This window comes from Lytechinus pictus, chromosome 10 (assembly GCF_037042905.1).
Source record: "Lytechinus pictus isolate F3 Inbred chromosome 10, Lp3.0, whole genome shotgun sequence".
NCBI lineage: Eukaryota > Metazoa > Echinodermata > Echinoidea > Temnopleuroida > Toxopneustidae > Lytechinus > Lytechinus pictus.
Window position 1 is genome coordinate 18,188,640 of NC_087254.1, and position 116,992 is coordinate 18,305,631.

General features: G+C 35.9%; 4 protein-coding genes across 9 annotated transcripts; 2 read left to right on the forward strand and 2 right to left on the reverse strand.

Moving 5' to 3' along the window:
- Positions 1–292: 292 nt before the first annotated feature.
- On the reverse strand, positions 293–21,486 carry LOC129269199 (TOM1-like protein 2). Of its 2 annotated transcripts, XM_064105476.1 has the most exons (14): positions 21,405–21,486; positions 18,703–18,781; positions 16,272–16,394; positions 15,230–15,439; positions 14,534–14,737; positions 12,455–12,533; positions 11,935–12,092; positions 10,828–11,248; positions 10,047–10,185; positions 9,210–9,297; positions 7,319–7,342; positions 5,347–5,418; positions 4,232–4,304; positions 293–2,336 (listed from the first exon to the last, which is right to left on the reverse strand). In XM_064105476.1, the coding sequence occupies exons 1-14, from the start codon at positions 21,440–21,442 to the stop codon at positions 2,182–2,184; spliced, it is 1,863 nt and encodes a 620-aa protein (XP_063961546.1). In that variant the 5' UTR covers positions 21,443–21,486; the 3' UTR covers positions 293–2,181. The 2 variants fall into 2 exon arrangements, with proteins under 2 accessions (XP_063961546.1, XP_063961547.1); XM_064105477.1 differs by lacking the exon at positions 7,319–7,342.
- Positions 21,487–38,586: 17,100 nt separating this feature from the next.
- On the forward strand, positions 38,587–69,881 carry LOC129270282 (centrosomal protein 43-like). 3 transcript variants are annotated; one of them, XR_010294834.1, is made up of 14 exons: positions 38,587–38,790; positions 43,402–43,510; positions 44,181–44,269; positions 45,138–45,293; positions 48,955–49,011; positions 49,961–50,031; positions 51,330–51,391; positions 53,486–53,598; positions 53,972–54,135; positions 54,983–55,125; positions 55,914–56,061; positions 65,226–65,352; positions 66,077–67,988; positions 68,756–69,881. XR_010294834.1 is itself a non-coding variant. In XM_064105479.1 (14 exons), the coding sequence occupies exons 1-14, from the start codon at positions 38,710–38,712 to the stop codon at positions 66,170–66,172; spliced, it is 1,440 nt and encodes a 479-aa protein (XP_063961549.1). In that variant the 5' UTR covers positions 38,607–38,709; the 3' UTR covers positions 66,173–69,881. The 3 variants fall into 3 exon arrangements, 2 of the variants coding, with proteins under 2 accessions (XP_063961550.1, XP_063961549.1); XM_064105479.1 differs by adding an exon at positions 46,214–46,237 and having other exon boundaries at positions 38,607–38,790; positions 66,077–69,881; XM_064105480.1 differs by having other exon boundaries at positions 66,077–69,881.
- Positions 69,882–71,506: 1,625 nt separating this feature from the next.
- Positions 71,507–83,888, forward strand: LOC129269201 (leucine-rich repeat protein lrrA-like). 2 transcript variants are annotated; one of them, XM_064105482.1, is made up of 8 exons: positions 71,507–71,610; positions 74,749–75,802; positions 76,094–76,325; positions 76,787–76,918; positions 77,577–77,693; positions 78,778–78,880; positions 79,297–79,422; positions 80,640–83,888. In XM_064105482.1, the coding sequence occupies exons 2-8, from the start codon at positions 74,784–74,786 to the stop codon at positions 80,801–80,803; spliced, it is 1,893 nt and encodes a 630-aa protein (XP_063961552.1). In that variant the 5' UTR covers positions 71,507–71,610; positions 74,749–74,783; the 3' UTR covers positions 80,804–83,888. The 2 variants fall into 2 exon arrangements, with proteins under 2 accessions (XP_063961552.1, XP_063961551.1); XM_064105481.1 differs by having other exon boundaries at positions 71,530–71,610; positions 74,763–75,802.
- Positions 83,889–97,673: 13,785 nt separating this feature from the next.
- LOC129269928 (JNK1/MAPK8-associated membrane protein-like) lies at positions 97,674–110,929 on the reverse strand. Of its 2 annotated transcripts, none has more exons than XM_064105483.1 (8): positions 107,033–107,117; positions 105,591–105,691; positions 104,769–104,923; positions 102,606–102,688; positions 101,963–102,083; positions 101,020–101,189; positions 100,154–100,230; positions 97,674–99,492 (listed from the first exon to the last, which is right to left on the reverse strand). In XM_064105483.1, exons 3-8 carry the CDS (start codon positions 104,843–104,845, stop codon positions 99,289–99,291), a joined length of 732 nt encoding a protein of 243 aa, XP_063961553.1. In that variant the 5' UTR covers positions 104,846–104,923; positions 105,591–105,691; positions 107,033–107,117; the 3' UTR covers positions 97,674–99,288. The 2 variants fall into 2 exon arrangements, with proteins under 2 accessions (XP_063961553.1, XP_054763345.2); XM_054907370.2 differs by lacking the exon at positions 107,033–107,117 and adding an exon at positions 110,746–110,929 and having other exon boundaries at positions 97,677–99,492.
- Between the last annotated feature and the right edge of the window lie 6,063 nt (positions 110,930–116,992).

Below are 116,992 nucleotides of genomic sequence, written 5' to 3' on the forward strand. Positions count from 1 at the left end.
AGTGAAGACAATGTAAAGGTATCAGATTACCAAATTCATATATTTGTATTTAGCAGTTCATGCATGTCATTACTTTCAAAGCACTAAAGAAAAGATTGATGCTACTACTTCTCTAAACATAAATGCTAATTGTGGAAATGATGAGAGAATCCAATAAAGTGACCATCAAAGTGTTTGTATGTACTGTATATTACTTTAAAGTTATGCACTAATTGATTCTAGCAGAAAATCTATAATTGCTGAAAAATGAGAAAAATAAACATGACATTTCAAAAAGATGCATGACCTTCTCCCAAGCAATAATAATAGTCACTGTCCCACAAGCTTATCTGTGTTGGCAATCTTCAGTGTAATGATTTTTCAGTTTAGATTTTAACATTTCACAAAGTGTACCAGATCTAGATCTTTAATAATATGGTGACAATAGATCTTGATATTAAAGACTTTCTCATAAAATTATTTTCCTTGCAACTACAATCAATATTAACTCCAGTCCAGGCTGTGAATATATTTAGTAGTATACAAGTTTAGTGTTTGTGTTGGAAGCACAACTTAACTTGATTTCCCTTAACAAAATCCTAATCTAAATTTTTAAAAATTTGTGTAAACTAAACACCAAATTTACTTCAAATCTAATGCTGAAGTAAAAATGGGCCCAACAGCAACATCAAAATGTCTCCTGCACCAAACTTGAAATTCCCCAATCTACTCTATATAGAGCAATCAACCCATCTCTACAGAACCTCTAAACAATACTATAATATGACCAACATTTGGGTAGAAGATATCAACTGTGAAGTGAATGGTTTTAACCGCAGTATTAGGGTAGGATTACTATAATCATTCATCCCAGGGGATTATCAGTGAAATACTACACGACAACATTTTCTTTACAGCAGTATATTCTTTCCCTTATTAATATGCTGCTCAAATTCACATATTAATCTGTAGGCCAGAGAGGATAAAGAAAAATATAAATCAACAGAAAATATTGGTTGTTTTATTTTCATTAAATGAAATGTAATTAATTCATTGATTTCTCAACTAAAGTTCAGAGTTTATCAAACTAGGATGAATCACAAGATGCAGGTTATATATAATGCATGATCGCTAGCAGTGCAGTTAGATTATATCCAAATTAAACCCAGTCTGATTCTTGTGTTATTCACCCGACAAGGGGATGTGTGGCAGGCATGACTGACACTAACTCTTATATTTCTATTGATAAAAACAAATTCTTAAATGAGAAGTATATTCTATCTGTAACATGGAATACAATACAATACAATGAAACAAGAGACATGAAATACACATAGATCGGCATTAAAATTTCTATATATTACAATCAACATAATCATTACATAAATGCAGACATCTACATTTCTTCACGTAGAAATAAAAAATTTGAATTTCATTCCTATAATACAGGTCCTTTAATTACAGTAGCTGAACAATATACATTTATATGATATACTATTGTCCAAGGAAATATATACAATAAACCACATAACACCAATTAAAGCTCACGTCTTTGATGGAGAGAAGATACAGAGCTACAGAATTTCATATAAGTTTGATTTCAATTAAAACACATTGAATAAGGATACAATACTTGTCTTAACTTTGAGATTTTATAGCCTTCCAGACAATCTCCATCTCCAAAGAGAGAAGGTGGCTTACTGCTTAAGTAGTTTTTAAGGTGAAGGGAGGCGTTTCACAAAGATTTAAGTGTGACTTAAAATCACACTTAAATTCTCAGCTTTGTGCAGTATATAACACATCATCACTTCAGTGGTCAGACCAAGCTACTGACTATTGTCAGATGATGTGTAAAATATTACATGCATTTTGACACTTGAACCTGACTTTAAGTCACACTTTAATCTTTGAGAAACACCCCAAGCTGTCTAAAGTGGGAGGGGGGGGGGTATGCAGGAGAACTATTGTTTTGCAACCCTGCACTGTATAAGTAGCCAAAGCTTTGATGCGAGGGAGGGTTAAATGTGGGTCTGTGCCTTGAGGTTACACCCACCCCATACACAATCTAGTGCACGTGTGAATGCATTAGAATAAAGACAATATAAATACTCTGATAAGTACAATCTTATTGTACACTTTAAATTACCTGAATAAGATTTAGATGTTGATTAGAATAAAAGGAAAGAATATATAGTGTGGAACCTATAGTGCAAACATGGTGTTGTCCGTTTCATTCAATTGCATCTGTCTGTTTTGTTGTGTGGATGCCGGAGCTGTCACGTTGCTATGGCTGCCAATGTTGGCTGTTGGGAGTGTGGCACCCACTTGAGCCCTGTCCTGCAAAAACTTGTCAAACTCTGTGAAAGAAAAGAAATAAATTAAATGCCATGCAATGCCTCTGCTTTCTTACTCATCCTACAGATAGTAAAGATAGTCATACCAATAAGAATTACTTGTGCTAGGGCAAGGTCACTGTACTTAAACCAATGTTGTTTAGATACAGGCAGACAAACAAAGAACAAGACAGAGAGAGAAAGATAGAAAACCTGAGGTTGAAACAGACAGATAGAGCCAGACAGTAAGAGAGATAGTGAGCAGGAGAGAGAGACAAACAGACAGATAGAAAAAGAGGGGTGATGTGAGAAACAAGAGGGGGGGGGGGAGGTTAGTACAAGACAAAACACAGCAAATGAAAATAATGAATATTGGACAACAGGCATTGAGAATGGCAGAAACAAAGAGAGGTAAAGGTACATACATTAACAGGAAGGTAGGATCAATATGAAGTACAAAGGAACAACAAGACCATTACTTACAAAGAGTTACAATTGATCTAATCAATCACAGATATAGAAAGTCAGCGACACCGTCATCTAGAAATAATTTTGACATAGGCCTATATAGGCACGCATGCATCATTGTCCCTGTGACAATTTAGTGCCTTCTATCTTTGTAAATTATGATGTGTATTGTGATTGATCTCCATAGCTGAGATTGATTCATTTTGAAATCGATCACAACTCTTAGTAAGACTGGGGCCCCATAAGACATGCAGAGCACCAAGACGCATGCTAAATCACATCCAGATAGCTTGAACCATCTTACCTTCACCCTTTACACCTCCAATGAAAGAGAAAGATACGAAGAAAGAAAGAATGAAAGAATGAAATGGAAAAAAATCTTTAAATGAAACACAAATCAAGAGCACAAAGATTGAGAGTTAGCGGGGAACATAGATAGATTCTCAACTGCACACAGTCAAAATGCTTGCCTTCACCAATGCCGGATGAGAGATATATTACTACACACCTTAACTTCTAAAATTGTCAAATAGTGACCTCTCTCACCTTTGTCCTTTGACCTCATGACCCTAAACTCTAATCACATCATTGCGCTCCCAATATAGATTCATGAACCAAGTTTGAAAATAAATATAATACTAGTAATTAAAGCTGGATTTATATAGCGCTTTTTGCCTGAGGATACAAAGCGCTGCTGTTATTATCCCGGCTTTAGCTCGAGCTACCATCACTGGTGCCCAGTGCATTCAAGGAAATCATCCTGCCAGATACCCATTCACCTAACCTGGGTCGAGTGCAGCACAGTGTGGATAAATTTCTTGCTGAAATAAAGCATGCCATGGCTAGGATGTGAACCCACGACCCTCTGTTTGAAAGGCGAGAGTCAGAACCACTAGTCCACAAGGCGTCAATCCCTTAAACGGTTATTCACTAATCGCAAGAGCAAAATATTTTAAAAGAAAACTAGGGGAACTTATCCAGAGAGAGTGAAGAGAGAACAAGAGTGAGGGAGAGAAAAAAAGCCTGAAATCAAGCAACGTTTGAAGAATGACATCTATGTTTTTTACCCTTTAATACCAAAGTGTTAAGAGGCTTCAATAACAATTTATCAGAGAACAGGAAAAAAGAGGGAAACACAAACAAATAAACATACTCAAACATGTTGGTGTATACAAAGTAAAACTGGATGAAATATTGACTGTGTGCAATTGAGAATTATGCCTCTGCTAATGAGATCAGGAGGCTGTTTCATAAATAGTTATGACTGGTAACTTTACCATAATGCCAGCTACCATGGTAACATGACTCGGCAGCCAATCACAATCAAGGTTTCCATGGTAATTACAATAACAGCAGTTTTCATAGTTATCATTCTTTATAGAATAGGTTTCTAAAATATATTAGATCTATATCTAATGAAAATAAGTAAAATCTCTCAGCAGTCAACTCACCTGTACTACTAATACCAGCATCACCACCATCTGAGTTAGTATTGGCTGCTGCATACGAATCCTGTGCCTTACTCTGAGAACAATGAAAATCAAATTTTATTCAGGAATTGTAAATAGCTACACACACAAAACACACTGGTATGGGAGGCTGTCACACCTTCAATGACAATGCTTATGATAGTCCTTCCTTGCAATTGTGCATGTGCAATGTTGATTTTACTTTTTTTTGCATGATTTTTTAAAATTACTTAAGATACATGTATTTGTTTCACTATACTATCTAATATTTTATTTATTATATAACATATTATTATATAACATAATATATTTTCAATGACTTTCAATCACTTATGAATGCAGAAAAAATAATTCAAGCAAAAATATATCAATATTATGCAAAAAGTGAGTTCCCAATAATCAAAATGCAATGTTTTTTTTTAATGAACATCATTTGAGCAAAATTATTTAGCTGGATGTCCAACACTATCTAACAAATTAGATTATAATGGTGACGAATATACAATGGCAAAGAATAAAGATGGTGATATACTGATAATGGTGGAGATGATAATGAAGATGATGATGATGACGAAGACGATGATGATGTTGATGATGGTGATGATGATGATGATAATGATGATGATACCAATTATGAATGATGATAATGATGATGATGATTATGATGAAGATGATGATGATTATGATGAAAATGATGATACTGATGATGAATGATGAAGAAGATGATGATGATGATGGGGATGATGATGATGATGATGTTGTTGATGATGAAAATGATGATGATGTTGTTGATGATGAAAATGATGATGACTATGATGAAAATGATATTGATGATGAAGATGATTATGATGATGATGATGCTGCTGCTGATGATGATGTGGATAATGATGATACAGATAATGATAATTTCATAAAAATGATTGAAGGTGATGATGTAATGATAATGGTGTAAAGATGAGGATGGGAATGGTGATGATGATGGTGATGATGACGATGATAACGATTATGAATGATGATAATGAGGGATGATGATTTGGTAATGATGATAACGATGATGATAATGATGATAATGTTGATGAGGAAATACATGTTCTTACCAAATCACTAGCTGTAAGCCATTGCTCCATCTCATCCACTCCTCCTCCTCCTCTCGATGCTGTGGCTGGTTGCTAATAAAACAAATCAATATAACAGTGTATTTACTCAAAGGCTAGGGAAATGAAAAGGAAGAGAGTGAGACCACCTCTAAGCCAAAGAAATTCCTATTTTCCCTGTTCTAAAGACCGTCAATTTCGTTTTTTTCTCATTCAAGTGCCCTAGTTGGCGCAGCACAGTGGCATTCAATGTGTTCATTGGACAGCCAAAGCTCTGCACAGCGATTAGGAGACTGCTGATTGGTTCATCGCACAGAAACGTCATGACCAATTTCATGCATATTAATGCAACGCTCCAAAACACGGACTTTGCGCCCTTCCAGAGCATTGCATTTTTAGCAATCATTGATCCGAGAGCAGTTCCAGAGACCCCCATTTTAAGACAAAAGTTTAGTTCCATAGCCCCCTATTTTGTTTTTCATGCGGCACATAGGTATCATGTTATAATTTGAGTACCCCCCCCGGCATCTAACATGGTGGAGAACAATCAATAAATAAATGGCCTGACAGAATGAAACATCACATGGAATGAAGCGGTCTTTGAAACCCAGGGTTGATGTCAGTGGCAAACCCTTGCGGATCAATGTCCACATGTTGATGGAACAAACAAAAGGTCTAAAGTAAGGTTAGAATCACAAACAAGAAACGCAAAACAAAACACTAACAAAAAACACACTTTTGAGGAAAGTGTTCAATTATGTTCTATTTTCAAGACCAGCAACCATGTATGACAGACTGGTGAGTAATACTGCTTTCATTATTTCACCCTAAAATAGTCCGGATAAGAAAAGAGCAGAGCCGGCAATAAAAATTATTTTCTGAATTTTCTAAATTTAGTACGCACTATTTTCTTTAACCATACAGGGAGGATTATCGTTCAGTAAACAGGCAGTGTAAACTACATTTTTGACCTCAAAGAAAAAAACAATGGAAACAACACTGCCTTCATAGAATGAGTTCACATTTTTTCACAAAAAACATAGAATTCTATTAATACACAAATTAAACAGCATTCTCACACTAATCAAGCAGAATCAAAACACAATCCTCAAAGAAAATATTGTCAATCCACGCAGTAAAATCAGTAGTTTTATATTAACATTATTCTATGTAAATACAGGAAACATTTATTAACTCTAGTCTGAACATGCAGATTTCTATTTAAAATGTTATACATATACGGGTCACACAAACATACAGAAATGGGTTCTATGTCAACAGTACAAACAAATGTTGACACATGAATATTAGAATTATCAGACTAACATTACAAACTCAAAATATTAAGTTTTATCTACTCTCTTATCCCCCTTTTAAATATTATATGCACTTAAAGAGCATATTCTATATAGCGATTGTGAAGTGTTTAATGTATATTTTATTGGATAAATTAATGCCAAATGTATTATTACAGCAGCAAACTCCTATTTGTGGTTTTAACAAATCTCTTTTATTCCATGACAATATGTATTCTTTTCTGCCTAACAATTTAAAATCACATGCTGCAAAGAAAACTTGCAGTGTTTCATAGACATTTCCAGTTAAGTTGAAAGAGTGTGATACAGAAGTGCGCTTTAGGGTGTATAGTATGTTTACAAAAAAAAATATATCTTTTAACAAAAGCTTTGAGTCTCATAATTTCATTTTGATTAAGTTTCTGTGCTAAGTGTTTTATATGTGTACAGGTACAGATAATTCTATAAACATTGCATTCATACCAACCATACCAACCCTTGGTAATGTGACAAGAAACTAGAGGGATCCAATCCAAATGTATTTGGATGCATATATTCCATCTATGAGGCATTTGATTACTGACCGTTGAACACAAATGCCAATTTTTACAACAAAATAGAAAACTTTGTTTTAAAATGCTCCTTACACACACATTATTAATTCTTCCAAATATTCTTACCTCTCCTTTGACTACAGCATCATACTGAACGCATGAATAAGATAAGATGATATGTTTATGGGTAAAAATATGACCTTAACTGACAAAAATTCTCAATTGGGGTGATAATACAAAGGAATTGTCATTCTGGTTTATGAGCAAGCTAGTAAGATCCACTAGCTTGGGTGGTTTCTATTAAAGTAAAGGATGCAAAAGAAGGGATTAAACCCATACTCACTGCTGGAAAAGGGAATAGTAGTCAAATATTGCCTGCCTAGAGGATGAACATAACATTTCATTTCCCCAGATGGAGTTTTATTTTTCCAAAGGGAATAAATTTTGCCCAAATTGCACAGCGCTGAGGAAAAATATTGTCCAGAGAGATGAAATGTTATTTACTAAACAGATAGATCAGGCCTTCAAGATTCACCATCAGAGGCTGCATTGGTTTAATGATCCCTCTCTAATCTATCTCATTATAGAAAAATACAACTAGCCCACGCATCATCCATATACACTAGTGCATAAATCAAACAAACATCCTGATTACGCAGCTTTAAAGTGGCGAATCGCCTCAGGAAATATAACAGCATTATACATGTATTCACTGCAGCTCTGGTCCCGTGATGATTTTTTTGACCGATCACTAATTCGGATCTGTATAACCTATGTAATATAAGCTATTATTAAACGTATCAGATATCTGGGCAGGGCAACTTTAATACATTGTTGCCTGCTTAAGACTGTGATCAAGTAGTCGGTCAATAAGTTTCCACTTGTTTACCACAGACAAATTTATTGCCCGCTAAGGAAAGTCTATGAGAAAATGCATGGAAATGTAGCTCGGGCAATAAGGCAGAGAGCTAGCATCCGCGTATTCTACGCGATTTTGTATGCCTCCTTGAATCACGCAGTGCTACACGTCACAAGGTTAATCAAATTGAAACAACGCTGGATACTGTGTCCCCAGGCCAGGGACGCGTCATTTCAATTACGTCACAATGGTAGAGTTCAGAGCCCCAGTCTGCTCAACATGACAACAAGAGTGTCGCTAAGGCGAGCACATAATACGCCCGCCTGTAAAGTGGAAAATGGAGATATCGTTCAAGCAAGAAAAGTGGAAGGTGGCGACTTCACCTTTGACTGTCTGACCTCAATATCAATAGAATTCCTGAGATCTATGCTAATATCATACAAACCAGATTATATGAGCCTGAAGGTTAAGTTAAACTGAAGTTATCGCATTTACAAGGACTGCAGCAGGGTAAGGTGAAAACGTATCACTGTGACCTTGACATTTTGACCTCAAAATCAATAGGCTTCCTGGGATCCATGCTAGTATCATACACACCAAATTATATGAGCCTAGGTTATAAAGTTAAACTGAAGTTATCACGTTTACAAGGACTGCAGAAGGTTACGATGAAAATATGTCACTGTGACCTTGACCTTTGACCTTTTGACCTCAAAATCAAGAGGCTTCCTGGGATCCATGCTAGTATCATACACACCAAATTATATGAGCCTAGGTTAAGTTAAACTGAAGTTATCGCGTAACTTACAAGGACTGCAGAAGGTTACGATGAAAATACGTCACTGTGACCTTGACCTTTGACCTCAAAATCAAGAGGCTTCCTGGGATCCATGCTAGTATCATACATACCAAATTATATGAGCCTAGGTTAAGTTAAACTGAAGTTATTGCGTAACTTACCAGGACTGCAGAAGGTTACGATGAAAATATGTCACTGTGACCGTGACCTTTGGACCTCAAAATCAATAGGCTTCCTGGGATCCATGCTAGTATCATACACACCAAATTATATGAGCCTAGGTTAAGTTAAACTGAAGTTATCACGTTTACAATATTTAATATTAACTGGTAAAAGAGGGATTAGAAAGTAATACTCACTGCTGGAGGTAGGGATCTGTTTTGCACATATCCTGCCAATGCTCCACCTGCTTGGTCTAGGTTTGTATTGTCTTGATACGTGCTGCCCCTGCAATCAAACACACGGGACATGTAGCATCATAGACGATAAAAACAATTCATATCAGGGCATTTTGAAAGACTGCATGCTGGAATGCTATATGTAGCTCTACACACAGGATACATGACGTAAAAAAAGCCCTAAAAGTAAAACCAGAGCCATAAGTTGGTGACCGCACATGACACACCTCCAGTTTAAACAATTTTATGGAGTCTTTTGGAGGAATCCTACCAAGTAAGTACCAAGAAACTCCAGTCATCTCAACTGCTAAAATTATTATCGTTTCTCATGAATAGCCTAGTAAAGAAGTTTAAATTATGGAAACATTGATATGATTCACGCAATGTGAGAAAGGATTTTGAAATATAAGTTCAATTGCACAAATAAGACCAATTTGTATGTTGCAGAGCCCTACGGTTGGTTAATGTAATGCACAATGGTCTTACAATATCCCCAAGGTTAATTTGTACATGTTACATTAACAAAAGTGTAACAGGAGAAGATGAACTATACTGGAAACAACAAATTCCAACCTGGCTATCATAAATATAATGAAATATATAATTACAGTCTTTGTTTTTCAATAAAGGGGAGAGGAAGAAAGGGAGGGGATAGGAGAAAAGTAATAACATTATCATGTTAAGCAGGGCCCGCTAGAACAGTGTTCGGAACTGATGTGACTACCCTGGGTAAAATATGACATTATCATTATTATCATTATCAAAGTAGAGGAGGGGAGGGTGAAGGAGGTAACTTACGATCTGATGCTGTCCTGGTATGTTGTTCCTCTGCTTTGTGCAAACATATCAAAATCATCTTCAGGTGGTGGTGGATTCACTGAGGTTGGTACATTACTGATCTGACCTAGTGTATTACTTACACTTCCTTCAGTCATTGCTAATAGAACAACGGGAAAAATAAGAAGCCTTATCAGTTAAAAGTGAGCATTTTGTCCATCTATGACAATATGAAATATCCTATGTTTAAATGAATTACCCAATTACCCTACTTTATTTATATCTCAAATTGTTGGTACATTGTTTCTTTGATATTTCTGAGATGAAAATTTGTTTGGACTATATCATTTTCAACAGAGGTGTTCTTAGAAATTCCCTTATTGGCAAAAATATCTGCCCATTATATTCCCTTCGTAGCATCGGCTACAAATATAAACTCTGTGATTGGCAAGACTTTAATGTATTGTAATTAACATTCAATTAAAAAAACTGATGCAGTAGCTTAGTAAACCAAGTTTTTCCAATATTTATTGCAATAATATAGTTTCCATACCAATGAAGTTTTCACCACATTACGATCCAAGATCAATGAGGTTGTGCCGTCTCTAGGACTAGGAAAATTTTGAGGAAATATTTTAATCTCCAAAATTTGCAACAAACCAACCAACCACCCTTTCCAACAGTACACTAAATCTCATATTCCCCCTTCAAACTTTGTTTTGCTGGAGAGTATAATATCATGTGACAAGCAATTAACCAATCATGCTTCAGTATCTGTAGTAGCATTCTATTATACACTTACAGAGACCAGCTAGTTGATGAGTGAGAGCACCGGATGCTGGCGAGACTTCAGGGTATGGTAGGCCATCGTATGAAGGTAATCCACCTGTTGATGCTGGTGGAGGGTATCCTACACCCCCACCCATTAATGGTGCTCCCATTGGTGGTGCTCCCATTGGTGGTGCCCCCGTTGATGCTGGTGGAGGGTAACCAACTCCCCCTCCCATCGGTGGTGCCCCCGTTGAAGCTGGTGGAGGGTATCCTACGCCCCCACCCATTGGTGGTGCCCCTGTTGATGCTGGTGGAGGGTATCCTACGCCCCCACCCATTGGTGGTGCCCCCGTTGATGCGGGTGGAGGGTAGGATGGAACAGGAGCCGGCTCATCCATTCCAAGATCAATTAACGTTCCTATGTTATTCTCTCCTTGCACAGGAGGTTGTGACTGAAATAAAAATAAAAAACAGGGCATCATTTCATAAGGTTGTTTGTAAGTCATGCTCGACATTACAATCAGCCAAGAATTGATATACCACATATTTTTCCTGCGTTCACTTCTATTTCCTATCACCCCAATCAAATTTCTGAAAATCTACTTTTCCACTCAAGTGCTTTTCTATTAGATTGGATTCATCTTTACCTAGTATCAAAATGAATTAGAATCCGAGTTCAAACCCAAGAACTGTAAAAGCATGTGTCACTATGACTAGATTTATGGCAAAATCAAGATTATATCCTAACCTCTAAAGTAATCAAATCAAGACTTCTGTGACCTTTGACTTTTGACCTCATGAACCCCAAATCTAGTATAAATCATTTTTCACATATAATCATACATGAGCCAAGTTAATCATTTCATCCCTCAAACATTCATGTGGTTTATATTAATGAGAGCATGACATTTTCATTGTATATTATGACCTCTGTGTCCCTTGACCTTGATACCCTAAAAAGTCTGTGCATATTTGACCAAGTTTGAAATTATCCCTAGCGGTAATATTTATTGTGAGAAAAAATATGGGATGGACAAATCAAAATAAAAGTGCCACCAGCAACCACCTACAATAAACAAAGGCTTTAAAACAAATATTTTAAAAAAAATGATCAGAACCTTGAAGCTCACAAACTCACAGCAAGAGGAGGAAGAGGAACAACAGGAGGCATAGAAGAAACAGTAGACGGGGGTTGAGATGGTTGGTTGGTCTGTGCTTGGGATTGACGGTACCGTTCATAACGGTCATAACGTACAAACATGTTGTTAAGGTCATCATTCACTCTAAGTAACTCTCCTAAAAATAAATAGAGAACAGAAAAAAGGAGCTATTACCAAATACAAGCTCATGTACACTCTTGGCCATCAAACACAAAACAACCTATGAGACTAATTATTGTTTTTCACTGGTTTGAAAAGGTGAGATTCCTAGCTTCTATTAAAGTTAGATAAAACTTGTCTTGGTTTAGAGAATGAAAACACTTGCAATACTGCTGATAATGTCAGAGTTTAACAGATTGATTTATCTTTTTAGAACAAGACATTGAGTTTCAATGAGTAAGGTCATTCAAGCATGCAGTCCTGGATATTAATCATAATTTTCTGCTTTTATTAAAGCCAACTTATCGTCAGGGTAAACTCGCATCTTTAATGACCTACCTGTGACTTCTTCATGAGTGACCTCGGATAAGAGTTGAACGACCCTCTTTTGCATTGTACGACAAGTCTGGTTCAGTTCCTATACAAAAGATGAATGAATGTAAAGAGTTAGACTGAGAACCTGAAAAAAAAAAATTTATATAAATATTAAAACAATTTAAGATTTGCTTTGAAGCAAGTTAAAGAATGTAGCTAATCATAGCAGTCAGACCGCAGGTCCCTATGCTAATGAGCAAAAAGGCCAGATTCATCCAAATCATCTCGTGGCTGAATCCTCCTCCTTGCAAAATCTTGTGATTCGTGAGATTTTCTTTCTCTAAGAATTTACCTGTTTTAACCTCAAGTTAAATGAAATATTATTGCACCATCAGATAGAGTAAAAGTTACTCTTTCATATTGGTCATTTATTTTGTATACAATATTTTGTTAAATAAGTGAATTTCTGGCCTGAAAATGTGCCTCAAAACTGAATTTTCTTCCTCTGTTTTCTTTTGCAAATTGTGCAAAACTTTTTATTTTGAGCCTCAATAATATCTATATCACCATAAAGCTGAACTTCTGTACTTTCTCACAATGCCACTCTTGATATGCGGCACCTTTTAATCGGGTCAAGATCACACTTTTCCCACCAAGGTACAAGACAAGATTTCTGAAATTTTGTACTTGCATGAATTCCAGAGTTCTGATTGGCTGGATAAGGTTCACAGAACAACAGGCGCGGGGTATTTAAGGAGATTACCACATGGGAAGTGTGACCTTCCCACGAACCCAGGCACTGGAATCATTGGAATTTGCCATTGTGTGGTCTTTTTGACCAATCAGAGTGCAGTATTCTTGTTTTCAAGCTGCTTTATGTACTTGACAAATGAAAAGTGTGATCTTGACCCGATTAAACCAATTCTTATTTTGAAACCTATATCATTTCAAAGCATACATATTCAGCTTTATCATGATATAAAAATAATTTGGGCTCAAACAAAAATAAAGTGTGAAAATAGCAGCTTTTGTCAGGTGAAAATATTTATTTTGTAGCATATTTTAGATCAAAATTTTTACCTATATTACAAAATCTTTGAATAAATCCAAACACATGACCTGAAAGAATGATTCTTCTTCTTTACAATGGTACCAAATTCATGAAATTCGATGCACAATTAGAGCAGCAATGACCGAATGAAAAGAGGTGTTTTGGTCCGCATCAAGCTCATTAAATATGCAAAACATCTCAAGTCATGAATATCACTTGGATGAAAGAAGCCACTTTCTTGGGACCTGCAGTCTGACTGATAGGCACTGAAATGGGCTACGTAAAAGATACAATTGACAAAAACAATAAATTCAATGTGAATTTTTTTTTCATTAATAGTGAAGTTGGAATTGCTTTCCGACAATGTTTTGCAAAAGATTTGGCATCTAAACACCCAATTGAGGGATGCAATATTAACAAAAATACATGAAGAAATCCATGAGTCTGATTTGCACAATGCAATATAACAAAATAAATAACAATTTTTTAGCAAATTAGCACAACAAAGTGGCATCCTTCACAGGTGTCTTAATTTCTAAGCAAACTCTTGCATCAATCAGACACTTCCCATCTGGATAGTGTTTCATCAACTTCTCTGTCCAACAAGTGGTCAGATCTGACAGCTTTCCTTGATTTTGACTGGCTGAGTATTCTTGTTACTATGATAACTGTCGGATAAAACAGGACTTGTCGGACGTTTTATCTGACAAGTCGTGAAACACTCCCCTGAAATTAGGAAGGGGGGGGGAATGAAAATAACCCTTTCCCACCAGGGTAAGATACTAGCCAGTGCTACATCATTGAGATGAACGGATGGCAATGAGGAGTAGACCAACTGCTTTTACACCAAGTGACATTACCCCCCCCCTCCCGTAATCTTGTTGATACAGACAAGGGGCCCATTTCATAAAGGACTTGCAACTGTTGTAACTTTGCCATTATGGCAACTACCATGGTAACATGGCTCAGCAGCCAATCACAATCAAGGTTTCCATGGTAGTTGCCATAATGGCAAAGTTACAACAGTTGCAAGTCTTTTATGAAACGGGCACCTGGAGTAATTGTAGATCATCTGGATTCTCTTGTCCTGGTTGCATTTCGGTCAACATCTCAGACATGACCCTGACATTACCAAGGACCAGGTCTAGTTCTCTCCTTAGCTTGGTCATGTGGTCTGGTGTAAAGGTTGCAGGTCCCTGCTGCTGCTGCACAGAGGGTGCTTGGACAGGTACAGGGCCAGGAACGGGCTGTGTTGGCTGAAATTAGAATAGATGTAGAGGATCTAAACTGATGTTCCGGTAGGAAGCATTTATAGTGTCTATTGGTTTTTACTCTCTCCAGTTGATCAGAGGGTCATTAGTTCAATTTCCAGTCATAATTTGACATCTCAATATCATCAGGTTTGATTTATATCTCTTTTAGAAAAGATTTTTGAAAAAAAAATCATTAAATAACAGAAATTGCACACTTGGCCTTCTGTGTAACTTTGTCTGGAGTGAGGTAATCAAATTGCAACAATAGTGATTCTGCAGAATTGCCTTTCAAAACGTCCCTTTGAAAGATGCTGTACCATATAAAGCCTGAAAATCCTGAAATAGGAAGTTATCAGAGCCTCAAATCAGGCAAAAGCAGAAGACGTCCATCTCTGATTTTCATGACCCCCCCAAAAAAAAAATTATTAAACGCAAATCCAATTTGAACAGAATGTCTTTGAAAACCTTGTTTCTAGGGTTCAGAATAGATTGTACCTGTCTGGTTGGAGCTGGTATGTTCATAGCAGGGTCTATCTCTGGTGTAACTCTCTGTGGTGTCCTGATAGGGGAGAGTGCATCAAGGTCTGTTGCTGGGAATTCAATTGACTTGCTCTTCAGTTCTTCATACACCTTGACAACACCAAGCAAGGTTGGGTCATTCTTGAAGGCATCCGCCCATGACTGAATTAAACTTAGGATCTTCTCCTGAAATATAAATCACAATAAAGTATATCAAAGGGGTGTGTCTCAAGGGTTATTCCACAGGCACGTAAGTGAAACTGACTCCAGGGGGGTGTTTCACAAAGATTTAAGTATGACATAGAGTTGGACTTAAATGCCTAGTTGCGTGCAATATAGAAGGCAAGACAGCCAGATCATGCCAAGAGGATGTGCACTACTGCATATTAATCAAGAAGATGCGTGTTACACATCATATACGCATTGGCATTTTGATAGTGTGGCTCTCAGTCATACTTAAATCTTTGTGAAACAACCCCCAGACCATCGTTCAGTTGGAAGTTGATTTTCTTGGTGCAACTGTAGCGTAAAGTCAGACTAAAAGTCATGCTTACAATAAAGTGCTAATACACATGATTTGAAAACATATTAAATGTAATTCAATTGATTAACATGCATAATTAAACATGTGGCATGAGGTTATGTGCCATACACAGCTGAGAATTTCTAAGAGCAATTTCTACACTATCCTTTTAGAAAGATTAGGTTCAGGACAAAATGGTTACAAACAAATGACATCATACTTCAAGGTTACATTATTGAATGAAAATTGTTAGCAAAATATTAATAGAGCCAAATAAAACACTGTAGAATGGACCATGAAACCATTATTGCAGCGAAGTAACAAAATGAGTTTCCTCTTCGGGAAAGATTAATTGAATTCCCACCTAAAATTATTGAATATAAACTAGATATATTATGTAACATCTGACCCTGAGGTAACCTCTTTATGGAAATCAAAACAATTACACCCCAGTATCATCTGTTTCTTCTATGAAATAACACCTAGGATCCTTACTTGTACAATGGTTGGTGGATTCAAGTTGGGCTGAATAACTTTCACCAATTCCTTGCAAAATTCTTGCTTGCAGATCAGGACATGAAAGCGATGCTGACAATTCTTCACACAGGTCTCAAGAATCTAGATAAAAACAAGAACAAGCAATTAATATTACTTGATACATATTCTGATAAAGCTTGTGAAAGCTGTACACTATATCAAGATTACCTACAAGACAGGCAAAACATTATTTGTTTTATTTTGGGGGGCTACTTTTCACCACCTACTGCTTAAATCTGGAACATTGGATAAGCTTTAAACATTACAATGAATGGGGATTTTCCAGGGCAGCTGGCTCCTTTTTTACTTTCCAGGGCTCTTTTAAGCATTTTGAGGGGAATTTTTTTTTTTTTAGGGCAAAACATTATTTGTTTTATTTTGGGGGGCTACTTTTCACCACCTACTGCTTAAATCTGGAACATTGGATAAGCTTTAACATTACAATGAATGGGGATTTTCCAGGGCACGGGAGTACCCGTGTAATTTTTTCCTTGCTACAGGATATAAGATAGGTGGTCTTCATAAACAGGTTTCTGTAATACCGTACAGTATTTAATAGTACTGTTTTCAATTCAAACTGAAATTGAATACAATGAACCTGCATATGAAGACCATCTATCAAAGGGAGACAAGGTAACATATAACAGATGGTCATTATGGACGGGTTCCTGCACTTCTTGCAATGAAAATTTGAGGTTTTGCTTTATCACAAATTCTCAATTATTCGAAAATATACATAACTTAGCCCCCTCCAATTTTTTTTGTTATAATAAAAGCACATGCATCTGAAGGAAATTGTATTTTGTAACAAGTGGAATGCCTCTGGCCATCTCACCTGCATCACGCGATTCAATATAGCAGCAGTGCTGATTTTGAAAACTACTATAACTCGCACAAGATGTTCAGTGATACTTGGTTACTCTTATTTCCACGTGTTATGAACTAGACCAATACACTTATAGAGATATGATGGCAATTCAACAAATACCCCCAACGTGGCCAAAGTTCTTTGACCTTACATGACCTTTGACCTTGATCATGTGACCTGAAACTCGCACAGGATGTTCAGTGATACTTGATTAGTCTTATGTCCAAGTTTCAAGAGTCAGATCCATCAACTCTCAAAGTTATGATGGTAATTCAACAGATACCCCCAATTCGGCCAAAGTTCATTGACCTTGTGGCCAAAGTTCATTGACCTTTGACCTTGGTCATGTGACCTAAAATGTGCACAGGATGTTCAGTGATACTTGATTACTCTTATGTCTTATGTTTAAGTTTTATGAAATAGACCAACACACTTTCAAATTTATGGCTGTAATTCAACAAATACCCCAATTTGGCCAAAGTTCATTGACCCTAAATGACCTTTGACCTTGATCATGTGACCTGAAACTTGCACAGGATGTTCAGTAATACTTGATTACTATTATGTCCAAGTTACATGAATCAGATCCATAAACTTTCAAAGTTATGATGGTAATTCAACAGATACCCCCAATTCGGCCAAAGTTCATTGACCCTAAATGACCTTTAACCTTGATCATGTGACGTGAAATTCATGCAGGATGTTCAGTGATACTTGATTAACCTTATGTATAAGTTTCATGAACTAGGTCCATATATTTTCTAAGTTATGATGATATTTCAAAAACTTAACCTTAGGTTAAGATTTTGATGTTGATTCCCCCAACATGGTCTAAGTTCATTGACCCTAAATGACCTTTCTTTGACCTTGGTCATGTGACATGAAACTCAGGCAGGATGTTCAGTAATACTTGATTAACCTTATGGCCAAGTTTCATGAACTAGGTCCATATACTTTCTAAGTTATGCTGTCATTTCAAAAACTTAACCTCAGGTTAAGATTTGGTGTTGACGCCGCCGCCGTCGGAAAAGCGGCGCCTATAGTCTCACTCTGCTATGCAGGTGAGACAAAAATGTATCACATTCCAGGAAAATAGGAATTTTACAAGCTCTTTCCATTAAAAATATTTCACCTATTAAACTGAATAGCTCTGTTTTGAGATCACACTCAAATCTGAACACATCAGAATATGATATCCCCGAATGATTTCTGAGATTATAATCAACATGCGATCTCTAACAGCTGGAGGTGGAAAATATGAGTCACACATGTATGTTCTTGACTCAAAGTGTTACTTCACATAATTTCAGATCTACACAACTTAATTTGAAGATTACTTTGCTGATTCCCAACCTTGTATTGCAAATAGTGCAAGCTTAAAAAATTCTAAAGAAACAAGATCAAAGTCAAAATTGAGGAATAGAGAAAAAAAAAAAATTATCAATATTCTCACTGGTCAATTAAAACATCAGTTTTCCTTGAATAACTAAAATGAAAAGAGTAATGTTAAAGTTGGCTTACCGTCAAACTAAAGATAACTTCCTTCCACTTTTTATTCCCAAATAATCTCTTCTTCAGGGCTTTAACAGCATCTTTGGCACTGTAAGAAACAAGAATACTACATGTAGCTTGATTTTTATCACTTTTTTCTGACAATTAAAAAGAGTATTCTCTGCTCAAGATCTTCCTAATGGCAAAGCATACTGATGTTTAATGGAGCTTTTTCTTGGCTCATCTCATTCAAGGAGACAAATACATGTACAACTAAAATCACATGAACCTTGGCTCCAGAAAATATTTGGATAAAGACAGAGGGATAGTGTCAGACCTGCCAACCTCTGGGAAAGAAAAATTATTTTCTGTGATAAAAAGAGTGTATTTTTTCCCCAAAAAAAGTGTATTTCATAATAAATGCGTGGCGCACTCGCTCGTCACGGCGCTCAAGCTTCATGCAAGCTAAAATGCGCACTGCTCTTGCAGAAAAAAAAACACATTTAAACATGTGTATAACTCACCCTGGTTTTAACAAAATGATTATAAAAAAAGTTACCTGAAATTACATTGATCTAATAACCATATTTTTGTGTAAGTTTTATGAAATAGAGACATATAGAGATGATTTTTTTAATACAAATTTACGTATTTTTTAAAGAAAAAACGTACTGCCATATTTTGGTTGCAAAAACGTACTAAATACGGCAAAAACGTACTAAATACGTCAAAAACGTACTGGTTGGCAGGTCTGTAGTGTGCTCTCATTTTTATCCAAATCCATCCTGACAAAAGGATGATTAAATTAATTGAAAGGCATATCAGCTAGGAGCATACATGTAATGCCAAAATTTCATCAAAGTCAGAAGCAAAATAGGATTTCCAGAAAAATGGCCACCGAAGTATGGATCCATACAAAATAACAATGTTGAAAATGGTATACGGACACATACTTGGTTTTGACAGATTTTTGAAGCACAGGTTCGCTCATGGTTTTTGTTTTCACCTGTGATTCAGCTTACAATTATAATCCTTTAAAATCAAATTCCATAGAAGTAAACACAAGTAAATTTAATGTCTGATAAAAAATATTGATGAAGTACATGTATATGATAAAATATATAACATAAATTTGCTGTTCTCAATTCTCAGAAAAGATGTCATATTACATGAAACCTGGTAGATTACCTCATTTGGCATTCCACACTGGTACTCCCTCCCACACCAAAAGATAATCAAGTTACAATGAAGTTAATGTATAGGGGACCATTTGACATTAGTTAAAGAGCATTAGTGGAAGGGCCGTGGTGTAGTGGTTCTGACTCTCGCCTTGTAAACAGAGGGTCGTGTATTCGAATCCCACCGCGGTCTAGCGTCCTTTGGCAAGGCGTTAATCCACACTTTGCCACTCTCGACCCAGGTGCTAAATGGGTACCCGGTAGGATGCGAAAGATATTGTATGTTTGAATTTGCCAGCGCCACAATGAGGCTGCGATGAATGCAAGGAATGCTCCCCAGGGAGTGGAAATTGTGCACTTTTCGTGCGGGATTGAAATGAATCCAATGACCGGGGTAATAATATGCTGTAACGCACTTTGAGCCATTCTGGGAAAAGCGCTTTATAAAAATTGGCTTTTATTATGGCTATTATTATTAGTTACCAGTAGGAGTGAGCTACATGTATAAAGGGGTGATTTTTTTGTTTTACTGTGCCAACAGTCTTTTTGTATTCCTTTTACCTTATCTCAACATGAAATGATAATAATTTTTGTCTCGGGTACGAGAAAAAAGTGTGCCGGGCCAAAATCCAAAATAGCCACCAAAATCCAAAAAAGAGTTTTGGCCACAACTTCTTTATTTGGTGGTCTTTTTCTCTGGTTTTGGTGTCTATTTGGTGGCCCGGCACACTTTTTTCTCGGACCCGAGACAAAAAATATTGTCATTTCATGTTGAGATACATTACAAGGAATATATAAAAACTGTTTGCATATTAAATTGACAAAAAAAGTATTTTTGACCCATGTATAGCCCACTCCTATCACCAGGCAAAAATACTATGACAGTTTAGATGTAATGTCAGTTTGAGCTACCATGATGAAACATCAGTTACCAATAGTAATACTCCATAATATTGATATATCGATATTCCCAACTTATCACACCCAAGTGCAGATTATGCATAGTTCAACACATGTATGTCACATATATCAGCCAGGATTACCAAGGAGAATCTTTGACCAATAAACCATGGCACAAAAAAAATGTTCACACCACTTTTACACAAATATTTGATTTTTTTCAATGTGAATTCATGATAGACATTCACTTCATGAAATTATGACACCCCTTCCCATTTTTTTTTTTACATCTACAGCTGTAAACATCTGTTTTTATCTGTACAAAAATCCAGTCCAATGTGATTTCTTCAAACATTATAATGGACATGTGTAACATTTAGCAGAAAACTCTAGATATATATGGCTGAATATACATAATTAAATATTTCATATTGGCCAGATAAAAAAAAACATGATATGCCGATATATCATTACCAATTGTCAATTAATTTTCACATCATTCATGTCCAAGTCTTTATGTTTCTATTAAAGTGTTTAAAACGTTTGATTTTGAATGCTTTTTAATATATGTTAACAGGCAGTCATGGATAAACGGTGGGGAGGGGGAAAATTGTTTCCAAACTTGAAATATCCTTCTTCAAATAGTTTACTTACCCTTCTTCTGTTTCATTGATGATATCCGTTATCTCCATGATAAGCCCCCAGTCTTCTGATGCCTGGCTTTCATTGGTTGCCCTCTCTACACATATCAAAACAAAATAAAATGATAACAGACTATCATCACTCAATAGTCAATACACTGCATTGTATCATACTGGCACAAGTTATGACAATTTTTCACCATTCTTCAAATTTCACTAGCAAGATTTAAAAGAATACTTGAATAGACTTTTAAGTTAGATAAATTGTGCACTTAGATCACACTAAAGAAATACGGCCGTTTTGTTTGGTACAAACAATCCTCAAAATAAAAAAAGATGTCTAACTTAACTACTACTTACTTGATTTATATTCCCCCAAAATGAAACCTATTGTGTAATTATGATGCCTATTTGCCATTAATTTGTATTTCGATCTTAATTAGAGTCTTACTCGTCTGTTCGTGCTAAGATAATTTATGCCAATGAATTCATGAATGGAATTCGTCATCCATCGCGCATGGGCCGCACTGTGCTTTAATCAAACCAGAAAATTATGACGCGTTTAACGAAAAATAAACCTTGCTTTCATTAACAATATTAATATCATGACCATAGAACATTATTCAATCGAAAAATTTTTAGCAATAATTTGCATATGATAATCATTAATATGAATTTAGAGTTTGATGTGAAACATTTGCATTTCGTTTCAATTTTTAATGACGGACATCACATCACGATTGACGTGAGTGAGTGCACTTACATGTACATCCTAAAAAAAATTATCATGTCAGGATCGATTCTCGAACATTGTCAATATGCATAATTTCCTCTTCTCACAATAACATCACCATATAATACCATTTTACATGACAAAACAGAGAAAATTACGTTTGATATTTGAAGCTTGATTGTGCCCAACTTTGAGCTCCGAATTCATGAAAGGAAAATATCTCATACATTATCAATCACGCATGTGCACAGTACATGTACTTAACTTGGAGAGACATCGACGTCTAGAGATGTAATACAAGTGGAGCGCCTCTGGCAGTCTCACCTGCATTACGCAACAGCAGCACTGACTTTGAAAACTACTATAAAATAATTATTCACAAAAACACCATTCATATAATGATACAATACTACGTGGGCGCGTCGTGGTCTAGTGGTTCTGACTCTCGCCTTTCAAACAGAGGGTCGTGGGTTCGAATCCTAGCCATGGCATGTTTTCCTTTAGCAAGAAATTTATCCATAATGTGCTGCACTCGACCCAGGTGAGGTGAATGGATACCCGGCAGAAATAATTCCTTGCATGCACTGAGCGCCGGTGATGGTAGCTGGAGCTAAAGCCGGGGTAATAATAGCAAGCGCTTTGTATCCTCAGGCAAAAAGCGCTACATATAAATCCAGCTATTATTATAATTATGTTCATTGACCCTAAACTTTGAAAGTTATGACAGCAATCCAATAATTACCTCTAACATGGCCAAAGTTCATTGACCTTAATGACCTTTGACCTTAATCATGTGACCTGAAACTCGTACAGGATGTTTAGTGATACTTGATTAATCTTATGTCCAAGTTTTATGAACTAGACCAATACAATTTCAGAGTTATGATGGTAATTCAACAAATACCTCCAACTTGGACAAGGTTCATTGACCCTAAATGACCTTTGACCTTGGTTATGTGACTTGGAACTCAGGCAGGATGTTCAGTAATATTTGATTACCCTTATGGCTATATAGGTCAATATAATTTCTAAGTTATGATGACATTTCAAAAACTAAACCTTAGGTTAAGATTTTGATATTGACTCCCCCAACATGGTCTAAGTTCATTGACCCTAAATGACCTTTGACCTTGGTCATGTGACGAGAAACTCAGGCAGGATGTTAAGTAATACTTGATTAATCTTGTGTCCAAGTTTCATGAACTAGGTCCTTATACTTTCGAAGTTATGCTGTCATTTCAATATCTTAAAGGACAAGTCCACCCAAACAAAAAGTTGATTTGAAAAAAAGGAGAAAAATCCAATGTCAAGCAAAACACTGTGAAAATTTCATCAAAATCGGATGTAAAATAAGAAAGTAATGATATATTAAAAGTTTTGCTTAATTTTACAAAACAGTTATATGCACACATCCTGGTCGGTATGCAAATTGGCAGACTGATGACTTCACCCACTCACTATTTCTTTTGCATTTTATTATGTGAAATATGAAATATTCTAATTTTCTCCTCCTTGTCAAGTGAAACAAAGATTTATTTCTCCCTGAACATGTGGAATTACCATTATTTCAACATTTTATGGTTAAGTTAAGTTGGTCCTTATTGTCAAATCTGTAAAAATTGAAATATTGTATTATTCAAACAATAAAAACAAAAGAAATAGTGAGTGAGGGACATCATCGACTCTCTTGTGCATTTAACTGTTTTGTGAAAAATAAACAAAACTTAAAAATGTCATAACTTTCTTATTTTACATCCTATTTCGATGAAATTTGCAGTATTATGTTTGTTTGATTTTCATCTATCGATTCAAATCAATAATTTTCAGGAGTGGACTTGACCTTTAACCTTTCGTTAAGATTAATGTTGACGCCGCTGTCAGCAAAGCGGCGCCTATAGACAAAAATAATGACAGTAGGGTCAATCCATGTCGAATCAACCAATTGATGCTTGTCACCCGACCCTCTTCGATTTTCTTTAAACTCGCACAAATGTTGCCCCAAGTGTCTGACGGAAAAATCTGAAATATTTTGCCCCAAGGTCAAATGGTTGCTAAGATACGGCCTCCCATAGCAACCAATGCGCACTAAAAGAATTTATTTCAAATAAAATTGCCTATTTTTGATTGACTACTGCAGCAAAGTTTGATTGGTTACAGTCTTCATTTTAAGTAAATTGGAAGAACTTTTGGGTCTAAACATGCAGAGTATATAGCGCGGACCTGTCGACCGGATTTGGCACACGAGGTCACCGAAAATGGTGTTAAGCGTCCAGGTCAATGTTTTCAGAAGCATGTTTGGAGGCTCATAAATCCGAAATTCAATTAGCTTCGAACCAAATATTATGCACATTTATGGACTTTCATATACTCAACAGAATTACAAAGTATTGACCCAAGAGTGTCCGTCGTTTTCTTGTAGGGCGCCCTCAAAGTTGGATTTTTTTCAAAAGATGCCAAGTTCAAGGTCACTGATCACCTCCCGTCCCATCGAGGAGGGGGACCAATTTGTGTGTTCTGATAGACATTTACCCATATTTTCGCCCCCAGGCCAGTCAATATTGCTTTTATTAAAGGAGAATGAAACCCTTGAAACCAGCTGAATCCATATCAAAGAGAAAAATCAAAGAAACATATTGTTGAAAGTTTGAGGAAGATTGAATGAATAATAAGAAAGTTATGAGCATTTGAATATTGAGATCACTAATGCCATGTAGATCCTCCAGTTGGCAATGCGACCAAGATCTGTGAGGTCACACACGTACTACTCCCTCATTACTTTAGTACTTATTTCACTTATATTCTCACTTTTATAGAGTCTATCACAAGGTGAGGTGTTCTCTTTATGAGAGGACAAGTACAGAGGTTTCACAACATTATATCATTGATGAATCATTTGTCATATGATTAGAATGAGCAAAAAGAGATGTTTTGGGGTATATTTTCAGTGTCCAAAAGGGGAGAGTTGTTCATCTGTGACATCATAGATCTTGGTCGCATTGCCAATGGGAGGATCTCCATAGCATTAGTGATCTCGACATTCAAATGCTCATAACTCTTCTCTTGCTAGTCCTATTTTACTCAAACTTTTGTTGATCTTATTTTTTGATTTTTCTGCTTTCGCAAAAGCTAACTTGCTCCAAGAGTTTCATTCTCCTTTAACCAAATCAGACATCTAGAGCAAAAATTGTCAATATTGAGATATTGAGTTTAATAATGGGATTCTATTTTGTTACATGTATGTTAGGGAGACTGGGCCTCTGAACTTTACCATTGTGACGTAATTGAAATGACGCGTCCCTGGCCTGGGGACGCAGTATCTAGCATTGTCTCAACTTGATTAACATTGTGACATAATAGCACTGCGTGGTCCAAGGACGCATACCAAAACGCGTAGAATACCCGGATGTTAGCTCTGCCTTATTGCCCGCTACATTTCCACCCATTTTCTCATTGACTTTCATGAGCGGGCAATAAATTGGGCCCGTGGATAAACAATTGGAAATTTATTGATCGGCCATTTGATCCCAGTCTTAAGCAGGCAACAATGTATCAAAGTTGCCCTGCTCAGATGTCTGATACGGTTAATAATAAATCGTAATTATTTAACATCCAATAATCATTCACATCGTATTTATTTCGATCGCACGCTCTGCACTTGTGTCTAAAATTAACAAGTGGAGCGCCTCTGGCAGTCTCACCTGCATTACGCGATTCAATATAGCAGCATTGCTGACAACTATAAAATAATTATTCACAAAAAACACCATTCATATAATGATACAATACTACGTTCATTGACCCTAAATGACATTTGACCTTGATAATTTGTATAACTTGTCAGTGATACTTGATTACCCTTATGAGTTATGACCACATTTCATAAACTATATCCATAAACTTTGAAAGTTATGACAGCAATTTAATAATTACCTCTAACATGGCCAAAGTTCATTGACCTTAAATGACCTTTGACTTTGGTCATGTGACCTGAAAATCGAACAAGATTTCAGTGAATCAAATCGCGGCATTGGATTCTTAAAGGAAAATTAAACCTTTGAAACAAGAAAACCTGTGATGAAACAGAAAAATCAAAGAAACAGATCAACAAAAGTTTGAGAAAAATTGAATAAATAATAAGAAAGTTATGAGCATTTGGTTAGCGATGCCGTTTTGAAGAACTATTCATAGATAAAACTTATTATTTCACCAATACTAAAATTTATAACATGATTATAAAAAATTAGCAGTATTATAATTATTTATAATCACGTAATAAATTTTAGTATTTGTGAAATAATAATTTTTATCTATAAATTGTTCCTCAAAACGCATCGCTAACTGGATGTACGTCATACATAAGCGGTTCAAGGGTCGACCCTATTGTATTTGCGTTGTGTACATTTGGATCGAGGGATCTACACGACATCGGTCTGGTAAGAAACCTTCATTTTTTAACATTTTAATTGACAATTTTTTTAAACCTTCCTACGCATTAGGCGTAGGAAGGTGTAGAGATTCATAATCATAAAATCACAACTATTTACGTGATTTTAATAATTATTAAAAGATGGATTTCCTAGGGTAATCCACCTTTGTTTACATGCGTCTCTTATTTGTTATAATTTCTTATAATATATACATATATGAAGCACTCATCATTCAATGAACAAGGTTATGATCATCAGCGTTCTCGCCAGGATTTTTCTTACGCGTGTCGGAAACCCGCCGAATCGGCGGTGGCCAAATTTGCATGTGATGTTTTGATTTTCACATGCGCTGCGCTTTGATCCGAACCAAAGTCAAGTTTCATTGCCGATCCGCGAAGTTCAATAGATGATGTAATGCTGTTTTAATCGGCGGCGGACACCAACCTAAAACTGATATCGGCGAAAATATTGGAATGTTAAGTTGTTATTTATCTCAAAATTTAGGGGTCTTTTTTTTGTCTGGATATGTTTTAAACTGTTTTGAGGTGTTAATGAGTTAAAATATATTTCATATGCCTTTCGTTATGGACTCCCATTCTCCGAGAAGAAATATATATCACGCATTATTCGTAAATTTCTTACAACGGCGGAAAAGAAAATAAAACAAAATAGAAGTCACAAACATCTCAGATTAATGAGCGATCGATTTGGGAATGTTTTAAAATTGTTTTTGAGGTCCTAACGAAATGAAATATATTTATATACCTTTCGCTATGACCTCTCTAAGAAATATTAATGATGCACTATTTTGACAACGGCGGGAAGGATTATAAAACAGAATAGAAGTCACAAACATCTCAGATTAATGAAGGATATATCAGGACATTTTAACATTGTTTTGAGGTGTTAATGAGTTAAATATATTTGATATACCTTTCGTTACGGACTCCCGTTCTCCGAGAAGAAATATAAATCACGCATTATTCTTTAATTTCTTACAACGGCGGAAAAGAAAATAAAACAAAATAGAAGTCATAAACATCTCAGATTAATGACCGATCGATTTGGCAATGTTTTTTAATTGTTTTTGAGGTCCTAACGAGTTGAAATAAATTTATATATCTTTCGCTATGACCTCTCTACGAAATGCACTATTCTGACAACGGTGGAAAGGATTATAAAACAGAATAGAAGTCAGATTAATGAACGATATATCAGGACATTTTAACATTGTTTTGAAGTGTTAATGAGTTAAAATATTTTTAATATACCTTTCGTTACGGACACCCGCTCTTCGAGAAGAAATATAAATCACGCATTATTCTTTAATTTCTTACAACGGCGGAAAAGAAAATAAAACAAAATAGAAGTCATAAACATCTCAGATTAATGACCGATCGATTTGGGAATGTTTTAAAATTGTTTTTGAGGTCCTAACGAGTTGAAATAAATTTATATACCTTTCGCTATGACCTCTCTACGAAATGCACTATTCTGACAACGGTGGAAAGGATTATAAAACAGAATAGAAGTCACAAACATCTCAGATTAATTAACGATATATCAGGACATTTTAACATTGTTTTGAAGTGTTAATGAGTTAAAATATATTTGATATACCTTTCGTTATGGACACCCGCTCTTCGAGAAGAAATATAAATCACGCATTATTCTTTAATTTCTTACAACGGCGGAAAATAAAATAAAACAAAATAGAAGTCATAAACATCTCAGATTAATGAACGATCGATTTGGGAATGTTTTTAAATTGTTTTTGAGGTCCTAACGAGTTGAAATAAATTTATATACCTTTCGCTATGACCTCTCTAAGAAATGCACTATTCTGACAACGGTGGAAAGGATTATAAAACAGAATAAAAGTCAGATTAATGAACGATATATCAGGGCATTTTAACATTGTTTTGAAGTGTTAATGAGTTAAAATATTTTTAATATACCTTTCGTTACGGACTCCCCTTCTCCGAGAAGAAATATAAATCACGCATTATTCTTAAACTTCTTACAATGACGGAAAAGTAAATAAAACAAAATAGAAGTCACAAACATCTCAGATTAATGAACGATCGATTTCGGAATGTTTTTAAATTGTTTTTGAGGTCCTAACTAGTTGAAATATATTTATATACCTTTCGCTATGAACTCTCTAAAAAATGCACTATTCTGACAAGTGACAACGGTGGAAAGGATTATAAAACAGAATAGAAGTCACAAACATCTCAGATTAATTGACGATCTATCAGGACATTTTTAACATTGTTTTGAGGTGTTAATGAGTTAAAATATATTTGATATACCTTTCGTTACGGACTCCCGTTCTCCGAGAAGAAATATAAATCATGCATTATTCTTAAAGATCCAGACCGGACCCGAAAATGAAATTGATAAATTATATACCAATCGAAAGCTTTTAAGCTACTAAATACACCAAGGTATGCTTTATGCATTTTCACCGCTTCCCAGCTGAGTATTTTGCTTAAGAATATTCCAATTATCGGGTTTCGAACCCGCTTAGAAAATATGCTTTATTGTGCTTTTCACCTGCCTCGAGACCGTGACGTCACGTTGTGTAAGAAGCGTCGTGATTCCATAGGTTTGTACACAGAAAAACTGGGTGATTTTTTTGCTTTCCAGATAACGCATTTCATTCTCTTCACTTCTATCACAGAGGGATATCACATATATTTTTACCCACAAGCTTGAATTTATGAAATCTGCAGTTTTGAACTAGTTTTTGCCATATTTTATTTCCTGCTTATTTGGCGCAGATTTCAATTCTATCTGCATTTAGATTATGTATAACAACTTTTCCTGACATAGCAATTTAGGCCCAATAAGAGCCAAACAAAGAAATCACAAAAAAGGTAGTTAATAGTTGTAGGTTTACAACAATTTGAACAGTGAATAATTTTGAGTGCCATTTTCATCCGAAAACGAAAAAAAAAATGGATTCATAACATGGAAATGGAAGAAAATACCCAATGCTTTTGTACACAAACCTATGGAATCACAACCCTCCTGACACAACGTGACGTCATCATTTCCAGGCGACGTGGGGGTGCTCAATCGAAGCGTACTTTGGAGGAGCAGTTTCTTTGATTTTTATTTAATATTTTTAACTATTGGAAGGAGATATATGTAATATTTTTGGTATATTCGTATTGTATGAATCATTACCTTTATTTTGATATATGATTGTTTTTACACCGGTCAGGGTCTTTAAATTTCTTACAACGGCGGAAAAGAAAATAAAACAAAATAGAAGTCATAAACATTTCAGATTAATGAACGATCAATTTGGGAATGTTTTAAAATTGTTTTTGAGGTCCTAACGAGTTGAAATATATTTATATACCTTTCGCTATGAACTCTCTAAGAAATGCACTATTCTGACAAGTGACAACGGTGGAAAGGATTATAAAACAGAATAGAAGTCACAAACATCTCAGATTAATTGACGATCTATCAGGACATTTTTAACATTGTTTTGAGGTGTTAATGAGTTAAAATATATTTGATATACCTTTCGTTACGGACTCCCGTTCTCCGAGAAGAAATATAAATCATGCATTATTCTTAAATTTCTTACAACGGCGAAAAAGAAAATAAGACAAAATAGAAGTCACAAACATCTCAGATTAATGAATGATCGATCTGGAAATGTTTTTAAATTGTTTTTGAGGTCCTAACGAGTTAAAATATATTTATATACCTTTCGCTATATGAACTCTCTAAGAAATATAAATGACACATTCTGACAACAGCGGAAATGTAAATAAAATAGAACAGAATTCACAAACATATCACTAAACAGATCACTTGGATTGTGAAGCGTCTCGGCTTGATAGGGAGGTATAAACCGGGATATAAATGATAGTCTTTAATAAAATTGTTGATGATTCATAATATATTTGTAAAGAGTTTTGATGTGATAACGACATGATTTATGATATAAAATCATTCTTCGAAAACCAAAATGAAGCTCACAGCCAAAGCAAGTGATACCTCCTTCGACATAAGGTACATTACGTAATACCTTGGATGACCAAGCTGGGCCAAGTCTGTCATCAAGACACTCGACAACATATATTGAGATAATCTGTCGAGATTTGCTGAACCATTAAATCAGGTAAACATGAGATAAAAATCGTTTCTCTTGGGACTCATTTGGGCAGCCACTGAGGTGATTTTAAAACATGAGCCACGCGAGCAATTGCCTTGGGTGGTGATGGACATTTCATTGACTTCTTTTTTAATCAGCGACTTTACAAATAAAAAATAATAATACATATTCTAATAACTTTTTAAATCTTTGATGGATTTTCCTCAAACTTTCACCAATATTTATCTCTTTTTTTCTCCTATCTGTACAATAAACTTTTTGTCAGGGTGAACTCCCCCTTTAATGTTTGGTCACTTGGAAATGAAACCTACGTATCATGAACGTGTTTTCAGTTGGGAAAATTTGGAAATTGCAAAATCACTTATCGTTTATTTCTACCATGTTTATTTTTTAAAGAAAATTGAGACTTCGAAAAAGTGTTTTTGACCATTTTCATCATTTTGCAATTAAAATTCCCTTTAGAAAGATGTTGCAAAGTCTTAATGATATTTCTGATCTGTACGATGCAGGATCTAGGGGCGGGGGAGTTTTTTTTTTGTATGGTAGTTTTTATTTGACAACTTCAGTTCATATACAAAATAAAATACATATAAGAAATAGAAGTTTGATGTCTTTACAAATTGATAAATACCTTGACAACTCATAAATTTAACACCATTTTTTCCCCTTTAGTGTAACAATAAAACACAATGTCAGACATCTTCTAATACATAATTATAAATAACATTGATGATGATTATAATATGCATTAAGAATAAAAACTTCTACAATAAATTCAACATATTGATTTTTTCCAGTGTCAAATATCAACATAAAAAAGAGATTTTCCAAATACACATTGGCATGACATATCGATTAGAAATACCTAAAAAATATATTTTTAGATATTTCTAATCGATGTGTCGATCATGCGGTCTCATGCCACCCCCCCCCCCCCCCGCCACTAGATTATTAATCAATAGAATCAATCAATACACACATGTAAAAAACAATACAAGAAATTATAGTCTGTTTTAGATGAAAGAATGAAAAATAAACGTTAAAAACAAGCAATTAGCCGTCAAACAAATAACATTAACTTTACATCTCGCTCCCGCGCCCGGGATCTTGTTTTTCTCCTTTGACAAAATCATGCACACACGTGTCGCCATAAGCCCCATTTCCAGCAAGCTAGCCAAGTAACTTGTGACATGACAGCAGATGACATGAGAAATTGAGAATGAACGTTAAGAATATTACTTAGAAAGTAATTAGCGGGAAAATTATGAGGAACAATTCATTTTATGATAAAAATTTCTTGAAAACTATCGGAAAACGGTATCAACTATCATGTAAAAATGAAAGGCTACGTCGGACCCAGGTCGCACCGCGGACAATTCAGTTCTAACATACATTGTAGCATGCACGTCCGGCTCAGCTAGGCGCGCTGGCAACGCTAGTGTGGCTGCTCAGGCTTGGCTGGCTGGCTCGCCGGCCGGCTGGAAGTGGAAATGCGCCAGTTTCTACGCATGGATATTTTCCGGTCATCAATAATAACATCGTAGTTTGTCTGTTGCTGAAATGATTCTGAAACATCCTTTACTTTTGAGGATTGATGATGAATGATGCAACAATTATTTCCGATGACTTTTCCCCACTTTTTATGATTTTTTTAAATTTATTTTTTGGCCTGTGTCGCTCGCGTTTTGCACGCGACGCATATAGAGCTTGTGGAATTTACGTGTGTCGCATGCGACGCGTGTGTTACTGGCGAGAACGTTGATGATCATGATGATATGAAGGGCGGTTCAAGACTCCAAATGATGAAGAAGTATATGTCAAAGTATTTTAAAAAGACATCATCATGGAGTCCTCAAGACTAGATGCAGCATGCACCCCCTTCCATTCTCAGTCTCAGATTCTCATCATTCCCATACACACTGCATGCTGCACTGCACTCTGCACTGTCAGTGTCATTGCACATGACATGCACAGCTCAGCCATGTATTGTCAACAAATGAATAATTAATCCAACTCTAACTTCCAAGCAAGAAATAGTAAATGCAGCCATAATTACGGTACCTATTCTTTGACCAACCGGCGAGGTGAATGGGTTCGATCGCATGAACGACATGATGTTGTATGTATCTTCATTTAAAGATAAAGAATGGTCAAGGCTTGTCTTCAGACACAGAAAACTTAAAATAGGTTAATTCGATGACTGTCTTCGTCTTGTGGTCCACAGGCACAGGCACAGCTGCTGAATACACTGTACTGCACTGTATGCACTGCACTAGTGTAAGTATAAGCGGTATAACCCAACTGAAGTTGCCGTCTATTTTGTTGCGCCCATTGATTATGAGTAATATGCCATAAATAGATCACAGATTGGTAGATGTACGTTGCGAGCAGCGCTACGTTTTGTAGTTCATCCAACTTTTTCCTCCTGATCATTTTTATCCCTGTCTCATCCCCGGTCTCATCTCCTTCCCTTCCCTTCAGCCATCTACCACCCCCCCCCCCCCCGCTTTTCTCTCTCTTTTTTTTGTGTGTGTTTCGGCACCCCTGGATCATGGATCGAGGTAGAACCTCCATGCCTGGATTGATCCGCCTAAACGAGCATCATCAAGCATCATCAGTTCAACATTATTATCATCATCATCAGCATCAGCATCAGCATCATCGATCATCATCATCTCGCGGCGAAGTCAAGATGGGACGAGCGATCATCATCATCATCACCATGGCATGCACCAATCCACCATCATCATCATCATATGAATAAAAAAATATTTCTTCCTTTCTTTCTTTCTTTCTTTCTATATAGTTGTGACCTGAAAGTTTTCTTTCTCTATCTTTGTTTTTCTTTCTTCAGCTTTCTTCGGGCTTTCTTTCTAGCTGTGACCTGAAAGTTTTCTTTCTCGATCTTTTTTCTTTCTTCTTTGAATTATTTCTTTCTTCCTTCCTTCCTTCCTTCATTCCTTCCTTCCTTCTTCCTTTCTTCCTTCCTTCCTTCCTTTCTTTTTTTCTTTCTTTCTTTCTTTCTTCCTTTCTTTTTCTTTCTTTCTTTCTTTCTTTCTTTAATTCTTTCTTTCTTTCTAGTTGTGACCTGAAAGTTTTCTTTCTTCAGTTTGAATTCTGTCTTCCTTCCTTCCTTCTTCCCTTTCTTTCTTTCTTTCTTTCTTTCTTCCTTCCTTCCTTCTTTCCTTCCTTCCTTCCTTCCTTCCTTCCTTCCTTCCTTCCTTCCTTCCTTCCTTCCTTCCTTCCTTCCTTCCTTCCTTCCTTCCTTCCTTCCTTCCTTCCTTCCTTCCTTCCTTCCTTCCTTCCTTCCTTCCTTCCTTCCTTCCTTCCTTCCTTCCTTCCTTCCTTCCTTCCTTCCTTCCTCCCTCCCTCCCTTCCTTCCTTCCTTAGTTTCTTTCTTTCTTTATTTCTTCAGGCTTTCTTCGGACTTTCTTTCTAGTTGTGACCTGAAAGTTTTCTTTCTCGATCTTTTTTTCTTTCTTCTTTGAATTCTTTCTTCCTTCCTCCCTTCCTTCCTTCCTTTCTTTCTTCCTTTCTTCAGGCTTTCTTTCTAGTTGTGACCTGATAGTTTTCCTTTCACGATCCTCTCCCTTGTTTTAATGAGTATTTCAGTCGCCTACTTTTTTTCTTGCTATTCTCCTCGCCTTCCCTTTTCGTATCGTTAGAAATAGATTTTGGTGCTTAAATTTTTTTTTTTACAGATCGGAAGTTTGGAATATCGAATTGTGATTGAAATGATTTTCCCCTGATTTTCACAAGAATTAAGCGGAATTATTCCTTAATGGGGATCGAGCTTTAAAAGTTGATCCTGGAAAATGTTTGAAGAGAATAGATTTTGTCCGGAATATTTGCATTTATACGACTCGATCATATATCGGCCTGCTTCATGAGGATAAATATTTTCCATATTTGTTTAGATGGGAAATATTCACCCTGACTTTTAAAAATGGCAGAATAAAAACAAAACGCAATGGTGAAGGTCTGAGAAAATCCATCAAAGATATTAAAAAGGTATTAGAAGATTATTTTCTTTTCAAAAGCAGCAGAAAACATCAAGAGTAAATAATGGTGAAGGTTTAAAGAAAATGTTTACCTGTAGCGGCTAAGAAAGCAGGAATGCTTGTAAGTAAGAACCAGAGGACCGACTGCTTAAGGTCCTCTCCGAGGGACATGGTAATAATGAAGATTAACAGGGGCGGATCCAGCTTTCGCCAGTGGGGGGGGGGGGGCGGAAAAAAATATTCACTCATATTTTCCCCGATCGGCCACGCTCAAAGTTGATTTGTTTGTTTCTTTGAAGGGGGTAGCCCTGCACTGAAACAAACGGTATCAAAATTAGGCTGGGCCGGAATTATAGCCTTCCAATTTATGTCAGTTTCTTTGAGAGACAAATCCTTCGGAACTTAATGATCAACCGTGGCCAGTTTTGGTTGTTTAAGCAAATTTCATAAATTATTAAATTGAACTTTAATGCATGAGTGAGCACAAATTGCACTTTTTGGGGGCAGCCTTTCAACTTTATCATGTGGATCTCAGCAATGTGTTAATGGGAGTCGGGGGAATATAGGGGGTGAAGTAGGTTGATTGAATAAGGGTCAACGTTACAGAAAATTTAGCCTCCCCTCCCTCTCTCCCGCCCTCCCCTCCTGTTGAGAGACTGATTGCTATTGTCATGTACGCGTGAAGTCCAGAGCAGAATGTTGATTTAATCATGTTAATGATGAATTCTGAATTGAGGCATCAACTTTTTCCTATCAATCGATCATTTAATCAACAATTTATCATGAATCAACTCATTCAATGTGATCAATCAAACATTCATTTTTTTCAATATTTTTTTTTCATAAATCATCATAATCAGTCAATTTTGGTAACCATTCAATAAAAAGAGAAAAAAAACTGACCATCAGCCACCGGTCACTTGGCAGTTAAGTTCTGAATCGGGCTACAATCCAGGAAGTGAGAGAGAAATAGAGAGGTGGAGAGGGAGAGAGAGAAGAGAGAGAGAGGGGGGGGGAGAAGAAACCGGGGAAATGGATCGAGGTGGAGGGGAGTACATAATCAATTTAACATAACACCCCTAGCTTTGCAAGTTCCGAAGGACTAAGCTCTCAAAATAATTGTAAGGCAGCCAATTCCCGCCCAGCCTATATAGCCAAGCTTATAGTCTCTCAGGAGCTAGGAGAGAAGGGGGGGGGGGGTTAGAGATGGAGGGAGGGGTTGCTAAATGTTCTGTTGACCTTTATCCCATCAACGTACTTCACCTACTTAAGTTCTATCTTACCCCCTATTCTCCTGACTCTCATGGACACATTGCTGAGATCCACATGATAAAGTCAAATGCTGCACTAAAATTGCAATTCATGATCACTCATTCATTAAATTTCAATGTGATAACAAACTGATCACAATTGATCATTAATTCATCATAAAACCCTCAAACCCTCAAAAGTTCCCCCCTCCCCCCCCAAAAAAAAAACGGAAAGAAATTGGAAGGCTAATTCCGGCACAGAATTTTCTTACCCTTTATTTCAGTGGGCAGTGCTCGCTCAAGCATGAGTAGTTTTCCAACTTTTGGTGTCATTTGAAAGTTGACTTTATTGGCTTTCCATATGAGTCTTTCCCCCAAAAGTGATATATTTTTTATTTGGCAGCCATTTCAAAAGTGGCGGGCGTGCCCCTCGATCGGCCCCCTGGATCCGTCTATGGATTAATGCCTTACCAAACTTTGGCAAGAGCTCACCAATTGGGAATCGAACCCGGGTCATCGGAATCCGAAACCCGCCCCGCTCTACCGACTGAAGGGAAAAGCAAGGAAGGGAAAGAAAGAAATAAATAAATAAAGAAAGAAAGAAAGACATACAGACAGACAGACTGACAGAAAGAAAGAAAGAAAAAATGAAGGGAAAGGGAGGAATGGAAGAAGATGGAAGGAAGAAGGAATAAGGACGAAAGAAAAATGAGAGAAAGTTAGAAAGAAAAAGGAAAAGAAAAAAGCAAAGGAGAAAAGGAAAGAGAGAGAGAGTAAAAAAAGAATGTATTCAAACTTTATACCGAAAAAACTAAAAATACCGAAAAAAATATAAAACGAATGTATTCATCACTTTATACCGAAAAAAATATAATTGAGTATAAGGGAAATGCACAAAATTTTAAGTTCGCTCGCCATGTTCCCGCCCCGCCTACTGATATCTCCTGGCTACGCCAATGCCATAAATAATGTCTCAAAAGGCTATTATATTTTACTTTTCATGATAGGAACGAAAAAGCTAGAGGACAATTAATACAATTTTCCCTGAAATTTCCAAATATGTGGGATAGCCCATTAAAGGAAGGGGGAGGAGTCCGGGAGGAGTACACAAAAGGCAATTTTTGTTCTTGGCAGGCGAGTGTCGAATTTTTGACAGTTGAGGTCAAAGACCGTCTTTTTTAATTACTCCTGGGGATCAGATCACTGGCAAATCAGACACCCCCCCCCCAAAAAAAAAAAAAAAACAGCCCAGATATTATCAGTTCGAGAAGCCCTTTTCACTGTTATACCTGTAAATGCTTTCACAATTATTTATATAAAAAAATCATCAAATGATTCTCGGAAACACTCATCCCACCGGGGTTTAAATAAAAGCAAAAACTGAAAGGAAACAAATCATCGGGCGTACACGGGGCGTACACTCTGCCCCAATCGGCCCAGTGACCACTGACCATTATAGCCTGTCCTATTTTAGCGTACTTTGCTAATGACGGAAAAAATGGGGAATTCAAATCGCGATTTGAAGTTGTCCTGTCCCGGTCCTGTCATTCAAGGAGAAAACCTCACATGATAATTTTATGATAATTACTGGGTTTTTTTTTTCAACAAAAGCGAGACGATGGAACCCATCCTTGCTGTAATAAAAGCGGGAATAAAAAATGATGTTGTTGTACGTAGATATGAAGTTAATTGTTGATAACATAAAAAAAAAAAAAAGTTAATTGTTGATGATGATACCGATTAAAGATTTAGAAAGTTATCAGAATTTATTTTTTTTATGTGACGTCATAATGCGAGTTATATAGCTTATCGTGAATGAAAAAAAAACAAAGAAAAAATCAATGAAATTTCATTTTCCAATGCAATAATCATTTGATGTATAAGTTATCGCCTTTTCATTCCGGTTACAAAAGCGCAATACACTTAAATGATTTTATTGAACCTGTATGTCAACAGGCAAATCATTTGCCTGTAATAATATGTCTGTAAAGCGCTTAGAGACGTCGTTCCGATGTATTAAGCGCTATATAAATGCGGAATATTATTATTATTATTATTTGCATCTGCTCCTGAATGACAAAAAATATATTATAGTCATCATGAACCATTCAAAATTGAATTAATGCATTTTAGATTGCATTACACTTAGGGCAGCTGCTCGTACATGACGTCAAATAAAAAATTTCAAATTTTATTAAATTTCTTAATCTATATGATTTTTCTCAAGGCTTCTTTACCAAATTTTATCCGGGTAGTTTTACAACAAACTTTTCGTCAGGGTGTAGGCCCTACTTCCCTTTAAGTGAGGGTCTTATTTTGGTTAGAGTCAATAGTCATTCCTAAGAATTATTCTTAACCTGATGGTCTATTCAAGATTCACAGACATGCAGTAGCAAATTACATCACAAAAGTATATTTATATAGCGGCTATAATTACAACCTTATTTTTGGGTCATCCGTTTGTAAACATGAATTAATTACTGACCGTACAACGTTTTACACATTATTGTGAATTGAATTGTATTGTATTGAACTGTATGAGGCGGGGGGGGGGGGGTCTTTTTTTATTTGGCAACCAGTCAAATGGACTACAGTATTTTCGCCATAGAGAGTCATAGTTTTTCCCCCCTGAATCCCCTTTGTAGACACCATACTTAGCCTTGCCGACTACTATCTCTGCAAGATAACTTCAATTATTTTTTTGGCTCTTACATTCATTTGGACTTGTACTCGATTTGGAACAATTTACCCTACCAAAGTGCCATCATGTCTGCTGACGAAGACACAGAATTAAGAGACCTCATTGCTCAAACATTGGAGAATAATGGGGTCCTTGGGAAGATTCGGGTAAGTTTCGTTTGCCTGGCCTGTGCCACTCCCTGTGAGCTGTGCCTGTGGCGGTACGTACTGGTACTCGTCTCGCGCTCGGCCTCGGGCCATGCCACTGCAGGGCCGGGCCGAGCGAGCCAGGGTCAGGGAAGTCGGCTGCGGCGCGGCATGCAGGGCCCGCGAAGCTTCACCTTCGCTACCCGTGACGTTCGTGTACCGTGGCGTAGGCTCCTCGCTCCTCGCTCTGATACTCTCTCTAGTCTTGAGGACGCAATGATGATGACTTTTAAAATAATGAAATATACTTCTTTTTGACTTTCGTTTTGACACTCTTCCCTTAGTCGCAGAAGTGAGAAGAGAAGGGCCAAAACAAAGATCATAAGATGGATTTCCCTCGGAAATCCATCTTTTGAAACAAAAATAACTTGAATTTTATGAATTTCATTGATTTTTACACCTTCCTACGCCTAATGCGTAGGAAGGTTTTAAAAATTATAATATAAAAATGTGAAAAAATTAAGGTTTCTTACCTAACTGATACCGAGTAGACCCCTCGATCCACATGTAAACAACGCAAACTTCAATAGCGTCGACCCTTGAACCGCTTACGTATGACGTACTTCCGGCTAGCGATGCCGTTCTGATGAATAATTTATAGAAAAAAATATTACTTCGCAAATGTTAAAATTTATCACGTAATTATAAATAATTAGTATAAAAATACTAATAGGCCCTAATTATTTATAGGCCTAATCACGTATGACGTAATAAATTTTAGTATTTGTGAAATAATAATTTTTATCTAAAAATTATTCATCTTTTAGAGCTTTGATATCTGTTTTTTCCTGGTTGTTTTTTGTTTTGTTTTGAAAGAAATAGACCACTCTTTTCCTTTTCTTTTGGCTTCAACTAATACTTTTGTGCCTTTCAAGTCTATCTATCATGTCCATGGGGAGATTGGTAAATTTGGATTGTTAAGTTCTTTTCCACAAAATCTTGCTAATTTTCTTGTTTTGTTTCATAATAGTATGGAAGTTGTGTAAAAAATTGTGTACATTTATGTGCAGTGATTTCACTCTAGAATCTGAATTTATTTATTTTTCTTAAAAAAAGATAGCTCAAACAGGGCCTTTGTAATACAATGTATGTACAGTATACAAATCTAAGAAATGCATTGAAAACCGATAGAATATATTAAAGCTTTATTTTTATCGTTCTTGATATTTGTAATAAATTGCATACAATGCTACGTACACATACACTCAGCTGCTCATCCCTCCTAAAATAATTGTAATCAAATGTCCATTGTCTCTAACATCAAAAGCTACATATTATACATGTATAACAAATTGTTGAAACAAAAGAATACATAAGGAATCGGTGAAACAATCAAATACATCAGAAAATAGCACACTTGTATTTTCATTTGGTCATACAAAGTACAAAAGGAATGATAATTTTCATATGTAAAAAAAGACCTCCGTACATACATTTATGTATACAATACTAAAGTTGAAAAAGAGCTTGTAATTTAAATCAGAAAATTTCTTTACAAAAACAATATTTTAAACAAATTCATTTAGGAAATTATCTACATGATGCTGTTTTGATGCCAACTAAATTATATAAATTATCTATCATTCATGATCACCTTCATTTGGCAAAAAAAGAGGCGAGTATTTGTGATTTTGCGTAATTTGCATAATTAATTAGAATTAAAGGAGAATGAAACTCTTGAAGCAAGTTAGCTTTTGTGAAAGCAGAAAAATCAAAGAATAAGATCAACAAAAGCTTGAGTAAAATAGGACTAGCAATAGAAGAGTTATGAGCATTTGAATGTCGAGATCACTAATGCTATGGAGATCCTCCGATTGGCAATGCGACCAAGATCTACGATGTCACAGATGAACAACTCTCCCCTTTTGGACACTGAAAATATACCCCAAAACATCTCTTTTTGCTCATTCTTATCATATGACAAACGATTCATCAATTATATAATGTTGTGAAACCTCTGTACTTTTCCTCTCATAAAGAGAACACCTCACTTTGTGATAGACTCTATAAAAGTGAGAATATAAGTGAAATAAGTACTAAAGTAATGAGGGAGTTGTACGTGTGTGACATCACAGATCTTGGTCGCATTGCCAATGGGAGGATCTACATGGCATTAGTGATCTCAATATTCAAATGCTCATAACTTTCTTATTATTCATTCAATCTTCCTCAAACTTTCAACAATATGTTTCTTTGATTTTTCTCTTTGATATGGATTCAGCTGGTTTCAAGGGTTTCATTCCTTTAATTAGAATAAATTATTTTACACATATTAAGAAGAAAAATTACAAAGTGAAATGATTACACATCAGTTGAGCTTTCTTTCACCTTTCCATTGATACCTAAATTACTTCAAAGGGCTAAAAAACAAAGCAGTTAGAGCCTGTTGAAGACTTGGGTTCAAAATGTTCACAAAATGGTCACAAAAATCGGTTCTGTATTACATTGACTTTACATTAAGACAATGACCACAAATTTGGATGAATATGCGCGACTCAAACTGGAATAACTTTATAAGTTCTTGATGAAAATTAGAGTTCTTGGTATTATATGAAAGATCTTTTCAAGAGCTTTCAAATGTTACCAAATTTATTGATATTTGATGATTTTCATTTTTTTGTCACATACCTACTCAATTCATGACTATATAGAATGGGATCTTTCGCATCGAAATTGGATATAAAATAAGAAAGGTATGACATTTCGTTTATTTTTCAAAAAACAGTTTTAATTCTATTCACAACTCAGTGACATCACATGCAAATGAGAGAGTCGAGAAGTCCATCATTCACTATTTTTTTAATTGTTTGAATCATACAATATTGAATTTTTTACCAATTTGACTTTAACTTAAGGACCAACTTCAAGGAGAATGAAACCCTTGAAACCAGCTGAATCCATATCAAAGAGAAAAATCAAAGAAACATATTGTTGAAAGTTTGAGGAAGATTGAACGAATAATAAGAAAGTTATGAGCATTTGAATATTGAGATCACTAATGCCATGTAGATCCTCCCATTGGCAATGCGACCAAGATCTGTGATGTCACACACGTACAACTCCCTCATTGCTTTAGTACTTATTTCACTTATATTCTCACTTTTATAGAATCTATCACAAGGTGAGGTGTTCTCTTTATGAGAGGACAAGTACAGAGGTTTCACAACATTATATTATTGATGAATCGTTTGTCATATGATTAGAATGAGCAAAAAGAGATGTTTTGGGGTATATTTTCAGTGTCCACAAGGGGAGAGTTGTTCATCTCTGATATCATAGATCTTGGTTGCATTGCCAATGGGAGGATCTCCACAGCATTAATGATCTCGACATTCAAATGCTCATAACTCTTCTATTGCTAGTCCTATTTTACTCAAACTTTTGTTGATCTTGTTCTTTGATTTTTCTGCTTTCACAAAAGCTAACTTGCTCCAAGAGTTTCATTCTCCTTTAACTGAACCATAAAATGTTATACAAGTGATAATACACCATGTTCAGGAAGGAATAAACATTTGTTTTATAGGAAAATGAGAAAATTAGAATATTTCATATTATGATATTAATAAAATACAAAAGAAATAGTGAGCGAGTGATGTGATCAGTTCCCTCATTTGCATACCGAACAGGATCATATAAGTGTTTTTTTTAATTAAGCAAAACTTAAAAATGTCACAACTCTCTTACTTTACATCCGATTTTGATTAAATTTTCTGTGTTATGCTTGTTGGATTTTTCTCTTTTCTTCAAATCAACTTTTTGTTGGGGTGGACTTGTCCTTTAATTATAAGGGATTTGTTTTCTCCTAAGTGGGCCTACCTATTTTCTTGGGGCAGTAATAACAATAAAACCAATGTAGCATATTGTTAAATGTCCTCATGAAAAAATAATTATTTGAAGTAAAACTTATGAAAGAAATGACATGTTAGCAATTTTATGTATTGAAGTAAATGGAAGATTAGTACTTTTCTTACTTAACATTATTATGACATCACCAATGTGAAGTCTCCATCGATATTACCGTAACCAATTTTACAGCTTTTTAAAATTCATAACTTTATTATTGCTTTTCTTGTCTGATTTTTCATTTTTCCTGCTTAAACTGAATTTTTGTTTGAGTTGGATTAGATAAGGCAAGACAAGTTCAAGTCTTTTTGATATTTTGCAGTGACCCAATTTCATTTGATTATTTTTCTTCATACATGTATGTGAAATCAATGCCCTTTTTTGTGTTTGTATAATTTGTATTGTTTGTAAATGTAAATCTTGTAAATTTGAATGTAAATTTGTATTTTTTTAATCAAATGGAATACCCTCCGGTAAATGTTGATTCCCTTTTATGAAGGATTAAGGCATTTGAAAATCTCCTTAGACGTGCATATTAATAAGCGATTGATTACATGTAAGCTTTATCAATAAAATGAACAACATTTTTTTTGCATCAAATATAATTTGTGTTAGGGTATTTCATGTATAAAGATTAATAAAATGATTAAAACAAAAATAAGACGACCTTGTTTACAACATGCGACTGTATACAAGTACTCTAATTGAATCTTTGTCATTTGTATATAGGCTGAGCTACGGGCAAATGTTTTTCTTTCCCTTGAAGAGCAAGATGCTGGCAAGAAGAATTCACCATTTGTAAATGAAGAGCTCAAGAAGTATCTGTCAACAAAAGAAGGTAAGAACATGGCAGGGGGGAGTTGTTTCACTAAGATATTAATTGCCCCAAACCAGGCCCTCACTGTTTCCCCCTGATGCTTTGCAAGATAAATCCAAATTGTGACTGATTTCACTACAAAATTCCATTATCTTTCTTTCTTTCAACTCTTACTCAATTTCTCAGGCCAAATCATGCAGTTCTCAAGTTACACATTATTTTATACTGTCACATGTTTTTTTTGTGTGTGTGTGTTTGTAGAATTGGGATACAAATAGTGATTTCAGCCTAAATTTATAGGTTATTACTTTTGAGAAAGAATTAGTTGCATGTCATTTATGGTTGCAGAAGCTAAGCTTCAATGAAAGTATTCAAAATAGGTTAAAGAAATAAAACAAATAAATAGATTGGAAATTGATTTTGATGATTACATTATATCATATCAGGTACATGTATGGTAATAAAGGACTTTTGTAGTTTTGCCAGTCTTCTGATTTTAATAATTTATTTCTACAATTTAATAGACTATGCAGAGTATGTTCTGTACCTCTCTTATTCTATTTTGATATCAATTTGTGTGAATGCTGCTTCAAGGTGTTGAAGATAAATGCACTTGTTGTGTATGGTTATGTGGAACTTTTTACACATTTCGCATACTTTTGTGTTATGTTTTCATTCCTATTATTTATAGGCTATCAAACGGCTGTTCTGGTGAAAGAATTTTTAGAACACTTTAATTTGGACTTTACCTTGGCGGTCTTCAACCCAGAAACAAATATTGTGAGTAAAATAAATCATCATGCCCAGGTAATGAATTATATGATCTTTTATGTACATGTCTGTGGTATGTGGCATGCTGTATTAATTAGCATTAAATGTGAATATTTGTTTCAGCTTCACAGATTCATGTAGTGATGTGGTCTTGAGGTCCAGTAAAAACTCTCTAATTTTAGTAAAACTGCCATAATTTACATTTCAATAGATGATATTTAGGTGAGAATAATTTGTTTTGATTGATTGATTGATTGCATTTATTCTTTTTCATTCCAAAATTTAACAAAAGTTATGTATAGCAAAACACAAAATATATAATATACAGAAATGCAAAAAGGGAACCCACTGGAAGGCAAAGCTTGTTAGTATGGGTTCCCTGCAATAAATAGTTAAATAAAGTATATCTTTGATCAATGAACAGGAATTGCGAGAAAAAAAGCCTTCCCCAAAGCAAAGGTTTTCTGAACATCCTCATTCCACTCTCTTCATTTCATCCATGAAATCCTCATTAAATGTACATATTTCATGGAAAGTATTTTCATTAAGTTGGAAAATATAAAGAAAATGAGGAATATTCCTTTTTCTCTTACTCTGATTTCTGGAATTTCAGTTGATACATAAAGACTATAAACATCAATGTGTACATGCAGGACTTGAATGGGACAAGATAACATTCCAATGAAGTCAACCAAAAATTGTCATATTCCTGAGTATAAGTGTACTTTTTGTCAATGGATAATCCAATCCGTGATTTTGAACTTATCCTTTTGGGCTCCTTTTCTTGACTTGTAAATAAGGGGAGTTAAGCAGATCCAAGATTGAGATGGGCAAGTCACTTCTTTACCCACTTTTCTTTCACATGTTTTTCAAATAGAGTGATGCATATGAAGGTAGAGAGTCCTTAGCAAGTGAACTGAATATTGCTGATACTGCCAAGACGAAGGGGAAACCCCTTCTTCATGAAATCCTGAAGAGAAGTAAAGACACAGGAGAACCAAATGGTAGACCTCGCTCAAGTACTGCCATTGATGTAAGTTTTACCCTGTTCATGTAGTAAACTTCCTCTAGGTCTATACCCACTTTGACTATTTTCTGTTTGGTCTCATCCCACGTAGTCTAATCATAGTTCGTCTACAACCAGGTTGTCTATTAATTGTTTAGTCAAGTTGCCATTTAGCCCATTTTATCATATTTCCAGTTAAACTATGCCTTTGTCATCTATATTTGTTAATGGTCTAACACCACATAGTGTATATGATTGTATGAAGTGCTAATATGAGACAAATTTTCATTTGATAAAGTGCATTAATAGATAAATTAAAAATTAGATCTTCTAGGCATTAATTGGGCTCTATAGCAGACCAAGTGAGTACATGTATGAGACAAATTAGCGACTGGACCAGGTTGTAATTAAAGCTAATTTGGTTTAGCCATGATGGTGTGAGATGATTGGAGAATTAGATTATCTGCTAGTGGACCAAATGGACTTAAAGTGGATAGAAACCATGCAGATTGGTAAGAAGTGCTTTCTCAAACCCGATTTATACATCCCAGAATGATACAAAATTGCCATATTTTGACTGAGTTTTTCTACATCTAGTTTAGTCTAACTAGTGAATATTAATGAAAGCTTAATGGTTTCTGAAATGTTGAAAATATTTTTTTGCTACTTTCAAAACACTTAACACTTTATTTCAGATGATGATCTGTTCACCTTTTCATTGATTTTCGTTGATAATGGTTTAGAAATCTATTTCGTTCAAAACCTTTTTTATAAGTTTGAACATATTTACCAAATACCCATTTCTGGCAAGTAAAATGCCATCAGAATTTCAGACATGACTCAGTCCTAATGTTGTTCCAAGTAAAATCAGTTTGCAAGCGAGTCATTGTCTCCTCTTGTATTTAACCAATCTTATCAGTGATATATTGATTCCTTCTTAATTGCAGGAGGAAACTGTTGCAATTCCAAAGGTATTTGTTACTGTCATACATGTATCTTCATCATTGAACATCGGTCTGCCCCTGTGCTTTGAAATGCATGAAGTGCTTTTGAATGTTCATTATTATTGAAGCTTCTTTGTTGTTATTGCTTTCAGATGTTTGATATTTATAGTAAAGATCAGTTGTGGTTCGGAGATAAAATTTAGAAAGATCCAAAGAAACTGCCTCAGAGTAAATTGGGAAATAATGATTAATGAATGCACCTTGGAATTGCAGTTTGCTGTCAGTGTCAGATTTTGATATCACAAAAGTGAAGGGAAATGATGAAAATCTATTTTGCTGTCAGTCAAATGCATGAGTTCACAGGAATGCATACGTGAACATAGGATGACACATGAATGTTTTCCCCAAACATTTCTGAATTTGTATTCAATGAAAACATTTGAGTATCTGTGGAGTAAACAATATTCTACCTGAAGAAGAATGAAAACGCATTTTAAATACTACTTGTTTTCACCTTGTTCTGGCATTTTGTTCACTAGCTACAGCGTTATTGTGGTATAATTGAAAGCATGATATTGTTTTTTGCATGGTGTATTCAGTGAAATGCATATTTTGCTTGAATAGGCAGTATGGTTTTTTTATTTGTTAGCACTGTAAATGGTAAAGGTACTGCAGGCCTTGAAATAGGATCTAAGAGGGACTATGCCACCTTGGTGAGGGGCACTTTTTTTTCAAATAAGCCAGATTGCAGAAGTGGCATGTTATGAATCATTCAAAATCACATTTTGGAAAAAGGACACCGTGGCCAATGAACAGGGCACCTTTTTTCATTGGTCCCTCAATAGCTTTGTTGAAAAGTAATAAATCATAGCAACCATTAGTAAGGGGTCCAGGAGGCCATACATGTTGTAGTTGCCTGAGGCTATTTCAAGGCCTGCATAATGATGGAGATAATATAGTGAATTAAGTTTGCTTGTTTGCATTGTTTTCCTCTCCCCCTTAAGGCTTCCAGCATTAGTTCAAAAGGCCTTCTCCTCGTCACACTTGTACAAACATATTCACCCCATAATGAAACATATTCATGTCAAAATACCAATTTATGAAATTTACAATATATCATGATATTGGCTAACAACATGATGTTACATTACAACTTTCAAAAACATTTGTTGCTCTACTCTTTGATGGAGTTTCATTCATTGATATTCTTGTCTTTCTTTTTTTTTTAAATTGAAACTCAATCAGGGTGGACTCTTATTGAGTTTTTGTAATGATTTTTTAAAGTCTAATTTTTATGATCATGTAGGATCAACTGTCACAGTCTCCTATTTTACCATTTGATAATTTCATTTTTTGTTTTCATTATTAAATTATTTTTCACATGGATGCTTTCATTCCACAATATTTAAAAACAAAGTGTGCCATATTTTAGACTTTTACTAGAAGAATTCAGATACAGTGACATTGGTGTGTTTGTGAGATGTTTAAGATCGCAGGTACAAGCAATAAAAATGGGTGATTTCAAGTTTGGTGTTGACCTTTACATGGTGTTGGTGTTAGATTAATATTTATGCCAGCATAACACCAAATTTTATATGAAACTGGACCTTAGATGACACTCACTTTAGTGTTGAGCTATTGTCCCTCGAATATAAATTGAGGCCCCATGTAGAGGAGAGTCACCACATTTGCACATGTATTGACTACAGTATTTGAATGAGAGTAGGGGGAAACCCTGGTATAGTGGTCCACCTTCACTCCCCCAAACAGTTATATATCAGTTCACTTTTTGCCTCCCAGTCACAAGTGGCGCCAAACAAATAATAGTGATTTGGAATATGGATTGATTGTTGGAGCTTGGGAACACAATCTTAATGTGCTTCCAACACCATCACTAGTAAGACCAAACTTGGAATCAACCAATGTAATAACTGCTTGAAGATGATTGTTTGTAAGCATGTACATGTTTGCATGAAAATTGATTATTGCTCATTCATATTAAAGCATTCTCTTCCATGTATGTATGTACATTTACTCATTCCAAGTTCAGCCAGTATCAGTTTGAGATTTGCTAATTATTTTTGTTTCTAAATAATTAATGCAGACTTTTTTCTGTAATATAATTGATTTTAGAGAATCAGTCCAGAGGCATATTGGGAGGTTTTCCAATTTGTTCTAGAAATCTTTAGGATAACACTCAGTGTAATTTAGATTGTGATTATTAAATAAATGTTCAAATTAACATCATTATTTTCCATTGAACATTGATTGATAACACCATTTTTTTTATTTACAAAGTGTAAGCACTAATGGGTATGCCATCATACATAAAAACAATATCAATAGTTATAAATACAGTAAAGGAGGGGGATAGTCAAGAAATTTATTCAAATTTTGTAACAGGGGCCTGTTTCATTAAGAGTTACAATTATTGTAACTTCACCATAATGGTAACTACCATGGTAACAGGGCTCAGCAACCAATCACGATCACGGATTCCATAGAAGTTACAGTGATGACAAATTTATAGTATTTTAAACTCTTTATGGAACTGGCCCAAGGAAACCCCCATCCCCCAAATTGGGTCATCTCAATCTGATCTTCATAGTCCGTAATAATGTCATGCAGTACTAAATGCAGAGCTTTACAAATCCTTTAAGAGACCTTTCAATTCATATACAGTGTACCAACTAACTCCTGTGTAAAGTAATTACAAAAGTGTAATCTATTATTTTTATTTGCAGGATCTTACCAGTGCACAGATTGCAGATGCCAAGGAGAAGTTTGAGAAATATGATGTGGTAATGACTCACATTTATTATTCTTTATAATATTTTTTAGAGTGTACCATGGGATGTTTCCTGATGTATTACATCATCTCCTGTTATTAAAGGTCAAGTCCACCCCACAAAAATGTTGATTTGAATAAATAGAGGAAAATCAAACTAGCATAATGCTGAAAATTTCATCAAAATCGGATGCAAAATAAGAAAGTTATGGCATTTCGAAGTTTCGCTTATTTTTCAAAAAACAGTGATATGCACAACTCTGTGACATACAAATGAGTCAGTCGATGATGTCCATCACTCACTATTTCTTTTGTTTTTTATTGTTTGAATTATACGATATTTCATTTTGTACATATTTGACAATAAGGACCAGCTTGACTGAACCATATAGTATTAAACATTGCTCATTCCACATGTTCAGGGAGGAATTAATCATTGTTTAACTTGACAATGAGAAGAAAAAAAGAATATTTCATATAATAAAATACAAAAGAAATAGTGAGTGGATGACATCATCAGTCTCCTCATTTGCATACCGACCTGGATGTGCATATAACTGTTTTGTAAAATTAAGCGAAACTTTAAAATGTCATAAATTTCTTATTTTACAACCGATTTTGATGAAATTTTCAGTGTTATGCTTGTTGGATTTTTTATTCAAATAAACTTTTTGTTGAGGTGGACTTGTCCTTTAAATCCATTTTGGGGGGCCAATGTAATGTTAACGGAATTTGCTCTTTTGCTGTGTGTACAATCTGTGTTTGAGAACATAATTTTGGGGTTTTACCATACATGTATTGAAATGGAATTCATTATAATTCCCTTTTACATGCTTAACACTACAGAACACTGTCCTTACCTATTCTGCATACAGTGTACATGAAATATTAAAAATGTGTAAATCTCACCTTTATATTCAAATTTAAAATTACTATTTTGTTTGGTTTCTAATCTTTTGCAGAATAAGAGTGGATCTATTGACAAAGATGAACTGAGGAGTCTATTTGTTGACATGTTCCCCAATTTCCATAGGTAAATGATAATAATATTTATAATATTTAATAAACTGAATAATTAATTAATTTGAAATTGTACGTATTCGATTGGAATTAACGTATACGGCATTTTGTATGTAATTCCATTGGTATTGTAAGTCTATTTCATTCTGTATATGTGCATATATGTATTTGTAACTTTGTAATCCCAATGTGAAAGGAATTTCCTACAAAGGACAATAAATACATTCAATTCAATTCACAATATTTCTTTGATTTATTTATTGAAGGAATGCTGTTTGTTCAGGTGTTACTGTAGTTTTAAAGTGATGTGTAGTATGTTTGAGATTTCTACATGTGCAATTGATGCACATTGCTGATTAATAGCTACAAAATAAAACATGCATAAAAATGAAATAAGATTATATGAATTTAAAGGGTTAAACATTTTTAATATTGTAATTTGATGTTACCAGGATATGGAAGAGCATCTAATTTTCCCCCTTAATATCCCTCTTCAAGTTTAAAGGGGAATCCAACCCAAATAAAAACTTGTTTTTATAAGGAAAAGAAAAATCAGACAAGTTGATAGGTGAAAGTTTGAACAATATTGGACAAACAACAAAAAAGTTATTAATTTTTAAAAGTTGTAAATATTGGTAATCACTATACCCATGGAGACTTCAAATTGGCCCCATATGGGATGTCATAGTGATGTAAGGCAAGGACTACTCTTCCATGTACTCCAATACATATTATGGCTAAAATGTCATTTTTCCCTAAAAGTTTTATTTCAAATTATATTTTTCTTTCATGAGGACATAAAACAATATACTACCAGGGTTATATTTAGATTACTGCCCCAGGGGATTGGGTACTTAAGAGAAAACCACAAATCCCTGATAATAAAGTACATGGCCTATTAGAAAGTTGTCCTTGCCCCTTGTCATAATTTACTTACCCAGTTGCCAATTTGAAATCTACATAGTATTAGTGATCTCAATTTCAAAGCAGCTATAACTTTCTTATTGCTTGTCCGATTTCTTTCAAACTTTCACCATTCCGTTTAATTTATTTTTCTCCTTCCCAACACAACATTTAGTGGCCAAGGCTGGATTCCCCTTTAATATCTGATTCTATAATGCAATATCGTTTTTCTTATATATGCATTGTTTTATTTCTTTATTTTCATTGCCTATGAGAGAGTGGAAGTATATTATTTTGATCTTTGATTTTCCAGCTGAGTTTGGATTGAATTTCTTGATTTTATTGTAGTTTGATACAATGTTTCTCATTTTTAAATCAGATTTTTAAATTTTTCTAAATATTTTACAGGAACATGTTAGAAAGATATGTTCAAGATGAATTTCATGCAGGGGACAAGGACTTTAGCAGTGGTAAGTGTTCAAGAAGGAAGTTCACATTTACAATACTGTGTTTTTGTCTCGCCTGCATAGCAGAGCGAGACTATAGGCGCCGCTTTTCCAACGGTGGCGGCGGTGGCGGCGGCGGCGTCAACATCAAATCTTAACCTAAGGTTAAGTTTTTGAAATGACATCATAACTTAGAAAGTATATGGACCTAGTTCATGAAACTTGGACATAAGGTTAATCAATTATTACTGAACATCCTGCCCGAGTTTCAGGTCACATGACTAAAAGGTCAAAGGTCATTTAGGGTCAATGAACTTAGACCATGTTGGGAGAATTATTTTCAAAATCTTAACCGAAGGTTAAGTTTTTGAAATGACATCATAACTTAAAAAGTATATGAACCTAGTTCATGAAACTTGGGCATAAGGTTAATCACATATTAGTGAACATCCTGCACCAGTTTCAGGTCACATGACCAAGGTCAAAGGTCATTTAGGGTCAATATAACTTTGGTCAAGTTGGGGGTATTTTTTGAATTACTATCATAACTTTGACAATTTATGGATCTAGTTCATGAAACTTGGACATAAGGTTAATCAAGTATTAGTGAACATCCTTCCTGAGTTTCAGGTCACATGACCAAGGTCAAAGGTCATTTAGGGACAATGAACTTTGGCCAAGTTGGGGGTATTTGTTGAATTACCTTCATAACTTTGAAAATTTATGGATCTAGTTCCTGAAACTTGGACATTAGGTTAATCAAGTACCACTGAATATTCTGTGCGAGTTTCAGGTTACATGACCATGGTCAATGGTCATTTAAGGTCAAGGAACTTTGGCTGTGTTGGGGGTCTTTGTTAAATTACCATCCTAACTCTGAAGTTTATGGATCTATTTCATCAAACTTGGGATATAAGAGTAATCAAGTATCACTGAACATCCCCTGTGAGTTTCAGGTCACAAAACCAAGGTCAAAGGTCAGTTAAGGTCAATAAACGTAGGCCATGTTGGGGTAATTGTTGAATTGCCATCATAACTTTGAAAGTTTATGGATAGATTGAATGAAATGTGGACATGGGTGTAGTTGACAAGTCTTAAGTCACCGTTCAAATGTCATCTATGGTCAATGAACGTGGTATTATGTCATTATATGAATGGTGTTTTTGTGAATGATTATTTTATAGTAGTTTTCAAAGTTAGCACTGCTGCTATATTAAATCGTGTAATGCAGGCGAGACTGCCAGAGGCATTCCACTTGTTATAAAAGCCCCCCCCAAAAAAAAAAAAAAAAAATTATTGGTGAAGCTTTTATGAAAATCTGTCAAAAAACAAGAGAGTTATTGATGTTTAAAAAGAATTTGTGATGTCTTAATGCAATATGCTAGGGTCATGAAAAAACATCAATTCCATAAATTAGATTTCCTTTTAATGAAAATATATATAATTTATGAAATGATGTGTCTGATAATTTAATTACTGCATAAATAAAGTAAAATCATTCTCAGTTTCCAGCAAAATTGCATTTAATCAAATTTGTATTATTTGACCAATGGGGGAGTTGCTCGCATGTGATGTCACAAAACCAACACTCTAAAAATCCTGAACTCTGTTTATCTTTGATGAATTTTTGTCTAATCATCACCAAAGGGTTTTGTTTGCTTTTCTGCTTTTTATCAAAATCAATTTTATGCCAGGGTGAACTTTCCCTTTAATAATTGTGACAGATAACTAGATTATACAGATTTAGCATGATTTCACGGTGAAGACTTGGCATAATCACAGATTTCTACCTGGCATCACTGCAATACTATGTTATTGACTACACAAGTTATAGCTAGCTGCTTTGCTATTCGGGAATTAGGCATTGCCTGACCAGCCTGCCAATATTTTTTAGGTTATGAATTCACCTCCCAATGGTAATTTCAGTAATTTGCAAAAATAACAGCTTATATGAAACACATATTTTGTTGTGTCGATGTGTGAAATGTTTGATGAGTTTGTATTAAAAAAGGATTCATTTCCTCAATGGGGTTCACAGCAATAAAGAACAAAAACACAATGCACATTCACTGACCTTTAAAGGTTAATCTTAATCTTGATTTTATTTTTGCCTTCCAGTTATTGATTTTGAGGAGTTTCTTGCCATGTATAGGAGATTGTTTGTTGTTTGCCGCAGCGTTGTATCACACGACATTGAAGATCTGGTTCCAACGTCACCTCGGAAACTCAAGGTATGTCTTTATCTGTGCAGATTGCAATTGCTTGAATAATGTGATAATTATCTAAGATGTAATTGCTGGAAATGAAAATATATAAAATGAAATGAAATGGAATATATTTACCAATGTGTAGGCTTATGGTAAATACCTTGATAGAATAAGAAAGAAATATAGGTCTGCAAAATCAATCTTACTTTAGAAAGTTGGGTAGGTGAGTCACTATCACATAAGTCACAATGGAATGAATAAGAATGCTCATAAAGTTAAGATTTTCCAGTTGCAGAAGCATAATTTTTTCCTGCTTGCAATCACAAAACAATCAATGTAATTAGCCCTTTTTTGCATTTTCTCCCTTCCTTGTATTATTTGACAATACAATACACAGTTACAAGGGCAACAGAAGAAAACAGATGACAGCTTGAGAAGGCAAGATGATAATATACTTGGAAACATTGAGCGTCAATCAACAAAGCTAGATGGTCACATTGAGGACAATGATGCATTCTTTGATGACCCTTTACCTATCAATGGAAGTGCTTTTGGAAACAGGTAACAAAGTGTGACAATATAACAATTCTAACAACAAGCAAAGAAAGTCTGATGATGGGTTAAATTAAGTCCACTTTTACTCATTTCTTTTGACAAAATTTGTGATACATAATACAGTTTTGAAGTTATGCAAAATTATGTAAGTGTATGTCAGACCTACAATTACTTTAAAACCAACAAAAAAACCAACAAACTTGATTTTATATATAAATCCAATGAGGCCCGTGTTTCCAGACAAATTTCTGAAATATGTCGTTAATTTTATCTTTGCTCCTCAAATTCAATTAATTTCATGTTGACTTTTTCATGATCAATATAATTATGCTGTCTATGAATTTCATCAATAATAATAATAATAACAGCCAGTTTTTATAAAGTACTTTTACCAGAATGGCTCAAAGGGCTTTACAGCATATTATTACCCTGATCATTGGATTCATTTCAATCCCACACGAAAAGTGCACAATTTCCACTCCCTGGGGAGCATTCCTTGCATTCATCGCAGCCTCATTATGGCGCTGGCAAATTCAAACATACAAGAACTTTCGCATCCTACTGGGTGCCCATTTAGCACCTGGGTCGAAAGGGGCAGAGTGTAGATTAACACTTTGCCAAAGGATGCTAGACCGCGGTGGGATTCGAACACACGACCCTCTGTTTACAAGGCGAGAGTCAGAACCACTACACCATGGCTCTTCTATATCAAAAAAACAATAAAACATAAAAGTTAATTATCACACCTTTTTGCCAACTATTACAATTTGGTAAAACTTTGTGGAATTTTTTTTCCAACAATAAAATAACAACTGAATTGTTAATTAAGACTGTGTATTTTTATTGTATACAGGAATCAGAAACAAGCATTGAACTCTCCTCCAATGAGCCCTACCAAAGCAAGCTCTCTTAGCTCACTCAGTAATGCCCCTCCCCTTGGGGGCGGGGGCAGCCTGGGATCACTCCCACCTCTCAATATTGGAGGCGGAGCAAAGGGTATGTCATATATATTTTTCAGTTTGTCTGTTCATCCAACAACTCATCATAGGTAACTGGGGGATTGTTTCATGAAGAGTTATGTCGGTGATTTTTACTGACTAGTTTGGTCTCAGCCAATCAGATGCAAGTATTTTCCATAGCTTATAACAGTTGCTAGTGAAAATCACTGACAAAGCTCTTCAGGGGACCTTTTCATGAAATATGCTAGCTCTGACAGTTACCTTTGTAGTAACAATCAAATACCTGTTTTCACAGCTAAATAAACCAAGAATGGTTGTTGGCATTTCATCAACATTTGTCTGAACGGCTGTGACATATGGTAACTTTCCTAGGTTTTTAATTGGATGAGAAGCCCCAGTGTATGTTACTATGGTATCTGCCATAAATGACTTATCAATTGAGTCTAACAACTGTCATAAAATAGTCCCCTGACATTATATCAGATGACAAATGCTGACGAACCACTCCCCTGGTCCACCCAAACATCACATAATTTTGATAATTAGAGAAAATTTGAAGCATAACACTTGAATTTCATTGAAGCAAATGTAAATTCTGAAAGGTATGATATTTAAATATTAAATTCACTTTAACTCTGCACATGCACAACACTGGTGATGTGCTAATAAGAGCTGATGATACCAAATGTTAACTTCTTCCTTTGGTTCTTATTTTGAAAAATATAAAATCATATTCACAACCATAACAAAATTTTATCTTTGAAAATGACTAAATTATTTTTGGTGAAGACCTAATGAATATTATTCTATTTTTATTGATTATAGTTACAGGATCTGGTAAACCTGACTGGGATGATCTGGATGAGATAGATAATAAGATTTCTAAGCTAGGTTTTGATTCATCACAGAAAAGTGATTCTTCTTTCAAGTCTGGTGGTAGGAGTGAAGCCAGTTATGAAGATGACTTCCAAAGGTAAGAATGAATGAATGAATGCAAGATGCATTAAAACACAATCTTTGAAAGATAACTTGTCCATTTCATACTCACTGGTCAAAGTGTCTACAAGCTAAAAGTATCAGTTGACAAATTTTGAAATATTTGAATGATGTGAACTTACTTGTACTTGGCAGTCTATTACCTCTAATATGGACACTGATTTTACAATTTCATGATTCAACGTATTTGGACGGATTTTAATAAGCATACTTGTGTAGCTTTGATGATAGATGTGTTCAATTTGTTAATGATTTTTTAATTGCTGTTAATTGTTAATTGCATAATATTGCTTGCAGGGATGCCACTAGGTGTCCTCCAAAAACCCTGAAACTTATCGTGGGCAGAGACAGTGTCCAAGAACAGTGAATTGGGGCATGACCCCCTATTACATGCTGCAAAACAGTTTCTTCAATTTAACAAGAAACCCACATTGACAATTGATTGGTGGTTTTCTTGGTAAAATGAGCAGTAAGGCCTAATACTTCAAAATCACATGCTCTCCCCTGAAATGATAAATAGTAGTGAGTACAATCTCTAATTCTGCTTGTACCATGATGTTTAGTTTATATTCAGTGAGAGTTAAGTGTATCTTTCAATCAAAATGCCTCAGAATATACAATGGAATAAAAATAAACACAGAATAATCAAACGATAAAGAGAATGAATATGAATACTCTATAGTGCATGTGCAACAATGCTTGCTAGTTCCATTGAAAGTAAATTTACTGCAGATTATTCTGAAGACCCTATCAAGTGAACAATTGCTCAAAAAATGGTGTCCCCCCCAAGAAAGTGTTTTTACAGGAGAAAATACACAAAATGAGAGTCCCTTTGCTGCAGAAAAGACACATCAATTTGAAAGGGTCCCCTCATTACAAAAAAATACAAGTAGGGATTTACCTTATGTCAGTTTTACTTTTTTCTTCTTGCCTTGTGCATGGATGGTTTCTATGGCCTTCCTCTTTCTTGCTTGGATAGAACTTGCATTTGTTTTTCCTCCTGTTGAGGTTGTTGCTCTTTGCTCTGTAGTTGTACTTGGTACATTTACAGCCTTTCTCTTTTTAATAATACATGATTTGAGCTGCTTTGCTTCCATGTGCACTGGGGTTTTTTGTTCATTTTACACTTTCTTCTGACTTCTGTTGAATTTTCTTAGCCTCTGCCTTTCCTGGTCTGATTTCTTCTTCCTTGTGGAAGCTGTTTTGATGTGAAAACAGATACCACGGTCAGCTGGTGAGTACATGTAATCATCTCTGTTGGAACATCTTGAGGCTTGTTGTGCTATTGGATCTGATATGATATTCGACTGTTTGAAGTGCACTAAATGTCTCAATATGCATACGGTTTGAGTTGGCATCAATGAGATTGTTCATGACCAAGAAATTCTGCTCTACAATTGGAGATGTTATCATGGACAGGATGCTTCCTTGCTTTCCCTTGTTCAGTAAGGGTCTTGTCTCTGCAGGCCTGGACAATTGCTGCAATTCTCTTCAGATTCTTCTGAGACAGTCTTTCTAGTACATGTATATCATTCAGAATGTTCTGGTACAGTGATTTGTCATTTTTTGGAAGCCATGCCCAATATAAGACAGTGAGTGGGTCTATCATCTCCCCATCCAGAACATCATGCACTGAAAGCCACCTATGAGGAACCCTTTTCTTTGGCATGTGAAATGGAACCTCCAAAATTTCATGTATTTCCCTCAGGTACTCCCTCAAGTCTGTCAAAAAATTTTGGCATCTGTATGCCAGTCATCAGTGAGACCTTCAATGATACTATAAAAATATTTACAAAATAATTTACTGGTGTTATGAATATGATGGCATGTATCACCATCAATGTCAAGTACATGTAGGTGGCTTGCTTCATTAAGAACAAGAGTTTCAAAGCCACCCTTCTTCCCACGCATGTACATGTAGTTAGTTGAATCACAAAGTATTGATACAAGATTGTGTAGAGGTATATTGTCAGACTTGAGCACTGACATGAGGGTTTCTTTCAGGATCTTGGCATTGACAGTTGTCAAACTGATTTAATTATAATGATGAACAACTGTCTCCCCTTTCTCAGGAGAGAAATAAGCTACCATAATGCTGAACACTTTTTGGTTGTTGTTGCTGAAGCTTTCATCGACGTTCAAAGAAAATGGGTACAGTTGCATGTCGAGGACTAGTCTTATAGCAACATAACCAAGTCCATGGGTCAATTTGTAACTGGCTGAAGTGCGCCCTGCCCCCATATTAATCTTGTCTAAAGTGTCGGATCTTTAGACATTTCCTTCGAATACTCAATAATATCTGGCACCTTTGAGAGAGCAATGTTATGCTCTGCAGCAAATGCTAAAGTCCTGGCTTCACCATATGCCTGGCGGTCTACAATGTGAATAGCTGGTTTGGGGCTTCTGCACTACAAGAAATACATTAAAAAGGAAACAGTACATCTATTTTTAGTTTAGGTACTTCGCATCATTTATGTTTTCACATTAGTTATGAGAAGGCAAGATACATGTATGTAAGTGATAACAAAGACTGAATGGTTTTTCAGTTTATTAAAACATATATTCACAATGTAAGATAGCCTCTATACTTATGTTAACATTATAAAGTTATTTGATGGATATCTGATATACCAGCAATAACTATGATTAATCAAGACTGACAATCAAAAAAGAAAACAGAACAATTATTTTATCATTTTAGTCAATTAAACTTAAAAGTTATGAATAGTGCTATAATGCCCATGTGTAATTAATTTCGAATTTAGTAATTGATACATGTACATAAAATGTAAAAATTCAAACATAAAAGAATAAATCAAAAACTGATTAAACTATTTGCCAAAGAGTGCAGTATAAAATCAACAAATACTCCACTAAAGATCAATAATTTATTCCATAGCCAAAATCAAATGAATGGAATTCAAAAAGTTTAAAAATAACACAGACAAAAGCAAATAAGAGTAAAATGATGCAATAACTGTGTGAACATTTTTAAGTTACAAAGCTATCATTGTATAATATAACAATCTTTCAAAAATAATAGCAAAGCTAACAGAAAAATTGTAACAAGATTAGGTACCATCTTACTATAGAACACAATCATACAAAAAAAAACTAACACCAAAGTAAAAAAAAAATTCTATAATAACAACCTTTGATAGAATCAATGTGAACTGATCATGCATTCAACAACTATGTAAACTGATCAAGTAATGAACTCTAATAACAATGTGATCGGATTATGTAATTTAATTGTAATAAGAATGAACTGATCACTTAATGAACTCTAATAACAATGTGAATGCATCATGCAATTAACTCTAATAATATGAACGCATCATGAAATTAACTGTAATAACAATGAACTGATCATGTAATGAACTCTAATAACAATGTGAACGCATCATGAAATTAAATCTGAATATGAACACATCATGAAATTTACTGTTATAACAATGAACTGATCATGTAATTAATTCTATAATGTTAATGAATCATGTATTTAACTCTTATTAATAACAATCTGAACACATTATGTAATCAACAAGTAATTAAAACTGGATTTCGTACAACTTGCAAAAATAAAAATGTTGAGAAGTTAGGTTGCAGTTGGTCACGTTAAAATAACTCTCAACTTGCATGCATATTTCAATAGGTGAACTTACACTGAAGCAGCTGCAGTGCTTTTGATAATCAAGGGGGCACCATAGGGCAATTTGAACTTATTTGGATCTGAACGGCTAGTACTGGCACTAGTTGATGCACTTTAAAAGTTTCAAGAATTAGAAATAGAGAAAAAGATGTGAGATTAATTTACAAAAAAACCCAAGTACATGTAGACCTATGCCTACATGTATGTGTACATAGTCTACAACAATCATTGGCATTATCACTTTTTAACCCACTGCTAAATGCATCTAGACTAATCTATACCAATCGGTCCACCACACCAGTGTCGCCGTAGGGTCTACACATCCTGAACCTGATCCTAGCAAAATTCTGTTTTATCTGCAGCTTTTTAAATAATGGGCAACATATTTCAAAATACATCTTAAATGATTTTAAACCAAGCAGCAAGCAATAAAGTAAAAGTTGCTTGAAAAGAAAGAGACGATTAAATCCGCTGTAAAAGCAGCAGAAATTGTTTGTTTGAGTGTGTGGTTTTTCCAAGTGGCTTCTTACCTTGTTGTGATCGATGACTTTGAAGTCAAGGTTTGAAAAAATGATGGTAGTTGTTGTGTGTTGCTCCTAGCACGCTTGCTTTTCTGATGAATTTTTTTCGCGGCATGGTCATGAAAACTCTTTTTGCCGATTGAAGCATACTTCTGTTGTTTTTTGCACCAAATACACAAAGCAACACCATGTTGGTTCATCTTGCGAATATATTCCGACATAAAATCTCCATTGTTATCTTTATCCTCCATCCATGATCAGTTCCATTTGTTCTTAACGTTCACTTCCAAAACCTTGATATCGTCCGTTTTCTCTATCACTTAGGTACTCATCTTGGCTGCTTAATCATATCCAGTGCAGTGGCAGAGAATCATAATCCAAAGAATCTGGTCATTTATATATTCTTGCAAACATTATCAAATTCGATGGAAAAGTCAGATGATAAATCACAAAACATATCCAGTTTGGCTTACAGTGTATGTACACATGCGGCTCCCCTGGCCTTGCTCTTGCGACGTACCAAATACGTTCGCACATGGCAAGCTGGAGTTAGTGCGATGCCCAGCACAGTCCACACCGATGCTCCCCGTGGGGATGGCAGGCGGTGACCGGTAGGGACACGTGATGGTTTGGAGCATCTCTATATGGTTTGAAGAGGGTAGCGCGTGTACATTCGTTGTTCAGCGCGCGCGTTTATAAATTATGTACTGGGTCATTCTAAAAAAAATGTTACAATTCACAAAAAACGTGTCTCGACTATCTTATGGCCACTAGCTTCACAACCCTGAACATTTTCTACAAAAATATTATCAAGAAAATTACAATAATAGACTAGCTCCACAAAGCATATACGACCAGTGACTAATAAAGCTCTAATTTTATTACAAAAGCCTTTTATTTTTGCTTTTTGTTAGAATCGACGCTGTCTCGGGTCAGTTTTAGATTTTACTATCATTCTCTTTCCTAAGTAGTCTGTATTTCTTACCTACATTAATGTCTGGTTAGGGCAGCTTGGTGTAAACGTCCGACATACTGCGCTTATCCTAGTATTTGATGATCCCTTTGTGATTAATTTCACTTTTAACTTTGTCCCAAATTCATTTTAACCTCCGTAACGAATACTGCCACAAGTTTTTTTTCCCATTCAAACTGAATGATATTATATGATAATGTGTCTACAAGTAGAGTGATATTCATTAATAAATAATTGATAGGGAATTATCATATGTGTTTCCTGTATTACACGGAAATAAAGGACTATTCTTAAAAAATAAAATGTATGACTAAACAGCTTTAACATCCGTAACGCACCTTAAGAAAATGTGCACTTTGGCAGTTCTGTTAAGGATTCAGTATCTTATAGGATAAGAGACACCTTTCATAATAAATACAATTTTCAAAGGTATGACTGCTAAATAAGGACCACGTTGGACCATAAAGCATAAAGACATTAACATCCGTAACGCATTAACTTCCGTAACATTTTTTCTTGAATATGCTACAAATTTGTGCTATACTGAATCACTCCGGATCATACAGATATAAATCATATAAGGTACCGTCCACCTACTTACCCATAAAAATGATAGCTATTCATCCTTGTCAAATTATTATTACACACCTTATTTTTAACATCACTTTGAAAAGAGGGAAAATTGCCAGCGAAAACAATTTCCCGAGAATTATATATGATATTTAATGTTTTTAGAATTTTGAATAATACATACTACAAATTTTGAATATTGGCATCTTCTTTAGAACTTAAGATTTCTAATTTCCTTTGCTATATAAAGTGCATTAACTTCCGTAACAATTACTGTTACGGAAGTTAATACACTTCTTTGCTGTACTTTGCTAAGATTGATAGCACGATTCTAGTTCCAGAATAGGTGACATGGCTTTGTCTAATGCTGTAGTCGGCAGAAATGGTGTAGAGAAAGGGAAGAAGGAGAAACAATTAAGCTTTCATGGACAAGGAAAGAGACAGAAAAACTGTTTGCAATGACTCATGAGGAGGGTTAATGTATCACCGATCAAAAATGTGAGCGCAAAGCGCGAGCTAAAACTTGTGAATAGTCTAACCTGAAAACTTGAAATTCTAGCATTTTTTTGTAGAAATGATCAGGATGTTATCTGAATAAACTATTAATGCGAGTACAAAGTGCTAGCTGATTTGTTTTTCGTATTCTGACCGAAAGCTTGACATTCTAAACACTCTTTGTACCAATTACAAGGATGGGTATCTTAATTGATGCGACTGTAAATTTTTTATATGTTGATCTGAAAACAATAATTTTTTGACGTTGTAATTTGAGAACAAGATATATATCCAATAAACAATTATTGCAAAGGTAAAACGCGCGCTTTTTTAGGTTTAGTCCCCAAAACGGGAAATTCTACTAACTTTTTGTAATCATAAAAAGGATGGGTGTCTTGCTAAGGAAATGATGCGCAGTGAGTGCGAAGCGCGAGCTGAAAATATGTGTCATTCCAATATGAAAACCAGACATCTTAAGCACGCTTTCAAATAAAGAGGATATAAATTGAATAAAAAATAATTTCATGCAATAGAATACAAAAAAAAAAAAGTGGGGATTACATGTATGTACACCATCAATCAACTCTTTTAATATTCATGAAGATATGTATAGACTATATTGTTTCACTAAAATAATGCAAATCTTTAAAATGGCATAACTTCGCTATTCCTTGTTCAATTTTGATCATATTTGCAGTATTTTGTTTGTCTGCTTATTATCTGTTCAGATAATATTTTTCAGCCTGGATGACCCCTTTAACGTGCATGAAAAGCGCTTGAATAATCGATATACATGAAAACATGGAAAGGGGTATTTCAAACTCTCACGGTTAGTTGGAATTTATAAATGAAATACGTATTTCGATAATCAAACATTTTGGCTATTCATCATTTTTTTAAATCACGAATAGAATGCGTAATTGCGTATCTCGATAAAACAAACTGATGAAAAAAAAATCGCGATTAGATCATATAGATTCCATTAATAATTTATGTATTTGTGAATTTTTAGCCTCTTGTTTCATTCACCTTACTTTTTTATTATTCATTTCCCCATGTCCTTTTTTAAATGTTTTTCCCTCTTTTTCTATCTTTTTTGGCTATTGGCAGGCGGCGGGATTCCTCGTAACCCAGAGAACTCATCCTGGTAACGGGACTGCGATTGTTATATTTTGTTTATTGCCAGAAACTTTAAAGATAAACTGTAATTCTGTTGCCCGGTTATTCGGTTTTCTCATTCCAACTTTGAACAAGAACGACAATAAAATTACAGTTTCCGTTTCCTGTTTATGTTTTTTACATTTTTTAGGGGGGGGGGGTTGGCAAATTAAGCTATGCGTTCCACATTTATCTTTATTTATTAATAAAAGGTTATACGAATACCTAAATATGGATTTTCCTAAGGTAACATAATAAGTAGTGCAATTTGTAACTTGATTTTAACTTCCGTAACGAAGGTTGACATGGTTAAATGCCATCAAGAGGATTTAATGGTAAAGTATCTTGGGATTCCCAGAATTGGTCATGCATTGCTTAGGATCTTGCTTAGGATTACTTAGTGCCAGAAACTTTTAAGATGAACTGCAATTCTGTGGCCCGGTTATTCGGTTTTCTCATTCCAACTGTGAACAAGAACGACAACAAAAATGACAGTTGTCCGTTTCCTGTTCTGTTTTTAACATTTTTTATTTGGGGGCGGGGTGGGAAAATTAAGCAATGCGTTCCACATTCATCTTCAATAAATTTTAAAAAAAATGTTATACCAATACCTTAATATGGATGTTCCTAAGGTAACATAATAAGTAGTGCAATTTGTAACTTGATTTTAACTTCCGTAACGAAGGTTGACATGGTTAAATGCCATCAAGAGGATTTAATGGTAAACTATCTTTTGATTCCCAGCATTGGTCATGCATTGCTTAGGATCTCAGGTTATGGATGGAAGTTATTTTAAGGTTGCCTCATTCAAATTATGAACATTAAACTGAACGAAAGATGTGCAATGATTTTTATGGTTCTTTTTGTTAAATGTTATTTGGTAAAATCCTGCTTCTGAAAAAGAATATTGAATATTTTTTCTATCTTGCAAACATTTTTGCTTCAGTAAATAAAATTGTTGATACCACACTGAAACTTAATGGTGTGCATTTCTATTTCAATCATTTCAAAGGTGATTTAATTGAGTAACATAAGAGAACAATGCTAACGATTAACCTCCGTAACGTTGATATACAGTGCTTGAGTTAATCCGGTCAGTACTTCAAATTGACGCAACAGCGACATGCCCCTTTTCTGTTGCCACTTTCTCATACATGGTACTTTCACAATCTGTATTTTTCAACCCATTTTGTAGATTTCATTTTTACGATTTTTCCCCCCATCAATTGTAGCATTTTTCTGAGAATGACCCTACTGTATATAGCAAATATCTCTCACTCGGGCGATCGACATGCATCGCGAGAGAGAGAGAGAGAGGGGGGAAGAAAGGAGGACTTTCCAATTTTTTTAGAACACAGGAAAAGTCAGAAACACTGAATAAGACAGATAGCAGGGAAAACCCGGATTTCCGTGTAAAGACGGAAAAGTGGCATCCCTGTGCTTGGCTCGAAAACCTATTATCTCATTCTCAAAATTCAAAAATATTGAAGACAGCCCGGAAAAAAGCTGTGTTTTGGGAATATGGCAGTGGCACCAATCTTATATGTTTGAAACAGTCTCATTATTTCCTGTAGAGATCCCTTTCAAGGCAAAAGAAGGTTGCCTCTTGTATCATAACTCTAAAATCAAGGTCTACATGTATCTGAGCTTTCTCAAATTTGTTCCATTTTGAGAGATAAGTTTTAAAAGTCCCATGAAGATAAATAAGGTTTGAAAAATTATATGATATTGACTTGAGTTTGACTGGTTTATGGTTTGTATCTTTATTATAGCTCTCAAGACAGTCCAAGCCAAACACCAAGAGGAAGCAACAGAAGCAATACAACAACAAGCATCACAGAGGAGATATCAGAAGAAATATCTGGTGATGAAAGCTTTCTGGCTAGCAGTCAAGACAATGTGAGTCATCTTTATATCAACGACCATCTCTAACAATCACACAGATCAATACACACCCTAGCAGTCAGGAAAAGGTCAACAATCATGCTTGGCACATTATCAATAAAAACTGAGGCTTATCGGGAACAATTTTTGAGAATATCATGTTTGGCTCTGTACTTACTTTCATTCAGAAATTTATTGAACGAAACATAGAAAAGGCATGATAATGAGGCATCCCTTTCTTACCGTGCATATGTTCAATCAACATACCGTAACAATCTTGACAAATTTATTGCACAATTTGTATTTTGACATCGAAATTTCAAACTTCTTTTGATAATCTGGTCTTGAACCTTTCATATAAAAGAGTATTGAAATAAAGAAGAAAACCTTGTAGTATGATGTGAATAAGATAGTGATGCTGGACAAAATGTCTGAGAATCCTAGAGTTTTTGTACTCTAGTATGCAGAAAAAAAATCCTTTTCCCAAATACATTTCATTCAATTATCTAGATAGGCTGACAGTAAAACCCTAAATCATGGCATGTTCAGGTGTTAAAATATTACATTCAATAGGCTTCTCTAGGCTCACCAAACATAGTAATGTTGTTGTCTACATTTAACACTCGGTATGAAGGAGTGCATTTTGTGATGGGGTTCACTGACATTTGGGCACAACTGTATAATCATTGGTAGAACCCTTTAATTTTTAATCTTTTAAAAATCTTCTTTTTTATTCCAGCTCGATGACCAGACGTCTGACCACACCGTGTCTCAGCTAAGTCAGAGTGGTCCATTTGACTACATGGAAGAGGTTCGCCCACCTACAAGCTTATGACACTAGACTGAACCAAACACAGTGTCATGTTGAGACTCCTGTTGTTGGCACCATAACAAACTTTATTTGACAAAGGCAGGTCCTTCTCCACTACTCACTCTGCTTCTGCCATGTTGACTTTCTTGATGTGTGGAGAGGCATCTAAGTTCTATTTCCTGAGCAAGTTCCTGAGAACATTCTGAAGTCCTCTTCTGTATGAAGGTCACCAATCTGGACATTCAACTGCAGCAGCCAGTTATATGCTCCTTCAGTTTTCCCAAGAACCTGGGAAGGACTGGAACAACTTCCAACAGGATCCAGCTCAGTTGGTCTCACTCTCTTGATGTCTTCGGGGCCTTCTTGACTAGGGTGCAGGTTTAGTAGCTTCAGGATGACTGCTTTTTACTGTAATATATATGTATATGCACCTTCGCAAAGGAATAAAAGTAAGGCTCAACATGCCGACACAAACTACAGTGTGTTTATCTTTAGTATCTTGTCGTAGCAATACAACTGGAAGAATAAATGTTCATCAAGCCACTTCAAGGTTTCCCTTCAAGCGTATGTGCCATGCTTAACTTGATCATCTCGGTTTTTAAGACTGTATGGGATCAGAAAATGTGCTCTCTGTACCTCACTGGCTACCTTTTGTTTTTCCTACAACTTTTTGCCCCCTTTTTCTTTCCATACCGCAGACAACCTGCTTTCAAGCCTTTGAATCAGACGACAAGTCTTGGACTTTTTTAAAAGTCTTGTTTTATCCTAAACAAAAAAAGAGAAAATTTGACAATTAAATTTTTGCTCACACTCAGATTTGAAATCACAATCTTGCCATTGTTTAGTAAGTGCAAATTATCAAATTGTACCATGCAGAAAAAATTAATTGAGTCTTGTAAAGTACTTTCTGACTCTGCATTCCAAGCTTCTGAATATTCATGATGTATAGTCCTTGATGGAATAAACTGTTTTCTGATGCGAGGAAGAAAAATTTGGAGGAAAATGAATTTAGTCCCCCGGGTACTTACCTTCTGAGAAGCAAGGCATGTGCCCTGCCCATTAGGTTTCCATACATCCTTGAGATCCTTGGAGACCATCCTTAGCCCTCTCTTGCTTTGTTCATTGGTCATCGGTCAAGAATTGATGTACAGTAAAGACTCTGAGATGGTAGAGTAATACCTTTCACAAGGCTGATCAACTTAAAAAAAAATATATTATGAGAGAATAGATGGACAGGATAGTGCAAATTTAGTGTAGCTGGTGGGCAAATTCATGATTAAAAATGTTGTTGAATACAAGAGTTATGAAGTGCCTTCATCCATGTTTTTATGTCACATTAGTTTTCTACTTGTACATATATTTATATTATTTTGCAACAATTTTGTTTGTATTCATGCTTCAGAGGTTATTTAAACGAGTTGATGAAAATGAGAAATCAGAATTGTGAATTAATGTGTAGTCTATTTAATATCATGGAGGGAATGCAGTCATATTTTTCCCCTTTGTAGTAAAGGAATGCTTGAAAATGGCAACTTAAAAAAAGCAATAACAAAAAAAACAAAGAGGCAAAGTGAAAAGTAAAAAGAGAGTAATGTTTGTAGAAATTATCTGAAATTTCTATACATTTTTATGCCTCTGCCCAACGTAGGTGGATGCCGAAGGCATTATGCTCTCCAACTGTCTGTCCGTCGTGTTTTCATTCTCATAATGCATAAAGAACTGTTTGATGGATAAATGTCAAACTTTGTAAAAGTATACAAATATGTATTGGAATAACAATTATCTGATTAGTGTGGGGGGTCACAAGGTGAGGAGGCACTATAACTCAGTCATTAGAGCGGCTTAACCCTAACTAGGCCGGGCTTTTTTGGCTGTTCTGTGGCCGGGGGGGGTTGATTCAACCCCCCCACTGAGATCTCGGCCACCGATCGCGCGAGCACCGCAAAAATTTGCACGCTGGTAGTGTGCGATGTAATCTACAAGGCTGTATGGTAAAATTTTCAAAAAAAATGAGATTTTATTTTATATGAATTAATTATGCTAATTTATGCATAAATCATACTTTTTGCTCTAATTCACTAAATAAAGCTCCTAGAATGCTAATTTTTGGTAAAAATATTCTTTGTAGCATTCTTAACAATTGCAATTGAAAAAAACTTCGGTTCGGAAATCAATTTCTTATGTATTTTATTGTTTTATGAATTTCTTATGTATTTCTTTGTTTTTCAACCTTTTGTTTTTCTTTGTTTTTTTCACCAGATTTATTGCACAACCTTTCTGAAGCATAATTATGCTAAAATCAATTGCTTTCAGCTGTTTGAAGTAAAAATAATCATATCTTTATGAATAAGATGAGAAAACTCAATTTGCATTGACTTTGTACACAAAATCACGTTTTGGAACAACTTTTGGTCTGACATGCGCTTACAAAATGTTGCGTAATTTCAGAACCGCGTACCCGGGCGTCGTAAATTTGGTCTCAAAAGATGCGTGAGACTTAAAAGTATAAACTCTGCGAGTGGCGCGGTAAAAAAATTTCGCGTGGCGGAATGATCGCAGAAAATGTTGAGGGGGGGGTTGATTCAACCCCCCCCCCGGCCATTTTAGGGTTAAGGGTCCTCTCCGAGGGACCTGGTAATGAGGATCCCGCTGACCCGGGTTCGATTCCCACTTGGTGTGGTAGTGCTCTTTGGTAAGGCATTAATCCTCATTACCAGGTCCCTCGGAGAAGACCCCTAAGCCGTCGGTCCTCTGGTTCACGCTTTCTTAGCAATCGGGTTAAAATTCACCACCATTTACCAAATGTCAAAGACTTAATTTAAATGAGAAAAAAAATAACTTGGGGGATGGGGAAAGCAGACAAGCAAAAAGACAAAGAAAAAAAAGAGGTCAAAGGTCACAACCACTTTTCTGTTGAAAAAATTTCTGACAATCCACAAAGAGTCTCACATTTGCCCCCCCCCCCCCCCCCCCCCGCCCGTCATATCTGTGCCTTGTGGGACCTGCATAAAATTATGATTATGGATATTTGTAGTGATTGCCCTGTTAATGGTTCAACAAGTGGCAAGCAGAAGATTCTCATCAAGAAGCTGCAAATCATCTTTTAAAATATCAATTATTTCAATCCTGGTCCTGAATCTGAATGGTCCTTCTGTGGGATTTGAAACAAACTCACTTTCAATGTTTAAGCCTTTAAAAAAACTTGAGTGAAGGTTTCATAATGAATTTGGGATATCATCTAACATTCCAATCTTATAAATTGTGTTATTTAATTTTTGTTTCATCTATTTGTCCTTTGTAAAAGTTAAATTATATCTTGCATTTTACAAAATGGCCTCCAAATCACTTTTTTTCAATCTCACAGCTTCCAAATAAGTCAAGGCAAATATATTGACAGTTTTGATTTTCATAGAATTGTTCCTTCCGGCGTAATAGTGCCGAGACTAATATGGTCACCATCTCAGATATTACAAAATGGCTGCTAAAAACAGATTTTTGTTAAATTTTACAAATTCTAATACTTTAAAACTCATATTTACTGCTAAGTAAATCAGAGAATCAGGGAATAATGTAATGAAAGCATATATGTTCTGTGGTTGTAGGGTTATAATACTGATGTAGTGTATGAGGCATACCAAACAGCACACTTAGACAGGTATGTAAATATTATATGTAAAATAAAGCTTTAATAAAAAGCAATGAATACCATATTGGTACTTATGTGCATGATCAACCCTTTATTGCCTACTCCTTATTACCTGCATTTGTCTCTTGAGAGAGAGAGATAGAGAGGGGGGGGGGGGGCTGGATGGGGCACAGTATATCAAGGCATGTTAGAGATATAGTAGAGTGGTTATGAGAGCTTATGTCACTTAAGTGATAATTTCTATAGCAAGAATATAGAGAGAGCTATATAATGGAGTGGAGAGAGAGACAGACTGAAAAAGGGACATTGTGTGCAGGAAGGTTTTAAAGAGACCCATACAAAGAGTATGTTGGTGAGTCCTGACCAGCTAGAAGCATTACAAAGCAAAATTCATTTTTTATATTGTGAAAGAAAGCAGACTTTATGGATAGGAAACTAGGTTTGTTTAGAAGATATCATATGCCCCCCCCCCCCATAAATTAGTTATACTTACCCTTTTCTACTTTTCCTCTTCCCCTCTCCCCCTAATTTTTTCATGCCTGAATATAGGTGTATACCTCAGTACCTGCTGCCAAGAAATGCGTCCAAGGAGATGGATAAAAATATGCTATACCTTTTAGAGAAATTCAGTGTAGAATTGTCCCGTCACTTATTCAACTCGGGGAAGCAAAGTTGATATATACCAATTGATTGGAAGAGCTCTCATTTCAGTCTTTATTTAAAAAGAAAATATATCCCTTTTATTCCTTTGCTTCCCCCTATTCCTACCCCCCCACCGCTGATCACTATTTTATTTTGTTTTGTTCTGGGGTGGTATTCTGAGATCCATTTTATCTCAGATAAAATAAAATATTTTATCTCCGTTAAAATCGGTGAGATAAAATATCATTAAAATCTCTCCGAATTGGTATTCTGAGAACAATTTTATCTTCATATTATCTCTGTAAGACACACCTATTTTTTAATCAATATCCAATTAGAAACATGCTTTTATAGCTCTCTCATATCACTCAACCAATGGAAATCCATTCCGCTAGGAGGTGTGGCGAAAGAGTGAGATTGCGTCAATTTATTGACTTCAATATGCTTGCACTATACGCTTGCGCGTCTATCTTTACAGAGATTTATTTTTTTTTTAAATGGTAATACTCTCATCTTTTTTTCAAATTCTATATCGTATCTTTTCAAGCATCATTTCAAAGACAATATTAGTCAAGAAAAGTCTTATGAAATGCTTCCTGATAGTACAGGAACAACTGTAAGGTGTTGTTTTCAATGAATATATCATTTTTCTTAATTTTCATGCCAACATTTGGAGTTAATTCACCTAGAAATATTGACGAAATCAACGTCGCGGAGATAAAATAGCCCGTACCCTCTTTTAAATTTATTTTATTTTTTCTTCAAAGTAACTTGGGCGCAAGCACATCACCCGTGTTGCAATGGCCAGATACGCGATGGGTATGTCTACGCAGCCACTGCTCTGATTAGATAGGCAAGATAAAATTTTAAATTTTTTCTGAGAGATAAATGTCATAAATGTCATCTCAGAATACCAATTTGTCTTGTCTTGTCTTGTCTTTCCGTTGATGCCCACAATCAAAGTGTTGATTATTATGGCAAACTTTATTTTAAAAGATAAAATGACCTCAGAATACCGCCCCTTGTTGTTGTTTTTTCCCTGCTGCAGCGCAGCCTAATTTGCCGATACCATACAACATAATACAACGCAGAGGGGATCGGAGGAGTGAGAACACTGAATTTTTATTGTTGGTTGTCACTTTACCCCGTAAAGGATTTTCTAAAGTCACAGTAGGTAGGTATGCCTACTAATTTGGGAGCATCAATTTTTATTTTGTTGTGCTGGAAAGTTGATTAACAAAACAGAATTCATGTTCGTTTCAGTGCGCAGAGCAGAGCCGTCCTAACGTTAGATCGAGGCCGCGGCTGTGGCAAGCGCTAACTCGAGGAGGAGCTCCCCGACCTCTCCGGGCCGCAGCGGGCTAGAGCCGGGCTAGACAGCTGGCAGCCGTCTGTTTCGAGGAGTTTTTTTAACATTTTATTTTTTTTTTAATTTCTCCTCATACACAGACGGCTCGCTAGCGTGCAGCCACCATTAGGGGACTTGCAATGCAAAATCCCCCCGTCGGGGCTCTTCAATTTTTGTCTTTAATGAGTAAAAATTTTGAAAATTCACGCGACCAAAATGCAAATTAATATTCCCTCTTGGCATCAATTGCCAAAAAACGGAGAAAAATCAAGTTAAAAGGAACAAAAACAGTGACTTATCTCGGCTGTCGCGCAAATTCACTTCCCCGTTTTATCCGATCTTAAGTACATAAACATATGGCCATTGAGTCCCCTGTACAGATCGCGCTAGAACTTCGGTCTCTGTATTTGGTGAGTGAAGCCAACGGAGTTCAGCTGAACAACCAACATAACAGAGACCGAAGCTTTTGGTCTAGAGCCGGGCTGGCCTGGGCGAGCCGCGTGGTCCGGTTCCAAAATATAAATTGACTGCAAAATTTCACTTTCTGCTTTAAATTGTAATTTCTGACGGAAGAACTGCCTCGGTTTGACACATTATAGCACTGATGTCAAGACGCTAATGCAGTAACAGCAGTTTCGCACTGTTCGAGTTCGAGCGAATTTTCGCGGCAGAAATTGTTCACAAAAATGAAAATGTCATCAATCTCTCCTCTCCGGCTCTCCTCAAATTTTGAGGTCAATAAGCAATATATGCCAGTCGCTTCTCCAAATATCGTGATCGGCTGTATTTCGGCTGGTATCAACGTTATCGTTCAAATTCTCACTCAGTCAGACATCGTTTCGCTTGACTTTGCCGTAATTTTGATATGGACTGAACTTGCGACCAAAAGATCGATTTGCCTGTGTGGCAGCTCACCCGTTCGCCACATGTTTGTATGATTTGGTCGCTAATTTCAGTCCATGTGAAGCCAAGAAAAACTAGGCGATGTCTGAGCTGAGGATTCGAACGATGACGTCGAGATCGAAGCCGAAATACAGTCGTTCCCAATCGCGATATTCAGAAAAGTTATGGGCATATTGACCTTGTAATTTGATTAAGGGACTTGCTATGTCCAATTTGTGGTCGGGAAATTTGCTTGAAGTTGGCTGGTGCGAAACTGCATTAAGACCTAGTGCCGATGTCAATTTTACTATACTGTGTAGCCCTAGCCTAGGGCTAGGGCAGGCCAAAAATTAAAAAAATAGCGTAAGTTGTAACCCGACTGACTGACTTGTCTCTCGTACGTGCCTCATTCTCTCAGAGTCGAACTTTGACCCCTGACAACTTTTTATATTTTTGTTTGCATTTGACCCGCAAAAGACAAGTGCCGACTGACCCTAATTCCCAATTTTCATTCTTTGCCTCTATTTTTAAAATTGCAGGAAAACTTAAGCATGATGATAAATTTGTTTCCTTAAAAGGAGAAAAATTAGAGAAAATGTCAGTCAAAGTTAGCAAAGGTTTAACAAAAATGCAAAGAATAAGGTTTTGGGTTAGGAATTTGCTTATCTTATTCACTTTCAAAACTTGAAGATGTAACTTTGTAACTTTTTCTGGAATATTTTTTTCTAAATTTTAGCATTTTTTCCACAATCTGGAGGAATTTTATTCAGAACTGAAAGAAATCACCAAAGGGAATATTGTCTGAATTCAAATCAATATGCTGTCTTCAGCAATGAAATATTAAATTGTGACACTCAGACCTCTGTAATCCTGGTATGTGCACATTCTTCAGATTTTGGAGACTTAACAAGAGTTAAAAAAGCTTGGCTGAACACATTATATTGGTATTACCGTAGTGTTTTTAACACTGCCCTCTTTTATTTAAAGATCAAGTCCACCAAAGGGAAATATTGATTTGAATAAATAGAGAAAAATCAAACTAGAATAATGCTGAAAATTTCATCAAAATCAGATGTAAAAAAGAATGTTATGACATTTTCAATTTTCGCTTATTTAAAAAAAAACAGTGATATGCATGTCAGTGACATGCAAATCAAATGAGACAGTCGATGATGTCCCTCACTATTTCTTTTGGTTTTTTTATTGTTTGAATCATACAATCAGGGTGCTACATAACTTTTTAGAAGTGCTTGCCCGGTCGGGCAAGTAAATTTTTAAATAGTTGGAATATACTTCCCCAAAAATCTATTACACTTGCCCCAAAAAATCCTTGAAAAAAAAGTTTTACCTCTGCAAAAGAAAGTTTTGCGGTTTTGTAAACCATTGACCTTTTCTCTCTTTTGACATGAACTGATCTACCTTGTTATTGCATTTCTTTTTCCCAAGAGATTTTATCTTACCTGCCATGACCAAAATTAGGGTCAATATCATATCATATCGACCCTAATTTTGGTCATTCTACTGTGAGAATTTTGCTTTCTACTGTGTGAATTTTGCTTGCCCTATTCGGGCAAGTTGTTTTGCTCTATACTTCAAAACACTTGCCCGACTCTAACTTTTACTTGCCTTGGGCAATCGGGCAAGTGCTTATATAGCACCCTGATACAATATTTCATTTTTTACAAATTTGACAATATGGACCAACTTGACTGAACCATTAAACAATGCTAATTCCATATCTTCAGGGAGGAATTATCGTTGTTTCACTTGATAATGAGGAGATAATTAGAACATTTCATATATTTCATATAATAAAATCCAAAGAAATAGTGAGTGGATGACGTCATCAGTCTCATTTGCATTACTGACCAGCATGTGTGTATAGCTGTCTTGTGAAAGTAAACAAAATTTTAAAATGTCATAACTTTCCTATTTTACATCTGATTTCAATTAAATTTTCAGTGTTATGCTTGTTGGATTTTGCTTTTTTTAATCAAATTAACTTTGTTGGGGTGGACTTGTCCTTTAATATCCTTTTAATTTTTGGTTAACATAATTTTCATTTCTCTTTCCTCATTACAGGAAATATTCTTTAGAGGAGTCTTTTGAGTGGTGGAATGATGTACAGAGGTGGAAAGTGTACTGCTGAAGAGGGGAGTGTACAAGATGAATCAGTTGATCTGGAATCTCAGGAATTGTCTCATTTTGACATTGGTGCTCTTAAAGTAGCAGGTACTTGCATCAGCAACATCACAGAGCTGAATTTGAATTACAACAGCCTGTCTACATTGCCGGTTGATTTATCCAGTGCTCTCCCGAGAATACAAATTCTTAGTTTGAGTGGAAATGATTTGAAAGAATTGCCATCTTCTATAGGGAGTCTTGAAGAGCTCAGAATTCTGACTGCCAATGAAAATGAGATTGCGGTGCTCTCCACTGCTCTCTTTCAGCTCCACAGATTGGAGGAGCTTCACCTCCTCGGGAACAGATTAAAACATTTGTCTCCAGAAATCTGTCATCTTAAAAATCTCAGGAACTTAACTGTAGAAGACAACCAACTAAGTGACTTCCCGAGCACTCTGGGAGATTTGGAGAATTTACACACCCTTGAAGCAAGTGAAAATCACCTTGAATCTCTGCCTGTGAACTTTGGTAACCTCAGGAATCTAACAATCTTGAATATTGGCAGGAACAAACTTCTGGAGTTACCAGATAGCTTTGGAGATTTGCCCTCATTACAGTATGTAGATGTATCAAACAACTATCTTCAAGAATTGACCCCTCGGCTGACATCGGCATCCAGGTGCCTGGTGAAGTTCACTGCTGCTGACAATCTTCTGAAGAAGTTTCCTCCTTGGATTGCAGAACTCACTCATATCCGGGAAATCTATTTTGGAAACAATTACTTAGATCACGAGCTTCCAGAAAACTTTGGAACCGTAAGTGGAAACACTTTAAGACACATGGATGTTGGTGCAAATTTCCTTGATCAACTTCCCGAAGGTATTGGACAGCTGAGAAATGTTGAAACTCTTCATTTTGGGAGCCACATTATGGAAATTGAGAGGAGGGCCTTTCAGAACGGTAATCGCATCGCACAGCTTCCAGAATCTTTCGGACAGATGATGAACCTCAGGTAATTGAGTTTCATATTCTCTAAATATAGTTCAGGGTTTGGATTAATCCTAGACCACCATGACCAAGGTTTTGGATTTATTGTTGATTTTCCTCAGTGCACCTCTTCTTAGCCTTGAATATATTTGTGTCCTATTTTTAGTCTGCATGTCACCTTTGTGCCTCTTTATGTTTGTAACTAGATTATTATTAATGTAGATATAGAAAAAGCATTTTCAATTCCCCATAAAGTTCTCATGATATTGCTTTAAACATTTGAAAATAATGTGTTTTTAATCATTACTATCCACAGACATTTGCGGCTAGATGAAAATCACCTGCATAGTCTCCCGAATAATTTTGGGGATTTAAGTTCCTTGGAATACCTTGATCTTGGGCAGAATGTTCTGAGGAGGCTTCCTGCATCTTTTGGCTGCCTGCGTTCACTGAAGACGTGTCTTCTGTCTAAGAACAATATAGAATGCCTTCCAGAGAACTTTGGTAACCTGAGATTACTAGAGAGACTTAGAATCAATGCAAACCAGGTGAGTGAGATCCAATGTAGGAAATACAGAAGGTGATATCATCCTCATCACAGTCTGAGTCACCCCTATAATTCCCCAAGTGGTATGCTTTGGGGCAACCATAATGTCTATAGACCATTCAGAGTAAATAATTGGTTATCTAGTAGAATGGATGGTTGTAAAATGGTATGATAATATGGGAAAGCATAACAATTCCTTTGCTTGCCTGCACACAAACACTAGCAAATATCATTTTTGCAACATACTGTTGAAAAATATCTATTCTTCTGTAGCAAAATGTGAAGGAATACATTTATCAAAAGTAATCAGTAAAATAAATGCATAGTTGTCAACCATCATTATAAATATCATGTTCTGACTTTAATTGTTATGATTACTGCGCAAAAGTTTATCGACATCTGACATATTTTTTTTCTCATGTTGTCCAATATCATAATCTGATCTTGTTTGGTTTTATATAGCTGAAAGAACTTCCTGCATCATTTGAGCAGCTAGTGAATCTTCAAACTCTTGATCTGGTTGACAATCATCTAAGGGAGTTCCCTGCATGCCTCAACAAACTAACCAGTCTAGTCAGAGTTGCTTTAGATGATGTAAGTGGGGAAAACCCCAAATTCACTTGTTGGCCCTTTCATATTGAGTTCTTCACTCATTATTTGTTGGAAGTTGATCACTTTACTGGCACACATTCTTCACTTCTCTTGCAAAAACATTCTACTTCTCTCATAGTGAGCACTTCCCTGCAGATTAGAATCTGCCCTCTGAAATGTTGACAGCTGACTGTGCGTTTCCTGACAAAAATCGGCATGTATGTCACCTATTGCGTACTCTACAATATTGTGTAGTCGATTATTCTGAAATATTGTAATTTATTTTATTACTCCAATTTCTGCATGAATTAAACTGATAAACAATAATGATATCTGAAAATTCTAAATCTTCTTGAATGTTTTAATGTTGAAAAAAAAAATATTAAAGGAAGAGGAGCTAGGATTGCCTTGTAATTTGAGGATTCAGAAATGCTTATTTTCCTTTTGAAATTTCTGTCACATACAATAGATGCCAGGGTAATAATATCAAATTAAGCGCATAGGGACGCATTTGGCAGTGATATGCGCTATACATGTATAAGTATGTTGATATTATTATTATTATTATTTGATACCCTCTTGAATGTTTCAAAATAAAAAAATTATTTCAATTATTGAATGCTCTAGTAATAGTGGTATTACTGTTTTTTCTTTGACTCAGAATGACTTTGAGCTTGACATTCCTGAAGTGTTGCACCTCGACTCAAGGGCTAAGTATCCTGCTGATGGCATTCACAAGTTTGTCAGGACTACAGAGTTTCATGATACTGACAAGATGGTAACTATTGGGACCGTTTCTTCTACAAAGTCTATGGGAATGAGGGAATTTAACACATTAAAACTCTGCCTTTGTAAAAAAAATGAATAGATAAATGTGAGTATGGTAGTATAATTGTAGTAAATGTGGCTGATTTACGCTCTTTTGGTGTATATTGACATATTTAATACAGTTAATACTGCTGTACCCGCTGTACTTAAAAAAAACCACACACAGGAGTGTTTGTCTTTTAAATGCTATTTTATGTTTCTTTGAATATCTACAGTTCAAGTGGCTTATATATATATATTATTTTATTAAATTTTTTGGTCAGTAGTTCACATTGGTCACATAGGCCCAAATACCCCCATTCTCCCTGTAACTAAGAACTTTAATTATTAGTTTTGGGGTCACAAATTCAAGGCCTAAGCAGCTTTTACATTCATGAAATTTTCATATATTTATGGTAACCAAATAAGAATTTGAGTTATAATTTGTAAGGTTATAAGAGTAAAAAAATTATCTGATTAGATTTGGAGGGCACAAGGTCAAAGGTCACATTGGTTATTACGTGATAATGATAAATTTAGAAGTTATAGGTGTGTAGTGTATTTTTGATCTGGCAAAAGTGTAGGCATAGATTTTGACTGCTAATTTTTAAGAAAATAACATAAATGATACACTGAACTTCCTCCTATTCATTATTATAATAATAATAAAAATAGCGGTATATTTACCCAGGGTAGCCACTTCAGTTCCCAAAACTGTTCTCCCAGCGGGCCCTGCTATTATTACCCCGGCTTTAGCTGGGCTGCCTAGGCGCTCAAGCATTCAATCCTGCCGGGTACCCATTCACCTCACCTGGGTCAAGTGCAGCACAATGTGGATAAATTTCTTGCTTAATGAAAACACGCCATGGTTAGGATTCGAACCCACGACCCTCTGTTTGAAAGGCAAGAGTCAGAACCACTAGACCATGACGCGCCCACACAAATTTTAGGACTTAATCTTGAAAGTCTGATTGCTATTTATTATTTTACTTTGTTTTGTGTTGGAGGGTTGGATTGGATTTATAAATTTTCATACTTCTCTTTTATTTTATCAGACAAGTGCCCTTGCCAATGCTGTTAAGAAAGGAGACTCTATCTGGAAGTCACATCTTTCTAATGATCAGGATATGCTGACTGCTACTCACCTACAAAATGAAGGTAAATTATTAGACTCAGGGATGATTACCATTTGTGCAAAACAAGAATCAAGAATTTGAAAGATTTTTTGTCTTCTTCATTTTGTATTCCTTCAATACTGACTGATGAATGATACAGTTTGGGGGGGGGGGGAGGTTATTGAGCTGTGTTTGACTAGATATGTAAGATAAATGATGAAATTACCTTTTTTATAGCAAATAAAACATAGCTGAGAGGGGATGCTTGGATGATATCCAGAAAAAAAAATCATCATTCAAATTTTCACAGAGAATCAATGGTTGAAACAAAAAAAATGACCACTGTGCTATTTAAAGATTGGCATGTATGGTGATACTAGAGTATGATTCACATTATTGAGCCTTATGAAATATTTATCTTGGCTTTAATGAAGATGAATTTGTCATGTATCATGACAGGAAGTGACGGAGGGACTAGTGAAAGCTGTAGTCATACCACTGATGTAGAGTTTACCCATGGCCTTGATGATGTCATCCATGAACCTGAAGATTGGGATATGGAAGTAGAAGATAACAACCCATTTAGTAAGTATACCATTGTGGCCCATCTCATGATAAGACTTTTAATTATAATTGTAGAGGTGTCGTGGCTCAGTGTAGAAGTCTTCGGACTTTGAACCACAAGTCCGGGGTTCAAATCTCACTGCAGCACTTGTGTCCTTTGGCAAGGTGTTTATCTACATCTGCCACTCTCCACCCAGGTGTAGTAAATGGGTACCCGGTAGGAAGGAATTCCTTGAATGCCCCATGCGCCCGATCAGGGTAGCCATGCTAAAGCCGGGGTAAAAGTATGCAGCGAATAGAAACAATTGTATTAAGTGCTATATAAATGCTGCATATTATTAGTAGTATTTTTAGATACCTTTGCCATCATTCTTTTACTGTGATAACTTGCCTCAGCAGCCAATATACAAATAGCGAATAGGCATGAGTGCGATGGTGCGAGATTTCGCATGAGGTGAAAGAAAGATGCTCTATTCAACGAGGCGTGAGCCGAGTTGAATAGAGCGTTTCTTTCTTTCACCGAATGCGAAATCTTGCACCATTGCACGAATAAGAATATTCGCCATTTGTGTTGTACAACGCCTCGGAATTTAGCGAAAATATGAAAAAACAAAGAGTTTATCCCTATAGTAATCTATGAAAAGGGAGCAAAAATACCGAAAGCAGAAAGCAAAATCCCACTAGCGCACATGACCTTGGGCAGCCTTGCGCATTTAGCCAGCTGGCTTATACGCGTATTGTTCATTTTTACCAAGCGCAATGAATTAAATCGTATTGTGACGTCACCTCCTAAAGCCGTGCAACGGTACATTTTGGATGGTACGTCTTGTGTGCAACGGTACGAATGTTTCACATTCAGTCTCCCATTTGCTCGCGTACAACAAGCTAAGTAGGCGTTGTACAAAAAAAAAAAATGCATAGTAGTCAACAAGCTACCATGTTACCAGTGTATTTGTAAGTCATTATGACACTGGCCCCTGACATAAATAACCTAAATTCATTGTCACATCTACATCAGTCTTTCTATTTGATTGCTTCAATAATGGTTTGCACAACTTGTAAAAGTTTTTCTATCTTCATTCAGATCCCGTTTTTCCCCTCATCTCTTTTTTAGTCTCCCTGTCTAATCAGCAATATTGCCCCTCCCCCTTTTTGCTCAATCCCACTTCTCTTTATCTTGTTCCAGAGAAGTCTTGTGTAAATACATCATAATTATATAACACCTATTATCCATACAGGTTATGATGATATTCCTGTATACCAACATAAAACTTTGAGAAGTCCAATTGGAACCAACGTTCTCAAATTCAATTTCGTACCGTCTGATGATCATCCTCCGTGCCTTCCAGTCCCTGACCTTGACCTTGACTTTGAGGATGGCCAATTTGAAGACGCTGATTGATGACAAGAGTATTAAATGGATGAATGCAATTGATGGCGATTGGTGACAAGATCAACCAAAAGATGAATGCAATTGAAGGTTATTGATGACAAAATTTACCTAAAGATGAATTCAACTGTGGGTGATCAATGACGAGAATAACCCAAAGATGAGTGCAACTGATAGTGATTAAGCTACACATGAATGCAACTGATAATGATTGATGACAAGATCAACCCATGAACGCAACTGATAGTGATTGATTACAAGATCAACCCATGAATGCAACTGATAGTGATTGATTACAAGATCTACCCATGAATGCAACTTACAGTGGTTGATGTCAAGATCTATCCATGAATGCAACTGATAGTTATTGATGACAAGATCTACCCATGAATGCAACTGATAGTGATTAATGACACGATCTACCCATGAATGCAACTGATAGTGGTTGATGACATGATCTACCCATGATTGCAACTGATAGCGATTGATGACAAGATCTACCCATGAATGCAAATGATAGTGATTGATGATATGATCAACATAAACACAAATGCAATTAATGTTTATCGATGACAAGATCTACCCAGATTTGAATTGCAGTTGAAGGTTATTCTTATTACAAGAGTAAGCCAACAATGAATGCAATTGACTGTGATTGCTAACAAGAGTAACCCAAAGATGAGGGCAATAGATGGTGATTGATGACAAAATCAACCCGTGAATACAGTTGATGGATTTTGATGACAAAATCAACTAAACATAAATGCAATTGATTGTGAATAATGGTGAGATCAACCCAAAGATGAGTGCAAGTGATGCTGATCGATGACAAGATCTACCTGAAGATGAATGCAATTGAGGGTGATTGATGACAAGATCTAACCATGAACACAGTCAATAGCGATTGATGACAAGATCATCTAAAGATGAATGCAATCGATTGTGAAGGATGGCAAGAGCACCCAAAGATTATTGCAATTATTATTGATATGATTTACCCAAAGATGAATGCAATTAATGGTGATTTATGATATTAACCCAAAGATAAATGCAACTTTAAATGTATGTAAGTGATACACTGTTTGTAGAAAATCTGATTTTCTATGTATTCCTACCTCCTTTGAAAATATTGGTTAGTTGAGATTATCAGCTGTGCTACGTTACCATTCTCTGAAAGCAACAGTCACAAACCAGTTGTTTACACTTGATTAGAGAGATTTCAGTGAAACTGTCAAAGAATGGCAACTTGTCAATGCTGATAGCTAACTTGTGCCATAAAAGGGTTCTAACATTGGGGCATTACAGTAACATTTGGACATTAAAGTCATCTTACAGCTAAGCATTTTTACACATGAAAAACAATGAGAATAACAACCAACTGAGTATAATGTAAATTAACATTTTTGACCTTGACGTTAGCCTTCGTTTTAACAGTATATAGTATTAATGAATCTTGGATGAAACAAAGCATTTTGATATTATTCAAACAGGAATTTCACTGATAATCTGTATTGGTATAATGGATTATCATGGATATTCAGTTCTATAATTTTGCCTGACATTGTTCTGTAATAATGGTTCAAAGTTTTGGTAGTTACGTTATGTTATAAATAAAGAAAATGTTGGGAGTTGAGGTTATGGGAGAGGCATATTTCCCTAGTGCAAATAACAAAACAGGCACACAAATTCTGATATTAACAAAATTTTACAGCTCATTTGGAATTTTAACAAAATTATCTCTGTCACATAAATTGACTATTTTTATTTTATTTATTCATTTTTATTCATTCATTTTTTTTTTTTTTTTTTTTTTGGGGGGGGATGGTTTCAGTATTTGTGTGCCAATCACAACTTGACTGTTAATAAATATGGATGACTTTAATATTACATGGAAGGTATAGTTGCTCAAATCAGCATGTGGTATATGATGTAAATAATCATGTTTTACACATTGAATGGATGAGAGAAATAATCACATTCTTGGCGATATGAATAGTACAGGTGTGCACTATGTTTCCTCAGCTGTTCTTTGGAAATACAGCTACATTCAAATCAGCTGGGCATCACAAGTTGGCCCATCACCTTCATAAACAGTAATTATTTCCTCATTGAAAAGATATTTGGCAAATAAATGTAGGCCATATCCAAATTCTAATTTGAAATGCAATTATGAATGATTTTTTGGACACATTTTGCAAAATCGCCATGATTGCGTGGACTTGCCTAGCTAAGTTTACAACTCAAATTTGATTTATACATGTGCATATTAACAGGATCTGTACATTTTTTTGTGACTTTAATTTTTTTTCCTTAAAATTGCGTCACAGTGAAATATTCTTTGTCCACGTTTTGAGGCTTAGTTGTGACAAAGTTGATGGTTTTCCTGTGTTGGTCTTTGCATTTGTTCCTCAGTGTGTATTGGTATTTTGTTATGAATTCTGTATTTCTTCAATATTAAATCATCAACATTATTTTTCATTTACTTTTTCAGAACTACCATTATTATAGAATACTTGCCACAGTGGGCTCTTTTTGGACGATTGGTTTGATTTGAATGATATCTTAGGTTTGATTGAGGTCAATTCTAATCATTTGCTTAATATACCTTTGTTTTACATTGTTGTCAAAGTTCTTTTAACAGTTACTTGTCAGGAAACAAAGGCAAATACAATATTTTATCGTTATTAATAAAAGCAAATGAAAGCCAGTTTGTAAACATTTTACCTCCTATACTGGACACCAGGGGCCTTTGCATGTACAACTTTCTTTAACTACAAGTATGGTAACTTTGCCATTATTGTAACTACCGTGGAAACCTGGATCATGATTGGCGGCCAAGCTCTTTTACCATGGTACTCGCAATAATGGAAAGATACCATAGTTTTTTTACGAAACTTTTATCCAAAATGTTTTTACTGAACGGGCCCCAGACTTAAGCCCTGGCTCATACTGATTTTCTGACAGTTTAAAAGTCTGATTATGCATTCTTTGTTTTCTTCTTGCAATAAAACTGTAAAATGGAAATGGATCCGAGTATTAAAGTGGAAGATTGAAGATTACATTGTTGTTGCATATCATTAAATGTATTTTCCTATTACATTATGTTTAGTGTGTTTTCTTTTGATATATTATATTGGATGACTCAGAGTGGAATACCAGATATTTTTAAAAGCTAGGACCAAGATTCCATTCATTTGTGTTTTAGGGAATATTGGCCCAAGTGGAATATTCCTGGTATTCCATGAAATGAACCAATCCAATATAGTTACTGTCTATCCCACCCTCACCCCCAGCCCCCAAATAAGGAAAAAATTGATTGAGCAAGTCATGTCACTTACCATAATCAGTTAATATGGTCTCATTGTTACGACTTAATGTTTCTCATTACAATGTCATTGCGCTCGATGCTGGGCATAGCATGTTAATGATTGTTGTACACAAATTTTCCGTGCAGAGAGAGGGAGAGGAATATGGAGGGGGTAAAAAAGAGAGATAGACAGACAGGTAGACAGACAGGTAAACAAAGTGAAAAATTTATCAAATCTTTATCTGAATCCCTCAAGAGGATTATGGAATGTAAGAATTGAATACCCATTTCTGGTGTTTGATACGAAAGATGCATTGACATTTCATATTCTCTATTATACATTTGTGCACCACACCATCACACAAACAAAAAAGGGTACAAGAATGTATTGATTTCTTTCCTACATTTATTCATCTATTGTTTAATGCGTGTTTCAATTCAAATACATAAAAGAATGTTAATTGCATACACAAAATATCACATGTGAAGATATATAATTGCTTATTAATACAACACAGACGTCTTGTCCCATAAGCTTGAATTGTAAAGCCTTTCTACATTCATGTGTTAAAAAAAATCAAAGACATATACATTATATAAATAGAAAGAATTCAAAGAGAGGCAAGAAAAGGACATAAGACGACCTAATTAATATAAGAATCTCCATACATTGTGAAGTAAATTACCAAAACATTTGTAGCAAGAGTTCAAGTCTTGAAGACATTATATAGTTATTGTAAAGTGTTGACATGGATCCTTATTTTATTGAAGTGGAAATTTGCAAATGACAAAGATCTATTGACTGGTCGCATTTTTGAGATGATGTTTAGGATCCACATTGATCATTATCTTAACAACAAATTGACCATGCATTGAAATTACCATATATTACCTTTATAACAGTCCAAAAGCACTCGGCTATGCTCCAGGCATTTTAGAACTGTTTCAAAGTATCTGAGTATATGCTAAATCTTGGCTTTTCAACTTTCAAACCCTTGAAAAAGGAGTTTGTAGTATCTTAACCAGACTGAGTAAAAAAAGCGACTAGTTAGCTTCCTTTGAAGAAGCATACAATTTGTCAAAACTTTTTTATGTACCCAAAGAATATTACAGCATGAAAACTAGGGGAGAATAAGATAACACTATATTGGAAACAAAAAATATTTAACCGACAAAATAGGGTTGATGAAATGTACAAACTAGTACAAAATATTTGATTAAAACTTTCTTAAAACTATTCATATATTCATATCTCCCTTTTCTCATGTAACTGTCTCACATGATTTACAAATACTTGAAATAAAACAATAGTATACATGTAACAGGCATCATATCTATATCATAAAATAATTATTTTCATTTTGCATTTGACAAACAAAACACAGACACAACACTAATCCATATAGGCATACTGGAATGGCCAATTCACCATACATAAAACAAATGCATTGTATAAATACACACACAATTAAATCAATAAATTAATAATGCATACCAATATTAAAGCTATAAAACATTTTCTTTATACACCAGCAGCCTACAATCACGAACGCTTCGATCCGACTACCTCCAACATTTTGCTTCTGCTGACACTGTTCATAAACATAACTGGCATATATTTGACTTCAGAGACTTCAGTCATTTCAGCATTTGTAGCCTTAATTATTACTGAAGCATATGAAATTGCAGTAAGACCAGAGCTGCCAAGTTGTATTTTGCATTTTCAGTCTTCTTATCCCCCAAAATCAGTATTTTGACCAAAAAATCAGTATTTTTACCATGTGAGATAAATATTTTGTATTTTTCCCCAAAAAATGTATTTCATAATAAAATGCTTGGCGCACTCGCCCATCACGGCGCTCAAGCTGCATGCAAGCTAAAATGCGCACTGCTCTTGCAGATGAAAAAAAAAAACCATTGAAACTTGTGTATATCTCACCCTGGTTTTTACAAAATGATTGAAAAAAATAACAAGTTACCTGAAATTACATTGATCTAATAACCATATTTGTGTACGTTTTATGAAATAGAGACATATAGAGAGGATTTTTCTCAATAAATTACGATTTTGTTTAATTTTTTTTTTTTTTTTACAAAAACATATTTTTAAAAGAAAAAACGAACTGCTGTATTTTGGTTGCAAAAACGTACTAAATACGGCTAAAACGTACTGGTTGGCAGGTCTGTAAGACCAATATTGATCACTTCAAGTTTTGCCCTCTACCACAGTGTGCAAATCACAGACTGGAGCATGATCAGAATTAAATATAATATCCCTTGATTTTGTGAAGCAAAGTTGTGTAAAAGTTTCAGTTTCAGTTTGGTTTATTTCAATATCTCATTAAATATCAAATACAATGTAACGTCCATCAAAAGACAGTAAATCAATAATAAAATAATACAACACATCACCAAATTCACCATCATTCATAATAAATAAGACAAATGTTATACAATTGAACGTTCAGATGAAGATATGAAGGGCAAACTATTAAAAAGCAGAGCTTTAACTAGCAACTAAGAGTTTTAAAGGCCTTTTTTCGTTGTGGTATAGGTCTCAGACTAAAGAATGTAAGGTTAAAGGTTCAAATCCTGCTGCAGCACTCATTTTCTTTGGCAAAACATTGATCTACATTTTCCACACTCAACCCAGGCAAGGTGAACAGGGAGCAAGACTGTATTCTTTGGAATGCTAAAACTCAGTTGATATTAAGGAGCACCAGAGGTTAGTGGGGCCCAGATGTGTTATGTATTTGACAGATACATGTATGAGCAATACAATCATCTTCTCATTTGGATGTTAAAGATGAGGAGCAGAGGATAAGAAGTTAATAGTAGTGTTGATGATGACGATGAAAATCATGTACTAGATCTGTGATCATAATCATGGATATTGTGAATGAAGATAATGAAAATGTTATATTTGATAATATCATGGAGGCAATACATCAACATGATGAAATTCAGGAAATAACATTTAAGTGTCAACAGAGCGAACAAGTTCATCCCCATATCTGCCTATCTATAGAATATCCCGAGATATAAAGGCAGTAAATGGTCATAAGAGTGAAAATTCAATCAGAATTTATATGAAGACAAGATATGGAAGAAAGAGAGAGATAAACACGGAAATTGGCAAACAGTTGGTCTATGTCTGGGATCTACTTTAGCAAGTAGATCAAATACAAGAACGGGGAACACAACCTTTTTTTGTTTTTTAAAGTGTTGAAACCTTTCCTAAAGGTTCAAAATAGGCAATATAAGTTGTGAACTTCTTTTCTTAATACCAAAGGCATGTAGATCTCTGAAATGGCCCATTAAGGCCAAGTAGGCACTAATCAATAAACAAATTTAGAGAATTTGTGGAAACTTAATATTTTTTCTTGCTCTACAATATAATGGTTCTTTATCGCTGCTTGTCAAAAAAGGAATCTCAAGCGAGTAAATTACAAACGGCTTGCTGAGGGAGCAGACTTTCCACACGAGACCAAGAAACCAAGTTTAAGCTGGTCAACATCAAAGTTGCCCGCTAGAAATTATTAACCATAAAACTGAAGGTGAGGAAAACTTTGTTCTAGTACACTATGCGGGTTGGTGTAAAAGATTTGACCAGTGGAGACCTCTTCATGACATGGTGGATATTCCCTTTGAATTCATTCATTGTACTCCTAAGACTACAACCTGCTATCTTCTCCATCGTTCTGCTAACATTATTAGTATTTAAATTCTCACAGAAAAACAGACAGTTTTAAATAAATTAGCCTTCCAATAAACAATACAACAAATTGTGAAGAAGTGTGGATGGGAAAGAAAATGGGGGTGGTCAGTTGCACAACTAAACATGCTTTCAGAGGCAATTGTCCACATTGTCTATTGAAGACTTGCAGTTAGCCGTCTAAACATAACTCTTGTTTGCCCTTCCTGTGACATCAGATTAACTTGTCAGCTATAAAGAGAGGGTATATTCTGCAGTTGGAAAATTGTGTGACTTAAATGCTCTGCTTGGAAATAACCGCTTTACCGAATAGTAAATACAATAGAAACTTCGTCACATTATGCTGTGGAAAACACGAGTATCATACCGCATGATTGAAAGAAAACCTCTTGTTGAATTTGCCCAAGACAGATATTATGTTCATTGTCTCTTGCATAATATGAATTGAAAAATGGACTCTGACAATTCAAAACTTTTTAGAGGCAGAGAAAAAATTGTGTACAATTCAATTTTGCTGATCGCTTCCTGTTTATTCTTTCCTCAATAATACTGAACATCAAATCTTGATTGAAGATGTGCCATGTGCTTGCTGTATCTAGTGTGCAAAATTACAATTCCTAGTTTCCACTCTTCACACTTAATAAATTTTGTGCAGCTTAGAGATGGCATCATTGTGACATCCTTGTTAATCTAATCCACTATTAGAATGAAGTAACTTCATGTGATTTGGTCCCACACCTTGGACTTTTTGTGACACTAGGAGCTACGCCTCATAGCTAAATGTTAGTAAAGTGAAAGTGGACGAGCATGGTGAAATGTCCTTTAGTAATTAACATTCTATGCCTGTAAACGTAGTCTTCTCTTCAAAACAGAGTGCTACTCTTTCAATGCTCTTTTTCACATAACCCTGTCCTCTCTATTAGGTCTTTTCCTTCACTCCATGCTCCACTCATATTCATTTCAACCATTCTTGATTAATTCTTCCCTTTTTCCCCTCAATGTAAAACTCAATATTACAGTCCTCAACCTAAAATCTCTTTAAATTGTTCCAAGTATTTTGATATAAAGCACACTTTGATTTCTGACAACACAAGGGTAGAAATATTTATCGATGTCATGTAATAATATAGAGTGTTACATCAATATTAACCCATATTTAGATGTAACAATGCCATCAAAGAGGGAATCGGATGACATCACCCATGGAGAAAAGTAGTCACATGAAAAAGCTTGTGCAAGACACAGTTAAAGGGATGGTCCAGGCCAGCTCCAAAAATATTTGCCGTGTAGCTAATAATTATAGGAGTAATGTCACCGAGTATTACTTCTGAACTCAGCTTTAGCGATTTTTTAGAGCACTTCTTGTAATGGTTATTTTGGGGAAAAAGAATCAAATTTCAGGCACAGAATTGAGATCGGTCATGTGACCTGTGACGTACCATCCCCACTTTGTTTCCCAACAATCTAGCGTGCGACGTCACACAGCTACAAAACGCCAATGTGCCAGCCATACGGTTGTTCCATTTGGCCTGAAAAAGGCAACAATTTTCTATACAGAATCCGATTAGAGAGAGACAGATGTGCCCAGTGGCTTAATAATATTGGCACAGACAAATTTGATATAAAAACCTACAATCACAACCCGAATAGAGTGGTTCGTGAAGATCATTTTGAATAGGATTGTTTCCTGTAAAAATGTTTGTGCTAAGGTGATGGGGTATACTCCGCGAAAGAAACTTTTGAAACCCAATGCCAACAAAAAGGGAATCGGATGACTTTGACAAGCTGGAGAAAAGTAGTCACATAAAAAACTTGTGCAAGACACAGTTACAGAGACAATGTCTGCAATCGTCATCTGACTGGAGATGCAGAAGGGCCGGATCATGGAGCTGGAGGGGAAGATAAAGGCCCAGGAGATATAAAAGGCATCTGCTGAGATGTAAGTCTTGGAGCAAAAAACAGATGACCTGGAGCAAAACTGCAGATCGCACAACATTCGGATTCAAGGAGTGCCCGAGTCGAAAGACGAATATCCAGAGGAGGCTGTCATGGACATTGGCAGGAGGATGGGGGTCAACGTGACTTCAACCGACTTTGTACGATGCCATCGACTGGGTCCTCCTCAAGTAGACAAAGGAGAAAAAAAGGAATTTACCTCGTCCAATGCTAGTCCAATCTGCGCACCCAAGGTCACATTATGGGAGTCGGATCAAAGTTGAAGAGCTCAGTATCTTTAACAATGATCCGAGTCTTACTAGGCAGAAGCTGCTCTTCAATGTCCGCCACTCTCTGATAGTAGAGCGGTCTTGGAGTAATGATGGGCACATCTTTTTTGGACTGTAGAACACTGTGATGATGTATTGAAGCTTTGAATTGGAATTAATGCCTATTGTAGGATATCATACTCTACCTATATGCCCACTTTGAAAAAATAACCCTTTGCTTTTTAATTGAATTTTCCCTCTGTTTGAATTATTTATTTTTTCTCTTAATTCCATTAGAATCCCTTTTCATGTAATATTGAAATATGTTCTCATATTATGTATGCATCGTTATATGATTTTCCCTCGTAAATTGTTCATGCTTCTTGGCAATCTTCCTTATCATGTTGACAGGTTCTTTATTTCCAAGCAGTTAGATTTCACTTGAAAATTTTGAATATAATGGATTTGAATAGAAATGAATATTGCACTTTTCATGTTTTTCTATAAAAAGGATCTCTTGCCTAATTCCCTTAAGAATTATTTTTTATTAAACACATCTGTACATACTTATTCAACAAGAAATGCCCAAAATATCCATATTCCACAGTGCAGTACTTCCATCTTCAAAAACAGTATATTTTATCAAGGACCAGTTATTTGGAACTCAATCCCTTCTGACATTCAATCAAGCCCTTCGGTATCTGTTTTTAAAAGGAAATACACAACATTTTTATTGTCTAAGTCTTAGATTTATTTTTGGTTTTTCCCCCCTCCCCATTCTCATTCGGTTAAGGTTTAGTTAGGTGTTTGCTTGTTTATGTTTTTTGTCTCATTGAATTTGTGATTATATGATGTTTTTAATATTTCTTTAAGTACAATTTTTGTTATGGGTTGGCCTCACACAAGGTTTCTTCCTTTTTGGTCATTACCTTCCTAACTTTCTTTAAATTTGATGTTCATTGTATTTACATTGTCTATTTTTTAATGTATTTTTATCTTGATCTCTTGAAGAGAAATAAATGAAACTTGAAACTTGGATTTGTTAACTCAATAACCAAATGATTAGTATAAAAGAATACTAGACTTTAGTGCTAATGATGATTTAGAACATGCTTCTACAATGAATTGTCAATACTATTCAGAAAATCAATTTACACCTTGAAATTGTTACTGTCTTGCATTTAAATATGAGTAATGTGCCTAGGAAACTTGATTCTTTTAGTACACTAACTGGAAAATTCAAAATAGTTCTACTGTGATTAGAGACACTGAGATCTGGTTCTCAAGTGAGAATGATTTAAATCTGTTTTATATTCCTGGTCAGACATGTACTCTTGTGCCTAATGGCAGAGGCAGTCATCATTCTATGGGGACCAATGGAGAAGTACAAGTACTTGTGGGTCAACAGAGAGAGCTTCTCCCGAAAGGAAGGATTAGTCTGCCTGCGCACCGATGACGGGTATCAAGAAGTGGTTTCCCCAGATACATGTAGTCCATGCTCAGGTAGCAAAAAAATACAAGAAACAAAAACTTTAACTTGAGGCTTTAGCGCAAGATACAAGCTAATTGACATGAAGATCCTGACCGAGAATATTCGAAGTTCATGTCTTTGCAAGAAATGTCATGGAAATATTACCCTCAAAGATGACTTTAATAGCAGACACTGTGGATTTGCCAATACATTGGTACTATCATGTTCAAATTGTGGGTAGGATACAGGAAGCTTAACGAGGAAGGATACAAACACTTCACAGTAATCCACACAGAAAGCTTCAAGAAGAAATACCGAAACGTAGAGACCAACGAAATCATTGAAGTGGATAATAACTTTATTGAGGGCAGTTGGGCCCATGCCAAGGCCCATTTCCATCATATAAACGGGACAACTACAGAGAACTTCGAGGCCCATCTTTCGGCCTCAGACTGTCAAACATTTACAGAGAGTTCTCTCTGTTGGCCCAAATCTATTCAGGGATTGGCCTTCCGAGGCTAACAGTACCAAAGCCGCTCTTTGACACCTTCAAACAGGGACCCTGAGTAGATGAAATAAGCATCCATAGGATTTATGTGTGTCACGTCCCTTCAGACAAAGACAAGGCAGTACAGACGATCCGCGACGACCACAGTTATGTCCAAAAGGATGCCACTGATGAACAATCCTCCATACTGTTCCCTTGCATGGATTCAGCAGGCAGACCTAGCACTAGTAGGACAAGGGATAGTACATCAGATGAGGAGGAAAAAGTAGGAAAATGTATGGATCAGGAGAATTCTGACTGTTCAAGTCATTGAAATTTGAGAGGATTACACTTATTTGTACATACAAAATAAACATAATTTCAGGAAACAAAAAGTACTTCATATTATTTTAAAACCTCATGTTTTTCCAGAGTTTGGTATCAGGATAAAGAGTTGCAAGATACTTTTGTAATCTAAATTTTCATGTAATTTTTGTTTCGTGTTCACTTTTTAAAATTTTTTGCACAGGTACTCCAGGGGTATATCCAGACTGTGGACTCACTGCAGAGACAGCAACACCGCTCTAATGTTACTATTAGTTTGTTTCAGACAAAGTCTTCCATCACATGACAGAAGAGACCAATCAATACGCTGGCAAATATCATGGGGAAGATGCTCAAGCCTCGAGTACAACCCTTGGTGAGATGAATATCTTCTGGTCTTTGTGCATGTTGATGGGCATACTGGGGAAACCCACTCTGTTTTGGTCGACAAGAGCTATCCTGTTGATCTCACAATGGTGCGGGACCGATTCAAGAAGCTGCCGAGACGCCCCTGATCATGATCCATTGTTCAAAATCAGGAACTACTACCATGCCATAACATTATCCTTCACTCGCATCTTCACTCTGACCAGGAGAGTACATAGACAAGTTTTATTCTAGTCCCACCCTTTTCCTTGCCCTCTTCAAACATAAAACAAATGCGTGTGGGACAGTCAGATGCAATAGATGGGACATGCCAAAGAAACAAGTGGAACGCCTCTGGCAGTCTCGCCTGCTTTACGCAATTCGATATAGCAGCAGTGCTGCCTTTGAAAACAGCTAATGAATAATAATTCACAGAAGAAAACACTAATATGATAATAAAATATTATGTCCATTGGCCCAAAATGACCTTTGACCATGATCATGTGACCTATGAGATGTGCAAAACAATCATTCATACTTGATTACCCTTATGTCGATGTTTCATGAGCAAGAACAATATCTATGGTCCAGGAGTTTACTCACTAGATACCATAATAGTAACTTCTTATGGAACGGGGTCCAGGTGTTTACTCAATAGATCACAATGTGTGAGCTTCTTGCAAAATAAAAAAAAGCGCATGCCGCAGCAAGACCGGTACTTGTAGAATATCTACGGTCCAGGAGTTTACTTACTAGACCAAAATGTATGAACTTCTTGCCAAAGAGAGTATATGCTGATGCAGGGGTGACCCGACAATTGCTCCGCCGACATCTGCTTTGCCGACAACTGCTACGCAAAATACGACAACTGCTCCGCCGACAATTGCTCCGGACAGTTGCTCCGCCGACGGTTGCTCCGCCGACAGTTGCTCCGTCGACACTTGCTCCGCCGATATTTGCTCCGTCGACATATGCTCCGCCGATATTTGCTCCGCCGACATCTGCTCCGCCGAAAATTGCTCCGCCGACATCTGCTCCGATTATACGACAATTGCTCTGCCGATATTTGCTCTGCCGACATCTGCTCCGCCGATAATTGCTCCGCCGACATCTGCTCCGCCGAAAATTGCATCGCGACAATTGCTCCGCCGATATCTGCTCCGTCAATCCGCCGACATCTGCTCCGCCGTAAATTGCTCCGATATTGCGACATTTAAATTAATTCGTACTTTCATGCGCATAACAATTGTAGCACAGGATGAAGACGTCAATTTACAAATGTGTATATTATAATATATATATTGCAAAGTGAATTTGATATATTACATGACATGAACAGGGGCCGCGGAACGGTTTTCAAAGTGGGGGCTGACCATGCTAAAAATCACAATCATATGGTCATTTTTACGTTTTTGTACACGGTTTTGGAAAAAAAAAGGGGGGAGGGGGGGGGCTGAAGCCCCCAGCCCCCGGTTCCGTGGCCCCTGATACATAACATAGAAAGAAATAGAAAAAAAGGATAAGCACAAAGGAGGGATAGATATTCTTAATTCTTATTCCTTGGGGGGCATTTGTTTAAGTTTTATTTCGTGCCTGGTGATTAAAATGAAAAAAAAAATACGCGTGTTCATGTAATTATTATGACGGGACAAAAAAAAATTCTTAGCGTCAAAATAGCTCTGGCGAAATATGCTCCGAAGTGGAGATATTTGCTCCAGGTGAAATTCAATAGGTATGCTTTATGTTTACAATAAAAAAAAATGCGTATAAATGTCCCCTTTCCAGGTTAATAAGATCTCGTGCTTCGTGCTCGCATTATAAATTCAGTGCGATGCGTTATTGGGTTTCATGAATATGTAACTATATTATTACTGGTATATATATGTGTATTATTGTCTTTTAGAAACAACATTATTTGTTTATACGTTATGAGAGAGATACATACATATATTCATTTATTAAAATATATTTATATTGTTGCTATTGCACAGAATAGAAAAAAATACAACCGAAGTCTCGTCTTATAGTAACTCACCAGTAGCGTAATGAGCCAACAAAAAAAATGGAGGGGGCCAGACAAGGATGACATTTAGTTTCCTTTCCTTTGTTCTTTTTTTTTTTTCATTGGTAGGGAGAATGGGGGGGGGATCCGTGACCCCTAGCACGCCCCTCCCCTATCTGTACGCCAGTGATGATCATGCTTTCGTTTGAAACAAATTTAAAGAAAAAAGGTGCAAGGGTAGATAAGGCCCAAGACGTATTAAAAAATATTGATAAAAATATTAACAATTGTAATGCTGATAAATATACAATAAATCAAGCGGTAACCAATGAAAATTAATAGTGTGAAAGAACAAAACGAGAAAGAGGGAGAGAGAGGGGGGCGCAAATGTATGGTGTATAAGTTGCTGGAAAGCAGAAGGGCAGGGGCTGATCTAGCCTTCGCCAATAGGAGGGGGGGGGGGGGGTTTATAGCCATATTTTCCCCGATCGGCCGCTCGATGATGATTTTGGTTTCTTTGAAGGGGTAGTCCTAAAGTCACTTAGCTTTATTCTTATAAATCAACATAAATATATAATATCATAATCCTTATTTATATAATGCGAGCGCGAAGCGCGAGCTAAATTTTTAAAGGAAATTTTATGTTTTCTTTCTAAAATTGGAACATTCTGGTCAATGTTTGTTATCCTGAGAAAGATGTGTATGCAATTAAATAATTACTACGAACGAGAAGCGCGAGCAGAAATGAACTGATGGAAAAGGAACTTGTTAAAGATTGCTTGCAGATAGCCATGAAGACGTTAAATACTTTAAAAATCATATAAAGCGAGTGCAAAGCGCGAGCGGAAAATTTCGAGATTTAGACCTACTGAACGAGACACTCTATTCATGTTTTGTGAATCATGAGTAATTGGGGATCTTCCTTACATTAATAATGCGAGCGCAAAGTGCAGGCAGAATTTTTTTTAATGTATACATTTTAAAGTGATCGAAAAGATAACCTGTTAAGGACTGCTTGCACTTAGCCATGAAGACGCTACATATTTCAACAATCAAATAATGCGAGCGCGAAGCGCGAGCTGAAACATTTTGAAATTTCTACATAAAGAATGGAAAATTTCAATCAATTTTTGTAATCGTGAACAGGATAGCTATATAACTAACCAATTTAAGCGAGCGCGAAGCGCGGGCGGAAAAAATCGAGATTTAGACCTAAAACGGGACACTCTATTCATGTTTTGTAAACCATGAAAAGAATGAGTAATATGGGATCTTCCTAACTTGATAATGCGAGCACAAAGCGCGAGCAGAACATTTTTGATATTGTGATCTGAAACTGGATAATGTTTTAAATAGAATAAACTATTTGATTTTCCGACGTAAAAAAGAGTCAATTTCTACTCTATATTTCAAGCACTTTGTGAATTTGTGAGGTGGATATGGATTGCACTTAAAGGACAAGTCCACCTCAACAAAAAGTTGATTTGAAAAAGAGGAGAAAAATCTAACTAGCAAAACACTGAAAATTTCATCAAAATCGGATGTAAAATAAGAAAGTTATGACATTTTAAAGTTTCGCTTAATTTCACAAAACAGTTATATGCACATCCTTGTCAGTATGCAAATTAGCAGACTGATGACGTCACCCACTCACTATTTCTTTTGTATTTTATTATATGAAATATGAAATATTCTAATTTCTCCTCCTTTTCAAGTGAAACAAATTTTTATTTTTCCCTCAACATGTGGAATTACCATTATTTTAACAGTTTATGGTTAAGTTAAGTTGGTGCTTATTGTCAAATCTGTAAAAATTGAAAGATTGTATTATTCAAACAATAAAAAACAAAAGAAATAGTGAGTGGTGGACATCATCGACTCTCTCATTTGCATATCGCTGAGTTGTGCATTTAACTGTTTTGTGAAAAATAAGCGAAACTTAAAAATGTCATAACTTTCTTATTTTACCTTCGATTTCGATGAAATTTGCAGCGTTATGTTTGTTTGATTTTTCTCTGTCGATTCAAATCAACAATTTTCTTGGGTGGACTTGACCTTTAATAAAGAGCTGATATGTTCTATTATTACTTTGAGTTTTGACATATATAGGACCGGGACATCCTTAGGACATGTCATCATATGAAAATGATGACTATTTTCCTATTCCTCTTGCTAAGCGCGAGACAAAACAAAAGGGACAATTTAATTTCTAAATTAATATCTTACTCATTAATGCCTAATGACGGCACGAAATCTGATAATATTATGGTCTGAAAACTGGACATTTAAATTACTTTCGTAGTCATAAATAGGATGCATCAGTTAATATATTTTTAACCATGAATGCGAGCGCAAATCGCAAGCCAAATTTTTTGATAAACTGTCATTAAATGGGGATTTTAAGTAGTTTATTTGTATATTCAATATTGAGAAATACATAACTCTCCATTCAAATGCGAGCGCAGCGCTAGCTGATACGTTTTGACAATCAGACCTGAAAAGGGATATTTTGAAAACTTTACGGAATACACAAAAATAATAGGTACCTGATATATCAAAATTTGCGAGTGCGCAGCGCGAGTAGAAAATGTTAAAATTCAGACCATAAAACTGACATTTTTACAGAGCACTTTTTAAAAATCAATTTGTAAATCACGCTAAACAATGAAAGTTCGATTCCCGAGGTGAAATATGTTTTGTATATTGACTTCCAAACTTGATATTTAAACTCCATAATTATTGAACAAGATATGAAAAATCACCTAACAGGCAATGCGAGCGCGAAGCGCGAGGGAAAATTTTATACAGTGACATGAAAGATTCTTTTTATATTCCAAGTCTTTCCCTTATCTTATTTTATTTACTCGTCTTCCTCCTCTTCTTTTTATTCTTCTCTTTCCATCTTTTTTTCTTTCTTTCTTTTTGTTCTTTTTTTTTGTTCAGCCAGTGGGGGGGGGGGGGGGGGGAGGGGCCCTCGGCCCCTCCCCTGGATCCGCCTATGGAAGAGATATTGTGTCCAGCACCCCCCCCCCCCATTCTCTCCCCGCTCAAGACCGGATTGAAACCAATGATAATAATATATGAACAAAAATCCAGATTCACAATTCCAATGGGGAGTGTGTCATTCCCCTTCTGCGTTACAATTTGTCAAGACAGTGGCTGCGGCAGGGAGAACAATTTTGTTTTTTTAAGCAGAAAGCTGTGATGATAGGGGAGAATGAAATAAATAGATAAAAATAATAAGAACAAAACAACAATTGTGTTATCAGAGCACATGACGGCGGAGCAATAGACTGCGGAGCAATTGTCGTGAAGCAAATGTTGTATAATTGGAGCAATTTTCGGCGGAGCAATTATCGGCGGAGCAATTATCGGCGGAGCAAATATCGGCGGAGCAATTGTCGCGGAGCAATTGTCGTAAAATCGGAGCAGATGTCGGCGGAGCAATTATCGGCGGAGCAACTGTCGGCGGAGCAAATATCGGCGGAGCAGATGTCGACGGAGCAAATATCGGCGGAGCAAGTGTTGACGGAGCAAATATCGGCGGAGCAAGTGTCGACGGAGCAACTGTCGGCGGAGCAACTGTCCGGAGCAATTGTCGGCGGAGCAGTTGTCGTATTTTGCGTAGCAATTGTCGGCGGAGCAGATGTCGGCGGAGCAATTGTCATGGAACCGATGCAGGACTAGTACTTGTAGAAACTTGTGGAACATTATCTACAGTCCATGAATTTAGTGTATGAACTTCTTGCAAAAGGACACGCATGCCACAGCAAAACAAGTACTTGAACAATATCTACGGTCTGGGGGTTTACTCAATAGACCACAATGTATGAACTTCTTGCCAAAGAAAACACATGCCGCAGCAAGACAAGTACTTGTATAACAATTTTCATGGTCCAGGAGTTAACTCACTGGACCACACTGTATGAACTTCTTGCCAAAGAAAGCACATATTAACACAGAACTAGTACTTCTAGAACATTATTTATGGTCCAGGAGTTTACTCACTAGACCATAATGCATTAACTTTTTGCCAAAGAAAGCGCATGCCGCATCAGGACAAGTACTTGTAGAACATTATCTACAGTTTGGGAATTTAATGTATGTATATGTGCACTTCTTACAAGCTTTGCTTACCGATTTGTTACATGTATTGGTATTGGTGGTGATTTTTTACCTGATTGCTAAGAAAGCATGAATGCTTGTAAGCAAGCAACCAGAGGACCGACGGCTTAAGGTCCTCTCCGAAGGACCTGGTACTGAGGATTAATGCCTTACCGAAGGGCACTAGCGCACCAAGTGAGAATCGAACCTGGGTCACCGGAATACGAGTCCCCCGCTCTACCGACTGAGCTATCGCGCCTCCATTGCATCACAACTTTTATAAATGTTACTGATGCTTGTTCCTTTGGAAATAATGTTGGATTGAACTTCTTGCCAAAATATGCGCATGCCGCAGCAGAACCAGTACCGGTACTTGTAGGACAATGCCTACCGTCCAGGAGTTTACTCACTAGATCATAATACCTTCATTAAGTGCAATTACAAACCTTTATAAAATGCACTTACAAACCTCTATATAGTCCACTTATAAAACCTTTTCAAAGTGCAGAGATGATGATCATGTAGCCAATAACTGCGAGGGATCTGCAAATCTTGCTGTGACAATGTAGAAAATAGCAGGAAATGGGATACATGCTAACATAGGTCCATATAAGACTGGATTCTGCAGCCTTGTTAAAGCAATGATTCCATATGCATGCATCAGCCAATGGATGAACAGTATTACAGGATTTCGCTTCTTACTGATCAGCAGTCTGGGTGTCTATAGGAATCAACAAAAAAAGGAAGAATACTGAGAAAAATGATGAATAAAATATTTAATAAAAAAGATTTAATAAAAAAAAAAGATCTCTTTTTAAGGAATACATAAGATTAACAACCAAGCCTGTGTTTCCTTTCTTGAGGTCTTATTATTATATATTTATTCTGCATAATCAAGAATGATAATCTGCTTTTTATATAGCGCTTTATACAAAGGAACGATGAAACGTAACAAATCCAAGCAATGGGATAAAGAATGTCGCATGGATGCTTGGAAACAAAAACAATATCTAAATAACTATACCTGAAGGTCTTCCTGTCGAATCCAAATAAATTTATATAAACTATACAATAGTGAATGGATTTTAACATTTAACAGTTAATAAGTCTGATAGGCTACCAGTAAATTGAAATCGCTGTGCCTGAAAAAAAAAAACATGTTACAGCTGTGTATGCTGAACAATGGCAAAATAACTACATATCAAATATAGAGTATTCCTTTCAACATTGGACAAGGCATTTAGAGATAAATGTGATAAACAAAAGAAGGCATAAATAGCATATTTTTTCTCTCTCATAATGTTTACACAGTGGTCTATGTGTTTAGATAGTATTACAAGAGTCTTAATGACATCAGATAATATCAATATACATGTACTTACCTCTATTTCCTCCTTGGCAAAATGAACAGCATGTGTCACCAATGATATTATCAATGTCAAGTATGGATAAGAATAATCTGCCAGATTAATAGACAAATAAAACAGAAATGAATTGTGGATAGTCATCAGAAAAACACTAAATATCAATGTATCAAGGTGAAAATTACCACACTAAAGATCACAAACATGTGGGACAGTGACTGTCATTGTTTGGAAAACAACCCAGAAACTGGCAGGAATGCCATGGTTGTTTTAAAGGTAAAACAAATTATTTCATGAGAAAGCTTTTAATATCGAGGTTAATTACCATAATCTTATCATAGATTTAGATCTGGTACATTGACATAAACTTATCTTTGTGAAATCATGAAATCTTTATTTGAAAACCGATAATTCTGATAACTAACACAAAAAGGCATATGTGGGACGGTGCATTAATATTGCTTGGAAAAATACTCGACATTTTATGGAATTCCGTGCTTATTTTGCTCATTTCTCAGCATTTGCACATTTTTTTCCAGAGCCAATTGGCACATATTTTTTATTTATACATACAAACACTTGGGTGGTCATTTTATTGGATTCTGTTCGAACTCATTTTCAGGTCGTTACCACACCTGGTATTTATCTTTAATATAAATTTCTCAGTATTTATGCATTTTCTATCAGAATCATTTGGCAAAAGTTTTAAATAAACACTTTGGTGGTCATTTGATTTGAATGTGATTGAACTATATTTTTCATTGTTACCACACGTAGCGTTGATGTTGAAGAACCTATATATCTACAATAAAAAAAATTTCAAACAAAATACAATGATTGAAAGCTGACCAACATGCAAACTTAACAATTATAGAAAAACTCACAAATAAGGCCAGCGAAGACCGCATGCATGACGGTGAGGATCGGAATGAAGTAGAGGGCAGCATATATAGAACTTCTTCCAAGGTTATCAGAGAATTTGATGGACAGACCTGGTCTCACTAACATCATTAGAACTAGGTGAATGCTGTAATAAATAAAGACTGCCGTATACCTAGAAACAAACATGATATAATTTGTTCAATTAATCATAAACATTAAACATGGGAAATGTCGGATAGATTTTCAAATGATTTTTTTTCATCAGCACAGATTCTCAAAGCCCGTCCACTTGACCGATAAAGTTTTTAATGTACATAATATGTCTCAACAGAAAGAAGGTCCAGCATTAAAACCTCACTGACATTTCAATCAGGCTCAATCCATTTTCATTGAAATTATTTCTGCAGAATTTTCTTTCAAAACAGTTTTTCAGCGTTTTACAATTGTATTTGAAAGACATTTTGACAAACAGATGATCATCTGAAAGCAAAAAAGACTATATCAGAGTTGAGAGATTTAATAACTCACCCTGAGATGCAAAATTGTACATTAAACTCTTTAGAGCATATATTGCATCTACTTTAAAAAAAATTTCTACTAAGTGGAGAAGTTTGTGATAGTACATGAACTAGATCCATGAAATTTTAAAGTTATGATGGCAATTCAACAAATACCCCCAACATGACCAAAATTCATTGACCCTAAATGACATTTGACCTTGGTCATGCGCCCTTATGTTCAGTAATAGTTGATTACCCTTATGCCCAAGTATCATGAACTAGATCCATATACTTTCAACGTTATGACACTTCAAAAACTTAACCTTAGGTATTTAAGATTTTGATGCTGACGCTGCCGCCGCCATAGGAAAAGCATCGCCTATAGTCTTACTCTGTTATGCAGACGAGACAAAAATAACTAAAATGGTTTCAGTGTGTCACTTACAGAGGGTAGACTGCTTCTTGTGTACAGTGTAGAGTTGAAGTGTATTGTGGTTGTGGATTCTCAAGCATGGTATACCAATCAGACAGCTTTGCTACATCACAAGACCTAAGCTTTGGTGAACCTAAACAAAAAGCCAAAGACTACATAGTCAAACATGAAAGCAAATTGATTCCTAGCTTTCCATATCAATACGTTTCTGTTTTCTAAATGAAATATAATGTAGATTAAATGTACAGTTAAGCCTCATTCAAACATGAGAAGATAAAGTTCAGCAGCATTTTTATAATGTTCACACAAAACAATAAAAATCCACTTACTTTCGTCCAAAGTTGGGAGAACTGGTGATATATACCAAGAATAATAGGTGACTTGCCACCCCCCAAAACAACAATAAGTCATCTAAAAGTGAACCTTTAGATTTTTATTGGGCTTAAAAAGTACATCCTAAACTTTAAAGTGATATATATTTGTCAAATTAATCCACATTATTTCACATAAAGTTGGAAGTAATGAATTGAGAGCATAAAAAATTGAGAAAAAACAAGGTTGACGTTTGGGTTCTCTCAAGTAATAGATGTGCACTCTCTATAATCTGTTTATCTTCTCCTAGGCAGCTGAGACAAAAACTATACCTCTTACTTACCGACTGGATCTAGTATAAGCAATGTGACAATGCTAGAAACAGCACACTCTAATGTAGCAGAGATGTGAAGCGTCATTGCTTTGCTGTAAAATTATAATAGAAGAAAAAATAAAAAATTTATTCTATAAATGTTTGCTATCTTATTTATATAAGTCATTATTATCAAGATCAATGTTATACAATGGAAATTCAACAACTTATAGAACCTCAAAGACTATTCTTGAACAGATTAATTGGATAGAGTGCTCCAAAATGTAAAGTTCCAAAGAAAAGGGCCCTGAAAAACTTGTATCATGTTTCAGACTCTCTTCGAAATTGAATGCAGAATGTACCTAAATACAAAAAGAGCACTAAAACTATATGGGCAAAATCTTGATGAAGTTTCTCACTCCTGTGTAAAAAGGTGAATCTCTGCAACAATTTTCAGTTAAGTGTAGGATGTGCTTCACTCTCTTTTTGATGAACAAGTTAAAGTTGGTAGTTTGAAAGTATGCAAACTTATAAACATTCACTGCATGCATGCCTGGATTTACCAGTCAGACCGCAGGTCCCTATGCTAATGAGCAAAAAGGCCAGATTCATTCAAATCATCTCGTGGCTGAATCCTCCTCCTTGCAAAATCTCGTGATTCGTGAGATTTTCTTTCTCTAAGAATTTACCTGCTTTAACCTCAAGTTAAATGAAATATTATTGCACCGTCAGATAGAGTAAATGTTACTCTTTCATATTGGTCATTTATTTTGTATACAATATTTTGTTAAATAAGTAAATTTCTGGCCTGACAATGTGCCTCAAAACTGAATTTTCTTCCTCTGATTTCTTTTGCAAATTGTGCAAAACTTTTTATTTTGAGCCTCAATGATATCTATATCACCATAAAGCTGAACTTCTGTACTTTCTCACAATGCCACTCTTGATATGCAGCACCTTTTAATCGGGTCAAGATCACACTTTTCCCACCAAGGTACAAGACGAGATTTCTGAAATTTTGTACTTGCATGAAATCCAGAGTTCTGATTGGCTGGATAAGGTTCACAGAACAACAGGCGCGGGGTATTTGAGGAGATTACCACATGGGAAGTGTGACCTTCCCATGAACCCAGGCACTGGAACCATTGGAATTTGCCACTGTGTGGTCTCTTTGACCAATCAGAGTGCAGTATTCTTGTTTTCAAGCTGCTTTATGTACTTGGCAAATGAAAAGTGTGATCTTGACCCGATTAAACCAATTCTTATTTTGAAATCTATATCATTTTAAAGCATACATATTCAGCTTTATCATCATCTAAAAATCATTTGGGCTCAAACAGAAATAAAGAGTGAAAATAGCAGCTTTTGTCAGGTGAAAATAATTATTTTGTAGCATATTTTAGATCAAAATTTTAACCTATATTACAAAGTCTTTGAATAAATTCAAACACATGACCTGAAAGAATTATTCTTCTTCTTTACAATGATACCAATTTCATGAAATTCAATTAGAGCAGCAATGACCGAATGAAAAGAGGTGTTTTGGTCCGCATCAAGCTCATTAAATATGCAAAACATCTCAAGTCATGAATATCACTTGGATGAAAGAAGCCACTTTCTTGGGACCTGCCGTCTGACTGTTACTATCCAGGGGTAAAGACCCCCCCAAAAAAAACAATTCATCTGTAAACCACGTAAGACTTCTACATCAGATATTGACCATTAACCAATATATGTTAAATGTTGATCGTTTCTGCTGATTGGTCTATCATCTCATTTGTTAACTGAACGTTCTTACATGTAATTTGTAAATATCCGTCTTTGTAATGCACTAGTGAAAGGAAAATTCCCCGTAAGGGACAATTCGATTCCATTCACTTCAATTTGTTTGTAATGTTAGTTGTAAATGTGATACACACTTCTCTCTGATATCAACAATATGAAAAGTTATTCAGCAGGCCTTGTACTTGATTACCATTGAAAATACCCTTGAATGCACTGTATCATTGCTTTATACACATTCTCATCTATATACATCGTATGTATACTAGATGTGTTAAACTGCCAGGGTTTGTCTTAAAAAGACATTTGATTTAAACCCAACTTTCTCTTATAAGAAGACACTTAAAAGCAATTCAAATTTTACTACAATTCCAATCAATTTTAAATCATTTATGTATGCATATTACTTACCTTTTACCATCTGAGAAGTAATCAATGAAGAAGATATGTAATGTCAGTGAAACAAGGACCATGAAGCCCAAGTACATCCAGTCATACAGGTCTGGAGTTCCATTACATGGTATACAGATGGAAGAATTGTTAGGACGTTCACTACGATCACAAGCCTATGTGGGATAATCAACACAATTTACATAATCATTGGTCTATACAGTAGGCCTACTTATCATAGTTGTACTTTAAAGATCAAGGAATGTAGTTGCAGCAAACATCTTATTTCATGGGGAAAGTCTAAATTCATGGTTAAGTTTTAATGGACATCATCGTAGATTTAGTTCTTGTAGATATAACATAAACCCAACTTAGTAAAAACATGAAATTATATAGCTGAAAAGTGACCATACTGGAGATCACCTACATGTATGAAGATGAGCAAATGTGGGGTAGTGCATTATCATAATTACTCGAAAAAAAGACCCAGTTTCTGTTTAAAATACCATGCTTATTTTGTCAACGATTACAGAATTTCTACCAGCCAATCTTCTCTGTTTATGAAGTTGTTGATGTATATATACCATCAAGCTGCCCCAACACAAAAAAGGTGTTTGCTAGGCTTAGTCTTGACTGCTGGTTTGACTTGAACAGTTTAAATCTATGACAGGTTGACTTCTCGACTATAATCCATACTCTTTAAATTAGTTTTAAGGGGAAGTGCAGCCATTAAAAAAATAAGTCCGATATGCTAAATTAAATAGAATTCAAAAATAAGATTATAAAATATTTTAAAACTAACTTTTTACTCATATGAAACCTGCTATGAGAAGTAAAACTTACACCACAAGAGCTGTATGTAAAGTTGTCCTGACTGTCCAATAAAAGTTTTCTGCCACAGTATAGACCAGGACAGGTTTTCTGATTGGGAACTGGTCCAGCAACTAGACATAAATGGAAGACAGGAATGAAGAAAGAACATAAAATAATAATTTACATTCATTTATTTGATATGTTTGTCTTTCATTTATTTTTGCGACAAATAGGTAAAAGATGCACATGATATATAGTCGTATAGACATGTACCTAGCCAAAAGCAAATTGTCTTTTCTTATTGGTTACACTAAGTTGACATTTGAAGCCTACGGTGTCTTGTTAGAAGTGAATAGCTGATCAGGTCTTTTGGGTTATCCCTGAAAATTTGAACGGGAATTCAACAAACAATGTTCTTGTTTTACATGTTTTACATCTGATTTTGATGAAATTTTCAGTATTAGGTGATGCTTCTCTGATTTTTCGCTATTGATTCAAATCAACATATTGAAAAATTTGCCTTTGCCCAATGACCTGTCCCTGAATATAATAAACTCCCTCTTCAATAGTAAATGCAGTTTCGCTTGACAGCTTCCAAAAGCTCCTGCAAATGACCTTGAAAATATCCCTCACTCCTCATAACTAGCTGGACTGTATTGAACAATCCACCGCCAACGGACGTTGATGGCGCGTCACACCTATACAAAAAATATACCTGCTGGACTGTATTGAATAATCCTCCGACAACGGACGTTGATGACGCGTCACACCTATACACAAATTATCCCTTTTATTTTTTTCGAGCGGACAGATTCGTGGAGTCGGGCGATCAGTGGTCTGGCGCGGTGTGTGTACTATGTGAATCAGTGGGGTGATGTGTGGGAGAATTAAGCGGACAATAAAAAAAGGCCAGTATCTGGACTACCTTATAACGTGCATCCATCTAATTTCATCTTCAAGATAAAAAAATTTTATTGCAGAGCCCTTTGAAGATTATAGTGGATGATGATGATTTTCCCGAGGTGGGCTTGACCTTTTGGCTTAAACTCTGTCTCTGACAAAGTGCCATTCGCATTCCTTTTGAAATGAGTTTGGCAGTGTGTCTGCGTGTGTCCATACTTCGCGGACGGTCATTATCTCGAGAACTATTCAATATCTTTTAAATCTCATATCAACAAGAAATTGTATACATCATCAGCATTCTTCCAGAATTTCGGGTAAAGGTAAAAGAAAAGCGACCTAAAATTACCCTCCAGCGTAAGTTTCCTTCGCATTAGTTCAGTATTTATGAAAATATTGACAAAAGATCGGCTAATTTGTCACCGTGTAGTGCCTGTCTGCAAACAAATCTGGACTCTCAACAAGCATCACGATATCAGCATTTTGCAAGCAGTTATCTTCAAATTGTGAGTAAAACGTGGTACTGACCGATTCTATAGCATTTTGCCGTCCATCTGATACAAATATCTCACCTTTTGAGTGTGGGGTTGAAAATAATACAGTAGGCCTATATATGGGGAAATAAATGTTCAACTGAAGATGGGAATAACACAAGCTCAATCATACACATCAAATGGAAGCAAACGGAGAGGAGAAGATAGAACTTAAAACCCTGAAGACACAGGAACAAAATTGAACTTAACTCTGGTAGTGCACTGCTTTATTTGCTGGGCTTCCTTGCCTAAGTAAAACTCATACAAAATTAGCATATATACAAATTACACAAAATCAACCAATGAAAATAAAGAGAATGGAGAAGCCAACTGAACGTGGAAAAGTCTAATTCATAAAAATAACCAATAAGAGATAGGGATGGAGATGAACAAGATGTTGGGAAGATTACATAATAAGAATGTTTTGAACAAAAGAATCAGATGTGAGAATGTAATGAATGATCACATCTGAATAGGAAAGGAATGACAGGACAAGCAGGTTGAAAGTCAAATGTAAATGGATGACAACAGAAGCATCAAGAATGTGAACAAAGCTGAACTAAATACCAAAGCTTGAACTGTAAATAACTCAAACTATTAAAGGAAACCAAATGTCAAAATAACAGTCCTACATGAGCTTAATATTTTTGTTTAAATCTCCACAAAACTTTGGTCCGCAAAGTTAGGTCACACTTTTTCAGATCGGATTTCGAGCACAACGTGCATTCGTTGATCGGAATGGAATTTTGAGATCGCGATACCGGTGTAAGTGATCCCGGCCTACATTTTTGTCAATGATTTTATAGTTTACGATCTTGCCGTCAATTTGGTAGCTATCATTTAAATTGATTTTGTATAAAATGTGAATATTTTGTAAACAAATTTAGATCTAAGCCTGATGAACATTTTTGAAAAGTCTGCAAACATTTGGACACCCCATCATGAAAAATGAAAAAGACGTAACAAACTAACAATAACATTAGGTAATTGGGTTGAATTAGATTGGTTATAAGCTGGCCCTGTCCCCCCTCTTAACTCTCTTCAAAATAACTCCAATGAACACTTCTTACTTTATGTCATATGTGGTTGCGTGATGTGAAAAGGTTCCGCGCCGCGATCTCACGGTTAATCTACCAGTAACTCTGAGGCCAATTGCACGAAAGGGTCTTTGCAAGAACCGTCTTTCGTGTCGCCCATTTATTATGATGCGCCATGTGAAACGCATTTTAAATAAATTACCTGCAAACATATTTTATTCATCCGTTAAACTTAAAGTAAACAAAATCTTTGTTTATACTATACAAATAATGCATGCAGCCGAGTGCGTTAGTGGAAATGCAGAGCACGCAAGGTTTCTTTAGATAGTGTGCACCATCTGAAGAAACTGGGCTTTCTCTGCATTTACTTTTACGCATGACAGAGCAAGTGCATTATTTGTTTTATAAAATGCTTGAGCCAAGTTGAGCGTGCAATGTCAATTTTCGTTGCACACCTTTTTGCACGGCAGTGCAATGCACAAAAAAGTTGGATGTCATGTGACGCGTATTACTATTGGCCTATTTTTTATTGCGATGCTTGAAATATACAGCTATTATTTTTATAATATAAAAATTAAAATGATGTGATATACAAGGCTCCACATTAACTTTTTTTGGTGGTGGCCCATTCGGGCCACCAAAACCATCAAATAATTTTTTTTGGTGGCCCGATATTAAAGTTTGGTGGCCCGAAAAATATAAAGAAACACATTAAAAATTAATAAAACAAACTTCTGAAATATTAATTCTGCAGCCACTACCACTAAGTTACTTTCACTTTATCATCTTGTATGTCAACCTTGTTTGCGGTTATTTTACTTTGCTAATTGGCTTGTGGTAAAATAAAAATTGTTTCTATCATTATAAAAATGAAATGATTGAAAGAGAATAAATGAATTTTATTGTTCGCAGGTTGTGTGGACTTTTTTTTTTATATCTCTAGATAGATGTACAAAACAATGGTTTTTCATTTCTTCCTCTTTGAATCCTAAAACCTACAGTAGATTTTCCAGGCCCCAAATCCAGTTTATTTCTGTTTTATCTTTTGCAGCATATTATAGCAGGAGAAAATCACAGAAAAATATGCTGCAAAATTAGAACAATGCATAAAAGGGGAAAACAAATGAAAATAATTTTCAAAAAGTATATTACAAAAAGAAAACAAAAATAATAAAAGAAATAGTGAAATAAAACAAAAGAAAGAAAATGAAGAAAGATAAAACAAAGAACAGGGAAAAAAGAAAAGAAAAAATTTAGCAAGAAAAAAAAGAAAAGAAAGTGAAAGAAAAATGAATAAAACAAAATTAAAATTATAATATAAACATGGGGAAAAGGGGAAAATTAAGAAGGCATTACGAATAATTTTTAACAGCTGTGGCAACAGTCTATTCTGACTGGAATATAATTAAAAGCCAAGCAAATAATTTTCACTTACCTTCTGGGAATGGCACATTTCTATTTTTATATCCTTTAGTTTGTATTATTTTATTTTCAGTAGAAACATATTTTTTAATCAGGCATATTCAATGGGAAGGGGTATAAATGGTTTAACCACTAAAAAAATGAAAGAAAAAAAATAAGAAGAAAACGGCAAAAGTTATATCTGGAAAAAAAGTGTGAGAAAAGAGAAAAGTCCTTCCCTATATTTGCCAAAATGTTGGAAAATTCACATTTCATATCAATGATATGCCTTCCCAAAGTATTTACTTTCTCAAGAGTGGTTTAAGAAGTCATTTATAAACAAGAAAGAAAGAAACTGTCTGTTTATTTTTGGCTAGATAAGACACAGCTTCGAAAGAAACCAAGTATCAACATACATACAAATGCACACGTGGGACTGTGATGTACTTGCCTATGTGTTTTTATGTGTATTAATCCATTTGGAAATCGGTCTTTTGTAGTCAAAAGAGAGGTCATAATTCCTCTTCTTAATGCTTGCAAATAATCAGGGTACACCAAATTTTCGTAATATAGACTGTAGAATGTCATTTCATTGGTGTAAAATGTGACTTTGACTCAGATTTCCAAAGTTCTGTGGAAGATTTCTTTGCAGCAAATTTTTTTATCGCAGCTCCCGGAGTCAGAATATAGGCTGAGCTAGATCTAGAGCACAGCTGTATGCAGTGGCTTCATGCAAAGCTCACGCCAGCCGGCCGGCGCGGCTGGCTGGATAATAGCTACTGTATGCTATAGCTGTAGGCCTAATATGCAAACTTTGTGTGTATTTGTGTGTAGATCAACAAAAAGGGCGCATGACGAACTGGGTTGCAATTTGAACTGTAGAAAGTTGATAAATACGTGCAAAATCGGGAGGAAAATTGCGCTACTTTGAAAATTATTGGTTGCCCGATTCGGGCCACCAAAACTTAACATTTTATCAATAATGGTTGCCCGAGGTGAATTTTTGGTGGCCCTGGGCCACCGGGCCACCGCTAATGTCGAGCCTTGTGATATATCATGAATTGTATACAAACTGATTTAAATGCTAGCTAAATTTTTTTATTTGTTTATCATACATTTCAGAAATATCCCGCATAGCGCATTATAAACATGATAAAAGATGGGCGACACGAAAGACGGTCCTTGGAAAGACCTTTACGTGCAATCGGCCCCAGGAGTCGGGGAGCTCCACCGCCGCGGCTGCGGGGAACGGCTTTGCTCTCCTTGACTCGACTGAGACTGTTTTTATCAGACTGAGGAGAACGTTGAACTTACGCGGCTCAAATGGACTTATCTCTGATCCAAAACAAACGGCAGATGAAAAGCCGATTACAATCAGCAGAATAGAAAGCACCTTTCGATTAAACCGCCACATTTTCACTTTAAAGTTTTGGCAAAAGAACGATGAACTGTAATTACACCCGAGTCGAGTCGTCGATCAGCAGCTGTAGCTTGGAGTTTCGATCCCCTCGCCCTCTACGATGACGATGAATGGCAGATCAATTCCACACATGCATATCCCACTGAACTGGAAATACGTATTTCCAATTCAGTGATCCGGACCCCGCCCCCCCCCACCCCCACACACTCAGTGTAATTTAGGGCAGTGCTTGTCAACCTTTTTTTCACTCGATCGAGGACTTAACAAAAAAAATCGAGGCCCACCTACCAAAATTTTAAGAAAGCGATACGACTACTCAACAACAACCCTTTTTAAAGAAATCTCCGGGTGAAATACTTACACCCCTTTTATTTTTAACAATTCGCGGGCCGGACTTGTCCCGCGAAAAAAGTACCCCTTTACCGGACATTTTGGGAACACGCATGCGGTCCCTCCGACCCCGGAGTAGGCGGGGAGGGGGTGGGATCCAGACTAAGTAGCGAACTCCGAGCTGACAAATTGAGAGTAAAATATACTGAGTGAAACACTAAAAATTTCATCAGAATCTGATAAAAAAACAAAGATATATTGAATTTCAAAGTTTAGCAATATTTTGTTAATTAAAACAATATATGCACACCGTCATTCCTAATTTTTATGTTAATACATGAAATCATATTATAAATGGGCATGGGAGCGATTTTTCAAAGCCTGTGTTCTGGTTTATTTTTATTTAAAAAATGATCGACATTTCTAAAAAAAAAAAAAAAAAAAAAAAAAAAAAAAGCTTTCACTCCAAAATAGAGGGGATTTCTATCAGAAAAGGGGAAGGGGTCGCACTCAAATCATACGAGGTTTGGGTCAAAGCTACATAATACCAATCCAATTTCCAGGGGCGTAACAGGATCGGTGGCCAGGGGGGGGGGGGCAAGAGCCAAAAATTTCCCGGTCATATATAATGTCATATTTATAATGATTGTGCCCGAGCATAAGGGCGAAGCTAAAAAAAAAGGGGCACAGCATGGCGCAAGGCATGAAAAAATGCTTAAGTCCCAAGAAGCGAAGCAAGCGATAAAAAATCACAATTTCATGAGAATCTAACTTTGAGATTGATTTTGACATGGTATATTTAACATCATATCTTTCATTTTCCTTTTCTTTCATCTTCTTTTTTTTCTCGGTTGTAGAAATTTTGCGGGCCAGTGCTAGCGGATCGGGTCCAGGGCAATGGCGACACCAGGATTTTTAACCTAGGGGAGGCAAAAGAACAATTTGGGGGGCATGTTTCACACAAATATTTTGCCTATTTCACAAAATCAAGAGAGAAGCGCGAGCTAATTTTGTTTTTAATGTAGACCCTTCTATCTTGAAAAGGTACTTGTTAAGGACTAGCTGTTTGCATTGGGTATATAAATAAATAATGCGAGCGCGAAGCGCGAGCTGAAAAAACTTTAATATCCTGATACGATAACTGGACGTTCTAAGTACTTTCTGCAATCATGAACTGGATGGCTACCTATCAAACAATATTGATGTGAGCGCGTAGCGTTAGCTGAAAATTTTTTATGTATGAAAATTATGAATACGCAGGATGTGTACCTCGCTATAAAACGAATAATGAAAACTCTAATCGCGAGAAGCATATTGACTTGAACATTGGATTTGTAAGCCCCATGTGAACAGATAATCTCAGTTAACAGTTACTGTGAGCGCGTAGTACAAGCGAAATTTTTAATTTTATATAATGACCTGAAAGATTTATGTTGATGCTGACAAAAATTGCTGGGAGCTATAGTGAATGGATGAGAAAATTGTCCAAATTAGAAAAAAAAAGGTTTTGGAGCACTTTGCAGCTTTATCAGAATATTTATTAGGATGCAAATGCACCCCGTCCCCCCCCCCCCCCTGGTTCCGCCACTTGTCTGGGACAGAGCCCCCGGAACCTCGTGATATGGCGACTCTTTTTTTATCAAATCGCGGGTACATACACAACACATGTTAACTTCAACAATGTTCAACGCAGTTCAGTGCGGATAATAAACGAAATATTTTGAGGCAGCACAACCGAACGTACATAGCAAATGTGGTAAAACTTTGTCAAGTCGCCATCAGCGATCGAGCGAAGCGAGCCAAAAAAATTTGGCCTTTTGAATTTATATTCTAATTATGTGATAGAAGTAGCTTTGGAAATTCAGCCAAAGTAATTATTAAGAGTCTTTTTACGTTAAATCTAGCCAGCGTAAAGCGTAAACTTTTTCTTTGAAGGGCCAGATGAGACTCCAACTGAAGTCCAAGTAAACCTGAAAGGGCCAGGGCGAAGTGGATACTTAGAAAAAAATGTGCGCGAAGCGCAAAGACCCTTGCGGTCGGGGTCCTAGATGCTCTCTTGTGCAATCTGGCCATTATTTTGGGAGCGTTTAATCTAACAAAATTATAACAGTTTCATATGGAACGCAGGCAAAATTAGAAAAGATTTCAAAATACAGCGAGATCGAGTCAATATAATGATAACAAAATTGTAGTACTTTGTTAAAAGGAATCTAGATTGTACCTATACATACCTGGTATTGGGGAGACAGATAATGTCTTAAAGTATCGATATTTTTTGTAGACAGTAGTCAAAGTAGAATGAGCATGTCTGTTGTAGAGTCTAACAAGGTGATCAGTCTCCTAGTCACTTTGAATATGGGAAAAGTGACAGTCTGTCAGCAACAAGTTGCTTGAACCTTCGCACAAAAGGTGTAATTGCCAGACGAAGGAACCGGAGCAAATGTTCACTGGTCAAGCAGGGGCCGCGGGGGGGGGGGGAGCTGAAGGCCCCCCCCCCCCCCACCCCAGTTTTTTTCCCAAAAACATGTAAAAAAAAGTACGAATGACCATATGATTGCATTGGCGGCGGAAGTCAAAAAATTTAGGGGGGACCACCAAAATGTTTTGACAAGCAAAAAAAAAAAAAGTTATATATCAACCAAAATTTTAGGGGGAGGCCGACAAAAAATTTTGACGAGCAAAAAAAATTTAGGGGGATCGTCCCCCCCCCCCCCACTTCAAATTTAGGGGGGGCACACGTCCCCTGCCGCCTATGAAGGATTGTGATTTTTGGCGTGGCCAGCCCTCCCCCCACCTTGAAAACCGTTCCGCGGCCCCTGTCAAGGTACGTACTTCGGTATGAGTTAGTTCTTTAATGTTCGTTGTGGAAAATGCACTTTCGCACCTGTATGTAGATCCAAACATGGTGAGAACAGCGCTGATCATCTAATAAGAAAGTAGATCGAAGAGACCAGCGGCGTAACAGGGGGGGGGGGGCAAGAGCCAAAAATTCTTTGCGGCAGTAGCGTGAGAGTAAAAAAAACGAGGGGCGCAGTATGACACATGTGCTAATAAAAGCTGCTTAATATAAGTCCCGAGCGAGCGAAGCGAGCAGGAACATTTTTTACCTTTTTAATACAAAAATCCAATTTTGTGATAGATTTTGACATGATATCCAGAAAATAATATATTTCACTCTTTTCTCTTTCCATTCCTTTTTGTGGTCTGACGCCACTGTGAACAGGATTCTTTGTGGCAGCTAGTAGCGTGAAGAATAAAAAAAAAACCGAGGGGCGCAGTGACACATGTGCTAAAAAGCTGCTTAATATAAGTCCCGAGCGAGCGAAGCGAGCGAAAAAAAAAATCACCTTTTCATGAGAATCTAACTTTGAGATATTTTTGAAATTATATTCAGTAAATAAAATGATATCCTACACTTTTCCTTTGATTTTCTTTCCTCCTTTTTTTTTCTTATTTGTATAACTTTTGGGGGCCAATGGCCCAACCCTTCCATTCTCATAATACGGCAGTGCTGTGCGGTTGGGGTCCGGGGCGGAGCCCCCGGAACTTCTTGATATCAAAGCCCGTATCAAAGCCATTTAAACCTCGCAGATTGCCGCTATTTCAATCAAATCGCGGGTATATACAGAATATAGCTTTTACACAACACATTTATTCAACCCAGTTACGTAATGAACCAAATATATTTGAGGGGGCATAACATATAGCAATGTGGGAAAATTTACATCGCATCCACTGCATGTTGGTTCTACTCTTTCAATTTGTCATTAATATTGATTTGGTTGTTGAATTTGTTAAAAGTCGCCAGCGTGCATGCAAAGCGAGCTGGAAAAATATTGCCTATTAAAATTAAATTCTGATTATGTGATAGATTTTTCCATTATATTCAGCAAATAACACATTCCATCGTTTCCATTCATTTCATTATACGTTGTCTCCTATAATTTCTTTTATTTCCTCTTGGGTGTGGAACCAAGACCCCCCCCCCCCGCCTGTACGCTAGTGATTGAACGTGATTAAACGGGGGCGTTATAGAGCCATCGGATGGTTATAGATGAAGAGCCCCTACTGCGTGGGGTCCGGGGCAAAGCCCCGTTAGCTTATTTGCATAAAATTTAGCAAGCTTATAGCACAATGCTGTATGCAGTCCATCTTTCTTCCCGCTCTTTATTTTCAATCCTCGGCAGCCCGGTCGTGTTATTATTAGTTTTTCTTGTCCCTTTTCTTTGTTTTCTAATTCAGCTTTTGACTTATTCCATTCTACCTTCGTTTCCCGCTATTGTTTGCCATTTTGTCATCTTTTAATTTATTTCCCATCATGCTATTGCATTACATAGGCCTATTTTGGAATGATTTTTCTTTCTCAAATGTTCTTCTTTCATTCCTTTTCCCGCTTTTTTTCCTTTTCCAGTAAAAAAAATATCTTCGTTTTCTAATCGCTTTTCCCTTTCCTTTTCCTCCTTTCTCCCCCCCCCCCCTTCGTCCCCCTTTCCCTAATTTCTTTCTCCCTCCTTTTTTTTGTCTTTTCCCCGTTTTTTTATTTTCCCGGTGAAATCCGCCAGGGGGGCAGCTTGCCCCTTGGCCGGCCGGCCCCCCTGCCCCACGCCTGTTACGCCACCGGAAGAGACAGAAAAGACTCTACTAAACTTTGTTTAAAAGTCAAATTAATTTGACTGCCATTACTTTTATTACGGTTAGGTCTACATGGATTCACAATGTAATCATATTGAGCTGTGTTTCATATTGTGACTTGAAAGTGATAAAAAAAAAAACACCAGCAGAGTCTCGCGGGCTGGATAGAGAAGTTCCGCGAGCCGGATCCGGCCCGCGGGCCGTAGTTTGAGAACCCCTGATATATAGGATGTAACGATCTGGCTATAAGGATGTTTTTGTCCTGATTACGACCATAAAATTTTGCACGCTTATATTATATTAGACGCCATCCTCCTTTCTTCCCGTCAGTGGCGTAACTACGGGGGGGGGGGGCACGTGCCCCCCACCAATCGGCTGGCCAAAAAACAACGGGGGAAAAAGAGAAAAAAGGGAGAAAGGGAGAGAAACGTAGTGGGAAAGAATAAATTATTGTTCATTATAATGTTATATTATAATTATGTTATAACTTTAATTATGAAACACAATTTGCTCAGGGCCTATGTCTTCATTGTTCCCGGTTCTCGCATTGTCTGTTTAACAAGATATATAATCCTGTTGTACTAAAACCTCCCGTTTTCAAGTCAATTTAAACCAAATATATTTCCTCGCAATTCGAGTCATTATTGTTTTATGTAGTGACATATGCTTCTCTTTCATGACTACTTAAAGTGATTGCCCCATTAAGGTCTTAATGTAAAACATTTTCTGTCCGTGCTCACGTTCGCATTAGTGGATTGGTGGGATATGTCTGCTCTTCATGAATTCCTAAAATCAGTCCTTATAAAAATGTCCCTTTTTCTGATCTGAATATCAAAAATTTTCAGCTCGCGCTTCGCACTCGCATAATTTGGCTAGTAAAATACGTATTGTCTCAGTGAATTCCTACAAATAAGCCTTAAAATGCGCCCCTCTTCAGGTCTAAATTTTCAGCTCGCGCTTCGCGCTCGCAATATTTGATTAGTGAGATGCGTATGTTAATCATGATTACAATGACTACAAAAAGTGCTTCATGTGTTTAGATGTAATTCTAACAAAATCAGCAAGCGCTTAGCACTCGCATTATGGTGAGATATGTATACTCTTAATGGATTCCTAAAATATAGTCCTTAAAATGTCCCTGTTTTGGGGTCAATATATACAAAATTTTCAGCTCATGCT

What these genes read in the sequence shown, in the direction of transcription:
- LOC129269199 (XM_064105476.1), bottom strand. Translation starts at nt 21,442, where the DNA reads ATGGAGATAACGGATATCATCAATGAAACAGAAGAAGG. An exon ending in CACTCATGAAGAAGTCACAG is followed by an intron (nt 12,093 to 12,454) that starts GTAGGTCATTAA and finishes ATTTATTTTTAG; the next exon opens with GAGAGTTACTTAGAGTGAAT. An exon ending in ACAGATCCCTACCTCCAGCA is followed by an intron (nt 7,343 to 9,209) that starts GTGAGTATTACT and finishes TCATGCGTTCAG; the next exon opens with TATGATGCTGTAGTCAAAGG.
- LOC129270282 (XM_064105479.1), top strand. Translation starts at nt 38,710, where the DNA reads ATGTCTGCTGACGAAGACACAGAATTAAGAGACCTCATTGCTCAAACA. An exon ending in GGGTCCTTGGGAAGATTCGG is followed by an intron (nt 38,791 to 43,401) that starts GTAAGTTTCGTT and finishes ATTTGTATATAG; the next exon opens with GCTGAGCTACGGGCAAATGT. An exon ending in ATGTTCCCCAATTTCCATAG is followed by an intron (nt 50,032 to 51,329) that starts GTAAATGATAAT and finishes AATATTTTACAG; the next exon opens with GAACATGTTAGAAAGATATG.
- LOC129269201 (XM_064105482.1), top strand. Translation starts at nt 74,784, where the DNA reads ATGATGTACAGAGGTGGAAAGTGTACTGCTGAAGAGGGGAGTGTACAA. An exon ending in TTAGAATCAATGCAAACCAG is followed by an intron (nt 76,326 to 76,786) that starts GTGAGTGAGATC and finishes GGTTTTATATAG; the next exon opens with CTGAAAGAACTTCCTGCATC. An exon ending in TACTCACCTACAAAATGAAG is followed by an intron (nt 78,881 to 79,296) that starts GTAAATTATTAG and finishes GTATCATGACAG; the next exon opens with GAAGTGACGGAGGGACTAGT.
- LOC129269928 (XM_054907370.2), bottom strand. Translation starts at nt 110,845, where the DNA reads ATGTGGCGGTTTAATCGAAAGGTGCTTTCTATTCTGCTGATTGTAATC. An exon ending in CAAGAAGCAGTCTACCCTCT is followed by an intron (nt 101,190 to 101,962) that starts GTAAGTGACACA and finishes GTTTGTTTCTAG; the next exon opens with GTATACGGCAGTCTTTATTT. An exon ending in TTGCCAAGGAGGAAATAGAG is followed by an intron (nt 99,493 to 100,153) that starts GTAAGTACATGT and finishes TGATTCCTATAG; the next exon opens with ACACCCAGACTGCTGATCAG.